Here is a 144,179-nt window from a genome sequence, read left to right as displayed (position 1 = left end):
TGCACTTCCTTTTTTTCTTGTTATTTTCAGCTTGTTATTTCTAGGGAAGGTTTCCTTAAAAACAGTGTGTGGGTTTTTGGTCTCTGAGAATTGAGTGCAATAAGGCCGAGTGCAGTGAGATATCTCTTGGCAAGGAGGTCTGTAGTTAGGTCCCTGCTTTTGCAAATGATTGGTCACCAGATGATGAACACCTGATTGTCTCCATCTGTGCCATCTTTGAGATGTGTGATGGCATGTCTGAAATGGAGTGGACCAGCTTCTTTTGAGTTTTGCTCATCAATAACTACCAGAGCATCCTCCCACCAAATCCCTGCAAATCACCACTTGAAAAGAAGAATTAAAAAAAAAAATCCAAAACTGTATGTAACAGTTTTATTGTGATTCTGCTTAGAAAATCTAGCGTCTTGAGCACCCACCAGTCTCGAGGAACTTCCAGTCTGCATATATCAGATGAGACAAGCAGTTAATCTAACAGACAGGTTAGAGGGCACCTGGTATTGCTGACATGATTTCCATCCTCAAGTTGAGTGCTGAGCCCACCTGCTAGAGATGAATAAGAGAAGGGCCTCACTGGCTTTTTAAGGCTACGCCTTAAACTGTGGGGCAGTTCTAACGGCAGTGGTGCACTGAATGTTAAATAGTATTTCATCACATATTCAGCAGAGGAGTTGAACATAGCAGACTGTACATATTTCTGCGTTAATCTACCACACTGTGGGAAATATATAAATCAAACACAAATAAAAAACAAAATTCAAGCACTTTGAGAAAACATGATCTCTTAACCTGAAAGTAAATGCTTCTAAATAAAACTAAACAGTACTTCTCATTTTACAATACTGTAAACGTATTGGAAAAGAAATTAGCTGTGCTGAAAACTACTGACATGATTGTAGGATCTTTTCTCATTAGGTTAACAATCCTTTTTTCCTCCTTCCAAAGCAAATAGGCTCTTTGGAATGATAAATTATTTATGGCACAGAAGCTGTAATTGCGGGTAACATTTTTGCCTTGTTAGTGTGGAAAAAAGTAACCTATTTGTTAAGAGAAATGGGTATCCACATGATAGAAATAACTAATATCTTAGGAAGTGTGGCAGATAGACCGGATCCCACATACTGAGCATAAGTAATTGAAAATTGTGAAACAGAAATAAATATGACTCTCAGCCTAACAGGCTGTGGGGCGCAGGTTTCACTTAATTCTTGTGAACACGTATGTGTATGTATTTGCATGGGCAGGGTTTTGGTTTGCAGTGCATCCAGACCGAGGCAATTACTTTCCTTCGTTGTTCAGTAATGTCCAGGGACGGCAGTCGGGATCATGGGCCATCTGTATGTGGGTGGGAAACAAAAGCTGAAGAAGACAATTGATGCTGCAGCATTTTGTTGTTAGGTTTTTTGTTGGGTTTTCACCTCTTGATTGAATTCACTAAAATATGTTGACTTATGGAAGTGTGGCGTAGGGGTCTGAGGACCCTGGGGTCAGTTCAGTAGTGGCAATGGCAAGGTTTGCAGCAGCAATAGGAACAGACAAAGTAATGGATGATATTAAGAGCGTGATACAAAATTACGTAGGAAATATGTAACTGGCATTACCTAAACAGAAGGTGTGTTTTTCTCGTAACCTCGAATGCCACATAGTCTTAGTCACGTTACAGCAGGATATGGCAGAAATCAGAGGGATCCAGGGGGCAATGGAAATTATTAAAGACATAGGGGCTACCAAGCAAAGAGATGTTTATAAGGCTTGCCTGACCTAGTTAGGGAAGGAGGAGACAGTAAAAGATGTTTGTGGTGTATAAAATATGAAATGGCACAGAGAAGCTCAATCAAACGTTAGCTTTTACTCTTTCTCACAACAAAAGAATAAAGGGACATTGAAATTAAAAGGCAACAAATTTAAAACAGATAAAGAGAAATGCACTTTCATGCAGCATTTATTTAATCTATAGAAATTGCTGAGGCAGGGTGATACTGTTGCCAATAGCTCAGTTAGATAATAAAAATGATGAGACACACATGAAAAGGAATTCAGTTACACAAGCCAGGAAAAAAGTTACAGTATATGAGCTATTAATCAGGCTTCAAGGGAAAAATAATGATCTGCTGCTGGGTGCAGGAAGAAATATCTGAGCCTTGCATCCTTAGACAGGCAAAACACCTCTTAAAATCAATAGAAATTGGTCTAATTAAGGCCAGCGTGATTAAGTTCATAATTCCACCCTCTCCACATGATTGTACAATTAGCAAAAAGGACGTTTAATTAAATATTGCCTACTGCTCAGTGCCTCAACACAGGATATAATGCTAAAAACTCTCTTTTGCCTCCATTCTTCAGGAGCATGTTCTTGTGAAACTCTCAGCTGATACTTGGCTTGACATAATAGTCATCCCAGCTTATAACATTAAAGGTAATCTGAGCTAATGGCTTCAATCAGACCGTACTTTTACACAGCAGTTTTAGGCCTGGATCCTGGAGTGAAGTTGTGTGTAGGCTTTTGCTGGTATTGATGAGGCTTCCTGCAAGGACACAAAGGTGCTAGGGTTGTATGGTAAGATGAGGCTAGCTATTAGCATATTTTTGCTTTTGGGGAAGACAAGCTCTGTCATGTTGAGACCAACATTTTAATTAGAAAATTTCAGAGTGTAGGCTTTTAGCAGCTATGTGCTGCAATATCATCATTTTATTAATATCAAAAAATGCATTTGCAGTTGCTCTCTGATATAGACCATGATGGGAAATCCAATGAACGTACGTCGCATGAATGTAGATCTGATTGTCTGCAATGATTTATTAAATACGATTTGGAAAGGAAAGCTGCAATATTCTGCAAGTTTTCACAATTTACACCAAATAAACCATTAAGTCAGAGTTAGAGACTCTGTCCTTATTGTCTCACATCTCCTTTTCATTATTTTGTTTTTAAAAAAAATTGCTTCATATGCTAAGTATTTTGGAGCTGAGCTTATGTCTGCAAATCATCTTTAAAGTTTTAAGGATTTGTATTGTGAGGATTTCATGTTGGCTGTTTGTTTTGTATGCCCTGGTGTTCAGTAGCGATTTAAGCATTCTTCCGAGTTGAAACATTATAAAAATGCTATTCAGAACCTAATTTTGCATATACTTGTAGAGCAAGTGGATATGAAAGTTGATGTGATTGCTATGTGTGAACATATCTCAAAGGCAAAATAATCATCACTGGATTTTCTTCGTCTCTAAAACAAGAGGCCTCACGTCATACAGGCTGCTTGCTTGTGCCTGCTAACTGATAGTTTCTTCTCCCAGCTCCCAGTTCAGTCATGTCCCAAAGCCTTTATTATCCTGCTATTGTTTTGCAGGGTCAGAGGCTACAGAACAAATTATTGTGATAAATGCCAATAGTTAATTTTACTCCCATTAAAATTTTCTATGTCGTAAACCTTAAATTAAAGACTAATGGCACCTCTTTTATTATTCTCCATAGCAGTATAAACACTATTACATCTGGCACAACAGGCTTTGGCTCACAGGAGAAGGATGAGGGGACTTGAAAAACAGCTGCAAAAGAGTAGTGGTTGAGAGCAGCAGCCTACTGCTTCTCGTTATTAGCTGTCGCTCTGTCCAGCGCTCTTTGTAAGAATGGGGCCACGATGTGCACCCAGGGCCTGACCCGGATCAGCGGCCAGATGCTTCACTCTTTGGCCCATCTCATTTGGGATGGGAGTCATGGAGACAGTCAAACCTCTCAGAGCTCTTTAAAATTTCTGCTGGTATCGCTGTTAATTGCAATAGGAAACCACATGGGAACATTTCTCCCCTGTTCTCAGATTAAGAAGGAAAAGAAAATTAATTTTTTTTTTTTTTTTAAATGACATGCATGAGTAGAATAGGTATCACATTTTATGGATGAAACAAAACCTTGGTATTCATACTGGAGCCAATTAATTTGTAGTAAAATTCTAACTCCGTTCACTGAGGTTGGAACAGAAGTTCATTTTTAAACCATTTTTAGCCATTGCATTTGTGTAGTACCTGCCTCTGTTTTGAAGATCTGTATTTTCCAACTCAGGTCCTTGTTTAAGAAGAGATGTCTTGTAAAAGAACAGAATCCTAAAACTGTGTAGAACAATATTGGCTAGGACTCTCTTGTGTAGGGGAAAAAAAAATCCAAGAAAAAAATCTTATGGGAGTTGGAGGCGGCAGATAGGGAACCTAATTTCCCTTTGGCACCTCTGATTTTGTGACCGCTGGTAACTATGGCAAATTTGATGTTTTGCAGCGAGAATGGAAGAGCTTTTTCAGCTCCAGAGGTAACAGTTTTAAATATTAACGTTGGGGTCTACCTGGCTTTAGTTTTAATCACTTGAAAAATGCAAGTCTGAGCATGTGAACAAGGCATTACTTCACAGTATGTGTCTTTTTCTTCAGTTTCACTCCCACTAGGTACCATGGCATAACCATAAGCCTATGATTCAAAGACTGAAGTCAAGAAATATGAGCACAGATCGCTTTTCTTGATTAGGAAGTATTTTCTTCTGGGTATGCAAACATATAATTAAAGGAATGTGTATATTTGCCTGATTTCCCCCCACCCCCAAGCTTTATGCAGAGAGACTGATAGTGGTGTTAGCAACTACAGGTCAGGTCTTACTGTTCTCTATTTTAAGCATTAAAAAAAAAAAAACAAAAACAGCCCAACAAAAAAGAGAAACCATGAAAGTCAAATGTTTGGGAAACAGCAGCAAGGGTATTCCCCTTCTTTGCAGATGGCAACCTGTGACCTGGCATTAGCTGTTGCGCCAACCAGCTTGCGTTACACATCTAATTATAGCATTGCACTTCCACTGTCAGTGTATCTTTTGCCAGTTGCGCAGTCTGTAGCGGTGATTATCTTTCATGAGGTTTTATAGTTAATGGGTTCAAAGTGGCTGTTTTCTGCAAGTGTTTTTCCATCATCTGTTGATTATATTACTAGCTTAGAAAGGAAGTATCTTGTGATTACTTTTTGGAGAAGTTATGTTCAGTCACTGTTAGTCATTGGCAGATGAAGGTATTTTTGTTAATATTAGTAATTAACTGCAATTCACAAGGAAAATTAAAGCTTTCTTTATAGTGCCATTCAGTTTGTGTAAAAATTATTTTAGATTTATTTATTTTTTAATCATCAAGGTTTTGGGTTAAAGATCAATGTAGGCTCAATGTCTAGCTGTTTTTCTTCCTATTTTATTTTCCTCCCTATCTTGGCAAACCATTAGACATAGCTGAAATCTTCCCAGGCTTCCTACATTTAATATGTCCCACAGCTTACTAAGAATTTTAAGCATTACCCCAAATCTTGACTGGTTAACTTAATACCACAAATTTACTACAGTTGACATTATAGCATTTTCTTGTAGCCTTTGCAAGGAAGTGCCCTGTGATGACACAAGGATTCATTTTTCTGTTCTCTAAAACTGCACTTTCTTTTTGTCAAACTGCAGCACACCTCTGAAATGAGGATGAAGATGTCAGTGAATGTTAGCATGTAAGGTTTCTTTTCTTGAGTCAGAAAGGTCTGGCAGAGAGGAGCTTTATCTGGCTACCCCCAGCGTCCTCTACTCAATTCAGCTCTTCAGTCAGTGTTAACTTTTTCCATGTCTTTTTCCACCCTCGGTCTGTTTAGATGATCAGGATAACCACCCTGCTCCACTCATGTAATTGATTCATTGCAGAGTCAAGGAAGAGTTGAAGAAAATGCAAATGAAAATTCATCCAGGAAAAATAATCATGGGAGTTGGAGGAGACTGATGGGGGACCTGGTTTCCCACACACATGCATCCCACTGGCACCTCTGCTTCTGCCTCCTCCCTGTTATAAGGAGAGAGCCTCATCACCTGAGGTTCCCCAAGTTTTGGAGAGTTTCTGTTCTTGGGTATATGATCTCTGTGGCCCCTGTGTCTTGTAGGAGGATGTATGTCAAACTGGTAAGCTATATTCTTCCCCCAGCCCTCCCTTTTTTTTTTTTTTTTTTTAAATTGGCATACAGGAAGAATTCTTATAAAGAGGAAAAAATATCAATGAATGCAACTGTATTTTTTCTGTTTGTTCTGTTTCTGTTACGGTGGCATTAGATTTTCAGTATGCTTTGAATGTTTGATCTGAAAATAAGAAAGCCTTACAGGCTTGGTAATGAAAGCAGCTGATACTGGAAAGGGGATGCAGGAGTAAATACTACAGAAATATTGTGAAATATTTTAACACTGGATTAAATATTTTAGTTGGAAATAAATAGGACTAGAGTTCTCCTGGGGTTTGAGCCTTTCACTTCTAATATATCAATCTAATGTATTCTTTTGAAATACCCAGGGAAAGTGCTACGGTAGCCACCTTACCCCACAATCTATTATTTGAAAATAGGCAATTAGGAGAGCAAATAATTTAATATTAGGTGACAGATCATTAGCCTGTAATACAAAAAGTAGATGAACAAGTAGGAAAAGGCAGGAGCCTAAGGAAGTGATAGCTATATTTGGAATCAAGAAAAAAAAAAAAAAAGGGGTCTTAACAGTGAAGCATGGTAATAGGGAGAGGATAGGCAAAAGAAAGCAGAAAACTGCTGGTATACTGAGAACTTAAATTGTGTCTCACCACTGAAGCTGAGTCGGCTTGAATCTTAACACTAATTGGCACTCGTAGGCTTGCTCTCTGCCGCTCGCCTCCGTGCCCTGGACCTGGCTCGGGCGATGGCGTGTGCCAAGTGCCTCGGAGAGTGACAGCGCGAGGGGCAGGCTCGGCCTCGCTTCCCAGGGGCTGGGTCTTCGTTTGGGACAAGGGGTTCTGAATGACTCAAAACAGAGTCAAGTCCTAGTGATGACAAGGCAGCTTTAGGATTTAATATGCTCAGGTTAGATTTATACGTTGTCCTGAGGTGGGAGGACGTGTGCGGGAAGAGGGTACTGACTGGAGCATGGGATTGCGATGGGAGTCTGCATGGTCCCACACGTAGCCTTTTGAAATACGGATTTTCTTTTAAAGAACAGTCCAGGGCCATCCCAAACCTACAGCCAAACTTCTTGGCTTCCCATGTCATGTCATTCGCAGTGTGGGAACAAATATCTCACACAGATCTTTCTTAATGAAGAAGCCAAGCTGCAGGAAATACCTACTGTATGCATCAAACTGCTGCCAGACCTGCGGCTGGTAACCCAGGTACCACGTGCGTGCAAAATGTACCTGCAGACAGCAGCAAGAGCAACGATGGGCAGCGAGTTTCCTGAGGTAGGGAAGAGCGCATTCAGCAGAAAAAAAGAATTTTTTTTTTCAGGAGTTTATAATGGGATTGCAACAAAGACCGTCTGAAACTAATACCTAAATTTGCACTCTAGGCAAATCTGTACAATGTGTTCTGTTGTGAATTTATTTGGTTTTAATATTATGTATAAAAATCTCATTTGCTAAAGACTACATGGTGATTTTGGATGGCTTTAAACTATAGTTAGAACAAACAGTTTTCAAAGTATTTTGGTTTATTTCACTTTTTTCAAGGAAAAAGAAGCACATTTTAAAGTAAATTAAAACAGAAGAAAACTTTGTTCTTCCATTTTTAGTATTCATTCATAATGCTTCACTGTTGTTAAATTTTCTTCTCTGCCTTCCCAATATTAAAGGTTGTCTTTAATTACTCTCCATTTCTTCATGGTAAATTACTAGAAAGTAGAATTTGTAATGGTGAGTATTATATATCTTTTTTTTTTGAGAAAAACAAGGAGAATAAAATCATTACACTCTTTCTTTATAATTTTAAGTTCCCATCCTGCAAAGATATTTGCATAATAGTTTAGTAACTGCTCACAATTTGTGAAATATATGCTCTTCTGAGTTTGAAGTGTACTCATTTTATTTAGAAAGGCCATTTAAGATATATCCTAGACTGTCTGCTGTATTTATAGTTGTATGAGATTATTCTATAGATACAGTTTAGTATAGTCCTCATTAAAACTGGTATATATAACTGCCATCCTTCATTTAAGATACGGGAAAGGAATCTAAATGACAGGTTGGGAGTGATTTTACATTGCAAAGTGGAGATAAATAATAAATGCATATTTATGGAGGAAAGTCAGCTTAGCTGGAGAACAAGAGGAACAAACTTGATTAGTAAGGAAGCCTGTTCCTCCAAACCCTGAGCATAGCATAAATATAATATGGCATTTCTGGCAAAAAAAGGGGAAAGAGAGTGGTGGGGTTTTTTTTTGGTTTTTTTTTGGTTTTTTTTGGTTTTTTTTTTTGTTTTTGTTTTTTGTTTTTTTTTGTTTTTTTGCCAAATGGTAGCTGACAAGGCTAGAAACTCTCAGCAAGGGCATTCCCTCTGGTTATTATGACTTCTTTTCTTTTGTGTTCTTTGCATATACATTTATGATTGTATCAGAGAAAGACCAGATTCCACCATCTTCTGGCAAGGTTGTCTTTCAGCCATTTGTTTGACTTTCCTCCCAATCAGATTAGGTCCCTACGATGTCCTGTCCTTGAATATTTACATACAGGTGCTCTCAGGAAACAGCTTGTCCTGGGATTCCTCTCACCTGACTTCAGCTGCCTCCAGTGTTAATGCCCAAATCAGAGTAGTCACCATGGGCTCCCTATGTAGTCAAAGGACAGAAATGTGTGTTTTTAGGGTTTGATTCCTCTGATACATTTTCAGTTCCTTTCGACTTGTGCCCTATTCCTTTTCACTGGAAGTCTATAAGGGTTGGTTCAGATGTAGGCATCTCTGCTTTTGTCAGGTGAATGCTACGTGTGCCTGCAGTAATTGAGGTTTTTAACAAGTGTTGTCGTGTTGTCCATGCATATTTCATGAATTGCTTTCTTTCACTAATACAGGGAATGGGAGTAGCAGAGAAATGATCTTATCACACTGATTTTGGAAGAATAAGGATAATCTAAATAAATAAATAGATATCCAATATTGCTTTTGTTTCCCCTAGAACTTAATTTGAAATTCAAGTTTTCAAATGCAGCTACCTTGGTTTGTGCTGCTTCTTGATGAAGTGTTGCTTGCATGCACGTGTACAAACTCTCTTTAATGCATAAAAAATGGCATAAGCCCAAATTAATTCTTACAAGTTCATTTTATAGCTTTATTCTGCGTTTGCTTCTGTGGGCTAGATTGTGTGGGCTACGTCATTTTGGGTTTGCTCACCTACAATGTACAGGTTCACTGAATTTCAGAGGAACTTATGCATGTGATCTATAGCCACAAAATGGGGGACAGAGTTGGGATTATAACTGATTGAAGTTTCCTAGTGAATGGGGATGGACACAGATACTATGTACTTCCTAATTTCAATTAAAGGTAATCAAAGCTTCCTTGTCTGTTAATTTTTGAGCTATAGAATTACCTTTTTTTCTTTTCTTCCTGCTGAAATACTGCCCCAGTACTGCAGCATCTTGAGCTAATGTAAATGGAAAACACTGATTAGCATTTTTTTATTTATAAAATGAGTATTGCAGGCCACAGAGATTTACCCTGTGTGCCTAGAGCAAGCCCAACAGTTTATGCTTGAATTATCAACAACGGGTTGGTTCCAACCAAAGGAAAAGTGGGGAGCTGCAGAGAATTGAATTTTTAAGAGACTGTCATATATGAAAACCAGTTTCTTGTGTTTTATTTGTATCATGGTTTCATGTAAAAACATTACAAAACTATAAACTGATCTCATGCTTATTGTACTTCTGATTCTTAATGATAGTCTTGTGTTGAAATCAGCTTCCCCACTCATTTCTCTCCACCATGACAGAAAAATATTCAAGTTGTTAAGTGCCAACATTTTGTCAGATGCCCTTGCAGTTTTCCAGAAGGCCTGACTTATGCATGGGAGACTCTCATTTTTTATTAGAAAAAGAGGAGAGAGTGTTTTAGATCTTATGGCTCAGCTATTGTGCAGGGAAAAGCCTGAAAACATGAGCTTAATTCCTCCTTAGTGTCCAGATACCACAAGACAAAGGGATGCATCATGAGAAAGAGATTTGCAAAAGACACTTGAGGGAGGGGTAAAGGCTGATTAACGAATTTATAATGCCAGGAATTAGCAAGACTTTTTTTTTTTTTTTTTTTTTTTTTTTTTTTGGAACTGAATTCTTTCTCTGCAACTGGAGGTGCAGAAATGACATCTCTCTTTTGTCTTGTATGTGAAAGCTAATAATTTAATCTGGTCTGTTTACTATGCAGGTTGGATTCTCTTCTGGTTAGTGGATTACAGGAGCAAAAAGGACCCATGTTTATGAAACAGTCTGATCCTCTGATTGTTCATGTGTTATAAAGCAAGATAATCTTTCCATATTAAACAAACGCATTTTGGTTCTAATTGCTTTGATGTTGGGCAATGTACTAGGTGTCCTGATAACCAAGTTGTAGGCCTAAGTTTCATCTGGAGGTCAACTTAACAAAAGAAGGTGTCAAATGAACAATACCTTGGCGGGCCTCTTTGATCAGTGGCTTATGCAAAGTTGCTCTATTTCATTTTCAACAAAAAATTCTTCCTTCAGCATGAGATGTGAGGTTTGCAGCAGTCTTCATTGATTTAGTGCTAGCTGCTGAGTAAAACAGCTTTGGGCACGACGGCAGTCTCTTCTGATCCTGCAGTCTCTTGCATCAGTTTTTAAAAGCTGCGGAAATGTGTGAACGGGGAGGTGTGGATTGGAAGGGCCGGGGGTTGGCGTTTCTCAGCACCCGTTCCTCTCTGATGGCTTGATCGTTTCTCTTGCAGAGGCAGCCTGGCTGTTGCCTGGTGGTGACCTTGCTCGGGGTGGGCTGCTGCCATCCCTGGGGTGTACTCACAGTCATAAATGTGGAGAGGTTTGAAATCTTTGCGGCTTGTGGGGTAAGAAAGGAGGAAGTTTGTGGGGAAAAGTGAACATTTTCCAGTCCTTCTGTCACATCTCTTCCTCCTCTTCCCTCCTCTTTTATTTTTATTTTAGTCTGTATGCCTTGTGTCACATGTGTGCGCGTAAACAGAGCAGTATCTTTTGCCCTTTGACAAAGGGGAGAGATGATAAAGCCTTTCATTATAAACATTAGTTCATTTGAGCTCATCCCCTTCACCACTTCAAGTCTCTGCTTTCTCACCACGTTCCTTGTGGGTTTTGGTTTCATCTGGTGTTTTTGGTCGACAGACAAGGGGAAATAAATTTTCACTTCAGTGATTCAGGATCAGGCTGATGGAGCGTGTGGCACTGCTGGCAATACAGGTCACTAGGGCACAGCTGGTCACTGCCAACAGTTTTAGCTGGTGCTGGTGGCATTTCACTTTAGTCTGGAGGAAGGCTTAATCCTGAAAGAGATCAGAATAGCAACTGGGACTGTTCCTGACTGCCATGCCCCTTCCTCAGGAGCCCCAAGGATTGCTATTGCTTGACCCAAACACCTTTTTGGTTGGTCCCCTGCTCCTCCGTGGTCCCCAGCAATGAACAGTTGCTCAAATTAGTTTACAGAGATGTGTGTTCACGAAGGGGTGCAGGCTTCCTTTGTAGCCTGACATGTTGTTTGGGTTAGGTGCTTTAAAAATAGGTGTTTTGTTATTCATTCATTTGTTCCTCCATTCATTCATTCAGTCTCTCCCTTTTTCTTGCTTTTTAAGGGCATCAGAATTGCCACACAGTTTGGCACTGTATCATTTCCTTGTTCATGCTCAGATAAAATTTGATTTCTGACAGTTTTAATGTTCAAACTATCTAAATAAAATCTGATGATGTAACAGAGCACTTGAGTCAGGAATACTCTGCTTTAACTTTAGCTTAAATTCACTTGTTTGTTAAATAAGGGGTGAAAAGAGCATGCCAGTCCAAAATCTGGAGACTGTCATTTTTCAGTGACTTGGATGACCATGGTTGTAGAGCTGCAGTCTTTTTGTATGCTTTTCAACCAGTCTTAAGCTAAGTCATAGGATTTGGTTTAAATCTTCCTGAAGGTCTTGTGCACCTAAAAATCACTTAAGGTGCTTCTGAAAATCACATCTTTTATTTGTCTGCGCCTTGATTTCCCCATTGCTTTAGATTTCTAAACCCAAGGTGCTGGGAGTAGAAAAGGCTACTCAAAGTATAGCAGAGTTCATTGCCTTTGCACCCTCATTCCTTCTCAGCTCTTTAGTACATCTCTGATACAGAGATAAGATATCCATTGATTAGAAAGAGGCTCAACATTAAGTGAAACTCTTCCTCCTCAGTCAGGGGTAGCAAATTAGTGTTGTGCAGCTTCTCGGCTGGGTCTGTGAACCAACTTTTCATGTCTTCCCCTCAAATACTGCGTTGTGGGAAGAGAGTGCAGCAGGAGTGTCACTGGTTCAGAACACTAGTCCAGATCAGTTTTGATTTTATGTCTTAACGTACTGTAGTTTTAAGGCTATGTTGGAAACTAATGAGGCATATAGACTGTTAGAGATGCGAGGGGTCCCAGGATGTGGCTTAACTGTTCTGAAAATGAATCAGTTGGGATACGAGTGTAAATCTCTCTTCTCTTCTGTCTCTGTAGTATAGTTCTTGTCCTTCTGAGGAAAGTGCTTGACATTTCAGAGGGAAGAAGTAATATATAATGCAGGACAGCTTGGTCTCTGTATCAACAGGGGGATGTCGAAGATAAAGCAGCAACACAATTTATTGGTTTGGGCATGCCACTAAATTCATGCTAACTTGTTACCATTTTGAATGATCATTTCCTTAAAATAACTACAGGTTTTCTTAATGGTTTATCTTTAAAACGATCCAACTAATTCCTCTCTTCAACTTTCATGCTTATGCCTCTCACGTTTTGTGATGAAGAGCCTTGGTTTGGTCTTCCAGACACCATCAGTTATAACCAGGATAGGCTTCTGACCTAATGCAATGCTAGTGCTAGTTCTTCATGAGATAGGTAACGCTCCTAGCTGTTTTTAGCAAGTCCCAATTATAGTCCTATTAAGCCTTTGCTTCAACAGCCTGCAACGAGGATCGGTGCAAATGACAAAACTGGGATCAGAATTAGAAGAGAGCATTAGGAAGCTGAGTCTTTTGTTATCTCCCTCGCTCAGACAGAACTTGCATCTGCTGATGCTGCTTTTCTCACCTACCTCACCAAAAGCAATTCTGAAATAAGTTTTATTGTACTGTACTTGAAGGCTATGATTGAAAGGATCTTTGTAAGTGTATTTTGTAGGTAGGCAATAAAAAATGCAAGGGCACTCTGAAATTGTTTTCCATTTGGTCATTGGTTGGGGAAGGGATTATTTAGCAATAAAGATTACTAAACAGTCAATTTACCTAACCACTGTTTCTGTCTCTTCACTACAATTACATACTCGCCTTTTCCAGGAGAATTGTCTGCATACAACGAAACTGCAAAGCCACTTCCAAAGCTATTGTAAGAAAGGAAAACCATGTTCATTTTTTATCTTGTAATTCCTTCATATCAACCATTGACTTTCATCTAGTGTTTATTATTCACGCAAAAGGGGTAGTAAGATGGGCTATTTTTTCTTCATTATGCAGGACAGATTCTTCATTATGCAGGATTATAAATACGAATGGCTTTTGTTTGTAAAACTGTTGCTCAAACTCTCTGCCCCAGTTATAGTTTATAGACAGCATCATTCTCTTCTCCCTTAAGCAAGCCTTGGAGTGTTGTAACTCACTGGAATACCCTGAAGTTACTCCTGATTTACAGGAATGTAAGAGAAGGATCAGAAGATACTTAGCTTTAAGAAAATGAAACTGGTTTGCAATTCACTAATACCTGTCATTATACAGTCCCAGAATATTAAAATTACATATGTCTTGTAGAAAGGCATTTTCTTTGTCAAAACTCTGCTAATGGAATTTGTTTTAGAAATCAGGAATCCATCCACACTGCTCAAAGTGTAGGTTTCAAGTCGCTGCCATGTCAGATTTGAAATCCAGTGATGTTTGGAGAAAAGTAGAGTATGTTTATTTTATTTGTCCAGGGGGTCTGATGTCTCAGCCTCACTACACCTGCACTGCTTCCTCTTGGAGCTTTTGGATTTCTAGCACCAAGGGTGCACTGCAGTGTTCATGGAAAGAAAACCTAGGCCTGAAGGCTATGTCGAAGCTGGGTACAAAGTTGTTATACGTCAGTATTGGTTATGAGAATGCTGCTGAAATTTTACACGTTTTGTGCAGGACTTAGTTCTTTGGCAATCCAGAAGCTGTGTCCTTTATCAGCTGCTCCTGAAGCTGACTTGGTTAGTGGACAAGAGCTTACATCAGAAACACTTCATGAAATGTTTTGGTAATATCAGTATACCACTGTAAGACTGAATTAGCCTGCAGACTGGAGAAGAGTGTTGAGGATGACCGTATGAGATGGGTGGTGTCTTCTTGCAGACCTGCCACTTCTTATGCTGTGTTTGTGGTGGGCAGGCAATCTTCTCCAGAGTTGCCTGAATGGCACCATTTGCAAGGTCCCCTTCCTTTTCCTCTTTCCTTTTTCTTGAGTTGTCTGTTTCCAGTGAGTGAGTTTGGGATTCATGAGGATAGTCATCTAGCAAGACCATCAAAGCACTGGCTTATGTTAATAATAAAGTAAAAGCATTAATAGATGTACATTTCTTATCTCTGATGGAAAGAGCTGAAGTCGTTGAACAGTTGGAAGGGCATTTAGCTAACAATATTGCATCCTTTTCAGAACACTGCTCTTTGAATAGCGTCTAGTCATTCCTTGCATGAATCCCTTTCCAGGGATCCTGTCTTTCCAGTCATCTTGGTATGCTTTTTCTACATTACTTGGCCACATAGTGCTCTTCTGTTTCATTATTAATGGTAACATTTTCCCTGTGTGTTGTCTTGTTAGTTGGCCACTCTTTTGATCTCCTGGCCTGAGTTATCCAGGAGAAAAATGTTGATGGACAAACTTGTAGCTTGTTTGGTGCCCCTTCAAGAATTCTGTTGTTCGTTGTTGTTCTTTTTCTTTTTCCTTTTTTTTTTTCCACCTGTGGTAATTTATAGCAACTGCCACCCATGACAGTGCTGAGCACAAAGGTGAGTCTATAATTATGGCTAAAGGCACATCCCTGAAATGTTGAGCTTTGTCCTAGTGCTGTGGTTTGGATTAAAATTTCAAACGAGGCAAACTCGTGCTGTAGGAGAAGCAAAACAACAGCAGGAAAACCCAATAACCAGCCAACCAACCGCAGCAAGCCCCTGCTTGACACAGCACACAGAGAAATGCACACACACAAAGCTTTCTCCGGAGAAATGTTTGTGGATTGTGGATGGCATTTGTTTTGTGAAATCTTACCTGAGCACAACTTGAGTGATTAAAGTTTGCTTTTTTCTAAAGGAATTGTGTAATGATTGCCTGATGTTCAGTAGTGTTTCTTGTAAGGCAGCTGTCAACCTGCCGGGAATTCCAGATCACGTTTATAATTGGAGGGTTATCCTAGTTCTGCTGGATGATGTTATTTTCCTAATATTCCCCTGAGTTTTGTTTGAGTGTTTCTTAGATGGGGAAATGAAAAGAAAAACTTGTTTTGCTCTTCTAGCAATCCCTAGATAGGAGTGGCGCTATGAATATTAGAGGTTTGTATGTGGTCATGCTTTGTCCCATTTACTAATGTCATTTTCCAATAAATGCTTCATTGTAGTGAATATTATTGAAGGCTCTGGCATATGATGACCAGAAATGGCAATAAACAATTGGAGCTTGAAGCTGAACCAGTTGAACTGCAGACAATGGGATTTTCTTCCATTGACTCCAATAACTTTGGATCATGCCCTAAACTCTCTCTCAGATGCTTGATGTCTGTTCATCTTTCTTGCAAAAACTGATGATTTTAGTGTAGCTGAGGTGCTGACAGTGTCTGAAGAGTGACAATAAAAAGAGGAACTAAGTTATTTGACAGTAGATCTGATAGAGAGGGAAAAGAATAACGTTGTAGGAAAGAAGATGTAATCTTAAATATTTACCACCCCGTTGTCCATGTCTCTGAATTGATTTAATATGGCATTATATATATATAAAAAAAAAGTAAATCGTGCCAGACACACTTTTATTTTATATGAAAAAATAAATTTAGCTGTAATCCAGTAAATGTTTAGGAAAGTAACAGATATTATCTTGTACAAAGAACCCAAGATCAGTATCAGTAACTTTTTAAAAGGACCTAAAGTTGTGCTTTTATTGTATGTTATAAATAATACTGTCCTTAGTGTTGTGTCCTCAGGCAAACAGATCAGGAACTCTTTAAGCAGCAGAATTTCAGAGTTCAGTGCACTTGGATTTTCGCAGCCTGTGTCTAAGTAATGTATACAAATATCTTCCCCCTCGCCCCTAAAATGTTTACCCCTCTTCTTAGAAGGACCATCCTTTCTAGGGTTACTTCTTTAGTGTGGGTTCAGATAGATATAATTGAAGAACAAAATATTGCTTTTAGAATACCTTTTAGAGCCAGTTAGGAATACAGTGCCTGAAGTATCTAAAAAGCTGTATTTTTTCAGTTGTTTGGAGGGAAAAAAATAAAGTATAAATTAATGTTTGTAATTTTATCCATAAGCAATATTATTGTGTAAGTGGAGTTATGTGGAAACCAGACCTTTTCCTGTTAAGCACGCAGGTGTCGTAGTGAATTGGTAGGTTGTGGGATTCTGCAAGGCTTAGGTATTGGGAAATGCTTCTGTGTATGAGAGCGCTGTTCAGGTCAGGATAGGGATAAGCACTTAGGCAGAAGTGGGTCTTGAGTAGGTTTATAGCCAGTGACCTGTATTTTTTTCTGGCCAGTGAATGCTGAGCAGCCCACAGCTCCTACCGCCTCTGCAGAGGCAGCATATAGAAATTACAGGCAGATGCTACTAGATTGGCTGAATGAGCGTGTAGTCTGTTTTCTTACTCAGGAGAGAAGTGAAGAAGTTACTGCTTGTTCCCGTGCAGACCCTGTTGGAGGCATTGAAATATTGCACCAGGCAGCAGCGAGCCTAGCCCAGGGTGGTGTCCCAAGAGCTATCAATGTCAAGTGGTTCAGAGAAAAAGTGCAAAAACCATCCGAATAACTTATCCAAAGACAAAATGCAACTTCTCATTAGCTATTTTCTATATGCTTTCTCATCTGTTGGGTGTATTTTCACATTGAAAGCATCTATTTAGGATTTATCTGGACACTGTTAAGTTCACATCCCCAAACCTTATAAATTCAAAAAAAAAAAAAGAAAAGAAAAAAAGACAAAGGGAGAAGGTTTCACACAGAATGATCAGATTTGGGATTCCTGTGAATTGGGTTGTCTTTGTGTCTTCAATTTGTCAATTTGATTTAAATATAAAGCACCCTGACTGCCGATTTAATTACATTTTATTACTGACTACTTTTCTGGCAGTCTCTCAGACCATGAGGGTTTCTGGAGGGAGCTAGTTGAGCATATAGTTTCAAGGGCATGATTTAGAGAGGAAAGACTCTTTGAGTGAAGGGTCTATGCTAAAGGAGAGGAAGAAGACAATACAAGCAGAGCAAAGGAGTATGATGCTTTTCCCTGAATTTTGTTTCTATTTTTTTCCAAGGCTTATTGCCAAGCAGAATTTGCCCAGGCTCTCACACATCTAAAAAGGACCTCAGGGGTAGCTATACTCATATGCAAATAAAAAAACCCAACAACCTACTTGAAGTAGTTATTTTGAGTAGCCTAATAATAGTTATTTTAAATAACATGTGAAATTATAAGAGAAATGTTATTCCAAAATTGCACTTCCCTAAAAGATATCTATTGGTCCTCGACTGATCAGTAGATACAGATCAGTAGGCAATGAATTTGCTATTTCAGGTTAGTCTTAGAAACCCACCGAAACACCGAGTTATAGGATAAAAAGACACATATCTAGGGTTGAGTGTGTGCTTAAAGCAAGGATCTGCCAGCTTTATAGAGCTTAACCCTCCCTGCCCTGTGAATTCTTCCCCAAATTACTGTCCTTTTTGAAGTGAAGAGTAGATTTGCAGATAAGGAAGAAGTAAATTCTTCAGCAGAGAGGAGCATCATCTCCCTCTCTGGTGGCATCCAGGAGGGATGTCCTTCCTTGGGAATGGCCTGCTGTTCGGTGGGGCCGAAGGTGCTCAGAAATGCAGCAGTGAATGAGCATCAGCTGGCTACAGCCGTTCCTGCCCCCAGCTATCTGCTCCACCCTGCTGACGGCAAAACAGCTTTGATGTTAGTTTACCTTAAAATGCTGGGCTGAAGCCTGGGATGGGATAAGAGTTGATTCATGAGTGGATCAGACATCCCTGCCTCGGGGGCAGCAACATCTGTTAGGTAAGCTGGGAGGAAGGCTGGGGAGTGGTAGCAGCTTCGGCTGTCCAATTTTAATCTGCTGCTGCACGTCTGTCAGAGCCCTGTGGTCACAGGTTAGCCTTGGTTAAAATGTCCTTCCCAGGATGAGAGTTGTTTCTCATTGTGCTCAATGGTATTGAGGTTTACAGGATCAAAGGATTTGGCTTTGCTTGGCATACTAACTATAGGCCTGTTGCAAAAGCAAACTCTTCCAGCAACATGAGTGTGAGCTATGTTGCTTTCTGCAGGACACAGCACAGACAGCATGGGAGGTTGGAGGACTGTAGCCTGAAACTTCAACAGTTGCTTGTCCTCCTGCTTTCTCGGTTTCTTTTCCATCTTCTCCACCCTACTGGATTTGTCAATACATATACTTAATTTTACAAAGCTCAGTCATTTTCTCTGCGTATGTTCTATTATGCTTTGCTAATGTGACTCAGGAATTATTTTTCCCATTCAGACTTTAAATACAGTGCTCATTCAGCTGCAGGTAACAATTACCCATCCAAATACCACAGACTTAGCCTGGTCAACAATGTGCTCTATATGACTGTATCACAGTTCTTTTTAATGTAAGAACCACCTATCGTTGTAAGAAAAAAAAAAAACAATGACAGTCCTGGACATTGTAGCCAAAATGGTTAACTTTGAAAGTTTGCTTATAATATGTATAATATGTATTTTCTTCTGTTTTGTTTGGTGGCTTGCTTTTATCTGTAGGAATCAATCTCTGTGTTGTTTTATTAGAAATGATAACTGTCATACAGACCACAGGCTGAGGAATACTGGTCACACAAAAATTCTTGCCAGCCTCTGAGAAATTTCCGTCACAGTACTGAAAGTTCTCAGTTATGCCTGTATCTTCTTGACCAACCTCCCAAAATCAAGCTGGATGGAAGGGGTTGATTCACCAGCTGAAATTTACCTGGTGACATGGTCTGTCGCAGCCTCCAGGACTTGACCTCAGCTGCACCTAGACTTTCTGCTGGGGTCAGCTATGGTGTATCCAGGTGTCCCCTGTAGAGAAGCTTGGTTTCAGGGGAAGAGCGTGAGAGACCAGAGGGTATATGGGTAAGTGGGACTGACTGTTTTATGAGAGGCTTCATCAGAGATAGAAATTTCTCTCCCTAGTTCTATTCATCTTTTTTATTTCATTGTTTTTCAGCTATTGCCTCTTATTTATATAAATAAGTTAGTGAGAAACACAGGAGCAGCACTGCCGGTGCTCAGCCTCTGCTGAAATGAAAAGTCTGGAGTGGTGCCTCTTCTCAATTCCAGTCATCCTGAGTCCTGGGAAAATGTAAAGTGCAGATGCCTAGAACGGGCAAAAAGTCAGTAGTCCTGGTAAAACACATTTTTATACTGTCTAAAACTTTGTGCTACCAAAAACCCTGTGCTTTTCCTAAGGCCAGTTCACATCCTTTTTTTTTTTTTTTTTTTTTTTTTTTTTAAACAGTTAGGAGATAAGATGCTCTCCTGGATATATGCCATCGAATAGGAAAATCTGAGGCCTGATGCATCTTCTCTCTCAGTCTGCCAAGAATGAGCCAAGTTTGACCCGACAAAGAAAATTCTTATCTGTAGAAGTACAGGGTTGAATCCAGATTAGTTATGTACCAAACAAACTTAAACAGTAGTTAGGAGAAATCTGTTCAAAACCACCAAATGAAATTGCTAGTTCCCCAAGACAAAACATTCCCCTTCTTAGTTTCCATCTGCTCCCTTTTTTTTCACCCTTGTGCAGACCTCCTAAATGAAAGAGAGTTTGTTTTCAGTTAATTAAAACTATGAGCTAGGTTATTTCATTACCCAAGTTTACTGGATTACTCTGCTTCTAGAGTGAGTAAGAAAGATTTGATCAAGTAAATATGTATAACTTGGGAAAGCTTCAGTTTAATGTGGGAGTTGGCATGGGTTTGTGCCAAAGTTTATTTTAGATATTTTTGATTAATGGTAGAAAAAGGCAAGATGTGAATAAAGGTCATCAGTTACTTAATCTGTTTCTGTCTCTCTGAACTGAGTGCTGGTGGTGCATTAGTCATATGTAAGGTTAGGTGTGTTCTTACCCCTTATCACTGCTTTCCTTATTCCTTTCATTCTGTTCAGGGCCTCTCTCCTCTTCTCTCTGTCTCGGTTTAATGTCTGAAGTTAACTAAAGCAAATGATATCTCATGTGGGCTTCCGTACAGCTCAGGATGGAAAGGGTCAGCCTTGGAGACCACAGTTGTAGATTGGACCCCAGCAGACTCCCAGACTCTTTTCTGCGTAGCCCTGGCTCGTGAACGCATCCCAGCATGTTTCCAGTTGCGCTGCAGCATGAGATTAAACCCCGCAGCTCTGGCATGCTTCTGGAGGGGAGCAGGAAAGACTGAAGGTACTGCCAGCCACAAGCCCTTGAGTGCCCAGATTTTGTGACTCCTTTCCTCTCAGCCAGTCATCCCTGGCTGTTGTTTTCACATGCTCAGCTTTGTTTTTGAGCCTTTACTGTAAGAATTGCTGTTGTGAGGATGCAAGTGAAGTCATCAACCAAAAGTTTTCATGATTACCATTGAATCTTTACTATTTGTTATGCTCCATCATTTTTCTCATTCAAATTTGCTATTTTGAATGCATTCCTCAAATAAATGGTAAACTAAGTAGTAAATTATCTTCTGCAATTTTGTGTCCTTCCTTTCTCTAGCAAACAAGTACACAAGTTTAAGAATTCATCGTGCAGTTGCACTGCTGTTCAATCACCTCAGTTGCTGCTGTGATGTATTCCCATCCCTGACATTCAGTGTTGTGTGTTTAGATTCTGCTCTCGGACTCCCCCTTGTCTGCTCCCAGGACATGGGCAGTGCCAAAGCAGGTCCTTGCCCAGGCACCTCTGCCTTCGCTCAGATGTTGGGCAGCACAGACATGGTAGTGTTTTCTGTTTTATTCTCTATTTCCTTCCTAATAATTCCTAATTTCAAACGTTTTCTTTATCTTGTGACCAAGGCTAAGCCAGTGTTTTCCATACTGACTCCAGGATGTCCTAATGGTGTTACTTAGTTTAGAGCCAGCGCTCCGTGTGTGTATCTAGGATTACTATTTGCGATGTTTACGGAGAGGCGCTTACCAACACGGTACTTAACATATTACCACCCTGTCAGTTGATGACATGCAATTCTTTGCAACTCTTTCCAGACAGCTTAGGTTTGACTCACCTGAGTGATTTTGTGTCACTGACAGACTTGCCCACCTTGCTGTAAGAGCTGTAACCTTGCCTCTTCTCAGGTTATTTATCTGCACACTTGCTGGACAGAAGAGGATGTAGCACAGTCCCCATCGGTAGCCTCCCCCTAGAGCAAAAACTGGTCCTTTCTTTTCTTATCATTTAACCAGTTATTAAACCAGGAAAGGATCTTCCCTTCTCTCCTGCTTTTTTTTGTTGTTTGTTATTTTTTGGGTTTTTTTGAAGTTAACTAGAAGTTCAGGTGTAATAGTGGACAGAATGGAGACCTTTAGATTCTTTATACGGGAAGTTATTTAAGCAGGAGGGATTGTGAATCTTGCTGGTCTTTCCTTCTCCAGGAAAGAAGCTGTAGGTAGGGTAGAGCTTTTAAAAATCATGAAGGAACGCGATGAAATCCCGCGGAGGCAGCAAAGCGTACCTCCTTTAAAGGGTTCAATCTTTGCTGTGGTATCTTGGAAATGGCAGGGGTATTTCTGCTAAGCACTCTGCATCATTAAGTACTGTAAGCTCTTTGCATTATTAATTGTTCTCACATTCTGCAAAGCAGGAAAACAGCCAAAGGTGCATAATCTTAATTCCCAGTCCCCTTATATAATTTAACTACTGTTCGGTGACCTTTAACTGGAGAATGATTTTTCAAAAGCCTTTTCAAAATCTGTCTTTTACATGACACCCATACTTTCAGCTATGTCTGAGATTTTGCCAAGCATAGGGGAAGGTCAGAACATCCATATAAAACTGATCATCTTGCTTCTAGCCATAATAAAGAAATAAAATAGATCAATAAAGCACGTTGAAGCCATTATAATCCAGATTTTGGAAATTCCTGTTAGCAGAGCACTTGCAGGTATTAGCAGAAAATATGTTTTCTTTAAGGATGAGTGGCTGCAATAGCTGCTGTCACTCAGTGACTGAGAGCCTTTCCTGCATGCAGATATTGTGCCCAGCTCAGAAATGTGTCATTCAGGTGGCAGCCTCAGGATGTACCTTATTATGGTCTGACTTGTAAAAGGAAAGGTATGTTCAAACTACGTTAATACTTTTTTGGGAAACCTAGTAATTTTTAACTGAGATGCTTGCATCCATGTTCTCCTTTTTTCCTCTGTTAAGACAAAAAGTCAAATAATTCAACCTCTATCTGCATGAAGCCACCTATGGGCAAATCACAGATTCAGAAATAATACCTAAATGCTCAAAAACAGTAATATTTCATCAGTGATCCAGACAGCAGAATTCCTTACTCTTTTTAAATAAAAGAGAAACAAAATCCTTTCTGTTTTACAGAGCAAGGCATTCCTCAAGGAAGAAGAAAATCCAGAAAGTGCCTAATGCTTGGCTAGCTACAGCATATTTCCTATTACAACTACGAAAAATTCCAGTTGTCACCTGCTGTATAATCTAGCTATTCATCTGACTTCTATGTGTACAAATGTCCTAGGATAAATTCAGGGAATTAAGGCAGCAGCAGATGTGAACTATCTGCAGTTAATGTCATCTTCTTTTAATTTTTTTTTAAGTTGTACTTGGTTTGAATGCATCCTGTTATAAAACGTGTCAGATGTTTTGAACTACAATCTAGGGTGGTCATCCACATTTCAAAGGAGTGGAGAATAGGACAGAAATGTGAGAAAATGTGATTTATTTATTCATTTTTAAGAAGACTGTCCTATCATATTTTATTAATGTTAGAAAGAATCCCCCAAGCTGGAAACAGTTGCAACACTAAAACTCCTTCACCTCAAAAAAATTCAGGTTTTAAATGGAGTGGATTTTTCTGTAAAAGATTTTCTTCCACTTCTTTTCTCTGTGGTACCCATAGAAACATAAGCTAAGCAAAATTATTCTTTCCTGAGAAGGCCAGGACCGAAAAGTCAGCAAAACAAGTGACTAATGGTTTGATTAATTTAAGGTAGCTGAGATAAAGCTGCTATAGGACTATGTCTTTATTAGTACAGTTTATAATGTTCCTAGCCCAAAGTGTTTTGCTAAGCACTGGCATGTCGGGCAACTTGCTTTGTAAGGCATGCGTTAGTTTTCTATAGTTCTGGTAATTATAAGTGTAACAGATCTATAAAACAATATAGTCACTCCTCCCACTAGGTTGGGATTGTTTTCCAGGGCAGATGTTATGCTTTGTTATGGCATTTAATATCCTGAGGGTTTGAACTTCCAGAAGATCACACGGCTCTGTAATTGTGGTCACCCCCGGCTCCTCTGCAAAAAGCAGAAGCAGTGCAGCCGAATGAATTACGAGGTAACCGGTTCCCTTCAAGCGCTCAGCCCCTGTCAGAAAGTTTAATGTGCCTTTTCCTGTTCTCCGTTTCATCTCATTCTCCCTTATTACTTCTTGGAATTTAAGCCTTACAAATACGAGTAGATAATCCTAATGGACTTGGGAGGTGTGGAGCACTGCGTGCCGACTTGAGGTGTCAGTGACGGAGACCCTGAGAGCATTAGATGAAAATATGATTCTCTCCTTCCTAGGAAGACAAGTACTTGCAGTCCTTTTTTGTTGTTCTAGAAACAAAATACACGACTTTTATGTTTGACATCTAATGCCTGAGGCTAAATTTTATAGGACTGACAGTTATTATAAATGTAGGGTTGTTTGTGAAATGATCCCCTTGTTCTGGAAACTGTTGACATGGTTCTCTAGCTCAGCAGTTTCTGAAGGAGATTTTTTGAATAAAATCTCAATGTAACTGCTAGAGCCATTAAATAACTCCCAAACACATTTTAACTTAGAATGAATTCATTACAATTTGGAGACATTCATATAATCATTTATTTTACATGATGTCACATCCAAAACGTATTTTCCCAGAAAATGGACACAGAGAAAAACAAATACAGAGAATGAACCTTTTGTTTGCCCGTTATTGATAACTTTAACTTCAAAATTCAAGTACTTTTTTTAAACATAAAAAGCCTGTGCTGCTGCAATAGAGATCCTCAGGTAAGCCTTTCTAAATGCTATTTGTGGCTCCTTGCCCCATTAGCACCTAAAGCTGGTGGAAATGCAGCTGCTGAGTGCCCTGAGACAGAAGTTGAGCCAAGCCTTTCTGGCTGAAGGTGACAGTCACAGGGTCTTTCCCTGTTAGTGCATGTCCAAGCATAACACCAGTTCTTTCCCTTTGCTGATTTGAAAGGGTTTATGTAACTGAGTTTTGTTAGAAGGTTATTCACTGTTCTCCAGGATTTGTTTATAGGGACTTTTATTGCAGGAATGTTCTTAGTTATTTTTTCTTTCTTTATTCGCTTCCAGAAGTCTTTAAATGTGAGGTCTCATAAACTTAACTCTATTTTCTTAAAGTGATACATAGGATTTATTTATGATTGCAGGCCTAGTTAAGAAGGGAAGTATCATCTGTAGCTGTGAAGAAAAGAAACTGTCAACCATTAGGCATTTAAAAAAATTAAGCTGTTATTTATCCTTAATTATCCAGATATGCAAAAACCTGTATTTGAATATGAGTTTTTAAAAAGTCATATTCTGCAGTGCATGTGGCATTTATTTTCATTTGATTGTTGCATATTTTTTAGTATTATGAATAATAACATTTTTCTAGCCATGTAACATATAGTTGAACTCAGGATACATGCCTAGAAGCATTCTGACAGCAAGAAATCATTATAAATGGTGCATTAGTGCGCCTCACTTAAGCTGAGTAGTATCTGCTTGCTTATACTCAACAAATAGGAATAAGATGCTATTTCTTGATATACAGGAATATTCATGCACCTCACGCTGAGGTGCTAAACTTGTACCTCCGAAGCTTGCTGTGCACCAGAGCAGTCCAGAAAGCAGTGGCTGGCACAGCGGAGCTTACTGTCCTGGGTGCAGCACTTGACTGCATCTGGCACCCAGACCAGTTTCGCTGCATGGTGCTCTGCTACTGTCTCGCCACGTACCAACATGGTCAGCACCAGCTCAGGGGTCTCCACTGGGCAGTGAGAGTTTGCCCTTTGCATCTCTGGCTGGGATTCATTTGCTCAGATGTACACCTCTATGATATTTGTCTTCATCTGAGAAAACTGCTAGATTCCTCCTTTATAGTCAATGGAAAAGAAGATGAACGCCTAGGACATGACTGATCTCACTTTAAAGTAGATATGTGAAGCATGTCGTAGGACCCATGCCATTAAAGTGCTTATTTTCCTCTGCTGTGTATTAACAGAGCCCATGGAGGAATCTACAGTTCAATGATACGAACCCTTTCTCATGTGACCTGTTGAAGCTTAGTCATTTAACCCTGATTGTTGGCAGTTAAATGCATATTTCTGGCAAATGTAAAGTGATCATAAACCTAGGAGAAGAGTGAGGGGCAGAGAGCTGTGAACGTAAACATTCACCTTCTTAAGGTCTAGGCATGCTTCAAATTGTTATACTTTCTCACTTTGCCAGCTTGTAAAGTATAATAATACTGGTTTTTAATTGCAAATGGTTTTGTGCTATCCTTAAGCTAAACCAGTACTACAGCACAGTCATATAAGCAATAGGCAAAGTATGGCAAGTCTTATACTGTTTGCTTTGGCTTTACTGGAGAATTTGGTGACCTTTGAGGATAACTTGACACAAAAGCTGATATTGTAGTCCTGATATTTATGCATGTTACTGACATGATGATAGGACATGAGTTTCTGCGATAGCTATTTCTGAGTGTGTATGAACACCCTTATTCAGTAACCAGAATATTTTTTACTTTTGTTTCCTTTGAAACTGTATGGAATTGACCAAGAACAGCTCTACCTACAGAAAAAGCCAGAGGAGTACCCAAGAACCATTTCAGGATATCTCTGTGGAATAAGATTTGCATCCACAGGATGTCATTTACATTATACTGCAGCTCTCATTTATTGTCCTTTTGACTCCTATCGGATTGCCTGTTATATGTAAAACAGCAGCAGTGTCTCAGATACATGCAGAAAGCATATCAGAAATAAATGATCAATTGTTCCCTTAGCAGAAGCAGTCTGAAGCCTTTCATCCAATTTAAGAGATGCCTGTAATAGAAGTGCTTGGTTTGGCCATTGGAATTTAAATTACACAGAATGAAAGCATGTTAAAATGGTGAACTAATGCAGCTGCTTGGGACTGCGAGAAGGAAAAATTAATAAGAGACCATGGGATCAAGGTTGGCTAGCTGCGATTGAAAATTAGAAGTGTTGAGCACTGTGTGATTTCTTTGGTGTAAATGGAATGAAAGCAATTCTGAAAGCTTAACAAGTCTGTCTCTCCGTTGCTCTTTGTAATTCAAAGCAAGGGTCTTTGCCAGTAGTTTCTTCCAGAGTCCCCTGAAACCCCACCAGGTAGGGAGCACATTTCTCATCGTTTTCATGATTGTAATCTTCGTTCCCTCTTACTGCTTCTGCATGGGTGAATTTTAGAAAGGAAATGCTACTTGGATGCTGTTAATGGTGGCACCTGGGTAGCTTGCAGAGGGGCTCTGTGGCTCACCCCGGAGTCGCGGGTCCCCTTCGAGGTGCCGGGGACCTGCTGGAACATGCCTCAGCCTCCGTCCAGCCCAGGGGCCTGGTTTTCTTTTGGTGGAGTTGGGATGCAGCTGGACCACGCGCATGGGCCTGGGAGCTGCAATTTGATTACACTGTGCCTTGTTCCGGAGCACCCTGGGAGGTGGTCTCTCAGAGTCTGGTCCCTTTGATACATAAAAATGAGAATAAATATACTTGATCTCAGGGATGGTCTAATGTCCATCTACTTAATTGTAGTCCTTTTTCTAAAATTAAATATTGAGTGACAGCAGGTGGTGATGGACAAAGCAGTGGCAATAGCAGGGGCAGTGTTGCTACGTAGAGTATTTTTACAAGTTCATAGCTCACAGGCAGTTTTGAAAGACTACGGGCAGAAGAAAGAGAGAGGGATCCAGGTACCTAACCACAGGAACATATACCGTTTTAGATTGCTCAGATAACCTCTGTAGGGTTGGCGGATGTGATACGGGGGCTATGGGACACCAGTGCCCATCTGGAACATCAGCTGAGGCAGGATTTTAATATTTAATTTTAATTACGTTATGTAGTCGAAGCAAATGATTCCATTTTATTTTCAGGGAAAATATATATGTAAACTTATGTCTATTTTCAAATAAATTCTTTTATATTGAAATAATAACAGCAAACACATTTCTTCTTTAGATATAGAATCATTTTTTTCCCTCTTAGGATGAGATGAATGCACAGAAGTGAATGGGAGATGTCAGCTGCTAATGCATCAATTCATTTCTGGCAGTGCCTTAAATGCTAAGGACTTTATCTTCTAACATGCAGTGTAAAGCTAGATGAAAAATGGGGGAAAGAGGGGAATTTGTGACATAAATAATTCCTGGCTTTGGACAAGCTCTAATCATGAGGACTAAAGTCTTTAGGCCAGAAATTGTTAGGTGTGTGAGGGTTTGATGAAAATATGGTTAGAAACTCACTTCCAGACCTAGTAAGGAAAGGCAGAACGCCCCAGGAAAGGAGAATACTATTTGGAATAATAGCTCAATAATTCTGCCTGCTGATTAGGTGGGTATTTATTGGCAATTGTTGTTCTGTTCCTTTGTTTTCTTAGATTCTTCTTTGTGCTTCCCACTATTTCTTTTTAATGAGATCTCTTCTTTTGTCCTAACACGTAGGAGATTTAAGCAAGGCTCTCCAGGCTGCTAGTAAGATCAAAATCTGTAAAAATGAAATGGAAAATGGAAACAAAACTTTGTTTGAACATCAAACAAAGAAAAATAATTACGATGAAGATTATAATAATGAGTCCTCAATTACCACAACAGTCTGGCCACAAAACTATAAAAAGAAAAAAAAATACCCAAACCCTACAGTTTTTCTTTTTAATTAATATGTGTCATCTTTAAGTGGTGCCATAAATTTTACCACCAGACTTATAAATCCTGACTTTAGGCCTAATTCTGATTTCATATCAGGAGGTGCTATGTCCATACAGGTGCCTACAGGTTTGGTGGATTTACTTCAGAATAACTCCAGGGTTGGTAAGGACTTTTGCCCCTTGTGTAGACTGAAACAAATGCAATACAAGGAAGGCAGCAGTTTAAACAAGCTGCAGAATAACAGAGCATCAGTGAGCCTGGATGCTACATGTTACAGTTAAACCAGTAAAACTTTTCTGCTTTATGAACCTTTCTTTAAAGTGTCTATGGAGATCTTTAGCAGCTAGATAGGATGGGGCACTTAGACTTGAATGGTCCGTGAAGGCCCCTGGAACTGGGATTTGCTGGGAGCTCATAAACTCTTCTGCCTGGAGCCTAAGAAAGGCTGTTTGTAGAATGAGAGAGGCAATATTAAGGCAAGCATACAGGAAAACTTGATGTGAGTTATCCAGTTGGGAATTTTACTTTTCTTATTCATAAGTTTTGGACTTAGAAAGAGAAAAGTTATCCCCAGGACAGTCTCAGATAATAATAATAATAGTTAAAATCATTCCTTCAACTCTATACAGTGCTTTCTGAGAGAAAATCTCATATTTTTATGCATATTTTTACTCACAGCATTTGGAAAGCTTGGGCTAGTTAATTTGGACCACCCCTGCAATGTAGGAGTGTTTTATGTCTGCACAACTGCGTTAACAAGTTTCACAGAGGAAACAGAGAAGCTGGGGAAGGTGGAGAGCAGGGGGCCCTGAGGGGCTTCTAGTTCCTCAACCGCAATTACCTGGTTAGAAATTTAATTAGGACACTGTCACTGACATGGTGGCTTTCATAAACTTGCTACCAGATCTTTATTGACCATAGCTGGTCAGACCTCTGGATTTATGGCTTATTTGAAAGACAAGCTACTTTATGTAATGCCTGGGATGTGCTTTTTGGAATCATAGCTGCTGGTTTGGGGATGGAGAAGTGATGTTAAAGCTGATGAGTTTGAATCATTTGTGTAGCATCGATCTTATTACCTGAAAGACATCTTCAGTTTTCTGTCTTAGTATGACACCATCCATTTTCTTAGTTTTATGGTAAAAAACCTGCCTCTGCAATAGTGACGTGATGTTGTTGGTAGCTCCACACAAGTCGGGAGGGAGGTGATCTCATGACTCACCACATCCCTCAGGTAAGCAGGCAGTATTTCTTCCTAAATTGCTCCTGTGCTGTAATCAGCATGTTTGTGACCTTGCAAAATGAAAGGAGGCATGCATACTTGTTCTTCTTGAGGGGACTCACTTGGTAAATCAACCCTTCAGCAAATATACATGGAGGTTGCTTTTCTCTGCAAGTATCAGACTAGCACATTCATTTAGACTAATGAAGGAACTTTGTTTTAGGAACAATGTATTTCTGTCGTTCTCTACAGGCATTTTGTTATGCTCATACAGTAGTTTTTACTCACTTAAAGCTACAGTTAATTTCATGTTTTTTTTTTTTATTGTCTATGATAAGCCTGTTAATGAAACATCAGACCTGTGTAGTCTCATCTATTTTTGTTCACTTGTGAATGCTTGGAAATTTCCCTTCTTTCTCTATTGGATTTGAAAAGTGACACCATCTTTCCCTTGCATCGCCACTGAAAAAGCGTGTTATAACTTGGGTCCAACTGCAAACTTGAGTAATGACTTAATACCCACCCTCATCTGCTGTTACATTATCAGAAGAAAATTATCTCTGGGGCTAAAGGGAGACCAAACCCATTTTGTCCAGCGTGCGACTTTCAGAGATACTTCACACATTGCAGAAATTAATTCATGGGTTATATAAACTGTGAAATGCATTTTAAAAGAAAGCTAACTCTATTACTACTGGGCTTTGAAGCTGCTGCTGGCATCATCTAACTACTCAAGTACTCCAGTAAAGCAGAATGCAGGTGGCTTTACAGTCTTGCGTTATCCTACAGCTAGAAGTACTGGTGCCAGCATTACATGTTATCACTATTAATACTAAAATCATTGCCTGTTATAGTGAAAAATAAAAATTAAAAATGCCAAGTGTTTTGGACAGGACAGGGGGTGAGAATAACTTACTGCCATGTCTTCTGCTCAAAGCCTGTGCTTTAGCAGTTCCCTATTCAGCAAAAAAAACTACCAGCAGTGGCGGCTGCTGTAGCAGCACAGGTGACTGCACAGCTCAGCCCTCTGCTCTGATCATTCGTATGTGACTTAAAGATTCCTTTCCAAGACTCATGTTTCCATATCTTTTCTTGCTGCAGTTATTACAGTTTTAGAATTACTGAACGTTTCAACCTCAGTTGCAACCTGGCTGATCTTCTTTCTTTGCATTCTGCTCTGAGGTTATTTTCCTCTTCTTTTGGCACCCTGCTGCATTCGGGGAGACACTTAGGTACTGAAAGATCAAGAGCTGGGAGTGTGACCCTGACAATTAAATGTACTTAAGATAGCCTCTTGCTGTGCTATAAATTAGTGAGGAGGTTTCTATGACAAAAGAAATATTAATCCTAAAGATCCTGAGGTGGAAGTAAAACTAAAAAAGACATGATTAATATCATTTGATACAGATAAATCTGATGAATAATTCAGTAACATCTTCATTTTGATTTTAGCTATGCCTGAGCATGTGATGGACACAGAACTGCTAACAGTAAAGTCAGAGCAGGTAGAAATACTTCCTCACAGATCTCAAATCTTTTTGACTGGGAATGTATAAAATATTATGCGATGACATGCAATTTCCAGAAAGAAGACCAAAGTATGAGACAGCTGTCAATGAAGAATGAGGAATGCATTAGTATATCATCTTATGCGCCAGCCTTATAAAATGGCCATCTCCAACATTCATTCATAAAGAGAAGGTTTTCAGCAGAGTGATACAGAAGCTGTAGACTGTAAGTGGTAAACACTGTCTACTGCCCCGTATTATGTGTTCCTCTTGAAGCAGAGGTTAAACACAGAAAGAACCAAGTTTTAAAAGGAGGATCTAATCTGCAAAGTAATTCTGTAAAAAAAATTCTAGCTTTTTATTCCTCAGTTGTCTCAGCTGCTGTTAGGTATTCAGAATCGAATGTGCTATCCTTAGGGGGAAAATGAAATGGAACTTCATTTTTCCTAGAATAAAATCCTGCTAGCCCTGCAGAAGTGACACAGCTCAGGAAGATGGACTGCGCTGTTGTACGGTCAAAATGGTCAGTGGGATTGTTAACTAAATACTACTTGCTGTCCACACACCACTATTGTCTCTGATCTTGTGCGTATTTGTGTAACTCCTCTGAAGTCGGTGCTGTTTGCATTGACTTCAGATGTAATTGATGGCATGCTCCAAGGACACGCAACTTGTGAAAGCTGAAAGAACAAAGTCAAGGACTGTTTGCAGAGTTGGGAGCTAGGCAATTTGGGATTGTGTGTATGAGATCAAACCATTAGATGTAGAGTAGAAATGGAGTTCCAGGTCTTCATATAGCTGCAAATTTAATAAATAGTGTATTTTTGGAGATGCTCAGGAAGGGTCTTCTCAAGCATGTTATTGAATGTTTTTCCTCTGGCCTCTCCTATGCACTGAGTAGAAGTCCTCACTGTTGCTCTTCATCTGTAAGTACTTAGCTCTTCCGTTTTTTGTGAGTGCTGAGAGATTTCAACCATAATACCTCATAAGCCATGTCTGTTCATAGATGCCCTTTGTTTAGACTCAGTTTTATCTAGCACCATGTTGCCCCAGACTTTAGTATTATTGGGTCTTTGGAATTTTTCTTATAATCTTACTACTTTTTTGCCATCAGCAAATTTTGTCAATTCCCTGCTTTACCCCATTTCCAACTTCATTAATAAATAAAGCAAACAGTATTAGCGTTATTGCAGTTCCATTGAGTATATTGTGATTCAACATCTTCTACCTTAAAAAGTGCCCTCTCCATCAGTTTTTAATCCATAATAGAACTTTTCCACTTCTTTTTTTCATATTTACTAGGGTTACTTTATTGCATTGCCTGAGGAATGTCTCTAAAAAGACTTTTGAAACTCTGACTCTAAATGTACCTTCTAGTTTTTGGTTCTGTTTTAGGATTTTCTTGCTGTTGTCTAAAGGAGGAGGACAAATTTCATGCTCAGAGATCTGTACTGAAAATTCTCATATAGGATTTTTCATGCTTATCTATAGCATAAATATGACGGTTGTTTATTCTACTAATTTAAGTAGTGTAGGCTTGTAGTATACATCCTACATAGAGCACAAAGAATTAAATATTTTGGCAGAGTGTGCTTCCTTTGTGCATGCATTATGTTCATGCTCCAAAAACAAAATGCTTTTTTTTTTTTTTTTTTTTTTTTTTAAGTAGATCTACACACCATTGTGAAAATCGTTAGAAAATTGAGCTGTTTTTCAAAGCTAGATGCTCCCTTGCCTGAGCAGGTAAGGGGCATATAGCAATAAGTTGTTTTTTAATGTGATCCCTGGTGGTCCCTAGTCCTAGCAAATTCTACCTAGCCATTCTTTGATAGTCAGGGATAACTTTTTGCCATCCAAGGGCAGCTTCTTGCATTTTTCTGCCTTAAACCAGATTCTGCTAAATTTTGTCCATCAGTGTCATAATAATTCACAGTGTTACTTTTGTGTAGCTAGAGAGAAGCTTGCTGTAGATTGGATCTCACATAATAATATCTTGACATACACTAGAATACACACAATTACTTCAACTGATAGTTAACATCCATGGGAAAAGCTTTTCCTAGAGAGATGGAGCTTAAAAATAACCAGTGACCTCTGACTCTCCATCTGGCTGCACTTGGTTTAAAGCTGGGACGTGTAACGCTAGATGAGCAGAAGAACCTCACCACCTTTTGTTGTGAAAGCCCGTTATGGCACGGAGAGATTATATGGATATGTCTGAAGAGCAGAGGAGCTCGGGGATAGGTCAGAAGGACAAGCACAGGACAGAGGGAAATGGTGCGGCTTTTTAAAGTCCCCTTTTTCCCCTTAACGGGAGTTTTCTCAGAACCTGCCTTTTCCACCTTCCCCAATGTTGTCTCCTCATTTGTCTGTGCTAGTATATTTGAGCAAACTACTGGCTTTATTTTGCTAGGTGTTGTTACCTGGATGGGTGGGCCTGTTTCTTGTCTATATTACTCTACCATTATCTATGCAGTGTAAAAGGGGCCTTGGAGTGGATATACTCTGCTATAAATTTAGTTCACCCAGAAGACTTCTTTCACCCTGCTGGAGTGGTAGGGGGTAGATTATCCAGTAAAGAATCTGAATCTGCCTCCTCCTCTTCTGAATGAGCCTGTAATTTATCTCTCTTGCTGATGCACATACACACACGTCCTAAATGGGTTGGTAGGTAATCGTTATCTTGAAGTGGCAGGTGGTAATTGCTGTATTAAAATTCTATGTAGCTTATTTGCCATGCAGGACTACAGCACAATTGTATGCAACTCGCCAGCGTGTTGATTAGAGATGCCTTAGGCATCATCTTTTCCAATTTAAAAAAAATTAATCATGCATAGTTTCCCTATTAACTTAGAACGGGGTGAGAGATGAATATGAGACTGTTTCTGCAGCACACTCCGCGTGTTCTGTGCCTTTTTACGTGCCCAGTCTAACCCCTGTCCGTCTCTCATGACCTGTATCTGAAAGAAGAAAAGCAAAGTACCATAATGAATCCACTTTCTCCAGGCAGGGTGTCTATTCCTAGTGGAAATGATGCAAATGACAAAATGCCGGGGTTGCTGAGCATTCATGCTGGGTTTGCCAGCGCTAGAATAGTTTTGGCAACATATGTCAGCATGTGTCACGATGTTAACATGGTGAAGGTGGAGGAGCTGTCTAGCAGAGGTGCAGAGGATTTGCATAGTACAAAAAATGACAAATGACATAAGCTAAGCCTGCAAAAGTGCTCAGCTGTTAGTGAGCCTGTTTCTACACCAGGGATTTTGCTATCGTCTTTATTTGGGTTGACAAAGTGACTTATTCTCCCCTCCATTGCCAACCGATGTAGCTGCAATGGCAAACGTCATATAGACAGTGTCCTCTGACAAGTATGGTGGGAATTACAGCAGTCCGAAGAGACAGTTTTGCACATCTACCAATATTTGGATGAAGCGAGAGAGGCTAGCAAGGGCTTCAATAGTCAGCCGTCCTCACGTATGTGAATGCAATAGTTTTACTGAAGCAGTGATGATCTTGCTCAGCTTGCTATTATCGGGAGTATTTGGTTCTGGTCCACCAATAAAGTTGGACAAGGAAGCATTTTATCCAATGTGGCTTTATTTTCCATAGCGTTGGGTCCAGTAGGATTTTGGGAACTGGCAGAGTCTCCTGATGTGTTTGTGCTGCAGGTTGGAGAGGTGCCCGGTGTGAATGGTGGAAGCGGAGCAGCTGCAGCAGTCTGAGCACCCTGCGGGGTGGTCCGAGGCATTCCCCTTGTGCAGGCGTTCCTGTCTGTGTTTAGGTATAAGCTAAACCTTGAAGGGTTTGCAGCCTAAATCCTGCTGGAATGCATGGGACTATTTAGCAGCTTAAGGTTAAGCATGCGCATTGCTGGGTAGGCAATGAGACCTGTGACGTTAGCTGTGAATATAAGAAAGGGGAAGCGAGAGTCCAGGCAGGTGGTTAAATTCTGGGACCTTCCTGTTATCTACAGTCATTTGGAGGCTATAAATTGTTAAGCTCATTTTAAAAGCAGAAGGAAAAATGATGCCTCCTTTATTACTCACGTGGGAGGAAGTTTTGTGAAAATTACCCAAATTTTACATTATAAAACCTGGCATGCACTCCAAAATAAGTAGAAACTCAATTTGCTGTTTATAATTCACTGATTTGTAATGATTTTCACAGCAAAGATGCCACAAACACAAGATTATGATGAAGGGTATGAAACAAGCAATATGAAGAAATTATGTATTAATAATGGGGTATACTGAACCCAGTAGACAAGGGAGGATGGACTGCTTTCTGTTTACAGCAAAACTAATTGCTTGATATCCATGTAAAAATAAAATGATCGGTACTGTGACTATCTCCACAGTTACATACTGAGATTAGTCAGTAATTATTTGATTTGACAAGATTCTGGAATAAACATAGTTGAATTGTGCAGAATCGGCTGTGCATTTCTTTCTGCGCTGCTAGCAATTCCAGTCTGTAAATATTTACAATTGTTTCCCTTTTGCTTTTATGCAACTTGTGTGGTATGATTAAAAAATTTACTCTGTTCCTGATTGCTACTACCAGCTAGTAGAGTTACTTTTGCAGTGGAGGTGGTTTATATTATAGGGTGCTGCATTTGCTGATGGTTTGTGACAGAGGTTGCTGTGCAGCTAGTGCACATTTGTTTGAACATCTGAATGCCACAAGCTGCTTATGGACTTCCTTCCCCTTTCCCCCAAAGAGAACATGAAGCTGAATTTTTCCACCTCTTAATTTGTTTTCTCTGCTTTTCATGTATAAATATGTACTGGGACTAACAGTAAGGACACCAGTTTTGGTTTACAACTGTTATTTACTTCAAAATGAGAGTCTGCGAAACTTGCTGCTTTACGTTATTTTGATGCATGAAATCTGTCTGAATGTGGGTTTTTTTCATTTCCTAATAGAATATATATTGGAAAAGTTCATGGCCAATGGTATGCCAAAGTTGTGCTTTATATGTCTAAAAACCTCCAGCTGAATAAATATGAGTTAAACACTCATGTGAAAAGTGAATAGCATTCAGATAGTTAATGAATGCCTTATTCACTGCAAGCAGGTATTTCTGGAAGATTATGTCATCATTAAACTCTGAAACAAGGAGCATGGGTAGATCCATATATATTGTCTGGTGCACGATAATTGAACAAAGAATATGTGAATGATTAGAAGCTAAGCAACTACAGAGGAAAAAAATCTGCTTGCTTTATTCTGACGTCTAAATTACCCCATTTTTGGAGATGTACTTGAGATTGACCGTGATTTGGGCCAGGTACTTTTGCTAACAAAAGAGCGCGGAACGAAAGTGCGGCACCAAAGCACGGATCTCGGGGCATCCATGCTTTTAATTTATAATCATTCTCTGCCTATGCTGACATTCCAGGTTTGCCTTCTTTTCCCCATTTACAGCTCAGATTGGCTCAGCTGAGCTTGTACTTCAAGAGAGCCTTACTAAAAAGGTAAACACAGCTTGTTTGAGGTTTTTCTGGGGGAATTAGTTTAAAATGTTTAAGCTTTACAAAGGTGTCTGCCTTAAATGAACAGCCTAAGAGACCCAGGGGTCCCGTTTGCCTTTGGCTTTCTTCCCACCTGAAGAAAACTTAATGTAACAGTTACAATGTGCTAGGATCTGTCTCTCAGAGGTCCTATTCAGAAATTTATCTTCTTCATCCTTGGCATTTAAATTTGACCACTACTTCACAAAGAACTTAAAAGGGAAATGTTGAGATGTTCCTAGTTTAAGTGTGTACAGATGTCAAATTGCTCTTGTGAATTATAAAAGCTTAGAAGAAAATGTAATCCTGTGTTAGAAATCAGTAAAGATCAAGATTTGTTTTCTTTTTTCTTTTTTCTTTTTCTTTTTTTTTTTACATTTCCATAAAGTTGTGGAAAAATACAATTTAGAAAACTTCACTGTAAATTGAAAACAAAGAATTTTAAAGTCACAGCTTTTTGTTTCTGAATGGATGGTCTAAAATGAAATAAAACTTACAAGCAAAAAATATAGAAAATATATATTTTTTTTCTCCAGAGGTGAATTATGTCTGAAAAGAGCTCATGCAAATTCATGGAGGGTATGTGTTCTGGCTATTAAATATAGTAATAATATAGCAATAATTCAGGTGCAGCTTTTGCGTCAAGAAATCTTGGAAGTGCAGTTATAGTCAACTCTCTGTGACCTGCAGGTGGGTGATGTTTTGGGGGAACCCAAGTTACCAAGCCTTGATGAGCTGCTGTGGTAGTGGTGGAGGGGTGACATTAAGCTGGTATTCAACAGTTAATATGAGTAACCAGCAACGACATCTGTGTTGTGAAAAGAAATGTCCCTAGCAGGGAAAGATGAATATCAGCTGCATTTTAACCACAGATCTCTGGCACTGCTTTTTTCCACTACAAAAAAAAAAAAAAGTATTTTTTTTCCTTTAACTTTTAGATGAGAATGCACCGAGGGAACGCATCACATTACCATGGAAAAGCCTGGAGATGATGAAGAATAAAACAAATTGATTAAACTATCCAAGCCTGGAAAAAATGGTGAGATCTGTTAGTTACAGTGTTTGTTTCTCCAGTTTTCTTGCTCTGCTGAGCCAGTGTGGTTGGATCTACTGTGTTTGAACAGCATTTATCGAATGAGGCCAAACCATGATGTCATTAATGTTTCGAAGGTGTAGATGAAGGCAAAACTGGGCAGCGGATGGGGCCGGCTGTGCAACTTTTGAAAGTGCTGCCTTCTCTTTCTGTGGAGGTGTCGGTCTGTGACGTTGAGTTTGATTGACTGAAAACTCTCTGCTTTTATTTCTCCCTAAATGGCTTTCTATGCTGACCCACAGGGGTCGGTCTGACTGAGGGGGTTTGGTGGACGCGCACCTTGGGGACAGGAGAGGACGCAGAGGGAAGCTCACAACAGCCGACTGTGTGAACGGACAGCTCAGGATCCTGAGTTGGTTACAGTTGTCCTGTGATTTAATACTCTCTGCTTCACGTGAGATTTACTTCGCAGTCAGCATCCGCGCAGTCTTGCGATGATCCACACAGATCTGTGTTGCGCTAGGTGCACCTATCAAAAGACTTTCATCTTTATGCACTATTGCAAAAGGGGGAAATAGATGAATAGGAGGCCAAAAAGAAAAAAAGGGGGCTTTTTTGCAGGACAGAAAGAAAGAAGGATTAAAAAAAAGAAAGAAATTGGCATTTGCCAGTTGGCTGTTCATGTTAATCCTCTTTAACACACACGTGACTTCAGCTGGAAACGTCTCACATTTTTCAATCTGTTGTGGAGCAGCAAGCTTAGTGACAGTCATAAGAACCTTTTAAAATCTCTAAGCAGTTTCTAGCCCCTCTCATGCCACTCGCTGATTTAGTAGGCTGGCTCTGCTCGGAGACCTAGGGCCAAATGATAAATACTAACCCTGTTTCTGTGCATTTCAAATGGTCTCTTGTACTAGGACTAGTGGTTCAAAATGATGTGTCAGTGTGTGGATTTAAATGCAATTTTTTGAATGGAGATGGAACAAGATTTTTATTTTCAAGGCGGAATTCAATAATTTGTAGTGTCTGCCACAAAAACACACTGTGGAGTTCCTGGATTTAGCTTGTCGAGATATCACAGAGGAAGAACTACAGCCTCTGAAAGGACCCAGCAGAGCAGAGTGCTGAGTGCTTTCCCTCTTGAATGACCACAGAGGCAATAAATAAAAAAGGCGTAGAATAATAGATCATTTTGTCTGTTCCCTTGTCAGTCAGAACAGGTTCACATACTGTCATTTGCAGTATTTAGCTGGATTAATTTTAGATGTCTCAAGGAACTGGGTTTTCCTATCATAAATGCTCAGAGCTATAGACATGGGGTTATTTCTGCTGTTTTTTCTTTACTGGTAGGTTTCTTAAATGGATTATGAGGAAATAAAGGCTGACTGAGAACGCTTTTACAAACAATTCTGGCATTTACATCCTGACAATATGGACAAATAGCATCACAAAAATGGTGTTAGACCTTAAAATAAAACTCGTATATTTGACAACTTGAAAGAAAGATCAAACAGCTAGAAAAGAAAGAAAACAGTCAGGCTTGCTTTTTTTTTTCCTACCATTAATTTTTCTGTAACATCTAAGCGCAAGCCTGAGGTGAACAGGTGGCTGCCTGAAATGCTACCAGTATGTTGAACTCTAGTGGGGTTTATTTTTTATCTCTTTGGTTGCATCATACTGTCTTTATTTTGTCTGAATTTTTAACACAGTGACACTGATGAACTTTACTGAGGTTCTCTTTCATAATGTAAGACGTGAGACAGGCACCAGTCTGGATCCACCAGACAAATCATTTAGCTCTTCGCAGTCTTGTCAATTATGAGAGATTGAATTTTGCTATGTGGAAGTGCTTGATTTAGTTTTGTTGCCAATATACATGGTAAACTATAGAAATTGAGTTAAGGGCAAAACAGACAATACATCTGAAAAGGTTGTTTTTACATCATGGTTGTGGGATGATATGTCACAAATAAATGATACGTGGGTGTATTGTGGAGCATTATGGGGGTGTATTTTGTCATGCAAGGTACTATTCTTAAATCAAATTTTGATTTATTGGTTCTGACAGACTGTTTGTCATAGTTGACTTCCAGGACCTAGCTGGTATTAATGAGAGCAATAGCAATTTCAGTACTGAGTTTTATAAGTATAAGCGTGTCTGTTTTATGCACAGCTTCTTTGTTAACTCAAAAAGTCACCTGTGAAATTCCTGTGTGCTTGTAAATCAAAAAGAAATAGACTTTTTTCCTTGTGAAACTGATAGCAGTGAGGATGACTAAAAAGCCTCCTGAAAAGTGAGATGTTATAACCAGAGGGAGAGTCCTTTGGGAGCGCAGCCCCGATGGGTATGGGAACCGGCTCCGCAAATGATGCCGGCCCTAAACTTGTGACGGCAGGTAGCACAGCTCAGGGCGCATGTTGAATTGTATCTGAAACCAGCTTTTTTGTCCTTGCTAAATGAAGGAGCAGTGAAGGATCATATGACTGCACTTAGACAAACCTTCCGCCAGGTGTTGTTTGATAGATGAAACTTGTAAAGGGGCAACGTTTGGATGGAAACAGCCAGGCAGGCCGGGGGAGTGGCCATCCATTTATGCACACAACTGCATTTTCAACATAATTAGCTGTCTAATTGAGCATTATAATTTAACTGACGCATTTAAACTTATAATTTATTTGAATGCACGCTGCCTGTAATCTGTTCATAATGTTTTGCTCTTCAGGACGGTGTCAGACTGCAGAACGGCCTTCTGATGAGCAGAGAGAGAACAGCAGAGAACTTACTGAAGAGCTCCGAAGGCAAATAAATTTCTGGAATTTCAAGTCAGAAAAGGAGAATGGAAGCAGAAGTGGCATACAGATAAAGTTAAGTAAAACTTGGCTACGTACTGGGCATAACTGTAAGCAGCAGTTTAATTTTAAATACCAGAGAGGCTGTACTGCGCTCTGTGTTATCATGATACCACATGAGAAGTGGCCCTTTCTCAGCGTGATGGGTATCGCCAGTAAATACAATTCAGTTTGCTCAAATGAAGATGTTTGGTCCAGGTATTTCTCCTACAATCTGGCCAATTTATACTTAGGTAGGGGCAGATTCTGAACCTAAAGAGAGGGGCTTTTTGCTTCTACACTCATGGTCTTGGAGTCACACTGATGCTTGCCTGACATTTGGGCTGCTACTTCTGTCATTCAGTCCTTATAGCAGTACCTTAGGTATGGCTGTTTCCTTTCATACCTGAACAGGGATAAGCCCATATAATCCCTAGGCTCTGTTAAACTGCACTGAGAACCAGCTGGTTGCAGAGGAAGGAGCCTGAAAGGCTCTTCATCCACCCTGGGATACTCCCTGCTGTGCTGACATGTTCACACTCTTGGTGATAGCCAAGCATCTGTGTGCTTATTTTCGAGGCAAGAAGAAATGCATACTTCTTTTTGTCCTCAAAATGTTTTTCAACTTTCAGGCTTTATTTGATGAATAAAATAGTTGCAGGTTTCCTTTTAACCTGGTAAACTTATGTACTGTTACATGTCTTTATATATTTTTGTGGTGCTGAGTTTTGAATCTGCTGCTTCGATTATAGAAACTGCCAACAGTTATATGAAAATTCAGAATATAGAGGCTGAAGCATTTCTGCTTTTCAGCTTTGGAATTACTTTTGCATACTCTTGACAATTTTCCCTTATAAACTAAGTCAGTGATAGCTACAGTTACGGAATGCAAGAAAACTAATGCAAATTTTTACTGCCAAAACAGGGAACAAAACAACAAAAGTGCCAGAGGTTGGTACAATTCCTGGCTCTTTTCACTGCTTTCCCCCCAGGCCTCCAAAGTCAGTTACTAGAAATGAGGAAGAGGGGTGGGAAGTACATGCAAGGCCATGAGAGTGGAAATATAGATGTATGGGTCTTTTACCCTATAGAGTTGCAGCTTTCTTTCCAACAGGAGATGCTGTGCTTGGGCATTTTGGATCATTTGAGTTTATTGTGCTCGGTACTGCAGCAGAGATGATGATGAAGTTCTGCTCCTGATGTATGCAGGGCTAGGAATTTTAGCCTTGACCTTTAGCCAAAGCGATTTAAAATTACATTTGTGTTGTTTGTTTAAATCAACAGGAACTATACCACCTGAGCAGATGATATATCGGACTGTTTAGAGTGGGAAGGCGAATTCATTTTCAGGTTGAGAAAGATGAATTCACTTATTAGAAAATACTGAAGTTTATAGAGATAGATTTTGTGCATGTGGATAGATGAGACTGAGGTGGGATAAGCTCACTAGATAAAATTAAAATAGGGTATATAAAAAGCTAACAGAAGCTTTAGTGTCATTGTGCTCCCACATCTTAGAGAGACTCGTCTGCATGGGCATGTAGGTTCTCAGACACGTGGTGCACACCTGGGCCAGGCAGATGAGGGGACGGGGAACTCGTCCACGAAACCTGGGCTTTGTACCCTTCGTGGCGAGATGAGGGGAATGTTAGGAAGACAGAGAGTGCCTCAGAGCATTGTTTCTCCTTCCCAGTTGTCTGACAGGGCAATTGTCAGGAAGTCGGATTCATCTTGTGTCACCTGGTGTGCTCCGAAAAGCTTTTGCCACGACAAGCAGTATTAGAAATAAAACACCAAATACATTCTATAAAATAAAACTCCTTATTGCCTTGACCTTTCAGTCTTTGGCATTGTGTTTCACGGTAATGTCCTCCATTCTGTGCAGATTAGCAAGGCTGCCCGTACGAAGATGACAGCCCGTCAAAAACTCTCTGCTCTGGCTGCAGCATCTGTTGGCAATCTGTAGTGCGTTGGCTGTCAGCGCTCGTTTGTTCTTCCTCGGTCCTAAAGGAACGATGAAGTCTTTCCTGTTTAAAAGGGGACGACCACACTGAGCTCTGCGAAGAGCTCTCATCTGGCATGCTGATGAACATCTTCCCCACCAGCTAGCTGCTCTAACAGGGTGCTCCCAATCCCAGGCCCAGCTCAGTAATTGTAGCACAAGTCAGTATATATAAATTCCTCTAAATACCCCCCAAAGTTAAAAAACAACAACAACAAAATAAAAACAAACAAACAGAAAAAACAGAAACTGGCTCTTCTGTCTGTCACATTGGTAGGAATCAGAAAGTCAGTGGAATTACTCCAGAATTACCCATTGTAGTGTGTTTCATGTTGTAACAGTATTTCTGGTTCTTGCCATGCTGTAGAAAAACAGCATTCTCTGTTTTTCTCTACACATGAGTCTGCAGACCCAGCACATCTCTGCTAAAGCCTGACTGAGGAAAAAAAGTATTTTGAGGATTTAAATTCTTGGAGAATGGGGACTTAGAGTAAAAAATATACTGAAAAACTAATCTGCCTTTCCTTAATCAATGGATGAGGACAGTGCCTACGGAGGGATCACAGATGGAGTGGAATGGGAAAGGAGCTTGATATTTTATGAAGCTCATGATGGAGCTACAAGGGTCTGCAAAGTGTGCGTGGCCAAGGTCTGAGCCCTGGTCTTTGGTCCTCGTTCACTGACTGTTCGGCCCGTTAGTTCATCTGTCTCGGATACTGGGGCCACTGAGTGGAAAGGGAGAAGGTTATTTGTGGTTTGAGTGACCATGGTTGGTTCTGCCCTGGAGGAGAGCAGACATGGCAAACTCCAGCTTAGGTGAAGAAATGGCACCACTGCCAAAAGACAGCCTGGCAACTGCTGCTTCCTAGTTGAAGCTGGTGCTTGACTGTCCTCTAATTTGGACATGCAGTGCTGGCTCAGGTTGCTGCTTAAGTCCTAGTCAAATGTGCAATATTAATATAGCCGGAGGGGCAGACAGGACAGTAAAAGCTCTGGGATAAACTGCTTGCTTGGTACGGGCTTACCTGAAATAGCTGGGACCTGCACATATATCTGTATCAAAGAATGAATTATACACTATTCATAGAGACTCACTGTGACTTGGGCATTCATCGCCCTGGAAAGGAGTAAAGATTTCAGCTCCTGGTGAGTGAGAAGATGGTTGCATCCAATGATCATATAATAAGGCATCAGCATGTTATTATCATTTATGTATAAGAGATGCTGTTTAAAATAGAAGGTTTCATTGTACTTATTCTCGTGCATGGAAAGATAAGAGGAGATTCTGAATGGCTCCTGCTTTACCTCAGATTTTGAAAAGTAAAATTCAAATGGGAAAGCAGGTGAGAAATACAAAGAAAGGAAAATGGAAGTAAAGGAACAGCTAATAGCAAAATATACCCCAGGTACCAAGCTTGTTGCTATCATGTGTGAGGAGATGCCTTGAAAGCTACGTGGTTTTCAGAAACCCAAGCTGCAGTATTTTACCTAGTTTCTTGGAAAGGGTTTAAGAATTGAGGTTAATTAATTATTAAAAAAATATATCCTCAAATAATTAGCATGATCTCTCTGCTCAGACTATACTCCTATTCAAACAAACATTTATTTCAAATTCTTTATTAAAAATAAATAAAAGCATGCATTCCATAGCCTGAATAGAAATTGAGATCAGAGTCAGGTCAAGTTTCTTCCTGAAAACAATTTCTGTGGTACTTTGACCTGTTCTCCAGTGACTGTTTGTATTATTTACAGTGCAGCATCTTCCTGTTCTCCCTCTCCCAGCCCTCTGTACACAGGAGCACGTTTTGCAGTGCTGTATTGTGCTGCTTGAAAATGTCCATAGTTAACTTCATGTGCTAGTTTTACTCGGATTTACCAGCTTGACCCATAAAGCCGATGGGTTACCCGGTAAGAGAGAGATCTATGTATTGGAGGACAGTAAGCTTCAGGGGAAGGTCTCTTCAGTGTGTGACAGGTTATGCAGCTTTTGCTTTGGAGCCTGCCAGCTGTACACATTTTCTGCTCTATGTATTGGCTCCGATTTCAAATTTCAGTGGCATGTGTGTGAAAGAGGAGTGGGAGACCCATGTCCGGTTGCACCCGGTGCCCTCCCAGTGCTGAGGGGCCTGCACCCTCTGGAAAAGTGTGAGCAATACAGATTATTTCACCTTGGGTTTTTTTTATGGCAGGAGTCATCAAAGCATGCTGTTACACGATCTCTAAATTGTTCTCCTTAAGCTGCAAACAAGATATTAACAAAGAAGAAAAAAATGCTCAAATTAGTGTCCATTTGGTTGTAAAAGATCCTTTGATAAAAGCTGAGGCATTTGATAAAGAGCTTTCTCTGTTAATCTTTGGACTATACTAAATTTAGGAGAGATGGAAAAAGGCAAGAATTGGTGCTCATACACAGAGGGGATTGATCTGTGGGCTGTTTGCAAGAGGCCTATATTGCTGCACTCGTGTGTAAAGTATGAACTGGAAACGGACTTAGAAACTTATTACATTGCTCTTTCTTCTCCTGGAGACTTGACATCCAGGGCCCTGGGTAGCTTGTACCTCTCTGTAGATGTGATGCTGGCGTCTGGACAGGAGAGTGATAGGGAAGAAGGCAGATTTCTGACACTGTAGCTGACTGGCACAGAATTTTAAAGTCTAAGGTAGACAAGACAAATACCCCCATCATCCTGCCCACACGTCTGTGCCCGTTCTACATTAACTTCATAATCTTATTACTAAATATCACCAAACAGGATAAAATTACCATGCTTTAATAGACGGTATCATTGAAGAATATACTATGAATGTGGAAAAGAGGAACTTCACTTTCAAAGAAGAAACAGAGGCTGACCTCAGCACTGAAATGCTCTTCTCTATTGAAATGTAGAAATAATATATAGAGCTGCACTAGTATAAACTGCTGAAGCACCTTGGCGGTGCTCCAAACGAGTGCTCTGTCTGATGGAGTTTTTAATACTTCAAGAAGACATAGTATGCACATTTAGATGCCAATAAAATGATTCCCTGTAGGATCCATGGGCCACATTTCAATGTTAAATTATGATGACAGTGTGAATGATTGACCACCAATCGCCAGTGAAGCATTTCTGCACACACGCAGAGTAGTGCTTTTGCCTTTCTGCTTTTAAATCCCTTCTCGTGGTAAACTCCCAGTCGCTGCTCCGTGCCTGTACTGAGCTGCTCGTGCCCGTCTCTCTCCACACACGTGCTAATGCCGCTGCTGCTGAAGAAGCCCTAGCTACCAGGCAGTTTATTGCCTGGAGACCGACTTTCTTGTCTTTATGGCCTGCGTGAGGCCATAGCCAAGACTGGTTCGGTCTCCAGATAAAAGGCTATATTAAATGAACCGAAAGCGAAACCTATGGCTGCAACTATTGCTGCATCTGGACAACTGAGAGAGAGATGAGAAGGGAACTAAAAATCCCTTTGCAATGGTTCTCAGGTGCTTCGATAAGAGTGCGGTTTTCTGTTTCAGAAAAATTGAGTAGCTCTGAATGCCTGTTCCACGTAGTCTGAGCTGCAGGTAGCAGGAGAGGAATGAGCTGCTGAAGCTTGACAGGAAATAAGGGTGACCTTCTGTTAATGGTGATAATAAAGAATTGGAGTTCACATTAGGGCAAGTGATCTGAAAGATTTCCCTGTAGAGGGGTGAGTAAACTACAACTTTGCTTAACTTCTTGCAATTCTCCTTTCCAAGATTTTGAAGAGATTTTTTTAATAATATTATTCAGTCGGTGAATCTCCTTGTCACACCTGTGAATAGGAATAAGTATCATTAACCCCATTAAATGATTTTGTAGAAGGATTTGATTCATAGTGTAAAAACATGATTCTTCTAAAGTACAGGGTCTTGCTTAATAAAGGGGCAAGGTAAATGCCCCAGGGAGCCTATTTGTCTTTATAAATGATACTGTATAAATTGTATGAAAAATACGACAAAAGCAAATAGGGAGTAACTAAATAGCCACACCTAAGTTTGGTAATCTAGGCAGCTGTTGCATGATTTTTCCACTTTATAAGCTTTTTATTTAGTGTGAAGAATCCTCATCAAGAAAAAGGAGAAATGAACTAGGAAAGAAAAAACTTTTCAGTGCTAACGGCTGGCTCTGTCTTAATTTTTTAGAAATCCTGTTTTTTCAGAAGTGCTGATTAATTCTGTTCACATGCCTAACCTAGCCTGAGATGGCTCAAGCAAAATCCTGACTCCTTGAAGCCAGCAGGAATCTTGCTATCGTGCCAGGTCTCTGGCACATGCAATCGTGGCGGAAATTTACCCCGAGGTCCTGATTTCTTGAAAGCCATGGGATATCTCAGTGTGTGCATCCAAAAGCTGAGGAACAATAATACAGCCACTCTGAAAATTGTTGTTTCACTCTGCTGATGAGAAATGCAAACACAGAAAGATTAAGAATAATATTTATGCACAATATTACTTAGGTTTTAATTGCATATATCCTGAGTATGAATAACGAGATGGCATGAAACAATCATGTTTTCACATACATAGGGCTTCAATAAGAGCTGGCTGCCTCTCATCTGCAAACTTTCTTTCTTGGCACCAGACACTACTGATTTTTGTCTGCTTTTTAAAAAATTCATTAAAATGTCAAACAGTTCAGCTGAAATCATCATGGTTGCCTTTTGGAATAAGGCTCCAATAGTGAGAAAACTAGGCAGGATTTCTGAAGTTCCTTTTTTTTTCTTTTCCAGCTCAAGATTGATAGGCAGCTATCAGTGAATTTAAGACAGGGAAACTTTCAGAAGCATTTTTCTTCTAATCTGCTATCATTGTCTGCAGTCTTCTTGGAACTGGATTTCTATTTGCTGGCTGTATAGGTATTTTGTTGGAAGCGTTTTACTGAAAATACATGAAATAACATTTGAATTGCTTTTGGATTCCTGATAGGGTTTTGTTTTATTTTTAAAGCCTCTGAATTGGAAATGTATTTCATTCCTTCTTATATTTTTGTTTTTCTTCTAAATAACTTCTTGGTATCCAGCACAAAATGGAATGTGAAACACCTAAGTGAGTAATTTGTTAGTCTCTGAACATAAAATAAAAAAGAACCCCAAACATTACTAATAATTTAATTTTTAACTAAAACTTTGACCTGTAGTAGAGAGAACGACAGATTGTTTCAGTTTTGTCACAGTTTCAAATTTTCATGGAAACACAGAAAAAGGGTCTTATCCACTGAGACCTTGGTGTACTTCATGGTGATACTATTCCAACTTAATTCCCACTGACTCCTTAGTTTTTAAATCTCTTACCAATTATTTTTTTCCCCTCCCTCAGCAGTAGTTAAACCATTTCTCAACTTTACAAAAGCAACAGAAAATCCCTGGTTGAAATCTTCCAGTGCTAGATTATCCATATGAAACGAATGCTTTTAGGTGTTTTGCCCTGCTTTTGACATTTGAAACCGCAGTAGCACCTTCCTAGGGGGCTGGTGGTCTGGGCTTTCAAACAGCTCAGAACTAAGTGGAGAAGGCGCAGTGCAGCTTAGGAGACTTTTCGTGCCATGCCACCCACACAAGAGAGTCTGGGGCTTTCCTCACCTCTCTGATCTTGGTATACTTCCTTTTTTACTCCCGTGTTTCCAGTCACTGTGGCAATGTGTGGCCTGCGGCCTTGGCTTGTGACTTTCTTGATTTACTTAATGCAATAAGCTGATATAGAAATGCCTGGAAGGGTTGTCAAGGTATGCTTGCTACACCTAGAAATTAAGCTGCTTTTGTGGGCTTGAGAAGTGGAAACTCAAGTCCATACTTGCGTTTTAGGTCATTTACTTTGCTGCGTGTGTGCTGCAACATTCCTGTAAAGGTTTCCCCCGGGGGAAATATCAGGATTCTTCCTTCTTCACCATCGGCGGAATAACTGCGTCAGGGTATTTGGCAGCAGCTGCATGACTGCGGAAAATTGAGGTGTCTCCGAACCAGGTATTTGCAGCCTCTGCAAGGCTGCAGTAATGTTTTTGTCCGTGGTGCTCGTGTATTTTATTTGCTGGTGCAGTGCGGTGCAGCGGGCAGAAGGGCCAGATTGGGACGTACCCAGCGCCGGGTCCGAGCGGCGCAGCCCATGGCGCTCGGGGAGCCTGCAGGCAGCCGCAGGTGCGCGGCCCAGCAGAGCTGACACCTTGCGATGGCTTGTTGCAGCTGTTTGCAGACGGGAGGCGCGGGAAGGCTCTCGCGCGCTCTCCCGTAGGAATTCCTTCTGAGACGGGCAGCGGATGGATGGATAGCTCAGTGCTGGTGGGAGGATGCAACAGGAGACCATTGCGCAGTGGTCATCTAGGTTATGCTTTAAAGTGTTTGCTCAGGAGAAAACATTATGAAACTGGGGGAAAAAAACAAAGAGAAATGTTAACAGGCTGTGCGCGTTGCCATTAGAGGTTGACATTTTATTTTCAGAGCGTCCTGTTGAGGGAAGAATGTCTCGTTGCTTCAAATAAATTCATCAGTCTAAAGAAATTTGCACCGTATATCTTTTGTTTCTGTAGAGGGTTTTTATGGAAGAACATGACTGTTTTGAGTACTGGGCAGGTTAAGCCCTGTGCTTTCAGAAGAGCTCCCTGTGAAAACACCCTGTGTTGTGTTTGCATACTGATACTGCAGTCCTTGGTCTGTGATGAATAATTCAGATAGAAGTGGCTGGCGGGAAGTGTACCGGGGCTACACATGATCCGGTCCAATTTTGCGAGGGTACTGTGTAATGTGGGGCAGCAGACCGTAATGGGCCTTTTCCAGCTTTGTGCCCTCCTTGGGATAGGGCTCTAGTGGCAGGTAACTCTCATGATATTTCTAGAAAGCAACAGGGAATTGCCCAACACCAGATGAACGCTCCCTGTAAGGGACAGAGCTGGTAGTCTGAAGTTGGGTTTGAACTCGGACGACAAAAAGTGCTTTTTTTCTTTTTTTAAAAAAGAAACCCAACTTTTGTTCGTTTTTAACAGATAGCAGCGAAGAATACTCTATGCAACGGCTGCCACCAGGAAAGCTGCAGACAGCATGATCACTAGCAAGCTGCCAGTATTCAGAATAAAAGTTTGCCGCGTCCAGCCTTCCATAATTCACACCTTAGAAAATTCAGTGAGAAGTTCACAAAGTCTTAAACTTTGCGCATGTGATATCCCTGCCCCACGGAGGAAGCAAGCATGCTTTTCCCCGCGTGGGAGAGTGTTAATAGCTCTATCCGACGGGCAAACATGGGTTTGGAACGGTTTTACGTGCTTCTGGCTAGCGGTCAAACGAAATTTGAAAGCCATTATAATGTCCAGTGGTTTTACTTAATAGCTGGTGCAGACGGCAGGATTGCTGGGAGCTGTCTCGGGATCATCTGGAAGCTGACTGAACTTGTGATTTGATCTCAGAGCTGTCTTCCCATTTAAATAAAGGATAAGCATTAGTTAAGAACAATTACCGTAAATTATTAGTCGTTTTAAGATGTCAGGTGTTTCTTCAGTAAGCAGCCTTGGAAAATTAAAGTAAAGGCCACCAGGCAAGCCCAGTTCCGTGGTTAACACTTTTTCCTGGTTTGATCCGATCTAGTTATTTAGCTCAGGCATTTATAATCTTCCCGGGGCACAGCCTGTGAAGTGCACATCAAGGGAAAACAACTCTGCATAGCACAACACCTACTCAGGGCTTGGGATTTAGCCGGTGCCGTGAAAATTGGCTCAGTTTGGGCGAGAAGAGGCGGTGCCGGCCGTGGTCGGTCTGGGTGGTGGCTCCTCCGACAGGTCCAGCACCGGCACGGGGTGCCCCGAGGACCAGGAGGAGAAGCTAGGTGGAGACGTGGAGGATCAGCTGCTGCGCACGTGAGCAGATGGGGGAAGGAATAGGATGTGTTCAGAAAGTAGGCAAGCAGTAGCAGTATGTACTCGAAAGCTATAATCCCTTTCCTTTGTGCCTGCGTACGTCTAAACCAGATAAACTTTTTTGTGCCTCGTTCTATCCCTGTGCAAATGATTAGAGGTGAATTATAACCTAAAATGTGGGGCTTTAAAAACACTGAGGTTTTACAGATGCAGTGTGCTGACACTCTAGCATCTCCTGTTTCTCGAATAAATGTGAAAGCACTGTTGTGCTCTGAGCTCAGTGCCTCCTTTGCAAATGATAAAATGTCAAACTGCTATCTCTTTTTTCTCTTTTTTTTTAATCCTAGGTCCTAATTAAGCAGTAACTGTAAGAGCAGTAACTGCAGCAATCATTCCTCTTTGCACTGATCTAATCTGAAGCCTTGAGCAGCTGCAATAGTTACGTTCCGAAGGATTTTTCCCCTTTGGCATATACTGCACAGGCTGTCCCTTGATTAGGTTACAAGTGCTTGAAGGCTATTGATTTTTGTTCTGTTTTATGAGAGTGTTCTTCTTCTAGCAGTTTAATTTCTCCTGTTTGCATTTGAATCATCGGGTAGTGAGAGAAAAGTATTTATGCATCTGATTACCTGTTCATCCGGGCAGAGCAGCTCTATGATAACTTGAAAATCACTGATTTCTGAGTCACTGGAGATCCTGAGCTCTGTTGTGTTGTCCTCACCCTGTCAGATCACAAAAAAAGGTCCTGCTGCAGACGTTAGCAGTGTTTCTCAAGGGGAAGTGGTCCTGCCGAGTGGCTTACAAACATCCCAGAAACACTGCACGCATGAAAATTACTGTGCTATGGAAATAACCTAGATTTTTCATTAGCCTGATTTGGGTGTGTTGCTAGGCAACGGGGGTAACAAGGGTTTATATGTGTTCAGTCTGTGGATACGTATAGTCCTTGTGCCGATTTCCAGGTAGGTAATGTAGACTCGAGATAAGCCAATCGATTGCAACAGAACAAGAAGTTAAACCCCGCAAACTTTAATTTCATTAAGTGGAGTTTTTGGAGAAAGAAGTTGGAAAAGACCCAGGGCTGACGTAGCCTGTTTGATTTCTTTTCCCCTTGCACTCGGACTGGCTTTGTGTTTAGGCAGGCTTTTGTTTCTCGCTGCGAGTTGCTGTAAAAAATTTGGGAGCGCGTCTCCGGGTGTCGCCGGCGGCGCGCAGAGCCCTCCTGGCTCCGGTTCCTTGCGAGTGCTTTGTTCTTCCTCCCACCGCCACCACGCGCAGGTCGGTTGTGCAACATGCCCCTACAGTTAAAAGAAAAAAAAAAAAAAAAAAAAAAAAAGAAATGCTGAGTAATGCCAGAGGTTTCTCAAATGGCTGATGCAAACCTGGAGAATTTGCATCATCATTCAGCTGGAGTAACTTGGTATGACAAGAGCTTAAATACAAGTCCACGCGGAAGCCGAGCTGGTTTCCAACGATAGGCAGGACCAGCAAGCAGCGTGCAGGCGCAGGTGTTGCTGAGCAGGGCTCCGACCGCGGGGACGAGCCAAGCGCACTGAGAGCCTCCCAGCTGGGTGCAGGGGCAGCTGCAGGAGGCAGGGACTAAGCAGCTAGTTACACAAGGAGGGGGAAAAAAAACCAAAAAAACGCTTAACAACTAAGTTTGTGCTACAAACTTTCTGCCTGCGCTTGCCTGGGGTGTGCTAGGGGCACTGTAGCATGTTCAGGAAAGCTGCTGTCACCGCAGCCTCTAATGGGAGCTACCTGCAGGGGCAATCCAACGGCAGGCTGCCCTCCCTGGGCAGCGGGCAGCCGGCCCAGGCGGAGAAAGTGGTGCTGAAGCAGAAGGTGACGCTCCTGAGGGGGATATCCATCATCATCGGCACCATCATCGGCGCCGGCATCTTCATCTCGCCCAAGGGGATCCTGCAGAACACGGGCAGCGTGGGCATGTCCCTCTCCGTCTGGGCGGCCTGCGGCGTCCTCTCCCTCTTCGGTAAGTCGCCCCGGAGGGGCAGCCGGCGCGGTTTGCGCCGTTGGATGCTGCCGCGCTCCAGGACCAATGGGGCCACAGGAGCGTTTTTTGCGATGGGATAGGTCCCGTGCCGGGCACTACAGTGTGCGGCCGCTGCTACCCCTCGTGCCTCCCCTCGCGGCCAGAGGAGCCCTTTGGACAGACCATAAGCGCAAACCCTATTTCTTACGGGTCCCAAAAGTCACAGGAAACAGAAACATCCGATGTCTCGGCAGAAAGCGTGCTGTGTGTAGGTGATGTTTCTCTGCTGGCTGTGAGAAGTAGTTTGGAGTTGGCTTGCAAGGTGCCGGGGATCCCAGCCGCTCTGTTTGGACACCGGTGAAATGTTCAGGCAGTTGGATGCAGTTCCCCAGAGGCGAGATCGAGCTCTGGGAGAAATAACTCCTGCTGGACATAATCTGTATTGGCAGGAAAGGGAGCAAAATGATAATAACGCCCCCTCCCCTGACGTGGACTTCTGCTTTCACTTTGTTCCCCGCCGGCGGTGTTGCTTGGAAAGATTGTGTTGCAAAAAGCGGTGGGGACAGAAGCAAGTTGCTAACGAGGGTTTTATTCCTGACCCTCCTATCATGACAGCTTTTACCAGTTTTTAGCAGTAGTAAACTCTGAGGAATGCTGGTTTATTTGTTGCACGCACAAAGCCCCCGCGCAGCGTGGGAAACCCCTCCCTTGCTGCTGAGGAACAGAGGGTCCATTGACCTGCTTAATGAGTTAATCTCAGAGAAGCTGAAGAGCTAACATGAATATTGGCTTTATTTAAAACACAGACGACTTGTTTTCTGGCAGGAGGTAACGAGGGCAAACACTGACTAACGTGTCTGCTTAATAGGTGGAACATGCAAATGCTGCCCTGTGTAAATTGGCTGTGAGCTTAAAAGAGGCATTGACTGTTTAAAGGCTAAGTCCACCCAAGCCAAACAGATGACGAAGGAAAGTTAGGACCCGTTTTGGTCAAATGTTAAATGTATCAGTACCAGGCACGACATAATCTGGTGCACAAACGTGGAAGTCCTGCTTGTAGCCAAAATCCCTCTGTAAAGGAGGACCTCAAATGCAATTTGTAACCCTGCCGTAAGAGTTTGGTCTTTAGATTTGGTTAAAACAGAACCCGCTTAAGGGTCGCACGTTTAGATTTAACTTTAATAGTAGTGGTTTTGTAGCTGTGAAAGAAAGTTTGTAGCAAAAAAAACCAGTCTCTTTTATCAGATGGATTTTCTAGCTCATTTTCCAGATCTTGAGATGTGAAGAACTGTACAATTTTGCCCAGCAAAAGATGCTACCTCTTTCTCTAAATAGAATTGTTACAGTTATGTTTTCATAATTTTTATGTCATGGATGTTTTTAATTCCCTGCAAAGTAAAATTTCATATAAAGATCACCTAAGGTCTTGGTGAGGCTCTCAGTGAAACATAATTTGATTTCATCCCAAATCTCTCTGGAAGAAGTTGGCAAGAAAAAAACATCAACAGGCTTTATAAACCTGGCTGTAGAATTCCTTTAAGCACGTTTTCAGGTGAGCTGAAGAATATCAGACAAAAGCTACCATATTTTCGCAAAGCCCCAAGCAAAGCAAATGAGCAAGGGTGGAATTTGTCATAAAGTCATACAGCTCTAACGGGCTCGTATGCGCTATGTGGTCTGGCGGCTGTAGCTTTCATCTTACCGTGTAGTAGCTTAAAAGCAGGTAGGGAACAGAGCCTAAATGACTTCACAGTACTGTGTTGATTTTAACTCTGTGATGAGCGTTTACAAACTTTGTTTCCCTGTGGCTTCTCAGGCGCTCCTGATAGAGCTGCCTACCTTCATGAGACTCGGTACACCTCTGCTCTACTGCCGTGTTCCCCCGTAGAGCAGGGAACCGGTGGCTTCATGACTGGATGATGGCCCATTAAGCAGCAGCAGCAGATGGTACCCAGGCCAGGACTGCTTCCTGCAGGCCCCTATAGCTGCATCCCACTGCTGCCGCGAGGGCAGAGGATGCGCACCGTGCACCTGGCCGCCTCGGGCAGCTCGCCGAGAGCTGCTGCTTCACCGGCAGGTGAAACAGGCCTCCTGCTAAGGAAGCACGAAGCTGTCTATATTTAAGGGCAATGCAGAAATTAACTGAGCAGTCGTTGTATTAACAGCATACACACAACCGTGCGAGTGCTGAAAAGCCAGGGCTAAGCCATTCCCCACGTCTTCTGCGTAAGGTATTGGCAATGCGATCGAGTGGAACTGTTAATTTGCAGTTCCTGCTTCGGGATTTTGGCCAGCCGATTGCTTCGCCCGCGGCAGAGGATGGGGCACGCAGGTGTACCAGGCCTCTCTTCGGAGGCTGAAACAGTGATCGCTAGCATTGACGGCAGGCAACCATGCTGTGCTAGCAAGCTGACGTGTCCAAGACCTTTCACTTAGCTGTAGGGTCAGGCTGGCTGGGGAACCGGGTAGCTGGCATGACACAGCAGTTTGTCCTACCTGTTTACAAAATACTGATGAGTAATGAAGCGCCTCAGTAGCAAAGAATTTACTGGATACATTCACAGCTTGGTTAACTGCAAGTCTAGTTGAATGAATGAAAAATCATAAAATCATTTGAAAAAAAGATGCTTAAAATGTATCAAAAGTAACTGGGATACCACAGCAGCACCATTGCTTATCTTATTTATTATTCATAGAGCATATATGTTTTGAAAGGTGTCCCTGGATAGCTCTGGTGATACCACCCTTTCATTCTCACAGGTGCCCTCTGCTATGCTGAGCTAGGAACATGCATTAAGAAATCCGGTGGTCACTACACCTATATCCTGGAGGCCTTTGGTCCATTACCTGCTTTTGTGAGAGTCTGGGTTGAATTGCTCATCATTCGGTAAGTGCACCATGGGTTGTCTTTATTTCTCTTCTGATGCCAACACACTTTCAATCCTAAAGAAAAATCTCAAATACATGATATGCGAAGAAATCAAATCATGATACATGAGCTGCGTTCTTTTAATAAGGTTGCTTCAGATAATTTAACAATTTCATTTTGTTTGTCAGCATTGAAACGTTCAAGAAAGTATGTTTGGGGAAAAAAAAGATTCTGATCAAACTGCCTGTCACACAAATTCAGCTACTTGTTTTACTTTTGCTAAGCTTACCATATCCATTAATGTCACTAATAATGCCTGTGCCTATATGAAGTTAGCTTGTATACACTGTAGTCAGACAGGGAAGTTACCTTTGCATTTTCTCAGTCTTGGCACTGGCTTTTGGAGCAGCTGCTATTATCTGTAGATAGAGGAATGCCTCCTAGTCAAGCTATTGCTCAGTAGTTTTTAGATTTTAAGGTACTGTGTACTCTCCATATCTCAAGTCAGGTCCCCATATTTTGTTTTTGTGGGGTGTTGGAGAAGTTACTACTTGACTACTATGAAATGCACTAATGAAAGTAAAGCAGTATAAAGTCCTTACATACATAAAGTACCCAAAGTGTTGGTTTGATGTGTAAGCCTGTGCTTCATGCAGCCCTTGACACTGTATAGGTAAATTATAATATGAAGATGCAGAAGAATCAAATCATATCAAACCAATTTTCACAATATAAGTGGATCTTCATATCAAAGCCAAAGGTAACCCTTTGAAATTTTTTTTTTTACAGTATTGCTGAGGCTGGAGAGCTTTTTACATGCAGAACAGGGCAATTCACTTATATAAAATAAATTCCAGGAACGCTCCGTTCCTGCCGCCGGCTAGTTAGCACTCCTTTCCCCTCTCTTCTTAGGTCAGAAAACGAGGCACAACGGCACAGGCCTTGTTTCCAAACCTAGCTACACTTGCAAAACATTGACAAGTCCCAGCACGGACTGTCGAGGTTAAAAGCACTAACAGTGCTGCGTCATTATGAAACTGTGAATTCTTATCTTGTATCCGGAGGAAATCGTTGTGTATGTCAGATGGTCCCTCACATCCTCCCCGCCCACCGGTAACCTCTGAATGAATTGCAGCTTTTCGATCGAATGTGATGGCAGAGCAGATGTCTCAGCCCTATGAACTTTTGCCGAAAAGGAAACCAGGTAGAGAGAAACAACCTTTGTTTTCACTGAGGGAAACACGGTGGTGGGGACATAACTATATTGTTGCACATGAGGAGATCCACAAAGGGAGCAATGTAATGAACCCCCTTGTTAACCTGCACCTTATTAGGCAGGGGGACCTTATTAACCTAGGCAGGAAGATCCACGAGAAACCAGGCTTCGTAAATTCCTCTTCTCACCAATTTTTTTTTCTATGTCAGTGTCCCGAGAGAGCCATAAAAACATTGTTAGTCATCACAGCGTGCCCCACACCCAGTAAATACTCCTCTTGCACGGGAAGAAAAATCAGTGGAGTCTTTAATCATCATATGCAAGTGGCGACAGACTTGTTATAACTTGTGATGATCAGAGCAGAGCTGCCGAAACTCTGTTTAGAGTTTTATATCCAATCCTGTGTCGGTAAACTAATTGGCTGCCGTTATCAAAGAACTTGAGACCAAACATGTATCTGTGCTTTATTTTATTTTATTTTATTTTAGTGGGAGAAGTTGCTCTCACACTTCTTCTCAGTTAAACCTTTCTTTCCCCTGAAAGATTGCAGGGTTATCAGACCCGCAGACTGGTGGAGCAGGCACAACCAAAAATAAACATTTCCTGCTCTCATATATCTTTTCAACCTCTGTTTTACAGTCTGGGGCACACTTAAACACCATGCACGTACTGATTAACTGTGCTAGCATCATCTAGGTCTAGAAGTGCCTTTCACTATGCTGTTCCTCATCCAGGACAACTCAGAATGCTTTTTCTCCCCGAGTGTCACGTTGCAGGTATATCACAGATACGTTTTTTAAAAAAATACCAGTTTACAAACAAATGAAGATGACTGTGTGAAGGTATTGTCTGTAGCGCTTGAGTATGCTGATTGCTAAATGTATAGGTTGGGTGACAGTACGCTGCCAAATAAATGACTCACTCATCTGTGGTATGTGCTGGTGGCGTTATACCTGCTCCTTTCCCTGTGGCGTTTTGTGCTACTTGTCCTCAAATGAAAGCTGCTGATTCTCTTGCTGTCCGTTCCTGAGCGCACTGGTGTTAGGGGCCTGCCAGTCTTGCTTTATGATTGCAACAGAACGGAAAATGCCCAATTCCTTCAACTACCACCTCAATTTGTGGACTACACTGCCAGCAACAACTTCCCCGAAGTGTGAGAATAGAAGAGGCGTGGACATTTATTGGAGGTGTAATTTAGGAGCTGTTTTTAAAAATGAATGTTGTGGCGCTAGGTGCCACTGCCTCTTAGAAAAGGTCTCCCTCAAATGAGAGGGAGAAATCAAGTTGTGGAAGAAGGAGCTCGAACTGAGGAAGAAAGTTGTCTGAGAAAGTGCCAAAGATCCGATCTTTTGTCTGATCTAGGGCAGTTCAAACTATTTTTGGCAGATCGCTCTATTTAAATGCTGAGAGCATGGTGATCTTCCCTTACAGACCAGAAGTAATCCGCAGAGGTAAATTCAGCGCATGTATGTGTAAAACTGAAAAGAGAACATTCAGTCCCTGAGTGTTAAGTCAACAGTCGTGAGGTCCCTTGCTGGTCGGCAAAAGGAACAATTCTTGTGCGTGTGGGATGTGCAGGCAGCAACATTCACTTGTCAGGGCAGAGACTTTCTTAGGACGACACTTCTGTTCTTTGCTCCTCTGCAGTTTGATCCAACACAATGTGTGACATTTGGTTGAGTCATCATGCTAAGAAAGTATTTTTGTTTCAGAGGCAAAAGTCTCTTGTGGAAAGTTCCTTTATCATTCAATGAAGAATAAGAACTTCTTTGTAGAATTTTTAAGCCCTTCCACAGAATTTTACAGAAGCTATATTTCTGTTAAAATTCTGGAGGATGAGTAGGATGGTCTGTAGATGGGCATTGTTTTATTAAATTCTGGAGATTTTTCATAACAAATTTGCATGGACTCTTGTTTACCTCAAAAATCACAAGAGGCAGATTCATATGCCCTTTTCCCCTTATTGCATGTTACTGTGTGATGGAAGCACAGATACCACCAGCTGAACCTAAGACGGGTAAAAGTGTCCTCACAAACCAAATGTGAACAGAACTGCTAGATATGCAGACAGTGTCTGATCTGAGGCACAGGGTAAAGTGCTCTTAATACATATATTAATTCTAGGCTTCTGGCAAACAGTTTGCCTGTCTGAAAGAGCAAGGCTTTATGAATATGATGAGTATTTCCAATTTGTAAATGCAAGAACCACATGCCTGCCTTCCTTCCTTCCTATTTCTTTGATGCATGGAAGATGTTTTCTGTACTTGAGGGATTTTTGCTCTCACTTGCAGTGCTGGGAAGTTGTTAGTCAATAAAAGGAACAAATGTTTTAAAAGTCTGTTTCTATTTTAGCAAACCCCATTTTCATTCAGAAAAACTTGGGCGTTTTTTGGATACTTATTTCAGTAAAGCAGAATTCTCAGCTCCATTGAAATTAATTTGCTCCTATCTATGAGGGGTGAGATATATCTGCCACTAAAATACAGTCCTCATCAACTTTTACACATGGTTTTGCCCATGTTATCTAGTTCTGGCCACATTCACTTCAAGCGAGTGAATGAAGATTTGTATTGATACGTTTCTATTCTATTTATGGCCACTTCACAACATGAAAGTTGCAGGAATGACTTCATCCTGCTAAGAAGTGTTGCTGTCAAGATCAGAACCACTAAGCACAGCTAAACTGTTTATGATTACCTGATGATCTCTGTTACATTCAGAAATCATGGTACACGGTAGCACAGTTACAAATATGCACCAAAATTAAGTATAGTTCACAGTTCTGTGATAATAAACTTACAGTATGATCCCATGTGAATATTGCTTACCTACTATTGTAGATTAATTTTGTGATTTTTTTGTTTGTTTTTACTTTTTATCCTAGCCCTGCTGCCACAGCAGTGATATCGTTGGCATTTGGACGCTATATTTTGGAACCCTTCTTTATGCAGTGTGAGATCCCAGAACTTGCAATTAAACTTATTACAGCTGTTGGTATCAGTAAGTATCCAATTTTAGGGGAGAGTAAAGATGATGTAAACTAAAAAATAAATAATCACACGCTGAACAGGTAGTCATCTGATGTGACTTATTACAGAATGACTGTGCATTCAGTGCCAAGGGCATCAGCACGATGCTTTGCCTGGATATGTGTGTTTGTGAGCATACGCAGTAGTGAAAAAATGGCAGAGCTTCTTAATGGCAGGGAATATCTATTGCCAAGCCTCATTCTGTTGCCACTTGAATTAACGGCAGGACTCTCATTACTTTGGTGGAAGCAATTTCAGTCCCTAAAGAGACGGTGAGCCAGTGCCAGAGATATGGGGAACAATTACTCGATCTGAAGGGCTTTGCAGTGCTTCTGTTTTAAGAGGCAATTGTGTGCCAAGTGCAATACGGAGAAGTAATGTACTTCTCTTGACTGGCCCACAGGCAACATGAAACCATCTTCACAGGTCCCACCCTGTCCTGCACAGCAACACAAACCTATGGGTGTGCTTGCAGCTCAGGGCGCAGAAACCCAGCTGACTTTGGGAGCAGGGTGTACAGTTCAGTGAAAGTGCATGTGTGTTACCAGTAGCTCGTCCTACTCTATCTAACTTTGCAATTTGTGTAAATGGACCATTTTGGGAGACAGAGAACGGACAACTGCCAGTGGAAGTAGGGGGGCTCTGTCTAGACCAGCAGCCTTACAGTGTACCCAGGCCAGTGTGTGAGGCTGAGTGAAAGGAGAGGACAACCTGGATGTGGATGGGACTCTGGGGTGGTGTGTGTAGCGCTAAAGATGGTTTCAGATTTTGAATGGTCACCAGGGATCCCCCCCCATGCACACCAGAGTACAGAGTAGACCTGAGCAATCAGAAACAGACTGTTCCTTTCAGTTTGGTCTGTGCACACATCCAAAACAAAAGGACTGGAAAACAGAATTAAGACATGCAAAATGATCAAAGGCACATGAGAGACCACTTTAATTTTGCACCATAATAGGTTCAGACGGCTTTTTCTTTCTTTGGGGTAGAGAGTTCAATTGACATTGAAATTTCCAGTCTCCAGGTTACTACGATTTTTTCTGTAGAAGTTCTCTTGATAGGAATTCTGTTCTACCAGGAGTGTTAAAAAAAAATCAGTATGTGACCACATTTCTTTCTGACTTAATTATGCACAAACTATAGGTTTCACAGGAATAATTGAATTAAGAGCTTGAGTTTTGAGGTCAATGACTTTTTATAGTTACATCTGTCTAAAATATTTTAGTAATAGATAAGGGTGAAACAGATGTTCAATAACTTCAAGGTCACTGAGAAAGAAGGAATGTGAAGTGAGGACTCCATTAAAGTGTTTTGTTAAGTGCATGTGATTCAAACACAATACGTGAACAATTTAAAATAGGTTTTTATTACTTTTAATTTAATTGAAAATCTGTGTGCTAAGCCAGGGTTTCATGAAGTAATTAAACAAAGAAGTAGCATTGCAGGGGGGTGGAGTTATGCTGAAATAATTACACCCTAAAGGGAGGTAGGAGTTTACAGCAGACTGTTCCTATGGTGACTGCGGGTTTGTGCAGAGCAGGTAGGATGAGCTGCTGTTTCACAGAAACTAGAGATTCTCGTAGAAAGTTTGTAATCGTGAATGGGACAGTGCTGGGGAAAACAGCGATATGTGAGATGAGGGTTTGCTTTTATTCTTTGCAGTGTGCGTTACAGTGGAGTTTAATTTGTAGTAGTTTTTGATCATATACTGCACTTAGGTACAGGGATCTGAGAGTGTATGACTTATTTTGGTATTGTCTGAATTAGTTATTGTGGTAGCAGTTATGATGAATTTTTTGTATTATGAATATAAGCAGAGTGATAGGCAAGATTAGGATCTTTTGGGGCCGAACAGACATACTGGAGCCCTAAAGATCTTATAATCCAATTTAATGGTGCCACAGGCAGCGTTTGCTTTCCTTGAAAATTTTAAATTAATCAGAAAGTCAGCTGACGTGCCTTTTGTCTTCTTATCCGTTTCTCATCCCTTCTCCTATTGCCTGTGTCTGATGACAGTGTGTTTGCTGCATATCTCTTATCTTTATTGCATGGGGAGAAAGGTGGTAAGAAGCACCATTAAACGCCATCCTTGAATGAGACTTTGTTCTGAAGTTTTACCTTGTCATTTCTGATCACACAAGAAAGGGCTGGAATAGATTTTGAAAAGTCTCCAGGCTATCCCCTGCCCCCAAACACAATCAGCTTATCTAAACATTTTCTGACAGATGTTTGTCTAAACTGGTCGTAAAACCTCCAGTGAGGGAGTTTCTACAATCTCTCTGAGTATTGTATCCCATTTTTTTCCTATCCTTGTCTCAAGAAAGCTTTTCTCATTTTTTTCCTCCTAAACCTCCCTTTCTGCAATTTAAACCTATTACTCCATGTCTTACCCACAATGAATACGGAGAACAGTTCTTTCTTTCCTCCTTACGGTCACCTCAGCAAACCAGGTTTGGGCAGTAAGGCTGGGCCAGGTGGAATAGTGCATAACGACTCTGTGCACCGCCAAGAGTGGTATTAATGATTCTGCAAGGAGTGCCATGCCTTTTCAAGAGTTGCAAAGATGGAGGAGACCGGGATTATGATGGGGAGTGGCAGGTACTGATGCTCCTCTCCTGGCTGCAGCCCGTACTGCCCCCACTATTGCACCTCAGTGCCTCTGTGGTATGGTGGGAGCCGCGGTGCTGCAGAGGTGATGTAGATGAGAGGAGAGCTAAAACGGGAACCTTCTGGAGAAGGGGACTCTTAAGGAAGTCTCAGTATTGGTTTATTGCTGTATAGGAGGAAAGCATATGCTGGGGACAAAATTCCCCTTGAAATCACACCTGCCCTGAGCAATTTTGAGCAAGCAAATTTTCTGTCCTGGGGTATTGTGATTCCCTCCACTGGGCCACACAGATGATTAGTTATTTTTCAGAAACAAAAGGTCCAAATGTGTCAATGGCCCCAGGGGTCATGGAGGAAAGGGTGCTTGTGGGCTTGTCTCTCGAGATCCCCCTGCCTTCTGAGTCTCCTGCGCTGCAGTGGGATTTTGCTGCCTGTTTTTTTCAAACTTAGAAATCACTTTAATTTACTCTGTATTTTTCAAGTCATCTCTGCAAGGGGGAAAAACCCAGGCAAACAGTGCGTATACATATCTCGGTCTATTTGTCAGTCTGCCGTAAATTTTTTTAAACTCAGTCATTTTAACCAAACCTGAGAGAAGAGTAGATGTCTCAAAGATATTCAGTTACTATAATTTCTATGAAAGTAAGTGTCCAGGTAGAGGAGAGGAACCTGTGCCCCAGCATAGGGAAGAACTCCAAAAGAAAGTGCGCATAGAGAAGAGGCCTTCTAAATATCCAACTGTGGGAATTGCTTCAGCTGGAGCTTTGTATCCTTGGACACAACAGCCCTATGGCGCAAAGCAGTAAGCACATGGGCTTTCTCTGTTCTGATGCTGAAGACACTCTCTTTTAGGAGAAACGTTTAGAAATTCATTTCTCTTTTTAAATGAAAGCTGATAGACTCCTCCATATTTATAGTTTCTTCAATTAAAGAAGAGCTTTGCAAAGCATGGTGATTGTGCAAAAAAAAAATCTGTGTTCATTTATTGCTTTATTTCTATCCTCTAATTCTACTCCTAATGGTAAGCTTAAATAAATTAATAACAGTGAGGGATAAATTATACTGTGTAAAGATATTGAACTGTATTATTGCTATATAACCTGAATAGATATGCAATCTTAACCGAGTCAGTTCTAATCTTTTTACTTGGTCTGTGTATCAGAAGAAGGCTGATAAACAGGTTTCAGCTATTAAAAATGGAGAGGCTTCGAGCAGGTTACCAACTCACACGTGCTTTTAAAGTTTTAAACTCATTCGTGCATATTTGGGGCATTTGACACCACACTAATGTAAAATTTCCATTGTTTTGGAGGTCTGCTACAAAAACAGATGAGGGTTGGAGACAATAGTATGCTTGAAAAGTGAGGTCAGCTGTACAGATCTATCAATATTCGCTGGCAAATATTCTGGAAAGTTTTGCTGGCATAAATTGGGTGTGTATGTGAGTCTATAATTAGTTCCCTTTTTTTCCCAGCAAGGCAGATGCTGTGGATGTTGAACTCTCCTGCTGACAGATTTCAGACAAGCAGTTAAATTAAGACATCTCTTGGCTGCTGGAGTAGCAAAAGCTGCTCTGATGGGTGCTTTTGCGCCTCCTGCAACTCCATTTTAATTGATGCATTAAAATCCACAAATTGAGATATTTTTGCTTAGTGTGGGCTCTTTCTGCTTATGAGTGCCATGGCCATAAAAGTCTGACAAGTTAGTGGAGGGTAGCTCCCCTTGCAGCTCCCTGCTGCGGCAATGGTACGTATGCATGAAAGTAGGCCAGGATGTAATGCTACTGCTGCTTCTCCCATTAGATTTCATTATCCTTTTACGGCTGTGGCTATGTGAAGGAAAAAAGATTGTGAAAAGCAACATGATCAGTGTTACCGTTGTGTTTGATGGTTCATGAACGCCATTTTGTTCTCCCTCTATGCTTTCCTGGATTAGCATTCGTCTCGCTTTTAGGTGGCTATTTAGTCTGAGCTAATTGCCTATGCTCACTATATAGTCAGTGGAGAAAGAGAGAAAAGAGAGAGAGGTCCTGAAGGCAACTCATCTCATCTTAGATAGGCTTCAGAAAGAGGTGCTGTTAATCACCCTCTGGAGGCATATATCTCTTCACTGAGGATGGAAGGAGACTAGATGCCTAACTTTTAGTTGGCAAATTTAGAAAAGACGAGTCCCACTTTTACTGTCCTTTTGTCTGGGGAGTTGCTGCTTCCTTCTGATCTTCGCTGTGTTTCTGTATCAGAGTCTCTGCAATGAGTTTCTTGAAGTGTCTCCATAAGAAACTATTCATAGAAGAGTGGTTGAATAATGACCCTCGACCCAAGATACAACTTCCGCCTTGAATGCTGGCACAATTGCTTTATCATTTTCCCTCTCTGAACTTTCTTCATGACTTTTTCCTCCATTGCCTTTCACTGTCCGGTTACTAACATAACCTGTATGCTGCTGATACATGATGTAATTATAAACCCCACTAATGTCCATCATGCACATGCAACTGCAAAGATTAAATATTATAAAGCTGTAAATACTTATAGTCCATTAAGCTCAGTCCAATAAAATGAAATTCTGGAAAAACAAACTCAGACTCAAAATCTCAGATCTTCTGAGAACTTCTCAGCTCTGCAACCTGAGCTAGCTAGAGCATGTAGCTCTGCGAGATCTCTTATAGACCACCATTGAACCTAATGGCACCATGCACTGGGCCGACTGCAGGTATGGACATCCTCCGTCTTCCGGATTAAATCCGGATCATTGCAGGGCCCATTTTGCATGCTCCAGTCAGTCAGAAAGCCTCCGCTGAACCGTTTTGCTGACTTGAACTCGCAGTCAGGGATGGAGAATGCTTAATGCAACCTGCTCACAAGCTTTGTCTTGTGGAAAAGGAAAATTACTATATACTGAATTTTCCAGAAAATTTGAAATAAGCCAGTGCTTGTTTATGGCACTGAATTTTCTTCATAACTGAAGCAGTGTTGGTGAAATAGCTATTTTAAATACCTTTTGCTTAAGCAGCTATAAAGCATATGAGCACCTTTCCTACCTTTTTGCCCTGTAATCAAGCCCTAGTAAAGAGGGGAAGCATCAGTCAGCACTAATATTCAGCAGCAACCTGGAGGAAGCTTTCAACACTTATATAAATGAAGTTATGTCAGGGTAATGTTGGGACAATAAAATGGAGAATCAGGCCCCTGGGATTTTCTGTTCCCTGCCAAGTATATATATACAAGGAAGTAATGAAGCAAAAAAAAAGTATTTGGATCTTGAGTGATACTTTGCAGAAGCCTGGGTGATTTTTTTTGACTCAAAAAAGACCTCTGAGTTCTGAAATAGGGTAAAATACAGAAATTGGAAAGCATTTTGTCCTTCAAAATCTTTTTTGTTGAAAAATACAAATTCAGTGATGTTGCATGTTTATGTCAATTTTTGTTTGTTTAAGTGTGTGAGCCCTGCTTTCCCAGGTAAAATTTCCATGAAATACTCTCTGTAGAAATTTTTTTCTGGGATTTTAATTGTAATTAAAATGTCTAAAAATACACTGGAATGGAGGTCACCTGCAATTTTTCCCACTTTTCTATTAAACCAAAGCTAATTGGGTTGCAACTCTTGCTATGCTACCTAACGCAAACTAGCTTCCAGGCTCTGGTGGGACACACTGACTTGTGATTTTATGCGTCCCATGATGTGTGAGATGGCTGATTATACAGATCAACAAATGCTCTTGAGAGAGTTTTAAATAAGGAAGGATTCTGATGAAAAGCTAATTCATTAGTTCCATACTATGGAAGGAAAGAAAAGATCAATGAACAGGCTTGTGTTACCACATCCACCTTTCTCTGTAGCCAAGGGGAAAATGACTTTTTTATCTAATGAAATGGCCTATGTTTTCCATTCATTTGGTAAACATCCATTTATCCAAACTGTTTTATTTATTCTATTTTGCCAGAGTGATCATTTAAATAAGCTAGAATAAGTGACATTAAAATTGTAAGACTTACTGTTTTCCTGTCAGTCAATGCTCTAGTAAAGGCCAGAAAATGCCCTCACTGACCCAGAAGGACGTGTGAGTTGAGGCGGCAGGATGTAATAGCACTTCTCGCTTATGTCTCTTCATGTTGGTGAGGCACAGACCTGCCCCTTGTTTTCAAGCAGTAAAAAGTCTCTGCTCCTTTACCAATTCCCAGCAAGGAGGGGAACATTACTGGGCCTGGGGCCCTCCTGTGCCTCCTCTGGTGTGGCTTTAGCGGAGGAGAAATAGCAAAGAGAGGAGCAGGTGTAAATGAGCTAGTGAGTGACAAATTTATGCGGGACCTAAATGGGGGTGAGAAAGTTTAATGGGATTATTAATTGTTATTGTTTTCCGAAAAGGCAAATCTCTAATCAAACCAGCACCAATGCAGAAATCTGGCGTGACAGGGGTTGTGCAATTAATTTTTTTCATCCAAGGCAGGGTTCTGTCAACCCATCATCGACCAACAGCTAGCAACGCTGAGTAAATGAAGCTTTAATTTGGTGCAGAAGGAGCCAGGCAGAGAATGAAGAGATGGATGGGCAGAGCAGTGGGTCAGAAAGGGGCTCAGCTCATGCGTTTCACAGGGAGTCTGGAAGGGAAACATGAGAAGTAGGAGGGGAGCAGATGGAGAAGGTTATTAGGGTATTTCCTTTAATGCATCAGAACCTACTGTTTGTGCAGCCTCTCTATTGGCGAATAGTTTTGCGGTGATTTCAGTGGCATGAGTATTTTTCTCTGACTTTTCTTTTTCTCCCTTGCAGCGTTGGTGATGGTCCTGAATAGCACAAGTGTCAGCTGGAGTGCCCGCATTCAGATTTTCCTTACCTTTTGCAAGCTTGTAGCAATTCTGATAATTATAGTCCCTGGAGTTATCCAGCTAATTAAAGGTATGAAATGAAAAGTAAATGCTTTTAAAGTGCTTTTATCTTTACCCTCCCCAGTCTTTCCCCACCTGCCTCTGCCAAATACTGCTTATAGCAGTAGAATCTCTTAATTAGTCTCTGCTTGTTTAACTGAAGCTCTGTGCTGTCAAGTAACTGTTTAGCAGTGGAACTACACTGGGATGAACTGGTATTTCCTTCAAGCATGCCAATGAGACTACTCAGATCAGACTCCGTTTTCAAATGAGCGGCAGGATTGCTTTTCTGTGGGTAGATGGCATTTGGCGTGAACTCTGGGAAAGGGGCAGACTCGGTTGCAGTGACCGGGAAGCGTGCCCATCTTCAAAGCATGGTCCAGCCTGAAAGTGCTCTCCAGCCAGAACACGTCTCCTTTAGCCGCACCACCATGAAGTCCTAGTCTGTGTCTGTGGTGTCGGGGGATCAAAATCAGGGAATGTGTGAAATGGTCAGAACACTGGAGGCTGCTTTGCCACTGTGGTCATGTAAATCGTGAAGGCTAATGTCTGATCAGTCACTGGGGACAGCTGCAGTTATTCATTATCAGAGTTGAATGTATGAGTTAAAGGCGGTGTCTTGGGGAGAGACACTGTAGCTAGCCAGGTATTGTTTTTACAGACTTCCTCGCTGCAACTTCTTGGGATGCTCACGGCGCCTGTGTGCTTTACTTCTTCCAAGTGAAAGACTAAAACATACAGCTAAAGGTTTGGGGCTCACCCAAGCCTAGGAAAGGAAAGCAGAAGAGTTCAGAAGGCCAGGGCTACTCTACAAGCTTTGTTGAAGTTGCCACATGAGCAAGAAGGGTGAGCAGACACCTCTGTCCTCCCAAGCTGCGCTCTGCGCGCGCCAGCTGCATGGATAAGGCTATGTAGGCCTTTTCTTGGCTTTGTGGAAGTCATCTGGGTGGAGTAACGCTGGCAGAAAAACTCCCTTTGCTGGCATATGCTCAGCTAGCTGAAGAAGCTCTTCTGATGCAGCTCTAGCAGCAGAGGTTGTGAGTTGGAGACAAGCCCCAGCTCATTCACGTTATAGTAATGGTAGATAATAACTACGCAAAGCGGAGGGAGCCATTCAGTGCAGAGGGTCAGAAAGGGGAACAGTTTTTAATGAACTGGTGGCAGATTTTATCTAACAAAACTTATCACAACTGTTGGTTCAGTCCCCGGGGAGGTGCTTTTATTGTGCTTCACAGAGCCTCCAGTCTGCGTCAACAGCACAGTGCTTGCGCTCTGCAGTGAGCTCAGGGCTTCTCGGGGACACAGGCAGCTCTCTGTGGTTACCAGTAGTCTCTGAAATAAGTTTCCCTACGTAGGGCTCTGCTGATTCACTGTTTCTGTTTTCGTGTTTTTCACTTTCTTTCTGGCAGTTGCAATGCCTGTTTTCTCACTGCCTTTTGTGTTCAAGATTTCTCTCCATTCCCATCTGCCCCTCATCTTTCTGTACCTTTGGGGCAGGCCAGACCTGGATTTGGCTGGGTTCTGCCACCCTTTCATGGCTCAGCCAGTAATTACCGATCCCCCACTGGGACCTTCCTCTGGCCTCGGTCCTCCCTCACTCCAAAATCCTCCACTTCAGTGGGAATTTTGATAAAGGGCTGAGTAAAAACTGATTAAAGAGTTGAGAATTTGACCCATTGCTAATTTAGGTCTGGATGAATTCTGCTTCTTCCTGCTGCTTTTCTGCAGAGGTTTATAGCTGCTCAGGAAATCAGGCATACTGCAGGGAGATCTTACAAACCATAGACCACCTGGTAAAAGAATAATGGAATAACATGACTCAAGGGTCATTGCAAAGACACACAATTAAAATTTGTAACTTGGATTTTGGTGCCCAGCAAATTCCTCCTCAGTAGAGTCTGTTACAATATTAAATGAACTATATTCTTAATCAGGCTTTGTGGAAACTCTTTGTTGCATTGTTCAGCTATGAATATTCATATGCTAGGAAGGAGGAAAACTTTGTGTTTATTGAGGTGGAGTGGATGTGTGCTGATGGGGAGATAACATGTTTTGTCTATATGTCTATATGTTACCCCATCACTGAAAGTACATTCAAAACAATCTTTACTGAATATTAGGACTCGGAGTGAGTGTGATATTTTGGAAAGTGTCTTTGGCAATCACCTATTCCTGCATCCTTCCTGCTATTTGCCAGGCATTATTTTCAAAATGGTAACTCTCAAATGATTGCATTTCTGGATACGTAGTTCTTTCTTAGTAAAGTATAAGACACAGTGATGAATATTATGTGGGAGGGAATTACTAAATGCTAAGAACTACACTGGTAGGAAGGTTTTAGATATGGGTTTTGCTTGCTTTAAAAATGTTGCCTGTAAGTGAAATGCTAGCAATATTCCTTCTGGTTAAAATGTTAACAAACAAGTGAAGTTTTTCACAGCGGAAACTGCAGCGCTCATTCTGCTCCTTCGTGTTGATGTAAGGCACTGCTGGAGACAACAGTGCAGTAACAGTGTCATCAAGCCCAGAATGCTTTGGAAAAACCTAATCGGTCAAATTCTGCTTTTGCGGGACTAGGAGCACCACAAGCACAAGCCTTTCACAATTGCTGGCAGGATCTGGCTGCGAGGGTTGGGTTGGAAATTAAGGTCAAGGGTAGAACTTGAAGTCAGCGACCTGTTTGGGTGATTAAATGTTCCATAGTGTGATATATTTATTTGTTTTAAAGTAGTAGGTGACCAAAGAGCTTATTTTTCGATATTGTTTCTGTTGATCTTGCAGGAGAAACACAGCACTTTAAAAATGCCTTTACAGGGAATGATGCCAGTGTTATGGGGTTACCACTTGCTTTCTATTCAGGAATGTATGCTTACTCAGGCTGGTAAGTTGTTCAAACCTATAAGTACTTGTTCTGAAACAAACACTAATATGCTCTAACAGAGGCATTTATTTTTATAAAAAGTTGAGTAGCACATTCTACATCTTATGTCAAACTGCATCATGTAGTGAGAGGAGATCTTGCCACTTCTCCATATGCTGGGTAGTTATCCTGCAAGCAGCCCTGTTAAGGAAAGAGGAATCTTTTACAATAAACAATATGTGAACACTCACTGCTCTGTAAAAAAAATCACAGACATATTTCTGTTCTTAAGATTAGAAATAAAGGCAACAAGAAAAGAATGTTCTTGAATTCTCATTAGCTATTTTAATAAAAGGCTAAAAGTGATAATAAAGCTTTGATTTTGTTGAATAAGTCAGTAATTACACGGAAAACAGATCTACGAGCTGTGAAAAAGTTATGGAGCTCCATCACGCTTGTGTGGACTTCAGCTTCTGCTTTGTAAAAGCGGTATTTAAAGAGCAAGAAAGGAACCATTATAACCAGTTAGACCACAAAACAAGGATAAAACCCGTATTCTTATGACTTTTGCTCTAACAGATAGGACCTTGCTTAACAAGAAGTGCAAGTGGCTTCAACAGAAGTTAAGTGCTATTCATTGTGAGCGGAGGCATGAGAAGTTGCCTTCAAGTAACCTGCTCAGAACTTGCTTTTAAGTCTGTTCCCTCTCCTCTGCCAAACTAGGAGACAGCTGGTTTGAAAGATGCTGCTGTCCTTCCCATCTCCCTTACAATTTATCCCTGCTTAGTGAGGGCTCCACACTGCACAGTGCCAATGTGCTTTGCAGCAGAAGTGTGGAGAAAGACTACAATGCGCAGGCAGCATTTATTTTGAGATAGCTTTGTCTGCAGGTCTCTCCTTTCCTTTACGCAGCCTCACAGGCGGTAGGGTCCTTTACCTCGCACAAAAGACGAGGGCTGAGTGATAAGGGCTTTATTTGATTTTGGGGGGACAATGGGCTGAGTATTTGAATTCTCTGCTGGTCTGTAACTCCTCGGTTGCAAGAGCATTATAAACATACACACTGAGGTACTGAACAGAACTTTTATATTAAATGGGGGGGGGGGGGACCCAAGAGAGTCTGGAGCCTTTATCTGTGATAGATATATATAGAAAAAAGAGCCTGGCATTTTGAAGCCTCAAAGAAATTGAACTGATTATATGGACAGTTTCTACCTTGCTCTCTCCCTCTTCCTCTTACAACCACCTCTCTCTCTCATATCTGTACATGTTAGGATTCTTGCTTTTAAAATATTACCCTTGCTGTACATGTTTGTAAGAGGACAATTTTAAAAGCCCTTTAATATTCACTACTGAGGCAGAGTTTGCTTACTGCAAAATGTGACATCAAAAATACTGTTATTTTTCTGTTGTTTCTTGCCCATTTCTTTCTCCTTTTCACCTAATATTCCAAACCCCTAAAATAAAAATCTTCTCTGTTTTTCCTTTGCACCTTCTGACTTTTTTCCAAGGTCTTTATTTGCCACTTATAAAAGAAACTAGCAGGAAAAGATCTAATTTGGCTAGTGATTCTTCCAAGCTGCCTATTTGTCTCTGTCACCAGCTCAAATTGATTGCCTCGGAGCCCAGCAGAGCAGACCATTAAGTGGAGTGTCAATACCCTTGCGCTGTCAGTTGCAGGGGGCTAAATCAATCCAATAAGCTGAATGTGAAGGAGCATTGCAAGCATTGCTGTTGTGTCCCAGGACGCTGGCAGAATTTGCCTATGGCACTATTAACATTTAATGATACCACTTTAAAATACAAAACAAGGCTAGTATCACCTATGTATGTCAGCTCATCCTGCAAAGAGCAAGTGTAGTCTACTGGGTATATAAAATGGTGGGTGAAAAAGGATGAGTAGAGAGAATGCAAGGAAATAGGTCTTGCATTAATCACAGGAGTGATGCAGGACCACCTAATTAAAGAAGGGCACAAGTAGCTAAATATCTTACTTCTCACAACCCATCTCTCCCTTAAAGTACCCCTCCCCCCTTCAGGTGCTTGAGGCACCGGCAAGTAAAGAAACAGGCGCTGAGGTGGATGTGTAAGATGGCAAGTCTAACGTTACGGATTTTCATGCTGGGTCACAAAACCTCATAGTTCAGTGGTTAAGTGTAAACTTGTTCTGCTAACCCAGATCTGTTCCAAGAGCTGTGACAGAGAAAAATTCCCGCAGACTTTCTACAAGATCAGGTATCATCTGTTTATCCTCTGTAACACTAAGCTGGGTCAGATAACATTTATCTTCCTGTTTCTGGCCTAAAAGGAGAAAGCCTGCATAAACACTGTATTGACTGGTCTGCTCAATTAGCCCAAATGTGGCTTTGCGCCCGAGCTTGATCCAGGCACCCCCGCGTGACCCAGCGGTGCGCAGCCCTGATGTTCATTCCCCCAGGACAGTGGGTTCAGCGACCTTGAGGCTTGCGGTTGGTTTGTGTGCAGGGCTGAGCCCCATGAAGAGTTATTGCAAATTCGCACATGTATGTGTGTCTTGCATGCTGCTGGGACGCAACCGCAGCGCAACCTGCTCTGGGGGTTGTGCAAGGGTATGCAGGACTAGTATCTTGCGTTTGCGATTATATATGCATCGCACTAGCATTAAAATCCTGGTTTTAGGAGCTTTTTTTGAGGCTTCATCTATTCTTGTTGCTGAAAAGACCTTGCTGAGCACCCTGATAAGACTTTTTGCTGATATAACCTGAAATGTAAAAGCCTTTACGTTGTTTGTGTGTGTCTGTGCACACAATTAGGGTTAGCCATCATTTGTGCAATACGTCAGGGGAGAAAGCGTAATGCCATTCCACGCAGGCATTACATAGCTTTTGTCTTTTTGTTTGCCTTATTGTCTTTCCCAAGAATTAAAAAGCAAGCTTTGCTTCCCGAATGTGAGGATGAGGGAACATTAAACCCCACGCTCTCCTTAATCCAAAGGTGGGGCTGCAAAGACTCTGCCGTAATTAACAGCGCTGCTTAACTAAAAGCACCTTGTCGATTCTTTGGGAAATTAATTCAGAATCAGCATTTACCAACCCCTTATCATACATTTTGTAACTCTTTTTTCTAGGTTTTACCTCAATTTTGTTACTGAAGAAGTGGAAAACCCTGAAAAGTATGTACCTAATGTTTTTCTTGACTTCTGAAAAACGGTTATAAAATTTAAAATGCTATAGGAGAAGTAGTGATCTTCAGAAATACTGCATGCTGGTCAAGTTGCTTGCTTTCCAGCAGATCTGATATCTGTTTGAATTGCAACTGCTTGAAGATTTGCTATTTTTGGCCTGTCATGACCTTGTTATGTATTCTGCTTTTATGTGCACAGAAAGCAGAAAACTAAGTAGATCTCCAGGGCTCTGATTCTCCCCCTCAGGATACAAGTAACTATCAGTGGCTTCTTTCAGTGGCAGTTTCTGGTATCCTGTCAGGGAAATCTTGCCCAAGAAACTTATCTGGTGCAATATTTGACAGTTTTGCTGTGTTTAAATATTAATCAAATACTTAGTTCTACTTGTTTTAGATGTCTCAGAGTCGCAGGGTCTTGAATACACACAGCACAGCATCCGATCTAATTAAGCCTAACTGGGAATATTGGTGGGAGCCTGTTTCGAACCAGAGTCGAGCACTCTCAAATCACCTGTCTGTAAAATATGGAAAGAAAAGCTGTGTTGTTATGGAGAGTTTGATCTGGCAGATCTATTTCGGTAGATACATTTTGGAATATGCAACCAGCAGTAAGACAATGTTAGTCCTTTCTAAAAATTATAGGAACTATGTCTTCTCGAATCACACTTTTTCCTTTGAGTAAATCATTTATGTGATAACAATTATTGGATTGATATCAAATACTTAGGTTTTTTTAATAAGATACCTAGCTTGATACCAAACAAATTACTGTTTAAAAAGGCCCCTAGCACTGTGCACTCAATGAATTACAAGTTGCATAATTAAGACACATTAAAAAAATCATCATCAGTGGGGAGCTGGTTGAAAGTTTTTAGATGGTTTCTTCAGTCCGAACAGACAGAAGACTGGCAAATCCTGTTGTTTCAGTGTCTCTGCAGGGTGCTAGATGTTAACGGGCTCTTTGATGTGATGTAAAACATGGAATTTACGTCTGGAAGCTGAAACCAGACAAATGCAGGTAGAAAACACAGTGTTAATATTTAACAAGGAGGTTGACTAACCACTGGGAAAAAATACAAGTGTCACTGTTGGATTCTTCACTCTTAGTCTTCAGTTTGGGATAGAATACCTTTCTGGCTTTAGTAAAACACAGATTATTTGGCTCAGTATACAGGTAGCTGGCTAACGCTTAGCAGTCCTGCGACACACAGGAAATCAAGCTAGATAATCTAGTAATGAACCTAGGTTTAACCAGTAAGGATCTGTGTGTTTTGTAAAGTCAGGGGAAACAGATATTTTAAAAAGCACCTGTTTTCATGCTGAAAAATCATTTCATGGCAGACTGGCTTAAAAAGAAATATGGAACCAAATAAATGAGTTAAATGATTGTGGTCCAAGACGTAGAATGCTTCAGGAGAGCCTGAGGAGACGGATTAGTAGTCAGAGCCTTGGTGACGTGATCAAAAGCGTTTGCTAGAAACAATTAATATAATTTGTAAATTATCAAGCGATTACCATCAGTGCTGTATGATGTCTTGAAACATGCATGTGCCTGCCACCCTACAGGGCTTTTCATATGGTTAGGTCTCTCTGCAGTCCCCGTAATTATATGCTGGGTAGCTGAAACTCTTGGTAATTTCTTTTTTCGCTCTTTTGGTTTATGTTGACTTTTGTGTGTGCGTGTGTTGCTCATGTTAGACGAGCATATATTTTTGAACGTGTTGCCCTCTGCTGCTTCGGACAGAAAGATGACGCTCTTTTTCCTAACTAAGCACCCGCCGGACCACGTTGCATTGCAGCTAAGGACAGTGCGGGCTGGATCCTGGTTTCCTGGTGGCCGGGGTGCGAGGGAGGGAGATGCGCTCCTTTCTGCCGCAGCTTGGCGGATCTGCTCTTCGCTCCGGCTACCCCTGGGGAGCTGCCGAAGGTGCAAGTCGCAGGGCCGGGCTAGCCCAGCTGACCCGCTATATTCCATTAAAGGAGAGCTCTGGGAAGAGACGGCTCATTTTTACAAGTGTAACGTTGTTTCCTCCTGCCACAAAGCTGTTCAGGCTTCACTTCTTCACTCTTTTTGGGTTGCGGTTTGAGAGGGCGATAAAGGAAGATGCACGGTGTTTACAGCAGCGTGTCTCAGCTCACAATCTCCACGGGAGGGTACAAATATACAGTAGAAGAGACGGGGTTTTTAAACATTACCCAACAAAGCTGGCAGATGGTAACTGGACTAGCTGGATCGCTACCTTCTAGGCTGAAGGAGACCTCAGTGCCACCTGTAAACGGGCCTTTTAGACCCCTATGAACATGAAACAAACAAATGAAATGTCAGGAATATTTTTTTATCCAGTTGCCACCTGTGAATTGCTCTGGGGGGAAGATATCCTGCCCCACCACCCTTTCCGACAGGGCAGGGCAGCACAGAGGTGTCCAGCTCCCACAACAAAACAGCGCTCGGGAGCGGGGTGGGCCAACGCCAGCCGTGGCTGTCTCTGCTGCCGCCCGGCTCAGCACAGGGGTTAGGGGAGCCACCAGAGATGCCGCTGAGCAACACGCAGAGCCCTAGGCCTTTGTTAGGGCTCACCATTTCTTATAAATTCTTTGAGCTAAAATGCTGTTCTTTCCTTTCACTGTAGCCGTATACCTTATGTTAAAGAACACACACAAATCTGCAGAGTAGCGTTTTACAGTAGTGGGTTTTTTTTTTGTTTGTTTGTTTGTTTGTTTGTTTGTTTGTTTTTTTAACAGGAAGCAGGGGGATTGCTTTGAACCACTTAGAGTTTGTAACAGCTCCAGGTGTGCAATTTGTGATATTTGTCAATGGTTAGAGATACAAATTGCCAATAGGAACAAAGGTGAACCCAACTCCTTCTGCAGGAAGGTAAAACATTACCAAGGTAAATGTTTGCTTGAGAATCGTTCTGAGTTGCAGATTTCCAGGTGGTTCTGCAGCTTTTGAAATAACCGACAGCTGGGGCTTAGCTGAATGATCAGCAACATCTCGGTATTAACCAGCCTTCTGCAAACCTGCGCTGAGATGTGCCTGGAGAGCCAGGGGCAGCACAGAGCAATTACATCACTGGGAATACAGAAATACTCTAAAAGAGAGAGAAGTTGCAATGGAGCTGCCAAGTGCCCACGTTTGCACAGACCTGGCTTGGGCTCCCTTTTACCTGGGAGGTCCCGGAGCCCCTCTTCACTGCTAGGCTATTGTGGAAGAGGAGAGAGAGAAAGATGGGCCGGAGCCCTAGAGCATATCCAAAGAAAGCATAGGGAGATGGAAACATCTGCAAGGTCATATTTTGGGCCATAAAGTTTTCAGGACAGGGATTGCTTCGTTTGCTGGCATGTGCAGCGCTGGGAAAGCTGACTGGAGTGTAGCAGATGCCACTGGGAAGCACCAGGGTAAAAGGCTGGGAAAGGGGGTCCAGACCTGCCTGGGCGAGAGCTGCTGCCGCAGAGGGGCTGCTGTGCCCGCGGAAAGCGATCCCGAGCACAGCAGTCTGCCTAGACACACAAAATTGCAGAATTAGGTCTATAAATACTAGGGGCCTGAGGCGCTGAGATGCCTCGGTGATATGAAATCCTAGATGCAGAGAGCTGACACACAGGCAGTGGAAATGAGCCACGTGGAGAGAAAGCACCCTTCAGATTATAGAAGAGAAAATGTGAAGAGGAAGAAAGAAAATTAAAACCGAGCACCATTACTTTTTGAACAGATTTTTTGGAAGTGGTGCTGATTTGCACTTTGGAGATGGTGCATTCTCTCTTGTGCACACTACAAAGGACATTAATATAGCCCCCGTTATCATAAGATGTAAAAGTAGCTGTTTCTGTCTCCTGCTAAAACCCCTTCTGTTGCCTTATTCCTGAGCCTGGACTCATTTCTTCATTCCTCGATGCTAATCAGCTGCCCCCGTACCAGTATTAGCAGGGCCCGAGGCAATACGAAGTTGGTGTTAGTTTCACATGGAGTTGTGGTTGCAGTGTTCAGCTTCTTTAATGCATAATATTTTTTAAAGCAGCCTGAAATAATTACATTTTCAAGAGTATTTGGAACAACATTGGAATATAATAACAAATCTCTTTTTATTTTCACTTTTTTGAGATTAAGTTCTGCGTGCAATAATGATTGCTATTTGAGATGAAATATCTGAATAATCCTCAAAGCAGAGCTTCACTAAAATAACCTCACACAGCAATGTCACGTGCAGCTTTGATCTTTTTGGATTTCTTACATTATAAGGATCAGCCCTACCCAAACTGCGGTTGTATTGTATTGTCTAAATAATAAGTGAATGAAGGAACAGCCAGGTCTCTGAAAGAGAATTTGTCACCTGAAAATTGACAGGAGCCGTGTTGCCTGGAGCAGTAAATTCAGAGGACTGGAAATCAAGCATGTTGAACTTTCAAACTCATTTCTTATACATAGTCTTGAACTCATCTGTATTCTTGAGCATCTATTCTGTACTTTCAAGAATCCAACTGAGCTTTTTCAATCAAGACCCTGGGAGCAGCTCTGGCCCGCGTGACCCTTCCCTCCTCCCCTCCCTGGTGGAGCAGAGCGCAGGATCAGCACTCTGCTTTGGAAGGGGTTTTAGGAACCCCGGACAAGAAAATAATTATCGGGGAGATTTTATGTTACAGCAGTAATGTCTAGAGAGCCTAATCAAAGTTAAGGCCAGATTGTGTTAGATACTGGCCAAAGAGAATCCTGTTTTAAAAATTTTATGATCTAAATCCTCAGTATGAGCAGATGATTAGCCTGAAGGCTTCATGTTATAAAGATTAGGCTCTTGGTAGAAGAGAAGAAATATTGTTTCAGTTTTAGAGAAGGGAAGCAAAGAGCTGAACTCCTTAATGACTTCAAGGAAGTCTGTGATCAAGTGGGCAACTAGAGCTATTGATTCACAGTCCTCCTTTAACTCAAATCATATTTTTCTTTGGGGATATAAGTTTTTGTTAGTGCTGTTAAGAAATGTTTTTGTTTTAATGGTCTTCAATATTAGTAGTGTAAAATGATGAAGAGGAGATTTTTAAAGGACTCTGAGTCTGAATATATTTCATATCAAAAGTTTTAGATTCCTTAGCAGTCGCAATTAAGTGTAGCTGCTAGCTAACATATTTTTTTTCCTCTAATGGGGCATTTCATTTGCAAATATTCTGTTTCTGTTTGTAAAATAACTTTGGTCCAGCCAAGGCAATCTATCATTGTTTAAAAAGTTACAGAGTGCAAAGAACATATTATTGAGATGTATAGTGTTTATAAGCCTGGCCTCAGATTGATAAATCATGTCTTGTGCTGTTGAAGAGCCAAGAAATGAATTGCTTCGCTGTGACCTTGGGGTCTGAGATTAGTCAGTTTGTCTATTAGATTTTTCCAGTGTTCTTCTCACTTCATTTGTTCCTTCTTTTCTAAGGAACCGAGAAGCAGTGGATGTATAGCAAGTCACCAAGGCTTGATGTCATCAGACATTTTGTAAAATCAGGACATCAAAATGTTCGGTATAATCTGTTTTTATATTGGGCTTAAACAATCTGAGTGTCATATCTAATTAATCTCATGCGTGCCACCCATTTGTATTAATTAAAGCTATAAGTCACATTTGCATCTCTGAGTGAGAGAAACTTGGTACTCGAGTTTTTTTCAGTGCCTGAGCATCGTAGAGCTGCAGATGGATGGGAGGAGGATGTTGTCTAAGATACCCAAGCTATTCACACTCCCTGCTTATTTGTAGCCATCTGATTTTTGGCACTTCACATTGGGAGGCAACCTCTTCCTAAAATAAATCATAAAACTGAATTGCACGGTCACTGCCAATCCAGACACTGACTGCATTTGTGTGGCAAACCCAGTAATAACAACAGAGAAAATTATTTTTTATGCTAATGAAGAGGATGCAAGTTGTTGCTTTTCTATCTTTCTGCTGCTTTGTTCATTCTTATTATTTTATAATTTAAAGACAAGGTCTACGCTGTAAAGGGGTATTTATATTGATATGAAAAAGTAAAGACAGTGTAGGTAAGGCACTGAGCTGGGAGCTGGGAGATCTGGCTCAGGCACGAACGTGCTGTGAAAATGGCGGGTGGGTTATTTCGTCTTTTCTCCTTCTGTTTCCCTCCTTTCTCTCACCTCCTCTTTTTCTCTATCCGTTTTGTGGAATAGTATGCTCCACTTTCTGGCTTGATTTTAGGAGCACTTGCGTCATTCCCGGCTTGGGGGTAAGTCAAGGGCTATGGGGAACCAATTAAGATTATTTGGATTTGAAAACGTCAGTATCGACTACCAGACCGAAGGCTTTAGCAGATTTATTAAACTATGGGTGTGGCTTCTTTAGGCTCATGTGGTATCAGGCACTAGTGCGGGTACATGCCGGTCCATACCCAAATCGGAAAGTTATTACCACCTAGGGGCATTTCCCATGCCGACACAATCTTCTTTTCAAATCAAACTTGGACAAGCCTTTCTCATGAAGTAGCTGGGCATAAATGCAGTCCCTTCCTTTTAAGCCTGCAGCGGGATTAAGGTGAAGGCATGCTGCCTGTAGGAGCACCGAATGGCTTCCACACCTGCGGACTGAAATCTTCCCTGCGTTATTCTGTTCCATTTGCTCATAAAAGATACATTTGACTCCAAGTCATTTTGTTCATGTCAGGCCACAGTGCCAAATATTTGGTGCAGAAATTATAGGATTACAGTGTAATGTTTTATCTGGGGATAATCAAAGGAGACAAATGCTAATCTTTCAAATATTTTGCAAAGCCCATTTGCTCATGTGAATTCATCAGATTACCTTAAAGTGAAAGTCAGGTCAGTTAAGTGAGCACTAGGGTTTTTTTCTTCCATATATTATTTGTATCTTGGGTTATTTTTCTATTTGAATACTTACTCTCCATCATGGAAGGGCGATGTTCTATTTTTATAAAGCACCTATTTCTACATGCCATTTTTCTCAAAGTCTTACTCTTTCTAAATTTCACTGTATCTAGAAATGTGACAAGACATCTAAATTTCATCAGTTATCTGCTCAGCATCGCAGAAGATCAGGCTGTAGATGTCCAAACACTGATGCATCTATCATCACTTCCCAAAGTTTAGATGTGTCCTGTGTCAGGGATAAAATGGTAGATGCATAATTACGTCTTCAGACTTCTGTAATCCTTTCATGAGGAACTGAATCTGCCAAATGTGGAGAACAATTTAGTAGATAAAATATCCTACTGAATCAAAACCAAGCATGAGTTTTTCTGTTTGTAAATTGTCTAAAAAAGCCTTTTATTAGATTCGTACTTAGTAGTTTTTGTGCGTGTTTGAGAGGGAGAGGTGGAAAGAGACTATTAGCAGCTCACAGGGGAGCTGGTTTGCCTGCATGAACTGTTCTTGATAAAATGAACTTTGCTCTGCTTTTGCTCTTTTACTAAACTTGTTAACTACTTACTATCTGCATACTTCATATCATCTAATCACTTATTATAGTTCTTTATAAATGGCTGGTAACTCATTTCTGAAACTAGATATTTCAGTCTTGGATGTATATTTTTAGATGGGTTCAGATTTCTTAAATCTCAGCATGGGGACTAATTTTTTGCACTTTCTTAACAAAATTAAGTTTCAATTAAAGGATGTTTCTTGTATTCTCTCCTTGCTCCAAGCTGTAAATCCTCTTGTGAGTGGGACCCAAATGTTCTGGTTTGCTTTGCTGTTGTTTATGGGTTTTTTGGGTGGAGAGGGGAGGTTGATGAAACGATTAGTTTGGAGGATTTTAGTTGAGCTATACTTAGGGACGTTTTTTCGGTGTATATTTCTTACACATCTGCACTACATATACTGGGCTCCTGGAGTATCCATCAGAGCATCCAGTCTCAGATTTTACACTTTTGAAAGCAACAGAATCACCTTTGCTGTTTTGAGGCTGCTGCTTCTGGAAATCCTGGAAGCTTTGACTAACTTGCTGTCCTCCAGCTAAACACATGAGGTCCCACGATTTTTGTGACTGTGGCAGGATACCTGTTTGTGTGGCCTTGGTATATGGACAAATGTTCTTCTGGTTTCGGCAATCAGCAGCAAAAGTTTGCTCCAGAGTCATGGTTCCCATGAGTGCCACGTTGGTGAGCCCCTGCACACGCTGGCTCTGCTCCAGAGCCACGAGCCTGGAAACACCGAGCCACCACTGAGCTTTGGGAGCTCTGGCTCCAGCTCCAGTAGCACAGGGGTTTCCAGACTTTATGGCTTGAAGGCCACAGGTGCAACAGCAGGCTGAGAACTTGCTTGACAAAATGTAGTTTGGAAGGTAGTATCATTAGCTGTAACATGATATGCTTCATAAATACAGTTTGCTAGTAGGGAGGAGTCATCTTTATTACTTAGTTTATAGTTGATTTCATCTGACCTTTGCTGAAAGTTTGGAGGCAACTTGGATTCAAAACTGATTTCAAAGTGGATGAATTGAGGATCCTCGCTGGTCAGCTGTGATTGCAGCTTACACATAGTGGTTTTGTAGTCAGAAAGATGTTCTTGTAAGTGCTTCCTAATTCTAAGGGTACACTGGTAAAGGCATAAGGAATAATAAGCTTCTATAGAGATCAACCAAACTTCCTTCAGCATATATCACTTTTGCTGCTGCACTGTCCTGCACGTCAGAGAAGGGAACTTTTAGGACCACAAGTAAAAGGATCTTGAGAAAAGGTGGCTGCTGGAGCAGCAGAGCAGATGCTCTGATAGGTTCAGCTGAGCCTGGCTTTAGCTGTCTGCTTACATCTCCCCTCTCCAGGCCAGCAGCCCCCTGGAAGAGGATGCAATTAAACAGTCCCCATGTGAGACATACAAATGTTTAAAAGGCTGCAACTTGCTTCTGTGCCCTACTCGGAGATTATCTGGAGTAGGATTTGGTGAGGGTCAGCGAATCACTAAAATATTTCCGACCAGCTGGAATGAAGAAGCATTGAATGGAATGAATATTAGCAGCTTGAGTCAAAAATGAGGGAGAAGCCTAATAAGGGATTGAAATTGGTAACCTAAACTAAAACCCCAGTAATTTTGACTTCAGTTCTATTGGAACTAGATTTTTAGATTTGATATGCTGAGTTACCTAATACTCTTGCAGTGTAGACCTATCTTTGGCACTGCAGGTTTTGAGAGCTCCAGCACACTAGCTATCCTTACAGAATATCTCATAATTCACTGAAGATACGGATCTAGTCCTTTAATCCTAATTTCCATGCTCTAAACTGTTGCACACAAATTCCTAATACACACATGGGACAAAACCTGTCCCTGGTGTCCTGACTAGAGGTGTGCCATACAGGTCCAGTCTGATGTGACCCAAACCATGTATGCAGAGAGAGATCCTGCAAACCTGAATCCGCTGCCTTGTCTCTGACATGTTCACTTCTTCTGTGTCTGAGCAAAGCTTTGAATTCAGCAGAAGAATATATGCAGAGACAGCACAGAGGCTGGGGAAATGACTCGCTGCACAAATTCACCTGTCAGCTGGAACAGGGAGTGAAAAGGTGTGCAAAGGTGTCTGCAGCAGGAATAACATAAAGGCTGCAGATTTTGTTGGGTACCTTTCCTCTTTCTTACCTCCGCAGACAGTCCCAGGTAGCTGCTGTATTTGTATACTGCTTTCCAAAGGTTGCACATTTCCCTTGCATATTTAGGATGGGACTGACCTAATGAAAATCAGCACAGTCTATAATGTCTAGGAGAACTGGTCAGACACAGTCAGCCTATTTTATTATTTCTCTGTTTTTCCCCCCTGCAGTTCCTTGCCTTTCCTGCCCCCACTCCATGTTTTTTGGTGCTCATATCAGTGCAGAGGCCTTTGATGCAATTCCACACCATGAGAAACAGAAGTGACCTTTGGGTGCAGTTTTCAGGCACTAGTATCCTTGTCAGTGGTGGCTGCTTTTTAAACAGGAATTTGGCATTTGATTTGGTTCTCTGAGAAGACAATCCAACAGTATGTTAAAATCAGATGACTTTCTGTCTCTATCTCTTCTATGTCTCCTTTATTATCTTTCTATTTTAATTTTAAAAAATTGCAGAAGTATGAAGTTCTGTTTAGAAATTGGCTGAGTGAATTATTAGTCTCTTCAACTGTAATTTTTTGAGACTCTCAAATGGAAAAAGGCAAGGTCACTTGTATAATTACCTGTTCTAACATTTATATTCGTTGTATAAAATGCTCCTGCTCACACAGAAGTCAAGCTGATGTCCGTCGAAACACTCAGGAGCAGGAAATACAGATTTGAATCCTTAAGCTTTGAGGGCATAGCAAAGGAAAATTTAGTTGCCTTTTCCGTCTTTTTGTTCCGTTTTATTTTTGTTGTATTAATTATTATTTCATACAGTCAGAGTTAACTTATTAACTTAGTACCTGAGATAGATGCTTAAGGACGAGTAAACAGAAAATTAGAAGAACAAAAATGACTGCTACAGATGCAGGGTTAGATCACTGTTGGGTTTTAGCTGTGGATATTTGTATTGATATTAATAGTGCTGTTCTCTCCAAGTTATTACTATTCTGTTTCTCCTAATTGTCTCCTGCAGTCTCTGATCCCAATAGGTTGATGGCTAATAGCCTTCCATGTTTTAAAAGTGTAATAAAGATATTATGAAAGGTGTTAGCACAGAAATCAGAAAAGTAGTCAGCTACTTAAGCAATCAGAGATGTTCAGCAAACATAATTGGAGGATGAAGAGGAAAAAGAGGGGAAAAGAGAAATTGCAAAGGTGGAGGCCATGGTACTACCCCGATGTAGGCCAAGACACGGGGTTGGCAGTGGGTCGCTTTCTGTGCGTCCTGGTAGGAGGGAGGGTGAGGCTGCATGTGAAAGTGGGTTGTCTGTGTGACACCTCCGTGCTAAGATACTGTCTATGTTAAGGAAGTGCTTGTGAAGCTGTTCATTTTATATGTTTGTTTCTATTTACATAGACTTTGTGGTCGAGGATAAAAGGCCTAACTTGAAATGAAAATGCCTGAATAAACCTCTCTGAGTTCTGGAAACACTAAAACTTTTTAAGATTATTTGCAGTGGTGAAATACATCAGGCAGGCTCCCGCTGAAGGAAAGCTTTTCCAGTAGATAAGAAAGGTTCCCACAGGCTGTTAGTGGTACGGGTGGCCGAGCAGAGGCATGGGCGGCAGTGAGGTATGGCCCTGTTTTTTCTAATCAGAGCGCAGTGAAGAAAGGGGATCTGGATAGTTGCTTCTGCAGGAGATGAGGGGGCTTCAGTATTTTGATTTTGACCAGTGACTTCCTTTGCCAACTTAGTGCTAACGATGTAAGGTGTTGTGACAAGGCACCTGGTGAAGTTGTTGTCCAAAGTGCGTTACATGCCTGTCACAGGCATGGAAGAGGCAAACCCTTGGCTGGGGCGCTGGTGCCCTGCCAAGCCCGTGGTGTCCCAGATGCTTCCCTTTTGAGGAAGCAGCGTATGGGGAACCCAGCTGGAAGCTGCTCTCCTGCTCCTGGGGAGATGCCTCTGTGGGGCGGCGAGAGCCTCGGTGGTTGGCAGGAGCTGGCTGGGTGTCGCAGAGCGGCAGCCGCACCGCTGGCCCTAGCAGGCTGCAGGCTTGGTGGCTCCAGGGCCAAAGGGTGTGAGGCGTGTACGTGCTCACGGCATCCTTTTCGGTGGCCGCAATCACAGCTTGTCTCCGTACGTGGTATTTCGTTTGCGTTGTGGTATTTCGTTTGCGTTGTGCAGTGTCACGCTGATACAGAGCAGGTTACGTGTTTCCAGCCCCTGTGGCTCAGTTCATTTGCTGATGCGATAACCTGCTGAGGTGTGTTTGCTTTTTTTTTTTTTTAATGTTTTCTTTGCTTATGTGAATCATTGTTACTATGAATCAGCCCTGCTAGAGAAGGAAAACAAACATTTATTAGCAATCTCTCCTAGTAGTTGGCAAAACCCTAATCTGCTTTAACCGCAGGCTAATGGAATGTAACCGCAAAGCAGCACAACCTTTGGTGTTTCTGCTGCTCTCTGTTTTTCTTCATTTTCACTATTTCAGCACCTGAAATACATGCAAGTCTATTTTAACATATATTTCTCTTTCACCGAGGGCCGTACAGTTCTAGATCCATAGTAGTACCTGTGCAGAGCAATGGCAATATACTCTTTATGAGCTTCTCAGCTGAATATTCACTGTAGGAATAAAAACTTCTTGCAAGACTGATGTGCTGTTAAAGCTCCAGAACTGTAAGACGTATTTTGTTTTACTGGCGAGATCATGGGTCTCCTAGGGTTAAGCTAGCTCTTCTCTTGGTTGCCGTGAAGGTGCCAGGCTTTCATTAGTCCTTTTCTTTCTTTTTCATAAGCAGGCGGTTTGTCCCAGGGGCCTGACTGAACTCACTGGAAAGGTGATGAGGGAGCAGCACATTAGTGGTAGACAGGAAAGTGAGTAAACTCACCAGATTAATTAACAGTTGGAACAAAAAAAAAAAAGTTGTCCAAATGGGATCAGCTAAACCTACGTTTACACGCTTGTAACTTCAGCTGCAGTGCTGTAACGTGAGTCTGGCATGTCAAATCTATCAGGCCAAATCAATAAACCTTTTGGCTAGGTAAGAATTGCCCATTTTGGAACCACTTTTTCCGTGAGCTATGACGTATTGTATCTCTTTGTATAGTGACGTGTTGCATGAAAAGCCCAATTGTACTTGGCTGATAACTGACATCAGATTATGCTTTGGGCTCAGAGCAGGATAAGGTAACAAAACGTATGCACACTTGACATGTTTCAGCACCTATCTTTTGATACAGAGCACAATCACTTTAACTCTCCGATGGCATCCGCATTTGTCGCCTTAGGCCCTGAGGGTATATTCTCCTTGCAAAATGATGGTGTGGTGATGCAAACTTCATCCCCCGGCACTAGCACGGCACAAATCATCTGAGATAGGCACTCAAAGCAGCTGGACCATGAGCCTTCATTGCTGCTGTAACACCATTCAAACCTGGAACGAAAGCACGGGTGGTTTATGCTGCTACTTTGATGGTCATGCTGTTCTGCAGTGTAGACAAGACCCTCTCAGGTCTTCCACTTCCCCCACTTGAAAATGGGAGTTTTTGTTTCTTCTCATGTTATTCCCTCTGTTTCTATATTTCCATAATGCCTATATTTCCGTATTTAGCAAACCAGTGCAATACTTAGGCGCTTGGCTGTTGGGGAGGGCATTCTGGGCACCTGCCTGAATGTGTTGGTCTGAGATTTGAATTTTGATTTCAAATAGCACTTAAATGTCAAAGTGAAACCCAGTAGGAGCCAAGAAATTCCTCATGAAACTGGGTAGGTGTAGGTCAGTCCCTGCTAGTGGGTACCGCCAGCATAGTTAACATCCTGCGTAAAGAAAAACAGGGAGTTTCTGTTCAGGGCCCCCACGCACACTTCCCGCTGTCTGTAAAAGCATGCCAGCACCCGCTACCTCTGGGTAGCTACATAAGCAAAGACCACTAGTTTAATTCACAGTTTAATGTTCTGGTCTGTACTATGATGCATCCTCTCCTGGGGGCAGAGGAGGAAGAGTTGCTTTGTACCCCTTTTGTTTCCTTTTCTTTTCCTTGTACTGCTGAGCCTCAAAAATGACCAAGTGCAGACCACTCAGCCAGTATTACATTAGTGCAATATTAGCATCTTTTAAGCCATTAACAGTAACCTTTTACTTAAAGGTTTACTTCCTTTACTGCTTTACTTCCATAGGCTGATGCTGACAACTAACTGGCAGGGAAAGTGGGATGGCATTCTTTGGCTGTATAAAATACAAAATGGAAGAAGAAAACAAATAAAGGAATGGACTTCGAAAATAGCAAGGGCAGTAGGTGCTTTAATGGTATTCATATGCATACAGTTTTAAAACTGTATAAGCCATTATGACCACCTGCCCTGCTGTCAAGAGTAGTTATCTTCTGATAAAACAGCATAGTAAAAACAGCCGTAATAATGGTATTATCATACACAAGAAAAGAAATATGTTCTCCTTGGTCAGTTAGCAGAATAATTTATTTGACTTTTATCGCAGGTGCTTTTGGATGAAAAATTCAACAGAGTTGTCTTATTTACTTGTTCAGCTTTACTCAGTATTGAATTGCTGACTTGGGTGTAAGTTATGTAACAGTCATATCAAAACAAGACAAGCTGGCTTTGTGCATCTCTCCCTTGGAAGAGCGTATAGCGTCCTGTGTGATCACAGCCGTCCTCGCCGAATTTCCTGCAGAGAGGGCTGTAGGTTCTCCTGTAACCAGTGAGTGCTCAGGTCCATATTCCACTGCACGCCCCTTCCCTCCATGGCAGCTGGTTCGTGTGTGTGTTTATGGGTGTGCTGATGTGCTGGAAGTAAGTTGCTTACAGTGTAACTTATGCTTTGGTATTTGGCCTTCAGTATGCTGGAGTTTTAAATACACAGTGACAGTGGGATTTTATTTACGGAAAAGAATATTGTTAACATCCCATAAGGGTTTTCAATCATTTAAATTACAGTGCAGCCTATTTCCATGAACTGCAAACTAAGAGGATTTATATAGGATTATAATGGCTCTAAAGGAGCTGTGGAGTGAATAATCTGCATTTTACAAGTTGTACTGCTGTGGTCTATTATGTCAATCCTCATTCACTTGTAACACTTGTTGTTGAACAAGTACTGTTATTTGCATCCTCACCTTGTCATTACATTTTGTTCATTGCAAAAAAACAAAACAAAGATAAACCACCAAAAAAACCCCTATATAATAATAGTATTTAATTTTTTGAAGTATGATAGAATGAAATGTCCCTTAAAAGAATAGTTTTGATACCATCATTTGAAAGGATCTAACAGCAAAGGAGAGACCTCCATAGGTCATGAGAATGTTGGAGCACAGGAACACTCTGGTGTGATGAGGTTTAACTTCTGAATGGAGTTATTTTAGAGAAAAGAAGAATCACACGCATCATATAGTGAAGGAAGGACAGGCACTTTTATTTTTTCATACCTACCCTTACAGGAAAAAAAGCTGCTAAGTGAAAGCAGATAAAATTAAAGATTTATCCACAAAAAGCATAGAAGACCATGGAACTGCTTTTTCTTGGGTAAAACATCATTAGAGGATGAGCTTCTTGTGGATCTAAAGAAAGTATTTCTGTAGATGTGAAAAATAAGCAGAATCACAATAGCATCCTTAGTCTGTAATTGTAAAGGCCTTGGGGAAAGTCTTTTTCCTAGGTACAGGCTATCCGAGAGAAGAGTAGAGCTGTGACCGCAGAGTGCCCAGGCACGGCGTTGACCATTATCAGAGACACGATGATGGCCTGGAAGAGCCACCGCAGAGCCTAATGAGTTACATGTTCTCCCCGCTTCTAAGAAAATACTTTTCTTCCCGAAGGCCTGAATCCTCTGATCTGTTTTGGGCTCATTTTAGTTCCTGGAGCAGGCCTTGCAAGTGATTTTGCTGAACTAAAACCTAAATTTGTCCTCTTCCATTTAACTGGTGGTTTCTCTGGGCTTGCTTTCATGTGAAACGTCAGCAAGAGCATGCTATGGAATCTCAGAATGTAGGGCTTTTGGGGAATTCAGCTACCTGGCTTTTTGATGGCACCGATAGACAATTTTTAATAGGTTAGTTGCGATTTTTTTTCTTTTTTGAAGTCAGAATAAGAGGAAATATAGTAAGTCCTGTATAAACCATCATTATCACTTTTGTTTTAAGACTTTAGCATGCAAAAGTAGTGCATCATTGACAGAGGGTACCCTGAACAGCATGCCATCGCAAAGATGAGCTCTCTTAAAAAATTCCTAAGTCTCATTGACCATACTGTCCAAGATCACTGGAAAAAGGTTAATAATTCTGACTGTTTCATGTCACTATCCAATGTGAAATACCTCTAAGGAACCTGGTCTGCAGAAAGGTTTCAGTATTAACTCTCTAAGGGTTACATTTAAAATTTCTCAGCTTGGACACTAAAAAAATATATATATGCTCTCCTTCTCCTATGCAGGTGATTGTAGTTCAAGAATGGCATTATGAAATTTTAGTGAGAGACAATTTCAGCTATCTGATGTTTCCTTTCTCAAAGTAGTAAAGGTAATATATATATTTTTAAGTCTATTCTCCCCTCTGAACACCATTCAGTGGCCTCCAGTTACTGCACATTGCAAAATGAGCAGCCCAGCTCACAGCTGGAATTTTCTGGAGTTCCCATCCATGTGGGATCACAGTCATTTCTTGCAGTATTTCAGTGTGCTGTATAGACCATTCTGTGTATGTAACCAGTCTGCTAGGATATCCTTAGCAAGAGCCTCATTTCCTTGTTTTTCAGAGACAAAACTATTTACCTGCTGGACAAACCCCTTCATAGCAATGCAATACTGTTAAAACATCTCCCTTTAATTTCATTTACACCGTTTTATAGCTTTTAAAATGCTAATGCTTCAAGGCACCCACAGTTACCATTTTTCTCATTCTGAATTCCTTCAGAAGAGCCTTTCTTGGTAAATGATATTTCAGTTTCCATGGTGCTCCGTATTACAAGTAGCTGCTCTTTTCATCACCGAATGGTGCAATTTCCATTCATGCGGAAATATCAATGGTAAAGTACAGCAACAAATTGTTCCTTTATGATCCTTGTCATTGTGGAAACTCTCCTGTTCAAAATTAAATGTCAAAGAATTGAACAAATACAAAAAATCGGATTCCTTTTACACACGCACACACATGCAGACACACACTCCTCCCTCTGTCCCTTGGTGTGCTGAAGCATTTGGCTTTCGTTGTTACCATAAGAAGTTATTAATACACTAACGATGGTGCTTCCTAAAAAGTCCAGGTGCAGGAGGGAGGGGGCAGCGCTGGCCCCGTGCCCTCGGCAGGAGGTGAGCGAGGTGTTTTGTATTCAGGCTGTTTTTCCCAGGCTCTGGACTCCAGCGGTTCATTTTGAGAACGATAGCAGCCTCGCCAGCCTGCTCCATTACATTACTCAAAGTGTCACCGTGCCATTTGCTGTTCCATAAATCAGAAACATATGTCCTCAGCAGAGACAGTAGGAATACATACAGATCCAGGCAGCGTCCATCTCCGCACTGGCTCTGCTGCCTGCACGTGCTCAGGTCCCTACAGCAGTATGGGAAGGGGGGTGCAACAGCCAGTATATTTCTTAACGGGATTCATTTTGTAACCACCATAATCTCTTCCCTGGCAATGACATTATTGTTACGTGGTAGTCACTCTCTGCTGGCTTAGCTTTCTGAGCTGTGAGGCCTGATCTACTCGTTTCCCATCTCGGATTCCCTTGGTTATACTGCTAAATTCCTCCCCAGTTATTGCCAGCTCTTTGCCTACTGCAGTTTTTGCGCTTTGCGGGAAAGCAGTCATGTAGGACTGCAGCTTTGCTTGATAATAAATCTGCAAGGAGCTTCAGGAGACTTCTTCTTTTCCTCCTAAAAGTGATTCTGCCTGGGGAAAGTGGACTCTCATTCATAAATCAGGTGCTCAGAGATTTCATCATTTCAAATTCCCAGCAGAGCCTTCTGTAATAAATAAAACAGCTTTTAATATGCAATTACATCTTCACTTCCTTCTTACTGCATTTATCTTAAGTCTTGCAGTGAGGTGCCTGTCTGTGCGAAGCAGTTAAGAGGAAGCTGGAACTGGTGTCCAGCGCAGGTTGGTGCAATACACGTTGGAGAAAATGATTTGAATGTCTCCTCTGCCCCACTCTGCTTTGTTTCCATAGATGAGGTTAGTGCAGGCTGGTGTTTTATTTTTAGAATCCCATATCAGGTTTGTGGTTATAGCTTCCTTGCCTCCAAGTAAGCGCTGTGAGTTACTATTGCTTCTCATCATCATCTACGCTATTGGCAGTGCTGTAAGCGCTTCCAGAAAATGGGCCAAGGAAGAAAGTTAAATGCTGGAGCTTGTGCATGAGCAGAGGTGCTGCCTTCATCTCCTGATTGAGTGTAAGCTACACAATAAAAGACAAATCTGTGGTTTTGGGTTTCTAGTGGAAAAGGTCACAAAATTCTGAGAGTACGTAAAATTCTCCCATGTAAGAAATAAACAAAGGATGTCAAAGCATGGACTTTCAAAAGAGGCATGGAAGTAGTTCATCAAAGTGCTGACTGAGAGCACAGGAGTGGCAATATATTTGCATTTGCATCTTCCAGGCCTAGGCTATGCAGCTTTTTGAAAGATAAGTGTTTGTGAAAGAAAGTGGCAGACGCACTTTTACCGGTCCACTCTAAAGCCACACCTTTATTGCAATACCCTAAATTAATGATGCTGTCTCTAAAGATGAACAAGCATACATAATTATTAGAGCTGGCAGCCACCACCCCCAAAAGGACTGAGGACACTGTCATTTTCAGTATGGAAATTCTAAATACAGATCCTTGACTAGCTGCTGCCCAGTCTCTTGGGCACCTGACTTTCCATCAGTAAAGTCTCCTCGGCCATCTGTAGGCAAGGACACCTGAGGGTAATCCTGAGTTCCTGGGGCAAGCCTGACTCCAGATAGGATTGACTAGGCCTGACTATTACAATAAGAAAGAAAAAGCCAATTTGGGTCATTGGGACCTTGAAGTCCTTGGGAAGGGTCGACTTAGGGTCAAGTTACAGTGCAAGATAAAAGCTGGGTCTGAGTATTCATAAGTCTCTTGGGAACTGTAGTGAACTTTGGGCAATCAGGATGCAATGGAAGTAATCTGAGGATGTTTGATATTGGTGCTTGATGGACACATGGAAGTGGTTCATCAGAGTCAACTGAGAAGTCACAGGGGATGATATATGTCTTATGTTTTAAGTCTATGTTTCATTTAATTTTTAAAGGTGTATTTTTAAAAATAAAGCCCCCATTTTACTTGCATTTCACATTGTTTCAGCAGCTATGTGCTGACTTTTGTGCTTACTACTTTTTGGTGCTTTACAGTACTTATGCACTTGCTGTGCAAGCAACGTGGTGTGGCCAAGCAGAGACAGCGTGTCTAACATTTGGTGTTGTAACCTCAGCGTTCCTTTGTGGATTTAGCTATTCTCTTCAATAACTGCTATATTGTCCTGGTTTTCCTTGGGAATACCAGGAATGCTATCCACTCCATGCAAAAAGATTCAGGATCTTGTTGAATGTGAGATCTCTCTTTAGCTTGTATTCCAAGTTTCAGATGAATTGATTCAGTCCACTGCTCTTCAAAGAAAGGTGTTTTATAAAAGATATGGGCTTAACACGTTATGCCCTGGACTGTGACGTAAATGAATGCCTGATTCTGGTGCGGTTTGGATAACCAGTCGGAGTCGGTACACAGTGTGATGCCTGCCAGGTTCAAATGTCTATTAAAATAAAACAAATCACATTGTGAATGTAACAATTATCCCCAGGCTCTCAAGGGCTGTTGACAGATCTGCTTCTGCTTCGTACTGCAGCTAGAAGTGTTTGTGTAGAATAAGATGCTGTAATAAACAGCATTAATCTCTATACTTGGTACCTTTCTAGATCTTAAGCTTTAGCCAGGAGTGGATTTACGCTAGTTCACTTTTTTAGGGAACCCTGCTGGAAAAGGTATTGGAAACATGTGAGAAGTTAATGAAATTTACTGCCCTTCCCAGCACCCTTATAACACAGTTTGACTCTTTGAAGTCAGTTTGTCATAGAAGACACTGTTTATGAGGTGTAACCAATTATAATCCAAACCACTGAAGTCAAACACTAGGAAGAAAGCAAGTAATTAGACACAGCAGAAGCCTTTTTCTCCACTTGCTAGGTGATAGAACGCGAGAAACTCTTTAAACGCAAACTGTGGCCTGATTCTTCTCTCTCTTATGCCAGTGGCATGCTGTTGTATCTCTGCCAGTGTCAGAGGTACAGAACCAACGCTTCGAAATGGAGAATGGGGTCCTTTAACTCTCACTCCAGCAGTTACATCCATGGAGCATGTGGTGGTGTAAATGAGAGCATACCTTAATAGCTAGTCTTTCCTTTTTCATTTCTCCCCTGGAAAATCACAATCAAAAGAAGATAAAGAGAAGTCACACAATTTAATAGTGTCTGAGCTGCAAGCCCACAAATAGCAATTCTAGTCTGGAACATAAGGATGGAGCATATTGGGAGGCAGTGAAAGGAGAGAAGCAGCGATCTGCTGAGGAGCATGTTCGTGACAATAAACAAAATAGTAATAGCTCATTGCTTAAAAAAAAAAAAAAAGAAAAAGAAAAAAAATTGCCTGGATCCACATTAGTATTTACAAATATGTGGATTCAAGGTGTGCTGTGACGATTCCACACCTTTTGCCTCTATGCTCTTGACCTTGATTCTGTCCTGGGAGGTGGCATCCTTGTAAGCTTTGTGTGCTCATTTTACTCCATCTCTTGTAACAGATGGGTAAGACTGTAATTTTTTCATACTCTGACATGGTGGGAACCATTTCATCCCTTCACTGTAATGAGCTGTCCTGTAGGCTGCTTTTCACATGAAAAACATGCGGCAGAGGGACGTTTATGTTGGAAAATCCTGCTTTGTTGTCCAGGGTTCAGAATTGCCTTAGCTCATCATGTTCATTTTGTATAACAAGAACGACCACCAGGGAAGGCCTAGAGAAATAGGTTGGATGGACTCTAGAGCATGGTAGTTACCAGGCCAAGGCTGTCCATCTTCTGATCTTGCACTGAAGTCCTGGGATTTTTAAATTACCAGGGCTTTCTTGCTGCCTTCCGTGTTGTATTTTTTCTCCCGCACATAAGGTTATTTGGATAAATTTGTACTTGTGACTTCTTCAACCACGCTTTGGCCCTATGGACTATGCAATGGATGATTAGATTTTAAGAGTGCCAAATTCTGGGAACAGTTTGTTTGGAAAATTGCTTAACAGATTGCAAATGGTGAATAAATTATTGCACAAGGGAACTTTTGAGAAGGATCTTGAAAGTCCTGTGGTGGTAAATTTTCAACAGACTAAAAAAATACAGATCATACAGGCTCATGCTCATGAAAACCAAATAAAGCTGTTTCTGGAAGCCATGTGAAGGAATTAAGATATTTCTTCTCTCCTTTTTTCATTTTTTAAAAATACATTATATTTATATATAAATGAGACATATGTTTACATTTATATGTTTATTTAAATATAACATAAATTATCTTTCACCATTATGAGAACACAGAAAAAATGTGATTTATCTCTTCTAACTTTGCCAGCAAATTGTTTCTTTAGACTCTCCAGTAGTCCAGATTCTGTTCCCTTACATTTCTTGACTGGGTCTCATTGACACAGTTTTTCCCAGGACAGTAGACTCTGAGCATTTATAAAACCCAGATTTAAAGTGAATGCAAGGAAATGATTTTGGCATGGCCACTAAACAACAAAAGTGTGCAGACAATGTATTTTATGCTTGTGAACTCAGCTGAATCTGTGGGGCATATTTTGACTCTGTGCTTGTTTCATAGAAAGATCAGCCTGCAGTGGTCACAGCTCTTAACACTTACTGTTTGTTGTTATAAAACTTGTCATTAAGCTGGGATATGAGCTGTAGACTTCTGGGAATGCTCCTCAGCTGATTTATTGATATTGTTGTTCTTATCCCCAGGTTCTCTATTTTTTTATTTATTTTATTTTTTTATTTATTTTTTTTGCTTGCTTGGTCTTCTCTATGTGTTTCTCTCAAAAATATTTGCAGGAGCTAGTGCAGTACCAGAGCAGATTGTCAAAAGATCTATGATTCTGCAACATTTAAGGTCAAATCCAAAGCCCAGTGGATATCCTGATTAACTGAACCCTATGCCCTGGCTCCAGGGTCCTTCACAGACTCTAGAAGGATGAAATTTGCTTGCAAGCCATACGGTAGTGCTTAGCACTGCATGGGAATGCATTGCAGCCCTATACAGCCACAGGCTAACTAGCTGTACTCCTAATGCCAAGGTGGATGCCTCAGTAACTTGTCTTCTGGAAAGCACAAGGAAGATGTGCCTTTTATTCAAGCTGCCATGATGCTTCATTAAAATTGCTTTGTATATAGGGCAGAAAGGGAGGATTTGGCTGTGAGTAGTAAGTAGGGGGTAAACTTAAAATGGGTAGGGATTCAGTTTGGTTTTAAGCAAGATTCAGCTGTTTAGAAGCTGCCTTAATTGTCTGACTCTCATCTGGTTTTATAAAGGCTTTTAATTATATTGTCCATATTTTCCTGATTCAGGTTTCCTCAGAATTTTTATCCTTTTGATACTGATTTTCTTTAAAGTCCTGAGAGAAGAGGTGAATATTGCAAAAGACCTTCCTGGCAGCTGCTTCCCCTTATACCAGAGAAGCAGCCAGCTTGAACATCATCCTGGCAGTAATGCAAAGGGCAGTCTGAAACCATTTTATGGGTTTGGGGCTAACACCAGCATCTGAAGTTCTACTCAAAGAACAGCTAATTTGCAAACAATTTTTCTTGATTTTGAAACCTGGTGAGATTTCATTCTGAGAAGAAATGCCGAAAATTTTAAAAATATTTTTTGGAAGAGCCCTGCCCTACAGGAACTAGTAGCCACTTCAATGCAAGTTCAAGTCCTGAGTCTGCTTTATACAGATCAAATACTGCAGTCTCTCATATCGAAGCATAATGCTATGATTTTGAAGCCATTAGCCTTTTTGAGGTTTCTCTGGGTCAGACAAAGAGATTTTTTTCTCTAAGATTTTTTTCCTATGAAATGTTGTACTAAATGGTCATTTCCTGTCAAAAGTTTTGGTTTAAATGAAGCAACATTTAAAATGAAAAATTATCATTTTCCAGAAATTTCTGACTAGCTCTAGTCAAAAACTTCTGGCTAGCAGCGTAGTAGTTGTGAATTCTTATCTGAATAGAAACTTGACTTATCAGCATGGTAATATGTTACATTCGATTCATAGGATGCAGAAGTGAAAAGGTGAAATCTGCATAGACAGAGGCAATTTAATGGAGACTAGAACTCAGGTATGATTTTCCTGATTCAAAGAGATGATTTAGAATTGTAGGAGAATATATAAAATACAGGAAAATTGGTACCACGATCCTCTAAGGAAAGGAGCTAATCTTTAATGCTAATGGCATCACAGGTTTTCTGCCAGTGCAGTGACTGTAGTTCACAGCAAGAAGTATAATAATAGTATTCTCTTGCAAACTGGGAACTGCCTCTTAAATTGGATGGACAGGATAGACATGATTAAAGCTCTCACTTAGTGTTTTTACATATGGCTCACACCTGTCTCTCTGTGCTTTCAGATGATTCAAGGACCAAGTGTAAATCTGAACTCAAGTGTCAGTAAGAAATGAACCACATTGTATTACTCATCCCTGAAATCTTGAAACCGGCCGTTCATTTTTGTCTAAATCTGGCACTGAAAGCAGGGCCTAATAAGCAGCCCTCGAATGTGCTACGCGCCAGCGTACTGCAGCCCTCCGAGGGCCTGCTCCTGCCGGGCGACGAAAGGAGATGTAACCTGAGTGCTTATTTCACTCAACGGCTTAGAAGTCACAAAATCCCTCATGCTGCTCCAGGCAGGAGTTATGATCCTTAGGCTTTGCATTGAATGGTACTTTCTGACTAGTTCTAGTTTGTTTTGGGAGGGTTTTTTTGGTTGTTGCTATTATTATGAACAGGGGTTAGTGCTGCTCAGCATAATGAGGCAGGACTCCAGGCCAAGGACACTCATGTTTGGAAGTAGGGGGGACGGTTCCTTGTTTTAAACCACCATTTTATTTTAGAGGAAATAGACTGGGATTTAAATTAGAGGCATTGGGTAGTACTAGGCTGTGTGAAGGTTGGTAAGTATCTGAGATGCAGGGCAGAAGGTTTTAACCCAAGCAGGCAAACAGTTGGGCTGCTTGAATTCAAGAGAGACTAGTGGTTGTACTTAGTGAAGAAAGCAGCTGGGTATTTGGTAACAGTTAGAATGGGCAAAGATATTTTGTTTGACAGAAGTTTGACAGAAGATGTGGTTTCAGTCATTGAAAGGGTATTTGTAAAAATAGTTCAAATGTATTATTGGCTGGAAACTTTCTTTTAACGCTGGGGCTAGTGGGGTTTATCCAGTAGCTCAGCAGTTGAAAGGTTAATACATGGTGCAGAAGATGTAATTAAAATTTCTGTTCTGAGAAGATTTGAAACTGTATTTCCTTACCTTGAATCAGATGCTAAGTGGGTCGAACTCAGTTTACTCCAGGTCAGGTAAGGACCTTAACCAAACTGGCTGTAAAATATTTGGCAACAGAACTACAAAAACATTTTTCACACAGCCATATTGTTGACATACAGTTTTGCACTATTCCTTCAGTCAGCAACTTTGTAGTTTTTCTAGCAATAGAGCACTTGTATTCCAGGTTATCTGCTCTGGTCCTTGCCATTGCCTTCTGCATCAACAAGCGCATCCTACAGTCCAGCTTCTTCGCCCGAAACCGTGGGCTTGAGGTAGCACAGGGTTAATGCAACGTCATCGTGTCTACCCAGATGTGATACTGCAATACAACACGATCAACTTTCCTACTTACATGTCTGGGTTAATATAGTATTTGACACCACAGTTTTTAAGGTGGGCAAGATGAGCAACAGTGATGTTGCCCCTGCTTTATTTATTTATTTTTTAAGCTCAGTTTATAGCTTCCTTTCGGCCCTATAAAGGCATTCTTATGTCAAGTATACCTCTGAGAAATAAAGGACTAGTGCTGAAGAAAATCCTTAAATTCTGACCCAGTTGTATTTCTTTGAGGAAAAAATCAGCAAATAATAAATGTTGTTGGATTCCAAAAGTCACCTCGTCCCTTGAGCTAATTAGTAGTGTCCTTTGGGATTGTGCTTGCAGTCTTTTCTGGTACATCAGAATTCCTCATTTATCTCTCCCTTGATCCGGCAACCTTCACAGCAAAGTTTGCTAGACGTAGCAACCTTTCCATGCCTTCAAAAGCAATCTTTGTACAGTCAGCTGGAGGGAACAGGCCCTGGAGCAGCAGCTCCCAGCCTCTCCTCAAAGGCAATGCACGCACCCTCTCTGTCAAACAGCGGCTTGCTGGCTCGGAATTAAGGAACCAAACAGCACTTTCAGATCTCCCTCTGTCCTTGGTGTGATGCAGGTATCACTTCAGTCTACCAGTGATACCGCGTGGAGAGAGACTAGAGCAGCACTGACAACATCCTGGCTCTGTCCTTTATTTGAACGTTTGCCTGTAGGATGACTTTGGACAAATTCACTGTACCTCACTGTGCTTCTGTTCCTCTCCTTTAAAATAGGAATAATTCTGATTTTTTGCCTTCCTGTCTGGGAGGACATGCTATATAAAAGTTAGATGTTATTATTTATTCATGCATTATTGTTTCTTTGTCTTTTAGCTAAGCTATTAGAGGCGAAAATTTGTACTGTTCCTATTTGTGGGACATATTCTGCTCTCATGTATCCTTATAAAGTGAGACAGATCACTGGGATGTGGTAATGTGCGCGAGGGAAGAATTGCAGAGACGAGGGCAGGATTTTGCATGTGGGACATTTCTCACCATGGCAAGATGCTGTAACCCCCCTGCCCCAGGCGGCAGGCATGTCACCCTGCCAGCAGGCACGTCACCCTGCCAGGCGCTGGGGAGAGGGCTGCTGCCTTGGGCCCCTGCCGGGGCTGCCGCTATGCCTGCTGTCTGGAGACATCCAGGGCCAAATCCCCCGGGTCTGTTACCCACCTTACCGCTGGTTCAAGTGCTGATACCTGCGGCCTTCCTAGCTGGGCTCAGCTTGGACGTAAATACAATTAGGCAGCTCTGACCTCTTGGGTGGGCCATACTTTTCATCTAGGAGACATGGGGACCAGAGCCTCTTCACATCCCCAAAGGATTCCTCCCCCCAAAGGGTTTCTCACCTCTTCTTGCTTATAAAGCTATTTGATTTGTCTAGGTGGTTTGGTTTAGATGCATTATTTTTGCTGGTAGTTTCTAATAACGCTACTTCTGGATCACCAAATATGCATTCACCATCATTAGTGGCTTCTTCTCATGTTATTTGTTTCATGTTCAGGGAACAGCAACCAGATTGCAAAATAATGAGCTACCTTGTGTATTTCAGAAACATACCCCTCGCAATATGCATTTCAATGATTATCGTCACAGTTGGCTATGTGTTAACAAACGTGGCTTATTTCACTACAATCAGTGCTGGGGAATTGCTGCTTTCAAAAGCTGTAGCAGTGGTAAGTTACAGAAGAAAAATGCAAAGCTCTATCCCTGCTGCAGTTTTGTTTGTTGATGTATTCTTATTTCCAGGAAAAAAATCAGTGGGACACATCCAGTCAGGCTTTTGTATGGCTTCTCTTTGCATTAGCATCCAGGTGAACTTAGTTTGGTTCTTTGCTGATGAATGGGATTGCACTTAAGGCCACTGATAGTATTTATAACATAATATTAGCCCATCTCTATTTACTTAAGATAACAAAGTCAATGGGACTTAAACTTACAGCCAAGTACACGCTCGAAAAATTCTCCTCTAAATTGTGGGCTGACCTCTTGGGAAGCAGCCAACACAGCGGGATTGGAGGAAGTGGGCGGTCTGCACTTACTTCCGTAGCAGGAAGCAGTGAAGTTGTCTCTGCACAAAGTGTGTCCTGAGTCATTAAGAAGGGGGTTGGTGTGAATACCGGAGTTCATTTGGGAAGGAGCTGCAAGGCAGCCTGGCTTGGAAATGATGCTTTGTTTTTCCTGATTTGTGGTGATGACACTGATTTTTATATTCATGCTGACTTGCAAAAAGGAAATAAAATTTTGCATGTACTTTCCAGTAATGACACTGCTGTGGCTTTTCGAACTGATGTGGAATCTAAACAATGACCAAAATCTGTAGCTCATGGGAGATTTAGAAGCAAAACGTTTTGCAAACCTCGAGAAAATTAAGCATGTCTCCTGTGGTGCCAAAATCCAAACTGAGGCTCTTACTGTAACCTAGGACAATAAAACGTGCGTGGATGGCATACATTGTTGGATGGTATCAGCTAAGTAAATTGAAGGCTATAGAAAAAGATATTAAGTATGCAGATCAGAACTTGACCCGTGCAGATGGGGTCTTCTCTTTGAAGTCATAATGATCTAAACCAACCTAAATTAGGGCCTGAGTCCACCTCTGCAGCACTGCTGCAGTTGGCAGGCTGCCATATGCAGTCAGGTACTGGGTGAGAGTGGGAGGCCTTGTCCACAGTAATCTCAGTGTCACAAAAAAAAGAGATACCAAATACACAGGACAAGTTTCAATGAGGGATGCAGAAGGGGGTACGAGTAAACTTACAATACTTGTTAATAATTTTTTAATAAAGTAAGATTGCTTTCATGTTTTACAACGGAAAAATCACTGCGTATTTCTCTCTCTTCTAACAGACGTTTGCTGAACGTTTAATGGGAAACTTTTCTTTAGCTGTACCAGTATTTGTTGCCCTTTCCTGCTTCGGCTCTATGAATGGTGGCATTTTTGCTGTCTCCAGGTGAGAAAATGCTAATATTGTTGCAGTTGAAAGGCATGGGATATACTTGGAAAGTGAGGAGGCAAGGGGAAGGGAGGAGGATTCATCCCTTTATTAGGAAATGAAAAATGACTATAATGTTTACCATCTGTGGGGATTTTTCCCTCTTTGTTCCTGTTGGCTCTGATATCACATTATTGAAACCCTTTGAACAGTTTGAAAATGGATCCCTTTGAGTGTAGCATTTAATGGCCTCTTTATTTCATACAAAGGAGGAAAATTGGAGGGAAAATATTAAGCAATTTGAAACACCAATAATAGCGTAAGGAGGGCATGCATTCAGAGATGGCTTTGATTTCTGCGTATGGGCTTCTGCTACTCTCTTCCTTCCAAATATCTTAACCAAGCCGCAGAAGCACTGCTGTGCTCTATGACTTTCATGAGCTGCTTTGCCTAGTCACGGTAATGAGCACATTTAAAGTCTGTCCACATTTATTTCCCACCAGGATGTTCTTCGTTGCCTCCCGTGAGGGTCACCTTCCGGAAATCCTCTCCATGATTCATGTCCGCAAGCACACTCCTCTGCCAGCTGTCATTGTTTTGGTAAATCATACAAACAAATGTTCCTGCACAAGAATTCACATTACAGCCTTGCTCCGGAGGATTCAAACAGAATTTGGGCACTGCTCGAGTCTCATTTATTAATGTATATCTGGGCTTTGGGCAGGGCAGAGGACAGGAAAGGGAGGACTGAGATTCAGGAGTTGTCTTGTTCTCTCATCTCCTCTTGGCAGCAGCGCTTGACTGCCTATAGCTGCCACCTAACCCGGGTCTTACTGCCCTGTATTTCTAGGGACCTGCTAGTGCTTAGCTAGTTGCCTTTCAGAGAAACAAATTCCTTTTTTTTTTTTTTTTTTTTTTTTTTTTTTAAAGGAGGGGGGATTCATTTAGCTGAAAGTGCAGCAAAACCAGCATCTGGGAGCACCCTAACGGCTCACTATACCACCTTACAGTGAAAAATGCAAACAATTACGCACCACGAAAATGAGCAAGCATGTGCCTGGGCGATAGCCTGTGAGCTGTCTGAGGACAAACACCAGAATCAGAGAGGAACTCCTATTAGCAAGCTCTGCAGTGGAGGCAGCACTAGACGTTGGCCATGTGTTTGCATTGCAGGCTGATTTGTATGGTAAAATATTAGGACAAAATGGCAAAATACAGGCCTCGAGTCCGTTTGCATAATGCCAAGTGGATGCGCACTTATTATGCAAACTTCTTTGGAAACCTGTGGGTGTTCAACCCCTTTTTGGGGACCAATGACTGTAATTGTGTGTGGGCAGACCTCTGCACCTGAGGGGCCTGCTAATCTCGGTAGAAGATGTGTGTGTGTGTGTGTGTGAATGTGAGTGTACGCTAGCATGATCAGATGCGTATACTGGAATTTAAATCAGTTTTTGCACTAGATTTCTAAAAGCGCTCTTCTGAAGTGCCAGTTGAAGTGTTGAATTTTATATGTATATATACAACTGTAGGCATCCAAATTTTGAAAGTTAGGTAACATAATTATGATGAAAAGTTTTAATGGAATTTATTTTATTTTATTTACTTCACATTTACTTCACATTTTATTTATTTAGGTTGAAGTCACATCTTTTGTGTAAATTGCATTGACTGTTTTCTCTGGAATAAAATGCACTGAATATGTTAATGCATTTTCTTTTCCTGAAAAAAAATTCTGCTATTGCATCTGCTCCTGTTACACCAGTGCATTAATTTCCTTTGAAAAAGCCACAGATTCTCATATGAAGATGGCATTCCTTCAGAAATTGTCATTTTCTTCTTGCCCCAATACAAGTAGGGCAGTTGCAGGATATATTCTGCGCTGACAGTCTGCATTTTAGCATTTTCTTGTTTTATTTCTCTGGCAGAGAGCTAAACACTGTAAGAATGGAAAGAGCTGTTGAGGAGAAATTCAGAAAATGAGCATATCCATCTTTTAGGCTTGGGAAATCAAAAAAGTCTTTAGGAATTCAGAAATCTGTTTATTACATATATGCTGGTATTTGATAGATGTATGTGTGTATAACAACTCCAAGAAACCATGTAATCCTATTGCAACACTACTTTGTTTCTTTTCTCAATAGCACTCCTTCACTGTGCCTGGCCCTTTGTTACGTTATCATGCTTATAGCTGAATTTTAAAACTTTTAGGGCCTGAGTCTATATAGAAGAAATCCTGCCCAATATAAGTCAGTGGTAAAATTCCTGTTGACCTTTACAGGGAAGGAGTTTGTTTAATATCTGTGTGCAAAGAACCAAGCACTTTGTAAATCATTAGAGGTTGGAAGCCAGAGACACATATTTGAAATATTGATCCTTCTTGCTCAAATCCATGCTGTCTTCGCTGCTTAAAGAAAAGGAAGAAGGAGGGGAGGGGGCAAGGCTTTGACTTGAGAGAACTAATACAATTTAGTTTTCTTGACATAGGGATTTAGCTCAGCTTTTTACCACATCTGCAGTGGATTTTACCTGGCTGCCTTGTTATAAACCTGGAGAGGCTGTCACCACCAGGATTCTCCGTTTTTCTGAACACGAGGCTCTAGTAAAGGAGACTCATTCCCTCATCCCTAGATGCCAGGACTGTGTCATTTCAGACGCAATGTGTCTCTCATGTTGAGTGTGGACTGCCCTTCATAGCTGATCTAGGCTTCAAATATTCCCCTTTTGTCCCTAGATTACCCTGAAAGAGATCCACGTAGCCTATAAAAATTATCTAACTCAAGGTAGAACACTTGAGTTTATCCATAAGCTTTTGCCTGCCTCACAGAGATGCTTTACGTATCTCAGAACACCTTTTTAATGAGGAGATGTTTTTATCCCACTGTTGTCTCCCTCTCTTGCTGTTCAGTAGCCTCCTGAGTGACAGCTAAATGCTCCCTCTGCTTAGGAGTGGTTGCGTTTCAGCCACGTAGTAAGCCTACACCCTGCGAGCTAAGCCCACCTGGGCCCTCTTTGCCCGGTCTCCCCAGTGGGCCTGGGGGCCCGGGCGATTCCCTCCTCTTCCCCAAGACACCTGGCCACCCCAGCTACGTGTTGATCGCACACATGGTCACGTGCAAAAGGCAGGCCTGAAGTCTGGGGCTCTCAGGTGTCCCTAGGAAAGGCTGCGTTGCTTGTCCCCATGGAAAGGTTTGGTATCACTGCCGTAAAATAACAGAGGTCAAGCCACTGAAACTCTCTGACGCTCTGAATTTCTTTTGCAGCACCCTCTCACAATGATAATGCTATTCAATGGGGATCTCTACAGCCTCCTGAATTTCCTCAGTTTTGCCAGGTGGCTTTTTATTGGACTAGCAGTTGCTGGGTTGATTTATCTCAGATATAAACGTCCTGATATGCCTCGTCCTTTCAAGGTAACCTCCGCTCTTGCCTGTTTTACATGAATCCTTCTCCCTCGTATCTGTTGTGTAGCCAGAAAGTAAAGGAGCATTTTCCGATAAAAAGTTAACCTCCTTTTCATGAAAAGCAGAATTAATAGAAAACAGTCTTTTACACTGAAGAGTCTCCTTGTGTTTTCCTGCAAGATGGCCAGGGTTACCCTGGCTGAGTTGTCTTCTGCAAAGAGAATTCTCTGCAACTCCCTGGTGGCTGTGGGGGAGCCATTGAGGTGGCTGTGTGAAAGTGAAGATGTTTGCTCAGTTTTGTGTGCCTGTTGTGCTGAGGCAGTCTGACACAAGTTGAGGTCTTTAACAAGCTGTGTGAAAATACCCCTAGTCCTAGGTACTCGCGTAGGCTTCACACTGCAAATATTAGGGTGACATGTGGCAACCTGATTTTCAGCCAGTCCTCATTTTAACGTCTGCCCTGATAAAAGCCTGAATAATTTTGCCTCCAATATTTGTGTCAGGCATAAGCATTAATATTAAACATTTATCTTTCATTTACATTGTCTATCCCATACAGAATATGCCAATTTGATGTGCAAATAAGTTACTAGTCCTTTTATTGTGATATTTGGGACTCTCAGTTGATTTGCTGACACCATTATTGTGAACTCAGAAAGAAAATGCTAATAGTCTGGCCAACAGCACTATAGTCACTTTGGCTTTGATTCTGCCACTCCTCTTGTTTATTGTAAGTAGCATCTTACAAAGTAAATTGTCCCATTATGTGTATGGAAAGATAATGTCCATCATGAATAAAAGTGGAGGAATCTTTCCCTATTTATATATAAAACCAAGAAGCCTATTTTACAGAGGACTAAGAATGTGTGCTGTTGCATTCTTGTAGACATATCAGCAAATAAGAAGGTCAACGGCACAACCCATTTTGCTTTGATTAAAAAAATGCTTTGACAGTTCACAAAAGAAGAACAGTAATGCTTCAAGGCATGAAAAGAAGGGAATAATCTCCAAGGAATTCGCCAGCTCTCCATTACACCAAACATCTCACAAGCCATGCCCATAGGCATTTCCTTCAGAGGGGTGCTAAGTTAGTGATTGTAGTGGTGTTTTTGAAAATTGAGAGAATTAATTTGATATTGCTATTTTTCGTACTTTGAGCACTGATAATGCTATCAGTCATACTGTCAGAAAGTGCTTTTTCAGTAGCTATCAGTTGCATAATGCTATCAGATATCTTTATCGCTAGTCAAATGGTGTTTAATTTGCTCTCCTCCTGCCAGATTTTGATTTTTACCTTAGAAAGAAAATCAATATGTTCTTAATAGTTATAAAGGGTGACTTGAGCTCCTTGCTGTGTTTTCAAATGTTTTCTAATAGGTAATTATGAAAGAGGAAATCTTTACTACAGTTAGTGCTGCTTACTTACCTAATGGAGGATTAGAGAAAGGACTTGTGTAATGTAACATGTTTACAGCCGTTACATTTTAAAGGATGTAAAGCAGTACAGTATTTTGGTGTGTAATTAAAAGACTGCTGTGGTACTCAATGCATAGCCCTTTGCTTACTTTGCTTTTTGCAGTCGCTTGCATTTTGCGGGGATGTTCTAGATGCTTGTATTTCTCCAGAACTATCTTGTAGTGCTGGGTTTTATCCAATATACATTGCATGGAACATTAAATGCCACTGTCATTCAATAACAAGGTCAATGTGAAGTAATGGTTGTTTGTGTGGTTATCTTTCAGGTGCCTCTATTTATACCAGCACTGTTTTCTTTCACCTGTCTCTTCATGGTTGCACTGTCACTTTACTCTGATCCAGTCAATACTGGGATTGGATTTGCAATAACCCTGACTGGAGTTCCCGCCTACTACCTCTTTATCGTATGGGACAAGAAGCCAAAGTGGTTCAGAAAGCTCTTAGGTAAGTCCCCTCCTCCTCTCCGGCTCTGGGAATTTTTCAGAGCTCCCTGTATCGTGAAATCCTTTCAATTGAGCCTCTCTGCTGCCCCGGTCCAGGGGGGGGACAATGCACGTTTCTCCTTGGTGAAAGCTATAGCATTGGTCTGCCACTTACAGTCAGTGTCAGCTAACTAAAGAGAGAGGTTTACAGCAGCCTGTGCCTTCAGCTACAGAGACTGACTGGTGTTTTTCCCGAGCAAAAGGCACTTCAGATGACTGCATATCTCTTCCCTGCTCCCTGCTCACCTGCCTCCCCTACAAACATCGGATTCCTTTTAAATCACTGACCTTCCTCCCCTGGCCGTTTGCCTATGCTAATTGAGGAAGTATTTCCTGATAGGGAAATTGTTTTGGAAACGTAAACGTCCCAGTTGTGATGACAGGACAGGCTTGGGACTTGCTTCGGGATCACACATCTGTGGGCCACAGGGGAACGCTTGGCATGGGACCGGCACGGTCAGGCTCAGTCCGGCTGTGCTGTCGTTAGTGACAGCTTCAGACAAAGGGATGACAAAATACTCGGTGCCTGACACACGTCTGTGGAAACTGTTGCTGTTTCATGACAAAATGACTTCCAAGGGGCTTAGCTATAGCATTTCACCCCTGAAATGCACTGAGAGTCATTTTGATACCATTTCTGACAGTTTTTAAAAGCATTTGTGAAAGTTCTGATGTGTTGGAGAAGTTATTCGAAGCACTTCAGTTAGAAAAAAAAAAATCAGTACCTTTTATTACAATCCCTCATCCTTTTTTTTCTTTTTTGTGACTCAGCATGATGTGGATGTAGGCAAAGGTTTTGAAAATATTTAAGAAGTGATGGATAATTTGTTAAAACAGAAAGAAAACCTTTTCTGCTGCAAGACAAAGCAAAACAAAAGCCAAACCCATGAGTTTTCAACAAAAGTTTGTTTCTCTGTATAGCTGCCAAATTAAAGACATGTGGATTGTCTTTAGTGCTTTAGTATTGAGTAAAGGATGTTTTAAAATGCACAGCTCACAATAAAAGGATATATGTGTATATATATATTTATGTAAATAGTTTAGTCTTTATAGCATATATGTATATAAGCCATATATTGTGTCTATTATAGGATCCATGAATTTCTCTCTCAGTTCATGCTGGGAAGTCCATAGACAATAGGGCAGAAAATATTTACAGAAATGATTTTAGTCAATTTAAGGCCAGCAAAATCTGGCTTCCTTAATTTTAAACTCATGAAGTTGTATATTATTTGGAATGACCTGGGGACAGGTAGAAAGTTTCAGTGCAAATGAAAGCAGTTGTATGCAAAAGGACGTTATATTAAATAGTTTTTATTTGTCTGCTTATAATTTCTCAGTCTTGATATTTAGGGACTAGGGAATTTTCCCTTATCAAACCCGGGAGATTTTTTTAGTGCTTTCTGTGAAGTCTCAGAGGTTTTGGAACAGTTACTTGAATCTCTGGCCACAGGATGCCAGTGTTGAACTGCATTACTTGGGTGAGAGAAAAAATATTCTCTTTAAGGTAGACTGGATACATGTAAAGGTTTTTCTGCCAGCTGTGACAATGAAGCAAAATCTTCTAGCTCTTCAGATAACACAAAACTCTTCTCCTAGAAAGAAGGCCAGATGCCTGTGTAATACATATGGACACCCTGTACTGGCTCAGAGGGGAAAGCAGCAGATGCCAGTCAGTGGGTGAAATAACTTGTTTGCTTTGCAATTATTATTCCCCAAATAACAACAGTAATGACAGAAAATTGAAGTCGACAGTTTTGGGTGGAGAAGAGTGGTGATCCACTTGATAAATAAAAATATTTCTTTTTTTCTCAGATTAAGCAATAAATGCTCTCCAAAGAGTCACTATTAAAAAAAATGAATTATTTTGTGAAAGTTAAGGCTGCTCCACTGCATAGCCTGAGAGCATTTTTCAAAAGCATTGAATCAGGATAAATTCATTTAAGGTGCCTCTGTGAGATGTGGGAAACAAAAGTCACTGGGCAACTGCAAGCCTGATATTCTAACCTGGAAATAATATGCAAGGCTTTAGATGAACTTAGAAAAGAAAGGATAGTGCCAGACACTGAGGTAAATGGAAAACATGATAAAACGTGACTGTAATTTACCAACGGTAGATTTTTGACAGATTAACTGGGTAACTTTCTTTGAGAAGACAACTGATTTTTCATGGCAAAGGACAGTGTGATAGATCTAATCTCCTCAGACCTGAACAAAGCGTTTTGTGTAGTACTACAGGGGAAGTCAAAGCATGTTAGCCTGAACACAGCGTCATGCTAACAAGACAGTTCCCAGGCTGCTTCATCCATGCAGCGCAGCGCACGAGCAGAGCAGGGGGTCTCTCTCTAGCCATTTGCAAAGTCACCTTTAGAGCAACGTGACTTGTTCAGCTCTCCCGAGATGGCTCTGAGACAAGAGGTGACTGCTGCTCGTAAATGCCAGGGGGAACATGTTTAAGTAAAGGACAGCACTGGTGCAAAAGCACCTGCGTACACACCAGCCCCGCGTAACGTGAGACTGCAAATTAAAAATGGGGTTTGTAACGATCAGAGGAGAGGGATGTTGAACAACCACAGGGAGGAGCGGGGAAAGGGGCCCAGGGTGAAGATGGATCATGAGCAGTTTGCAAAAGGGATTTTGAGCTGGCCACAACAGCAGAGCCCTCAGATGGATTACCCAGGAAATGCTCTCCAAGCCTGAACTTCTTTGTTCTTTGGAAAAGTATATTTTGACTGTCCTCTATGGCATTTGCATTGCCCATTCTTCTTACTAAATTAGTATGTTAAATAAAAAACAACCTACTTCTTTGTGAGGTTAGTAGTGTCTGGGTGGTACTCTGCAGTGAGAATAACTTTTTGTTCTCTCCTCTTCCAAAGGAATTTTAGTGTGGCACCAGATAAGCTTGCACAAATCATTTTCAGCTAGTACAGGCTTCATTTGACCACCGCTATTTTGCTTCTTGTAGAATTAATCTGAAAATGAAAGGAATCAAGTCTAGCAAGTCCTACAGAAGCAGGTAGATCAATGTACCCAAGGACGTGGCACCAGCAGCAGAACTATTACATTTGGACTTGCTCAGTTAAAAACTCAATCTTAGATTCATATTTAAAAATCCTATATTTCTTTATAGTGGACTGAACTGGGAAGAATTAAAGGTTGAGTGCTGGCTTCTTCATAGCCTGAGTCGATACTGGAAAACAGATTTTCTGTTTATATACCAAATTGCTTCTTTAAGGGTTATTTACAAACACCACTCGCCACTTGCTCACTCAGGATATAGCACTGTGTATTCAGTTTACTTGTCTTTGTTGAGCTGATGATGTCGGGCTCCACAGGAATTCATCTCGGCATTAGGCTGCCCCGTCTCATACACAGCCAGTCAATTTCTGCTTTCTTTCCTTGCCCAAGCTTTATTTGGTGCTTATAGATAGCAGCTCAGGCTTTTTATGAAGGTTGCCCACTGGGCCTTATTTACAGTGAGTTCTCCTCTTGAAAAGGAAAAATGGGCTTTAAAATAGAGAGAAAACCAGCTGTTAGTCTCATGGTATGTTAAGTTGTCTTGGTATAAATAAGAAGCTGGTCCTGTAACCTCAGGTACCACTCAAAGCAGATGCTATAGAGATACAGCCTGGCTGCAGATTGAATCATTTTTTTCAAGAAAATTCTCATGATTCTGTCTTACTCTGTGCATATTGCAGCCAAAAAAACCCACAGGAGCAGACTCCCCCTCCCAAATGGGGCTCCGTTGCTTTGCGCGTGCTTTGTGGCAGCGCCAAGTGATGCTCTGCTGTATGAAAACGGAGACTGCTGCCTGCCCGCAGCCCCGGGGAGGACGAGGTCTTGCAGCAGGTGGCTCAGTCCAGTTAATCAAACAGGATATTAAACTCACAGCCAGTTCTTGAGAAGCCCGGGCCTTCCATGCCCTTTTCCCGGCACTTCTACACCATCGCTCAGCTTGATAGAAACTCTTTTCTTCTCCCCCAGTTGCTCAGCCTTGAACTGGGAAGGGGTGGGAAGGCAGGGGCCAACCCCTGCTGGCTTCCCGCTGCTGGCTCTCCTCCCGGCTCAGCTCCCAGCTGTCAGTCCCCGCTGGCAGAGGGGAGGGCGATGGAGGAAAACGCGGTCTCCGTTGCCTCTCAGCCTCTCTGACCCCATCAGTTCACAGCCAAAGGGCAACCTGGCTTGCATTGAACCGGTGACTCTGGAGAGGAGAGCAAAAGATAGTAAAATTTGTGTTAGACAGGAGAGCAGGAAAGTGGATTCAGCTCGTGTCTTTTGTGAGCTGCATCGGGTTTTACCCCTCCTCGCTTTATGGTGGTGTCAATGCCAATGGGGAGTGATAAACATTGGAAAGTCAGAGCTTTCTTTTACAGTAATTCCTGCTGGTTTAAAATGGGTTATTAAAAAAAAAAAGAAAGTGATAAGCAAAAAGAGTGGTAAGTGAATGTTCTTTTACTTATTCGTTAGGTAAGTAATCTGTGCCATTTATAAATCGGTACTCTAAACAGAAAACCACCAAAAGGAAACAAATGTCCAAAATGTCAAACAAATATTATGAAATTGCTTTATGTGCATGACGTTCTTAGACCTGTAAAGAGGCATTATAATCATCATTTCCTTTTTTTTCCCCTCTCTTTTGTTTAGGCAGATTTTGGCACAGCTGAATTAACTTGTTTGAACTCTTTTGGAGTTTTATTTCAACATTAAGCTTTGTTAAAACTAAATAGTTGTGCAGAGCAATCATGCTCTAAATTAGCCTTTAAAGACGTACATACTTTTATTGGGCAAGTTTATACCTATATACCCTTCTGGCTATCATTGTATATGCATCTCTTTGGATCAGAGGCAAAGAAAGCACAGTTGAAAAGAAAAATTTTATGTGAGACACTTAAATGATCTATGCACCAGGTATATACAACTGATATGAACAGTATGTGCAAGTAGGATGTATAGCAACTAAGACAATTTTCCTGGTTGCTTTCCCTTTTCATTCTGCACCCCACCCCACCCCCTCTAAAATCTCCTCTGTGTTTGCTTTTATCTTTGCAGACAGGGTAACTATAACACTGCAAATCATCTTGGAAGTTGTCCCAGCAGAGGAAGACCAGAAATCATGATCCTCATGTACCTGAAAATGCGGCTTTTGACTTGGTGTTTCATTTCAACCTGAGGAAGAGGGTAGGGAGGTTTCTTCCCATCCTAATATTCTGCAAACTGGAAGAACAAGTCACAGCTGAGATGCATACTGAATGAGTCAGTTACCAGAGCTGTATTTTATCATGTTGCAAAGTTTCTTAATGTGGTTGGTTTATATGTCGAAAGCAAGAACAGAAACAACAAGAGAACACCTCTCTTTACTATTTCTTCTATTACAGTGTCATATTTTAACAAACTGTAGGTTCTTCAAACTAGGATTTTTTTGCATTATCACTGAAAATATGTTTAAGCAATGTTCAAATAATAGTCGGCTATACTGTGAAGAATGTATCCTGCTTGCTGTCCCTGAAGAACCTAATTCTCACCAGAGAAAGGATGAGATAGAGCTGCTGAGTTTCAGCTAATAATAATGTTCTTCCCGTCAGTCCGACTGGCAGCCGTATTTTACTTCTTTTGTCTCACTGGGAGCACCAGCACATTGATGTAGAAATACAATGGTTTCTACCACCTTTGCGGTGGCAAGTTCAAGGTTATTTTGTTCCAGAGTTGTTACAACATAGCATATAGGAGCATCTTCTGAGAATGAATGTTTATGCCAGTGGGGCAGGTAGCTTTTAGCTTTGGGGCAGTAATTTCATACCTTTTAAAGTTTCTACCACTCTGAAAATTATTACTGTTTTTACTGACATTTCTTTGTGTACATATACATAGGAAATACAGCAACAAAGTAATTGCCTTCAAACAAGTAAAACAAACCATTTGAATGCGACCTCCACTGGTGTACAAATATTTTTCTATCTGGAAACATATGGACCTGCAGGTATCAGTCAGGCAAAACTGCTTTTAAAGTTTTATATAGTTGTTGATAGGATTGTTGAAATGAATAATAGTCACTGGTTATATAATCAGTGGGAATTCTGTACAGACATGGAAATAAATGCAGTACTATTTTATGAGTAAGGTGTAAGGCAAGCTATAACAGATTTGTTGATTTGAGTAGGACATGTACCTAATCTGTGGGTTTTTATTTGAGCACATTTCAATTAACTGGGCTTTTGAACACCATGAAAGAGGTGCTCTGCCGACATCTTCTTCCTGGTTTTATCTCAGCTGAAACAGGGAGAAGCTATCAAAACTGATAAAATCAAACTAAATTGAAGTTTCATCTTCAGAATAATGTTTAAGCTGAGACTTGGCTCAAATATGAGTTGAAGTTTTGCCCTTTTTATTAAAAATAGCTGTGGATAAAAGACATTTTTTAATGCTTAAAAATGCTGTTTTATATTGTTAGTCAAAGACTACTCAACCTTAAGATTAAGGTTCGTTATCACTCTGTTGAGAAGATGTTTAAACATTCAATGCACTACGTCTAGGACTGTTTGCTATTAGTCGTGTGTTTCATCAAAACTTTTATGAAATTAAGACAGCAACATTAGACTTCCTAAACTGGGAGAAAAGCACAACTAGTAGCCAGACCACTACAGTAAAGGGAGACTGTATATTGTATATGTATTGTATATATCCAGAACAACTCCTGCCATTTTAAGGGTTTACAGTAAAATGTCTTAAAATTTGTACATGTTAATGTCTTAAAATTTGTACATGTTTTTCCTACCTATATTTCTATGGTGGAGCTTCATAGAAATAGGGAAATGGAAGTAACTGATGATGTAAAAGAGAAGTAATTTAAGACACAGAAAACATATTACAAAATATTTTTTCTTTAAATGTTTTCTGTTTACAGTAACTTAAAGTGTTATTTGAAACTTTGTTAGACAAACATTTTGGGATAGATTTTTATGTTGACAGCGCATGTGTCTGACGAGCATTTACGTTTGAGTCAGGAGTGGGCTTCCTGGCCATCCCCGTTCGCCATGTTTTGGCTCACATCATCGTGGTGCATCTTCAAAGCACACAGCTGCCTTCCTCTCCGATGAAAGGAAGCTGCCTGGAAGTGCCACCTAACATGCTCCTCCACTCGTGGATGTTCAGTGCGTCGCACCACAGCTGGTCCGAAGCAAAACCTCCTGCAACGGCAAAGGCAAGGATGCTGGGTCTTCAGCGCCGACTCTTTAATTCCACATATTCACTCCTAATGCGCCGCATTACTTGATAATTTAGACACAGACAGTGTTAACTTCTGGAAATAAATGGCCTCTGTAAGATTAAGTGAATATTGTTTTTTTGTTTTTCCCATCGTGGACTTGCACGTTCAGAAATATTACTAAGGTCTGATTCAATGACTTTTTTTTTTTTTTACTAGGTTTATTTTGATGTAAGCAGTTAATTTGTCCCTTTGGAAATCCTGTAACTCATTTAATTGTGCAGTTGTGTATTAGGACGAGAAAAAGTATTCTGAAAAATAACAAACCAATTTTTGAAAATGCACATAGATTCTAGATTCAGATTCAGCTCCATTAGCATATACAATCACGATACAGAAATATTTTAATGGGATTTCCGCTGTGTTATAAAAGTGTTACGGACTTTTATGACACCTGGAAGCTATGCATACGCCAACAAAAGGAGGGGAAATGGTAACAGAAAATTAAAAGAAAGCCTTGAGATATTTTTAAGACTTTTTTTTTAAGTATTGTCTTCAGATTCATAAAGGAAATTTTTCTGGAATAAAGGCTAAGTTTTATATAAATATTTCTTATTAGGGCCTGAAGCAGTCAGGGCAATGACACTACTTTTGTGAAGAATTTTAGCAAACCTTATTTTTTCTTCATTTGTTTCTTGCTTATCATGCCTTATTATCAAATGGGCTTTATCAAAACATGTATTTCTTTATGTTAAGGTGGATGCTGCTCTTTTCCTTCTTTGAACTTGCTGGTCTTCTGGGGCTTTGTATAGGCAGAAGTCCCACTAAAGGCAACAGAAATGAAAATTTTTATCTGAGTAGCAAATATTTATGAGGCTTAGTACATCTCTTAGAGAAATAGTTCAGTATTTGAAGCCTAAGAAGGTGCTGACCTACCTTTGCACCTCTGGATTTGGACTGCATGAGGCGTAATTTTGTCTGAGGGGCAAGTTTTCATTTCTGAAGCCTCCTCCCAGCTCTCCACGGACACAAGTGCCACCACATTTTCCACAGTGCTACAGGTGTCAGGTCTGTCCTGGCCAGCCCCCCCCCCAGCCCAGGGGTCTGCCTTGGCTTTTGGAGCGGAGCCAGATGGTTCCTTCTTACATTCCCATATCAGCAACACATTCCTCTTCTGGATTTGGGGTTTTCACAGGTCATTGCTGCTGCTCCACATAATCTCCTTTAAACATAGGAATCAAAGGAGGTAAGAGAGAATCTTATTTTTCAGAAGAGGTGATTGTGGCATGATAAAATTGGAGTTATTGTGCATGTCATGTGAGATACTTCCAGATCCCTTCTGTAGAGCTTTCCATAGGTGCTGCACTCTTTCTTACATAGGTAAACATGGATGTTTTTGGTGCAAGACAAAAGACATGGGGCTTGCTCAGCAGTGAGGCTGGCGCACAGCACGGACCTTCACAGCAAGCTGGCACCCTGGCACTGGCCCGCAAGCGGAGACACGTCAGCCTGGGGCAGCCAAAGTGATGCGCGTCCCCAGCAATCGGCCCGCAGCACGGCCGCTTGTCAGTCAGCTCCCAGACTGTGGCCGTTTGCAGTTGAGTGTTTTAACTTAACCTGCATTGATTTGGGGCTGCCTTAAAATACTGCACTATAAATCATGCTGCTTTAGGAGCTGGCTGTGGCATCGGTGCAGCGAAGAGCAGGAGAAACTTGGGAGCAGCAGCTTTGGCAGCTGCCCCAAATGCCAGCAGCCCTGGGCAGAGAAATCTAAAATCTGGCACAAAGTTACAAGGGTGGTGAGATCCACGTAGACCCCAGCAAGGACTAGTAGATAGCACTGCCCCCTTTGGCTGTTAAAAGAATGGCTACTATAGCATGAAGAGAACAGAAAGGAGAAAATTTTGCTGTTAACTGGGAAGACCAGGCAGTTGTAATGAAACACAGGCGACACTGCTATTTTTAAAATCAGATCTAGCATAGATGAATTTAGCCACTAGTTATTAGTGGACAGCGGATATTTATAAATGCTGAAAACACTGGGATATATGTTAATGTGTGAAAACTCTTGCTATTTAAAAAATAAATTTTATACCTATTTTTATAAAATTTCTAAATATCTAACATCTCTTAGGAATGTATAAAAATGTGTGTGTGTATATATATATATATGTATGTATGTATTTGTATATATTGCCATAATACATGCATTCAGTTTGTTTTTATGAGAAAACAGCTAAATATTCTATGAGAAAACAGCTAAATATTCTAGGAAACACTTTTAACACACAAAGCAACTTTTAGAAGTTTTATACCATATTTTTAAATATTTTGGTACATTTTTCACATTTTACAGAAATTTTCACTTATTTTTACTCTTGCCAGTGCCTATCAGATGTTACCTTTTAACAGTAACACAGAGTAAAAAGGGCATTTAATCTGATTTGATATAAATATATATCTGATTGACATAATAAATTAAGGGCCCAGCAGGCATAAGGAGAAACAAGCGTGAGAAAACTAAGCTGCCCCAGGGTGTGATACATCCCATGCTAAGACAGGTATTTAAGGTACTGAGATGAACTGGTCTCTGGAATTGCGCCTAACTCCGTTTTTCCTAAAGAAGGAGCTGGGAAGACTAGGCGGATGCTTAACATTTTAGATAGCTAAGCTAGAGTGAGATGAATTTTGAGTAGCTGCAGTCAGTTTAATAAGGTTACTAAAGGCCCTTATATTATAAACCTATTAATACTGAGAAGCATAATTACTCCCTAAGAATTACATTTTTCCATGCAATATTTTTTTTCTTTTGACTCGAACATGCTACATTTTTCTGATTACAATTAGAACAAACAAATTTTCTTGAAAAAAAGCTCATCTGTCTTTGACTGACTATATACCAGGCTCAAATTTCAGCATTTTGTGGAAGCCTTTTTGGAGCTAACTCTAATATTTCAGGAAAAAAGATGTAACTCTAGCTGCGTGAGCTTCTGCTTGTTGATCTTCACAGGAAAATCAGCCTTCAATTTAAGTAAGCTTTTTAAATGTTGTTCTGAAGAAGATGACTTAAGTTGTTTACAGCAACAATACAGGTAGCTAATTTTTTGATGCAACAAGATGAAAGGGACTTTCCGTAATGTTTAGTAACTCTGGAATTTTCAGTTCAGGCATTAGACATATATCAGGATCCAGACACATTTTGATCAACATAGCTCTTAGAAAAATGAGCGCTAACTTTTCTTGAGGAGGAAGCAGATACTTCACTTTTTCCAAAACATATGTCAAACATTGTGTTTAATGATTAGCAGAGCACAGAAGGCTCATATAGCAGAGCCTAGAGCAGAGCACACACTTCAATCCAATACAAAACGTGCATTTATGTCAGGAAAGGATGCGAATGACGGAGTCTGGGATTTTGACCTCAGGAAGAAGTCATCAGTGGGAAGTAGAGGATGACATGCCCTAACCGCTCATTGGTTGTAAGGCTGAGATTAGAGCCTTCTCTGCCACAGAAACTTCAGTACCCACAAGGCTGCTGTTGTCAAAGAGGTCAAGGGTGTAAGTTTTGGAAGAGGCACCTATATAGCCAGTTGCACACATTCATTCAGGAACAGCACTGGATCTTCAGAGATTTACACTTACTTGCACTGTGTAGTCTGCAGAGGTGTTTTTGTACAAGCCTCTCAACTGTGGACAGTGTGTCCCTGCCTGTGCTGCCCCATGTCCCACACAGGGTGCTGGGGCTCCTGCTCAGCCTGGCTTTGGGGCAATGCCAGATCAGTCCTGAGGGAAGGCTGGGGCTGCTCTGCGCGATGGCAGGGGTGAGACATCCTGCTGTCCAGGTAACAGCTCTGCTCTGCAGAAAACGACAGTGCTTGCCATAATTTTTTTTTTTTGCTCTGAGACCTCCCTGCATTGTTTCATTCAGTTTTCTGTAGTGAGTTGCTTGGTAAAGCCTCCTTGCCTTAAATACCTACCGGTGACTCGCTGAGACTTGGCAAGCTGATCTTGAATTTCCTTCTTGAATTCAAGACCTTTTTTTTTCCTTGAACGTGTCCAGATGTTCTTTGGCACTTAGCACTTTCATAACTGAAGGACATTTGTGTGTCACAATGTTATAGCAGGGTTATAAATGTTACCTGAATTTGTGCATTATGTTTGGAAGGTAAGACTCAATGCATCGATCGATGTCAAGGTACAATCAAACACATTTTGGGTTCGCCTAACTTGCAATACACAGTGTGTTAGGACACTGATTTGATAATGGATTTTTTGCACTGAGCGATAGACTCTGCTCCTTCAAAGCTGTGTTAGGCCACATCTTCATTTGATTTCTGTTGTCTTTTGCCAAGCACCTGCTGTGCAGCATGACTACAGTAGACTCACCACATTCTATTTACATTTTATTTCTTTTTTTTTTCTATTCAAAGGAACTTTTGAATTTTTTTTTCCTTGAAGCACAAAGACCCAAAGTGAAGCACAAAGAACAAAGTGGATAAATACCTTTCTCAACAAAGGCTGAGTTTATCACGATATTTGGATTCTCTTTAAAGTCCTTGTAACAGGAATGCCTACAATGTTATGACCTAAAACAAAGCTTTGATATTTTCTAAATATTGTATTGGTAACGATCCAAATACGGTTATGGAAGGACTGTGGCTAGGACTGGTCTTATGTTTTTAATGTGTTTTTATGTGTCTCTTGCTCACAGTGTCTCTTGCCCACTGCTAAGCTTTTTTGTAGGCCTTTTTCCATTCCCAGGAATTCAGCTAGATCTTTGAAAGGGAAACATCATCATTTCCTTTTGGGTGGACCTCACCATGTAGAGTTGGTGCTCTGGAAGATAACGAGTGACCACGGCTGTAGAGAGGTGCCTTGCTGAGCCCATAGCTTGTGCTGTGAAATGAGGGCTGCAGTCCTGAGTTTTAAAAAGTAGCTAGCTTTCACAATTGCCAGTTATATTTGTACTTACAACATTTTAGAAGTTGTTACCTAAGAATTTTGGTGTGCTTTTTTTCCTCCATGTTTATTATGAGAAATTTATATGTTACAGGACAGTTTTATAATTTTTCCCCATGCTATTGGCTTTGTCTCAAAAAAGCCATTTGATGCAGTTTTAGCTGCCAATAGCTATTCGCCACTCAGTCATTACAGTGTAATTGGATCTAAAGTACATGTATAATTTGCTACTAGCAATGCTGGCTTGCTTTAATTATGATATCCAGCTGATTTCTAAGGATACTAATCAATGAATATACATAGCATAGGAGATAGACTTGTACTGATGAATGACTTCAGTCTTAATGAGAACTTGAGCTTTCACGGTAGCTATATATCAAGCTGTTTAAACATATCAAGGAAGGATCTCTAGTTTAAAGTGAGTGCAGGCTTTCAAAAGGCTTTGTGACACAGCCCAGGAAGCAGTGTGTACAAAGCCTGACATTTTTTAGACTGTGTATATGTATGTGTTCTGCTGTAGCTAGCATAATTTCTGGGAGAAAGTGAGGAAATTTTTATAGGTATAAATAAGTACTCCTAGGCAGAATGTTTCTTCTTACCATTTCCACAGTGCTTTCTCCTACATTCACCCTGACTGAAGGTTACAAATAACTTTTCACTGAAAGCATTTCCTTTTATCGTCTCCTCTGCAAGCCAGCTTTTTGAGACATCTGTATTTAATTTTAAGCTGCACTTTCAATTTTCTTAAGACTCATATTTTTCCTCATGTGAAAACTGTCATGTCATAGAAAACCACTATTCCAGGCTGTAACAGTGCTTTTAAAAACTGAAATGGTCATGAGTTGTGCTGACATACAGATCCGAAGCCTTTTCAAGCAGCTCCTCCCATAGAGGCTCATACAGTTTTGTTTGCAGATTGCTGACAGAGGATCTTAAAGCTTATCACATCAAATACTCAGCTCCTCTAGAGTATCTTGGATGTGTTGCAGTGTTTCAGTAGATTCCTTACACTAGCACTCCAGCACCCCATTAGAGGTCCTGACATGGGCAACTTGCATTAGGAAATTTGGACACATGGCAAACCTTGCTATAGGTTATGAAAACTCTGTGGGGATATTGATGGATTTGTACAAACTGAATGATCATGTGCACAGCAGTCAATTTTATGATTAGCTATCTTTGTATACCTGATTAATTACTTGCATACTTTCAACCATTAAAAGCTTCATCTAAAAAATAATGTTTACCCATTTTTAGAAGGTTTGGGTTTGTTTTCTTCTTTTTTATTTGGAGGTTGGGAGCGTTACATTCAGCACAGTATTGTCAGGTGCTCTGGCTACCAGAAACTTGGTTTGGCAAATAAGCTTCCAATGGGAATTCTTGCTGTATTCTTAGTTGACATACCTCACTTCATACTTCGCAATTCAATATTCATTAATTATGTTTGGCTGCTGTTAGTATTTCACAGCTCTGTTCGCTAATTTATTTGCCACATATATTTAAAATGAATCATTAAATGCCAGGAGATTTGATGTTTCTTTCACATGTAACAGCTCACTACTGAACAAAACTCCAGCACTTTGCACTGACGCTAAACTCTAGCTATCTTTGGTTTTATAATAAATATATGAGTCAGAAAGAGGCAGGATAAATCAGATCCTGTACTGTCAGCTTGGCAGAGATGATTGATCACACCCTGCTCACAACACTGCATTTGACTGCAAGTCTCATGCAGCTCTACTTTAGATCATAGAAAGGCATTTGGATGATGAAGAGCAAGCTAGCTTAGAAAACAGCGTACAGTGTTGTACCAGTGTCATATTTATCTAGCAGCATGTGTACTCCAAAATGCTTCAGGCTGTAGCTCACGCTAATAATTACCTCTTGTGCTGAATCCACCTTGACCCATTTTTATTCTTTCAGTTTTCAAATTCCTTTCCAAAATAGAAATGCAAAGCCTTTACCTAAAGCAGATGCATGTGGGTAATAAAATACCTAGTCTCCATGTTCACTTACAGTTGCTACTTTTAGAAATGAAAATTGTTACAAGTTAGTCAAAAGGTTAGCTTACCCAACACTCCCCTTATTCCTGCTTTAGAAAAAGCTTTTTTTTTTGTCAAATCAGATATCTGAAACAATCTGGTCCTGCAGATTAGGGCTTGATTTGTTGTTACTTGGCTCTTGACGATGGATGTCTGCACCAAAATTCTCTACTTGAAATATGTTCTGAAACCGAACAACTTTCCTGAACAGAGAGGGTGAAAGACGCAGCATGTGGCTATGGCTCATTCCTGTGTTTGTTTATGAGTGGTCTGTGTAATCACTGTAACACTGTGGCTCATTTGGAAGATGTGCTCATGGTGAAATTGTGTTTCATTTATGTTATGAATGTGCCTGCATGCTAAACACAGATTGGTGCAATATAGCATTTTTTCTCACAACTTTTTTTAATGAAATATCATTTGAGATATAGCTATGTTCAACCCGTATTGCTTTTGTGGGCTTCTTCTTGTACTATACATGCGCTTTTCTGTATATACACACATATATATACACATTTAAAATATATGTATGTATTGTTTAGGGCTAGCTATGCAGAGTTGCATTCCTGTGTTGCAAGTAAAAAAAAAAAAAAAATCAATACAATATTATTTAATGCATGTCAACTTCATTTTTAATACTATTTCTAAAGTAACTTGTGAGTGGGTGCTTGCTTAATGTTTTATTATGCACTGGCTAGGCTTTCATCGCTTGGAAGAAGACTCAAGCAGAAAGCATATAACCATCCACCATGGAATAATAAATTGGTATAGAATGTGTGGGGAAAAGGCAATAAGCCAGAATCATTAGAAAGCTCAGTGCACCATTCCAGCAACACAAAGCAGTCATAAACCTGGGGCTGGGACTGCACAGAGCAAATGGTGTACACCAGTAAATCTGGCCCCAGTAATTTTATTGCAAATGACATACAAGCCAGACAAACATTTAGATAATTGAAATTAACAGTTTTAACAATGACATATAGAGCAGCGAATACTAATTAGAACATTCTTTCAAGCTCTCTGTAATAAACCTACAGGACCTCAGAATCTGTTTTTCCCCAATATGAATGAGTCAAAATAAGTTGGTCCCTCTTTTTGTTATGCATAGTTAATGGGAACATCTTTATTAGTAAGGTATTATACCAGGGCTGGATTTGCCAAAGACTACAATTATTCATGAAGTAAAGGCTTGTTATTTGCAACTTGGAACAAAGCTAGATGGAAATGGAAAAGATAATGTAAGGGAGCTATTGGAAAAACATAACACAAATTTTTTTTGGATGGATGCAAATCTGCACCTGTGTTTACTCATTTAAAAAAGTAGGTATAAAATTCTCAGTGCATATCAGGTCATGCGAAGCTAGCTCTTGGATATATACAAATGCTGCTGCAGACTTTGAAGTCCTTTGGAGAATGTGACCATTAGTGTAAGGTTTCAGGCAGACTTTTCGATTATTTTTGGACAGAAAAAGTTTCGTGCTTCATAGTTTATCCGTATCATATTTTTCAGCATTGCTCTTAAAATACAACCGTTTCCTTCCTTTCTTACTAAACTGATGAATGAGGTGATTGAATCTGTCAGGTGATAAATCAGCTTTTTGATTTTGAATCAGTTGTTTGAATCATTGTTTGACCATATTAATGGTCACTGTCTGTCACTACAGTGCCTCCTAACAGGTACAAAATATGGAGCCTGCTTTCTGACAGAGAAAGAACCAATGCGGCATGTCTTTAAAATGAGTCTGGGAATAAGTCTATGATGTCAGTGGGAATACTTGCTTTGATAAAGTTGGGCTCTTGGATGAAATGTTTCTCTCTGAATTAGAACCAAAACACCAGCCAAATCTCTTTAAAAACTGATCTTCAAGCAGTAACTGCAACAGGTTTGAAATGAGTTTTGCTACCTGGGTTCTATGTGGAAATCTGGCCATCGCTTTCCAAGCCATCAGTCTGAGCTCTTTCATGAATATCAAATTCATTTCAAAAAAATCAGATTCAATAAAACAATTTCTGTAGGGGAAGCGGCAGTGTTAGGAAAGCGACCGAAATATGGTTTTGCATTAAATTCTCTTTTTTGCCAGATGATATGGATGCTTCAGAAGTACTACTGCAAACATTTTAAAAATAAAACCTAATCCTCCAGGTGGATATAAAACCTTTTCCCTCTAATAAAAGTGGATATATGTGTGTATATGTGTGTGTGAGAGAGGGAATAAAGAATTACAGGTGGAGGCAGCGTATGAAAGCAATGCTCTGTATACTAATTCTGAACTGGCAGCCACGGTCTGTGAGGAAGAAGTGCCTGTGTTGCAGCTGGAGAGCTGTGCTGCTGTAACTCTGGAATGACGCTCGGATATGAAGAGCTCACCTACTGCACGCCTCTGCTGTCCGTGCTGCTGCAGTCTTTCAATTCTGGCACCATGGAGAAATTTGGCTGGAATGACCACTCCTGTCCGGGTGAGGGAAATGGGAAGTATGATATGTAGGGCAACAGAAAAGCAATTAGAGCTCAGTGCAAGCATGTGCCCAGGAAAGCCATCAGCTTCAGCGGAAATGTGGCTAGGCTGTGACTTATGTGGTGGGGCTTTCAAGCACGGGTGCTCTTTACTCCTGCTTTTACTCTACCCAGGGATATTGTTGAATTTAATGAAAGAAAGGTCTGGGGAAGAATACGTGGCTTTTTAAAGCCCACCCCAGAACTGGTGTTTGTGACCACTGTGAGCTACTGGAAGCTTGTAAACCTTTAAATCTTCCGTACCGAGCTACAACAGACCCTATAAAATGTTCCCCAAAAGAGGAACATATCAACATTGCCAGTGTTGAGCATATTTCTGTGTTCAGGTCTCCATGGGGGATAATGAATTCAACTCCAGCACATCTTAAAAAAAAAATGGAAAAAAAAATCTTTTTAAAAAGCCTCATTTCCTGAGGGCAATTGCAGAAGCTGGATGATTTTAAGAGGCTGGAGAAAAGAAGAAAGTTAACAATAGGTAGATGGGCTAGATCCAGGATCAGAGCAACACACTCATAGAGTCATTGTCTGTAAGAAAGAATGGGCAGTTTTGTCTGCATGAATTTTGTCTGCATGAATTTCAAGTCACGGCAACTTGCAGAGGCAACTATAGGCTTAAAGTCTTCCTAAACAAGGACACCAAAGACAGGGACCTTTCTCTCCTTGACAGGGAAAAACTGCAGCTGATGGATGGAATCTGAGAGAGGGTAAGATATGTCCAGGACAAGTTATATAGACTAGGTCTGAGCTAAAAAAAAAAAAGGTGAAAGCTGTAGTAGCCTTTGTTTGTACAAATACAAAATGGACATTCGTATAAACCATTGAAATTGTTTCTTTGTTCTTCCATGTTTTCTCTTTATTTATGTTCAGGGTACAAATGTATTTGAGTTTGGATTCTTTCCATCACCAGGCCTGGTTAGGCTCTATGTCTGTGTCCTTAGTGCCTCCAGCCACCAGATGGGATGATAAAAATCAGGAAAATACAGACTGCTTTCAGGTTTCTCCCTTAGTTTTGCTGTGAATGAGAACTTGTGAACCAGGAGTTTCTTTGTATTCTGTGCAGTCCATTGTAAATGGATGATACAAGACTATGAATATAAAAATCACTGAATTGGCTGAGACAGAAGACCATATAATCTATGTCCTTTCTCTGACAGTGGCTTTTCTTTTAGGAGCAAAAGGGTCTCAGAAACAGGGTCAGACAGAACTGCCCCCAAAATAACTTCCAGCAATCAGTGTAACAAGGACTTCTTAAGCCAGAGATTGCATTTGGACTATTGTGTTTAACAGCTATGAGGAACCCAGCCTCTAACAATGTGCTTGGTCCCTATTTGAACCTATCTGGGAAGAAAGTTAGATAGCCTTTTCTGTTAGTGTTAATACTCTGAGGTTTAAAACATAATAGTTTCTTTCCATTTTGATTAATTTTACCCTAATTTTCTTCCAAAGCAGAACCAGTCATTAGGACAAAACACTCACTTCCAAGTTTCATGAGAGGCAGTAATTCTTTTAATGAGTTATAAAACAGATGCTCTTGTGGTTCTGGCTGAGGAACAGACACATAACAGATAGCTGTGCCACATGGAAAGTGTGTTAAAGAAATAACTGAGAATTAATGAGTTTCCACCAAAAGATGTTCCTCTTCAGACTCTGGAATGGCTGAGCCAAACTTCACAGAATGCCTATCTCCAGCAAGTCTCTCTGCTGGCTTCTCCACTCACAGAGCTGATCGCTGCTTTTAAAGAATCAATCTCTCCATCTTGTGAATATTTCAGGAAACAGGCTAAGAAAGAAAAAACATGCTCACAGCTGGACCAGCTGGACATGAACCTTCAGCAGGTACTGCCACAAGTCCCACTCGAATTCAGATGCCAAAGCTGACATATGGCCCAAGATGGGTCACGTTGTCAGCCAGTCAGACACCCATCATATTCCTCTACATGTGCTTCTTGAATGGCACACTAATGACCTGTTTCTTCACTTGTAAAAGTACATGGACTCCCTTTATGGTGGTAAATTTCTGTGTAGATGGTGGTAGAATTACTGTGTTTTCAAAGTTGTTTCTTTCCTCACATCCCTCACCAAAACGATTTAGTCTGATAATATTTGTAGCTGCCCATTCTGCCCCCAATGCACATGCATCTGGCACAAATTAATTTCTTGGTATGGTTTGCAGCTAAAACATAAGTAAATCATTTTTAATGATGACAGTTGCATCTCCTTTTTCTGCTAATATTGTATCTATGAACAAACTGTGGTTTCCTCAGTCAGAAGATGTACAAATGAATTTGAGAAATATTGTTTTGAATTCTTTAGTCTACAATAGAGAAATTATATGCATAAACCAGCTGTGGCTGGTTAAGACAGGCACATAATATTGTTTCTGTTCTGCTAAGACACCTATTCCAAACATTTCAGCTTAAATGGTAATCAAAAGGGCGTGCACAAAATGCTCTATTTTACAATTATCCTTTTGAGGTGAAAAGATAAAAAAAAATTAAAAAGCCACAGATTTGGTTGTCTCTATTTTAGTGTGTCTAATTTGAGATATTTTGAGCTTAATTTTCAGACTTAGAGGGAAGTTTCAGAGGCTTAATTTAGAAGTTGTGGACTTTATTTGGGGCAGTAAGTTCTTTTTGCTGAACAGTGTCACAAGTTACATATATCATCCATTTGGTTCCAAAAACTTTTTTTTTTTTTTTTTTTTTTGCCTGTATAGTCTGCAATTAAAGTCCACCACTAAAAAAAATTTGCTCATGAAAATGAAAAAGACTTTGTTTTTATTGTCTATGTACTGAACACAGTTTATATTCTTGTATTCTTGGCAATGTCAAGAGCAAGCCAGGAGTTATCATTCCAGAGACAGCTATCTGAAATCTAGGCACAGTTATGGATTTTACATTAACAGCCTATTTTGCAGAAATCCTTTATTCCTCATTAACAAAATATAGGTCTGATGGGCATCATGATACTGCTGCTCTTTTATTTATGTTTCTGTTACTTCGAACATTGATTGTAACTCCATTTTAGTTGATTTTCCCGTATATTTTAGTATGTCAAATATAATGTGCTTCTTTCAGACAACAATTCATGTTCAGAAGTTCTGGTCCAGGAAATCTTATCTTTCTTCAGCTCAGTCTAGTTTTCATTATGTTCATATGTAGTAATCAGTAATGTTTAGAATTCTGCATTTGGTTTCCAATTTTCTTTATGTCAGATATCTTCAGTATCATTCTGATTTTCTTGCTAGATAGTGTTCGTTCTTGTATACTGCCCCAGGGTTTACTTACAAAGAGATTATTACCTTGGTAGAACACTTTTTAAAATAAAAATAATTATTCTATGAAGTCCATTTTCTTAAAGATAAATAGCTAGTTTTAAAATTAAAAAACATGAATGATTCTGTTAAATATTGCTTTATATAAAAACATTAGAAAAGGCTTGTTACTATGCTGTGTTAAAATTTGATCCTTATTCTACCTGCAAGTTGTTCTAAACACTTAGGATATAAATATCCAGCCATCTTTCCTCTGTGGTGCTGAAAGTCTTCTGGGTCATCTAATCCGAGAGCATACCAAACTCATTACTGAATGGCTGTATATCAAAATGATTGGTGTCACTTCACAGACAGTACTATAGCTTCCGACTGGTTTACAACAAAACTCTATATTCTATGTACAATAGTACAGAATTTGCTGGTACAGAGAGTATCCCTTAATATTACTAAAACTTTACATATTCAAAACCCAGGTTTGTTTTTGGTCTGCATATTCTTTTTTTTCTGTGGTCTGTAGCACTAGGAAGATTTCTCTTGGCAATTAATTTTATTTTCCCTTGTTATATTACAGAAGTCAGGTAGAGCAGAAAAAAGGGAAAGCTGTGCGAAGTCTACTTCATTTTTGCTTACATTTATTTACATATATATATAACTAAAATTGGGAAGGAGAATGCTTAGTCCTCCCCCCCCCCCCCCATTTTTTCTACTTTATATTGGTCGACCTGCAGCAAACAAGTTATATTCCAGTTGCATGAACAGCCTTCCAGAAAAAAAGCAACAGCTTAATAGCTAACTTCACAGCTGTGGAGCTGGATTTATTCAAAGTTGGATTCATTTCACTTGCCTTTAACTATCTAAAAGCTAAACATTTAGTCAGTGCAAGTCTTGGAGTTCTCTGTAGTCAGCAGAGAGAAACTGGCACTTCTAGAAAGTGAGACGAGCTGTTCTGGTGCGTGTAGGATGAATTTCTATCTACCTGCCGCCTTCTCTTAGTTGAGTTTTCCTTTAATTGTGTCTCCAGTATTTCTGGACCTTGTTGCTTTTCATACTGATAGCTTTTGACACATCTCAGCTCACAGCCATTTGAATACGAAGGGTTTCCTCACCTTTTCCTCTGGAGGCAGCTATTTTTCCCTGTTGACCATGGAGAATAGCCTTGGACTACAGAACAATGTATGCTACACATACTAACTTTAGGACAGCTCAAATTAGATGAGGTAAATCCCACTGTTTGAAGTATTGAAAAGCCCAGCTAGACCATCGATCTGACTAGTGGCACAAATGCCTGAGTTTATTTACCTGGATTTGTTTAGCTACAACAGTGGGCTGAGGGAGGAAAGCATCTAGTTAGTGAGTGGGGAAAGCAGAAGAGCCCCATTGCTCAAAAGGTGGCTTAGTGTCTATCTCAGAGACAGCGGGAGTTACCTACTCTTTGTGGATTTCATAGTCAAGAAGCTGGGGAAAAAGCAGTCATTTTCTTCTCATAGAAAACATCAAAAACAAAAGTTTCAAGAAGAAAGTGCCAAATATTGAATGGTCAGGCCTAGCAATGGGAGACTCCAGTTCAGGTCTTCCTTCTTCTGAAGACCTGCTGAGGACTCTCTCCGTATCTTCTCTTGATCCTGTTCCACTTAATCTAAAATCTTTACATATTCACTGGAATAAGGGTAGGCCATAAGGACTCTGAGAAGAACGTTTTTACATTCATGGCTATAAGTGATTTTTTTCACCACCATACTGTTTCTCTCAGGTACCATTCAGTGCAAAATGGTGCAGAATATGACCCAACAGTTTGTCTTCTAAACCAGTTAAGCACTTGGAAAAGAAATCTACTGGCATGTGCAGAAGAAAGGCAGCATTAAAAGCATGCAATCCAGCAAGGATAAGCAGAAAATCTACTGTTTGTATAGAAAAAGAATGCTTTACAGCCCTAATTCATTATTAAAGGTTCCCATTCATCCTTGGTAATGAGATCAATTTGTGCTGAAAATTTAGTCCTATATGTGTGAATTGGAAGTGATCTTATTAGAGTTTTACTACATCAGGTCTGATAAACTCCCCAATCCATTTCAGTTAAGCTTCTATTGATCCACTTAAGAGATCAATTTGGCTTCATTCGATTATTTTCTTGAAGGAGGAGGATTTCATTTGTCTCAAACTGAAGCTATGAAAAAAGTGTAATTTAGCAATGATAGAGTGTGTGTGTGTGTGTGTGTGTGAGTGAGAGAGCACACACATGCACACACACACACACATATATAGCAGATCTGTCTGTATAATGCTTTAAATTTGCACTCTTGATTCCTCAATTCCTGATACTGTAGCGGAATCTGACTTCAGTGGCTAAACTGCAATATAGTTGCAGAAAAAAAAAAGATGTCAGTGGGTAACAGAGAGTTTTCTAAGTTTAGCTGCAGTCAAAGCTCCATCTGGAAGTCAGAAATGGCAGTAGAGTTGAAACGTTTCATGTTTCCAGAAGAGAGCTGTGTGCAGCTGATGAAGACTACAGACAGGTGATGTCTAAGTCCAGGATAAATGTTAACTACAAACAGAATAATTGCTATTAGGCAGTAGGATGTTTTCTTCTTGTTTTATATATCAGCTGTGTTAGGCAATGGGAGGGGAACAGGGAAAGAAAGGCTGTGAGGAAAGCCCTTCTCCCTGACTTACTCAATCAGTGGTTTTAGAGGTCTGGCTTACACTAGTGAAAGCAGGATGGCTCCCAAAGGTGTTGAGCAGGGAACAGACCTTGGTTCATGTGAAGGCTCAGGTACTGACTCCCCACCTCAGGGTAAGTATTCTTCATTTCCCATGGGCACTGCATGGATTGGGACCATGCATGGCCACCTAACAGAAAGAAATGTTGGTGGCATGCACATGGTATGCACACGCTGTTCTACTGGTTCATTTGAAATGGTTTTCTAGTACTGCCATGGCAACTAGCCATTGATACAATTCTTGTCTGAAGTGCATGACTTTAAAGACATTAAATAATCACAAAAAGAGGTATGAGAAAGTCCAAGAGAAGTACCCCTGCTGTGTTATTTTTCTCTTAAGAGATGTTATAGAGAAATTATGTCTATTCATAGCTATATTGGTGTAAATTCTACTTCAATTTGCAAAAACTATTTTGCTATAAGATGGCACTGTTTCTTTACTTGTTGTTCACCCTCCATAGTGAGATGAATTTTTATCAGAGGTTATTAACTTCAGATAATCACACCGGAGTATCTCCCATTCAACTGAAAGTAACACAGAGCAATAAACTGGAAACAAATTCTGCCAAGTTAAGAGACAAATCTCTTGACCAAGGATTTGAAGACTCTGAGTCACCTAGCAGAGACAACTGGCAGTCTCCAGGCTCTGTATCACTTTTTGAAGTAAAAACTGTAAAAAAAAAAAGTATATTTATGATGATTTTCATTGATATAAAAAAGACTAATTGGAATGGTAAGTCTGACCTGATGTGCATGACTTTCAAAAATTTCTAAGTGACTTATGAGGTCAGGGCGCTCCCTGTGGTCAGCTCTCAACATTTCCATGGATGCATATCCTGACCGCAATATGTCTGAGCTAATATTATCATCCTACTTCCAAGAGGCAGCAGACGTTACAGCCTTGCAAGCTGTCTTCTTGTCCGAGGGAAGTTAGGGATACAAAGGCCAGAGTTTCTTTGTGAAACAAACCTGGCTACTGGTACAGCCGCCACTGCAAAGGTTGTCAAACAGCATATGGAAACTTCCACTTTTTAAGAGATCTTGACCCTGACACCAGTGCTGAATTCTCAGGAAGCTACTTATTCACTTCAATAACTGGCAAGAGATGAAGAAGCTAAAGCAGAGTACAAACTCTCTTGATTTTTCCAACACCCTGATTCCACTTGGTGAGACCCTTAATCATAGCACTGAACACAATATAGCATTGCTTTAAGGACCATTCATTGCTTTCACAGTGAGAAAGAAACCTTTTGGCATGGGATGTAAGAGTGCCATCTGGTGACTACCTTCAACACACTACTGGGAGCAGCCTGAACTGCTGAAATACCCTGATGTTTAGAGCTCTTTAAAACACGGCATTAAGCATTTCTTCCTTCCTTTCTTCTCAAAATATTGCCCTTTATAATACAAACTTTTGTGAAACTCCTGGCCTCAGAAAAACTTTCAAATCAAAACCGTGGGGTACTTGTTACTGGTTGCTCATCATTTCCACTGATTTAAATACTAATAACAGTGATTATCATTACCATGATGTGTATTTCCTTTCTGGTAGTATTGCAATTGCTGTGCCATATGCATGCTAGTCAGAAGGTTCCTCTTAGAATATTTATTCAGATTTGCTGATAAATGTGCAATTGACAAATGTGATCCCCAGCTGAGCAGTCCATTCCTAGTCAGCAAACTGTTTCTGCCACCTATAAATAGGTATGTCCTCAAGTGCTTTTCTGGGTGTGGACTTAAACACACATATATGGTGGAGCATGTTGGCCTAGCAGAAAGTGAAACATTTTAACATTTTGTACAGTAAGCAGCCATTTATCTCTCTTGTGTGTAACCTTTCTTCTGATGGCAGAATGTTTCTGTCTTGCAGTGCTGTCACATTTCAACTTTGTGAAATTAGTGTTTTGTTTCTCAAACAGCACAGATTAGAAATAGGAAAGGTAAGAAGGAACCATTGTAGGACTATGCAAAGACAAGTCACAGCTTCTGTGAAAGAAGAGCCCTCTTGCTGAAGTTTCAAATAAAAAAGCAAAAAAAAAAAAATCAATTAAATCAATCCTAAAAGCCATCTAGTCCTTATATGGGAGGAATTACAGTATAAGTACAACTATCTCTCTCAACCTTTCATCTCTGAGAAAGGTGAAATTTTAAGCCATGATATCCTCCATTACTCATCTCATTAGTCATCTGTTATAATTGGTATAGCTAGGCTATATGCCTGCATTCCAGCTTTTAACTTACTCCCAGTGAACAGGGAGCAGAATAAATCAGCTCTCTAAGGGCTGGCTGTCCCTTTCTGAAATGTCATCAAAAATCTGAGCACATTTTGGGAAAGGGGCTGGGGAAGATGCTGTTCTGGAAGAATTCTTTCAATGTCAGTGCATTTTAAAAATTGGCCCCAGGAATTGGATGTTTTCCTAGTTATGCTTATGAAATAATTTACCATTTCAAATGGCAAATGAATACAGCTCACAATTCAAACTGCCCTGGTTTCCTCCATTTCTTTATACCTCAGTCTGTTGTTTCAGATGTTGCTCCATTCCTCAGCAGAGCCTTTAGGTTCACAGACCAGAAACACGGAATAACTGAGGTTGGAAGGGACTGCTAGAGGTTGTTTGGTCCAATCTCCTGAGCTAAGCAAGGAAACGTCTACATTAGATCAGGTTGTTCAGAGCCATGTCCAGTTGAACTTTGAATATCTCTAATGATGGAGATTGCACAACTTCTCTGGGCAGCCTGCTCCAACATTTGACCACCCTCATGGTGAAGTTTTTTTTTTTTTTTTTTTAATAATATTCAGTCAGAATTTGCCTTGATGCAGCTTGTGTCTGTTCCCTCTTGTCCTTTCACTGTTCCTCCTCCAAGAAGAATCCGGCTTTGTCTTGTTTATAACCACCCACTGGGTAGCTGAAGTCTTTAACCTTCTCCAGACTGACTAGCTCCCTCAGGCTCTCCTCACAGGGCACATGCTCCAGGCCTCTAGTCACCCCGTGGCCCTTCCTGGGACTCACTCTAGTCTGTCCTCATCCTTCTTGTACTGGGGAGCCCAGGGCTGGTTGCAGCCCTCCAGATGTAGTCTTACAAGTGCTGAAAAGAGGGGAATAATCACTTCTTTGACTTGCTGCATCCAATGTCTTACCAATAATTGTCTTAATCATCTCACTAATGCAGCCCAGTCTGTGTTTAGCCTTCATCAGCATAAGACCATACTGATGACTAACATTTAGAAGAAAACTGATGAACACCTTAGAGATAAATGAAATTGGTACTATTAAAAGGGAACAAACATAATGGTGACCAAAACAATGGTTTCCATTACACTCTAATTTCAGCTGTCTGCCATTGTCTGAAACTTCTACTTTTGGCTGTAATCTTGGAATAGTCACAAACATTAACCTTAACACTACCTACAGACTTCTGCAGTTAGGGGATATTTCCAGAGAGGGTTTCAGAACAAGCAGGAGATCCCACCTATGGGGCTTGAGGTGCAATATGGAGAGGTGTTTGCAAACTTGGAGCTGAATCAGTGCCTTTGGGCTAGGTCCTTCATTGTATAGTATTAACTTAGATATAAGATTCAACACACACACATCCATAACTTAAGCTATCTGGTGTGCAACTGGGGGGGGGGGGGTATGTATTTTCTTCACAATGTTTATTTTGATTCTGTGTTTTCTCCAAGATGCTACAGGCCTTTCTTCTGCACGGCAGGTGTTCGTGAGCAGAGGTAAATTTAGCCTTAAATCTGATATTGTCAGATATTTTCTGACTTTAAAAGTTTAAATCTACAAACTACATTAGAAAAAAGGAAGGAAGGGGCAGAGTTCATTAAACATTCACTCAAATATATTAGAAATGCCAGAATCATCTGATCACTATCACATACAACTGTATTATTGACGTCTGGGTTAGAAGGGTCTACAAAACATCTGTTCGACTTGTCACCAGCTTCCACAGGTTGCAAATCACTCTGACACCCAATAATCAACATAGGACTTGTGGTAAGTGAACCAAAGGCAGAAATAATAATGGACCACAGAAAGAGGCACTGGAGAGGAGCAGGAGACAAAGAAGAGAGAAAGACTGAAAGTAGGTCCAATATGTATGTGTGTGTATATATAAATATAGATATACACCAATAGCCTAGGTTCCTATAGCACAGTGCTTTCTTTAGGTAAAACTCCCAGCTGACTCTGGGAAGCACTTTGTACTCCACACAATAAACCAAAACCCCCATCTTTTTGTCCCTGCCAATCTGACAGGACATAAAATCTATCTAGACATGATACCTGACTTACTTACAGGCAGATACTGAGTGTGAGGTAGGACACAGAACCAAGCACTTTAGAAATTAATACCACAAATTATCTGTGAACATTTACATACTGTTCCCAGCGCTCCAGGGAAAAGTAAACCTCTCCCCTCCTGTGGCATGACACCATGCATGCCAGGCAAAAGTCATCAGCAAAACTCCTGAATAAGAGGATTAAAATGATAGAAATTTCAACCCAGGCCGCTTTCAGACTCAGAATAATACTGAAATGAAATCTTTCTTTTGTGATTTACTAAACATAGATACTCCTTTAATAAAAGCAAGTGATACTCCTGCTGAAAGAGTTAAAGCATATTTGGATCTTAAAATCAAACAAGAACATATTTTCATTTGTAAATGTGGTTGTCAGCTCTCCGTAATTATGAGACAATTTGTCACATCTTTTCGGTTTTTGGCTTGTTTAGGAATTTTTTTTCTGGAATGCATATGCCCATGCACACACATACCCACACACACATGCACACATATGTGTATGTCTATATATAAAAAGGATGATTGTTTTTATGGGAAAATGCTGCTCAGGAGCAACTAATTACTTTACCCCCAGGCACCACTGAAATGACAAAACCTAGCTTCACACTCAGAAGAATGCAGACCTTAAACTTTTGGTGTTCCTAAGAAGAAAATGTATTTTATAGCCAGTTGTTTAAATTTATGGCATTGAAATAAAGAGCTGCCTTATGGCTGACTCAGCAAAATGTACTTGCAGCATGGGCAGAAGAGTGCCTTGGTTATTTGTGAGGGGGAGAGCATGTCCTCTAAATTAATACAGAAGAATTGCCTCGTAAGTCATCTCAACATTGCGCTGCACCATACTAGTGAGGAGAGCAGAGTTCAATGCTATACTCATTTTGCAGATGTAGTACCTATTCATCTATTTTGGATCTTCATATCATTTCACACAGGCAAGTTGTAATGAGAGTCAGATTAAGAAGAGGCGCACACTACCTAGACCATTAAACCTGTCATAAATGCCAACCGAACTCTTCCAGAAGCCTACTTCATGTACTATGAGGCTGTACAGTTCAGTAGAAAAGAGCTGCTAATGACACCACTGAAAAATCTGGAATACGGTGTATTCCACCAAAAAAGAAAGAAATATTAGAAAAACAGAGGAGCAGGCAACACTGCACCATTGCTGGTATGGGTCTAACCACTTATTTCTATATCTGCAGGGCTGTTGTATTTTGTAGTTGTGTGTTTCCACCTTACTTTCTTTGAGTAAGTCAGTATCAGAGAACAGAGCTAGTGAAAAGCTGAGATTTCTCTTCACAGTCCTGCTGTATTCAGAAGTCCTGGAGCACAGGATATTTTTAATTTGAATTTTAGAAGGAAAGAAGTATGTGGGTGAAAATTCTAATGAATGAGAAAACTAGGAAATAAAAAATCTTGAGAAATTCCTGGAGTCCCCTACCTGTGGCGATCTGCAAGCAGAATCAGTTCTAGAGCTATGAACCATGGAATAAATGCTGGACTCTTGACTACAAAGATGCTTTCAGGACAGACCCTGGATTGCTCAGAGCTGCTCCACAGGACTAGAAATCTGTCATATTTCTTAGGGCCCCTCTAACTGAACTCAGTGTGTTTCCATTTAATATGTTGTGTTTGAAGAACCTGATGTATTTCAATGAAAACTGGTTTTTCCGTAAATTTTCTCACCAGCTCTGCTTGGGAATTCTCTAGGACAAGCTCTGGAGTTTATTAAGACACTTTCTCTGGTATGGCTTTGTTCCAGCAAGGCATGGCCTCATTCCAGTCGGACATTAATGACAGTATGATAGTCACACATACCATTCTGCTCATTATATTGCAGAAGAAACAAACTGCATAAAATAGTCTGTTTAACAACAGGGAAAATATAAACTTGACAGGGTTCAGAAGCAGACTAAATATAGTCAGGCACTGGCAACTGTAAGATAATGTAATCATATGCTTAGGCTTTTATCAAGCACAAAATTCATTTGAGAAAGAAAAGTGGAGAATGCTTCACTTGTAAGTGGTATTGCTTGCGAGGTGATAGCTGATTTCTCAGAGGATTGCTTGGTGAAGGATTGGTATCTTGTTCCTTCAGTTTTATGTTATTCTTTTCAGGGTAGAAACTCTTGCTGTTACAAATTATAACCTTCCTGTTCTAAGCAGATGTTTCATTCTTCCATATAGGTAATCAAGGTTTTAACACTCTGTGACAACACTTTGAAAACTAAGAAAATGCCCTTTAGCTCCCTGTGTATCTATTTTGAAACTCGCTGCTTGCACTGCTTGTATGCTGACTGTAATTCCACCAGAGCAGAAGCAAGATGCTGATGATATGCTCCAGCAAAAGGAAATCATATAGCCCAGGATATGCAGCACAGCCCTGAAAATGACTGTAGTACACCGGAGAAAGCAACTAGCTGCGGCTCTCTTTCAGAAACGGGTCGCTTTCGAGGCATCTTTTCTCAAAGGACTGAGCTGCCCAAAGCCCAGGCAGAGCACAGCTATGATTTAAAGAAAACACCTCTGCAGCATCTCCAAAAATTGGACTAATTCCTGTGCAGCATGTGCTATTTTGCCAGCTAGCTTTATAACGATAGCAAGAAGATGATACAGTACAGTATGAAGTACAGAGAAGGGCACAAAGTGTACCGCGGGGAACTGAATGAATGTGTTATGTATTAGAAGAGGTTTGGAGAGTATACTATCTCCAGGCCTAGAAAGAAGGTGACAGAAGGGGTTCTAATTGCATTATATAGTCCCTAAGGAAGCTCATGTAATAATATGACAGGATGTGTTCACACTTGAAGGAAGCAGATAAATAATCCATGGACCTTGTTTGAAAGTAGAGGAATGGAAAGTTCAGACTATGCATGAAATCCCTAGCACTTCTCCCAGAAGGCCCTTGACACACAAAAACAGGCTAACAAATGAACTAATTATGACAGGAAATTTATATATATATGCGTGTGTGTGTGTATTCCAATGACTGGATGCATTTGATGACCAGAGACGAACTACATTTGTTAATCTACCATAAATAACGCAGAAGTATATGGATTTCCATCTGCTTTTTATCAACATTTTCCTTTTTTGTTTTGTGGGTGTGCATGTGTTTCCCTGCTTCTCAGTGCTGAACTGACTTCCTTCAACCCGGCAAACGACACAGGCAGCTGCCCCTTTTGGACGACGAGACGTTTCATGCTCTGATCCCATCCAAGCCCCTTTCCCCTCCTCCGGCGCCTCGGAAAGGCCGCGGACCGGCGGCGGAGACGACCCCTTCCCTCCCCTCCAAGCCCGTCCCCACCTCCCATGTCGCGGCGGTTGGGGCGGGAGGCGGTGGCCGCGCCCCCCCCCCCGCCCCGCCTCGGGGCCGCGCGCGGCTGTGGCCCCGCCCCAACGGCGCCCCAACGGCCGCCCTCGCTCTGCCCCGCTGCCGTGGGGGGGGAAGTGCCGCGCCGCGGAGAAGGTTCGAGAAGTGGTGCCTGCGGGCAGGAGTCGCCCTGGCCACGGAGGGGTCTCCGGCGTGGGGCAGCACCGGGCACTGGGTGCGAGCTCACTGCTGAGCGTGGCCTGCAGCGAGGCTGGGCAGAATAGGGAAAAAGCTAAGCGCTACCCGCAGCCACTCACAGCCCACCTTACCTTGCTGACATCTAAAAGCTTTGTTTTCCCTGCTGCTTAAGTGTATTACTCGATGATGGAGAGATGGTTGGACACAAGACACAGTCGGTTTCCTCAGAGTTGTTTACAGCATAGTTCTGCATGAGAAAGGATAATATTGAGGTTAATAGTAATTACTAAGGCTGGTCCTGCCTTTGTCGAAATCCGCAGAAACTGGCCCTTGGTTCATGTGGCCAAGGCTCTACCCAAGCCAATGCTGATTGTTTTTGTAATGATAGTCTATCCATGGCTTCATTTCCAAAGGGAGCCAAGACTCAGCCCATGATAGAGGGGTCACATCATTGCAAACTATATTTTTTTCCAAGTATAGACGAATTGCTATTGTCATTATGTTTAGCTGCAACAAGGACAGATACAGAAAAGATGACAATGAGTATTGCAGGCAAAACAGTAACACAATTGAGATTTTTTTTTTTACCACTATGGGATTTTACGTTGATTTTTGGCTATCTCATACTAGTGCGAATCCCCAGCCCCCAAGACAGAGCTCCTAAGCCAAGATGGCCTGCTGGTAGAGTGTGTTCTAGTTAAACCAGTTCCTCTAGCCAGAGGCACACAAGAGGGTGACTGTGCATGGTATCTGTATACTTAAACACGCACATTATAGGTGTGATGCTTTAGCCCTACAAGAAACACAGAAAAGCTCTTGCTACAAATTCCAGTAGATCTGGGCCATGCTAAGAGGATGGCATTTGTTCACCCGCTCTGTTGTCGAAACTGTAGTGGCTCAAACCACTCACTGGTTGCGAGACTTGCACTTCAGTAGCGCTTTTCGTCTAGAATCTCAAAACACTTGACCAATACTAGTAAGATAGTATGCATGAGCCTTTTCAGAGAACACATGTATAGGACTACTGTGCACGAGGAAGGTAGAGCAGGAACACAACTGGAGTGTATTGGTATTCTACTTGGAAAGTTTTCCTAGGAGATTTTAAGAAGACGCTTATGTGGCACAGTGACCTACTTTATGCAGACCTCCAGCCTCCTGGGCTCCCAAAACCATAAGAATTCACCATTTAACACTCTCTCTCCTCAGATTTTGCCCGTATGTTGTCGATTGCTGTGAACAATGGGGATGTATGTGGGGATGGAGAATGGGGAAAGAATGCTCTATAAAAATGTAATCTAGTTATTTGGGTATAGCATATGTAGAGGGTGCACACCCCTCAGATTCCAGTGTACACATTGTTTAAATATGTAGCTATAGTAAGAACAAAACGGTTGCGCAGGGATGTTTATGTTAGCTGTTTTGTTCCAATATTATGAGGTTATTCATTTTGAACTATGGAAAATGCAGGCACTTTGAAATGTCTTGAGTCTACAGCTGAATTTTCTGTGTTAGCAGGCAATCTATTTTTTTTCCTTAAAGAGGATTAATTGGTCCAAGCAGTTGAAATGACCTTGTCAGAACAATGAGTCATTCTCAAGTAACTTGAAGTGTTACAGAGTATGCTGTTAACTATTGCACTTCATTAGATAGTGCATCTTAAGTTTGGAAAGCTCAAAACTAGTGTATTGTGAATCATAGAGGATCATTTTTCCTATGCCTGAATGTTTCCTGATTGTATAATACTGGCAGACATTATAATGTTGGAAAATTAACTTTCCATCACAAAGCTTAAATGTTGCTTTGAAGTATATATCAAAAGAAACTGTGTATCATCTGTCGCTGATGTCCCTTTCCATTGAATAGCTCCCATTCGTCAGCGCTGTCACTCTGCCAAACGTTTCTGTGCTTAACAAAGAGGAAACACGTGCCTGGCCAGCAGTCCACTGATGGCATTTGAAGTGTGGTATGAATGCTGTACGTTAGATGGATCATAGCCAGGTTACTGGTTTATTTGGCAAAACTGGAAAGTTTCTATGGAACTTTTGATAACTTTTTGTGCTAAATCTGAGTTGATGCATTGATTAATGGTGATTAGCAATGCAGTGACTACTCTGAGTAATAAAATGGAGAGACCAATTTCCACTCTGAAAACAATTCCCACATGTGTAAGGTGTGCTAGGTACCTGATCAGGTAATCCTGGATGTGAAAACCATCCCTGTTTAAATTCTGAAATGTTTAGATACTGCCTTTCTAAAAAAGCTTGAGGTAAATGAAGTGCCTGAGCTCTCTCGGAGTAGAAACACAACAAAAACAAGGGTGCTTTGTGTTTGTTGGGAGGCATATTCCTAACATCAGCTTTGTGCCCTTATGGTTTTTCTCTGCATTGGAAGTATCTACACTCTCCAGAGCAGAAATGTGGCAGGGGAAAGATCAGCAAGATGCCTAGAAACTAACTGATAAAAGTGCCTGCTCATCATGGCAATATATGAGTCCCGACATGGATCATCTCCGATGGGATCGTCTTTGTCCCAGCACACTGCATTGTCAGAGCCAAAAGTGGAGGATAACATCCAGCAGTTCTGGGAGCACCAGTGAGTAACTGTTGGAAAGGATTTGTGTATGGAGGGGGTGTCAGATGGCTAAGGTCACTCACTGTGTGTAAACAGGCTATCAGTCTTTGGTACTGGGATGTTCCCAGAATCTATGACGGTCATAAAAATGAACAGAAAGAATCTCTGAAAGGGCATAGCACGGTATCTGTCATAGCCTCTATCCTACAGACAGCTACATTCTCCTGCCTGTCCTGTCTCTAATACTGAGCCATAATGCAGCCATACTAACTCCCTCACACACTGTTGTTTGACAGTACAGCTGAGAAACAAACCAGCGCGTATGTTTAAAACCAAGATAACACAAAGCCAGACTGTGTTGGGAAGAAGTCCAATTTAATATATTTTAAAGACAAACATGCTGCTGTAAAGTTCCATCAGTCAGAGTCATGTGATACAAAAAGAAGTACAGAATACTTCATTTTAATTTAGTAGAAGTCATTTTGATTTGAGGTAGGCTGCATATTGTCTACTGAAAAATAATTTATAGCCATTAATTGTAAGAAAGAGAGAAGCCTTTTGCTTCAAAGAGCCCATCAGCAAGCTGTCTTTCCTGTTTTATCAGTAAGCAAAGCTGAGAGCAAATAACAGATGGGTATGTCCCTTAGCGCCAGCAATGAATGTTCATGAAATATAGCACAATCTCCCTCCAGTGTGTTAGGTTTTTTAACAGTAGTAGTAGGTGTGGGGCAGGATGAATAAGTAGCTCAGATCAAAGATCCTTTTTTCTTACTGAGAACATGGCAGCAATTGGCAATTGGGCAATGAGTACATTATTTTGGTGTCATCGTATCAGTGACAAACAGCTTCGGTAGACACATGGAATGGATTTTATGGAGTGATAGGAATATGTAAATGGTTTCTAGATTCAGATTCATAAATCCAAAGGACAACAAAATTACAGTTTTCTTACTGCCACAGCCTAAGCATGAACAGGCAAATAAACCTGTTTCAGCCCCAGAAACCTCAGGTTAGAGTCCTAAGTGGGCTTAGTGCTGCGAAATGGAACTTCCAAGCCCAGGGATCCTGCGTTTGGATGATGATGCTGAGGCAGAGGCAGTTTACATTACTTTGTGAGCCAGCAGGGAGGTTGAATATCAGAAGGAGTGTGGCATGCTACGTCAACAACCTACTTGTACAAATATGCTCTGGTTCATGATGGAGTGCTGTGTTAACACAGCTGGTATGTTTCTGATACCCCACTGACTTGGAATACCTCTGCACAGCTCTGTAGTACAGCTTAAAGGACTAAGAACAGGTTTTCTAAAAGCCAGCATTTTGAGTAGGGAGCTGTTCAGCCTAACCAGCAGAAAGGAAGAGAAGAGTTTAGCTGCCTTACTCAGAGATGAGGGAGGACAAGGTCTTCATGTGTGTTCAGGATTCACAGCTCTGAAAACTAAATAGGAAGTAAGGGCCTAAGACAGGTCAATTCCCCCCACTCTACATAAGCAAACAAACCAAAAGGTCAAGTGAGCATAGGAGAGGCCACCTCTGTAGCTCTGACTGCCCTGAGGGCTTGAGGGGATTTCAGTTGCTCTCAGTCCTTCCTAATAATGTGAGAGACACTATCCCCCAGTGCGTAGTGCTGAAGTTCCTCATGGATTTAATACTGAATCAGTTTTTTTCAAGTGGAACCACTTAAATGGGAGAAATTCAGAGTGTCTCTGGGTGATGCAGGTGAAGGAAATGCCTAGCATATGAGTTCTCCGGGGAATTTACCATAGCACAGATGCTGAGTAGGTCTGTGTGTGTCCAGCCTGGAGTAACTCTCTGTATTACCAAGGGGCAAAATATAGCTGAGTATTTTCTGTGTGTCAAGTTCAGATGAAGGCACTTACAATGCCAGTTAGAATTATACCTGGGTTTGTTTAATAAAAAAGCAATGTGAAATATTTGGGAAAAAAAAAAAAAAAGGCAACATGCAAATTGAAGTGGTGTTTCAGTTGTGATGTTTCAAATTTTGACTGTGATAAAAGTTTCAGAGCCATGGGACTTACCCTGGCCTACCTTTCAAATAGCTGCATACAGCTTATGTATGCAAGTGAGGCTGTGCTTGTTTCACTGTTATAAGAGCTTCCCAAATGTTTCACACCACCATGCACCCCTGTGTTAGCTTGGATGTGACTTGGGTTTCACTTGATTTAAAATTTGGACTGCTAAATCTGAAAAAAAAAATTGGATAGCGTGGATGTGAATTCAAATTAAACTCAAATTCAAACAGAATTTCATTACAGTCAGATCCTTATGTCATTGGGAGCAATTAAATTCAGGGATATTACACCCATTCAGATTACATTTCAAGGAAACTTTTACATAAAACTCTGCACTTTTTAGTGCTCCTGAAATGGAAATATGAAGAATATTCTATAGGGCTCATTCATTAGTAAAAATGTAAACAGGATGATGTATTTCAGGGAGTGAGATTGTGGGACACTTTGAAGCATAAGGCCATAATGAAGCCATTGTGGAAATAATTAAAAAACAAAACAAAGCAAGAATCAGTAATAAATATATACATTATTCTGGACAGAAAATACTGCTTTGAGAAATAAACATGAGGCATTTGAATAACAATAACCACATACGGGAACAAAAAAAATGAACTAATGTAATATGTGAAGCTGAAATAGATAAGGCAGAAGGAGAGCACAAAAGAGAGCAAAAAGACATGGGGAATTTGATAAACAAACGTACACACAAAAGAATTCTTTGGCCGTTACTTCTGCAATGGTTGATATACTTATGTCATTGGATGCATGTTGGAACTGTTGTAAAATTGCTGTAAATAGGTAGGATAAGGGTCCCTGGAATATTTTTCATGCTGCCAGGGGGAAATCCTTCCAAATTTATTTTAATAGCAGTTTGGTTTGCTCTAAATTTTTTGTTCATTCAGAGGAATATTAACTTCTTGTGGATGTGTGCCAAGGACTAATATGGATTAAGAAAACAGATGTAATGAAGAAGAAGTAAAATCTGAGTAGTTAGGTTACTGGCACTATATAGTTGAGTACTACACTGCTACCTATCACAGTTATTTGTATCCATTACATATAAAGAACCAACTGAAAAAAAAATGGTGATAAAACACTCTGTAAGCATTACGGGGTTCTGATAATAAAAAGAGTGAAGCTTGAGTGGTTTATGGTATCTTTGGACTCCCAAGACACTTACATACCTGTATCAAATTTTTCTTGTTTCAACAGTTTCATTATACTATACCGCTGTGAGAAGTAAAGTAATTTTCATGCATTTATGGCTTGTAGTGGCCAGTTCGGACACAGGTTTCTGAAGAAGAAAATCCTCATCAGTGCAATATTTTGCATATTTTGCCCATAAAACTGTCTTATCCCTGAACGTTAAATCCTAGTGTTGTGGGGGACTGGGGAGCCTGTAGATATTTTTTCCAGAACAACAACCCTCCTGAAGTTTAACAGAACTTCAGGAAAGAAAAAAAAGAAACTCTTTTTATTTGCTTCTGTATTTGAATTCAGTTTTGATGCCAGTAATTAGAGTTTATGTAGGTTTCATCTGCAGTTGTAATGATAATATTTCAGAATTGTAGTGATAACTAAGAAATACTGAGTTTTTGATTTTCAAACTTGGGGCTGTTTCTGATAGTCTGTCCTTTGCTATTAGTAGATTATGGAGTACCGACTTCTTTTAAGGGTCCTGAATTGCTTTTTGCTTTTTACTGGGTTGGAAAATATCCCTGAGAATGAGCAAACACTGGACAATAACTCATACCCATTTTTTTTTGCTTCTGTCACTGTGGTTACAGTTAAGTTAATAGGCTTGCTAGATAGTTACAATTATTTGCTGATTGGCCCTCTGCTAAATTCATCTGAGCTGCTTTTCCCTCCATATTTGATTTAGTTTTTACTGCAGTATCCACAAGGTGGTAGTATCAACACAGCTGCAAATTCAAGCAAATATGGGCATTCTTGGGTGTGCCTTCAGAATGCTATTATGGTGATTTGCTTTTTTTGTGTAAGGTATCAGTGGTTCTTTCTGTTCTGTCATTCTTAATGCCTGTTGTGGGGTGGGGGTATGAGCATGAAAAGTGACACCAGCATGTACTACTCGATTTCCAGGGTGAATTGACTGGCAGAACCAGTCTCAGGACTAGGGATGAACTGACTGTGACTTCACGCAGATAAGACTGAAGACTAGAGAGAAATAAAGTAGATAAGAGTGATCCTTGTGACAGATGATTTTTTTTTTTTTTTTTTTGCACTCAGCTTACAGATTCGTTATCTGGTATCGTTTGTGTATTGTAGTATTTCAGACTGATCATGATGTCTGCTAGCTAATAGGGGGATGGATCACTAATAATGGCTAAGAGTGAGCTTTATTTTAGCATTGATAGCTTACAACATGTGATCCCTCTGAGTCTAGGATGCTGGTGCTAAAATTTACTGTTTGTTTAGATGCGTCAGTGGGGACAGAAAACCTGGCCCTTATTCTGCGTTTGTTTTATACTTTTATCATTACAACTACTCAAAATCAGTGTTCTTTCACAAGCTAAAATTTTAAAATGGAGCCAGGAAGGCAAGCTCCATTTTTCTTCTTGGGACTGAGAGAACAGTTAGAACAATATGTTTCAGTTTCCCAAACCAAATATTACGTGTTGTTCTTCAAAAGACATTTTCCTTTAAAAACTCCTTTCTGATATTGCTGTCCTTCTGACCTTTTTGATTTAGTGTGGCAGGTGTACCAGAACGGTATGATGAGGTAGGGTTTTGAAGATGTCCAGTAAGTTGAGCAGCGACTGTTTAATGTTCAGAGGGGAAGGCAGGGTCTGTTGTCCATGAATAAAGAGGCAATAATTTACTGAAGCTTAGTGGGGATTAAAGAAGGATTCTTGTGTGTTCAGCTTATATATTGCACAGAGCAAACTGAATGAGACATGGGTCAGTGGGCATTTTCCAGTCATGTCTTGCTAAAGTGTTTCAGATTATGGGATTTTCGTGTTTTTTTATCATTCTGTTCTTAAGATAGCTAGGAAATTACATTAAGACCAACACTGAGAGAAAGTTAAAGATCCAGGTATTTTGCTCAGAAGGCAGGTAGTGATAAAATTAAAGCTTTATCTCAGCCATATTACTGAGTTGCAATTGCATTGCAGTCTTTAATTACATGGTCACTTGGACCAGCTCTTCAGTGCGTATAAATTGCTGTAGCTTTATTAAAACCAATGGGAGAATACCAGTTTACACTAAGAGAGAATTTGACTCCCTTTCTTGAAGGGAGCAGTTATGCTGGGGAAGCACATTCAGAGATAATGGGTCCTTTGCTTGAATTAAAAGGAGTACTATATATAGAGTATTTTCAAGGCTATTTATCCAAAGGTGTAGGGGGTTACAACAGCTTACCAAGAGAAGTGCAGCGGGAAATGAGTTGATAAAGTACTGCACCATTGCAGATTGATCA

General features: G+C 40.9%; 1 protein-coding gene and 1 long non-coding RNA gene across 2 annotated transcripts; one reads left to right on the top strand and one right to left on the bottom strand.

Moving 5' to 3' along the window:
• Positions 1–46,393: 46,393 nt before the first annotated feature.
• On the bottom strand, positions 46,394–52,127 carry LOC112986732 (uncharacterized). Its single transcript, XR_003260105.2, has 3 exons — positions 52,021–52,127; positions 50,889–51,557; positions 46,394–48,779 (listed from the first exon to the last, which is right to left on the bottom strand). It is a non-coding gene; the product is annotated as an uncharacterized LOC112986732 (long non-coding RNA).
• On the top strand, positions 51,619–112,940 carry SLC7A11 (solute carrier family 7 member 11). The gene is made up of 12 exons (XM_026106154.2): positions 51,619–52,252; positions 55,013–55,139; positions 59,222–59,337; positions 66,744–66,869; positions 69,620–69,719; positions 72,805–72,849; positions 98,872–98,995; positions 100,170–100,273; positions 100,759–100,855; positions 103,516–103,665; positions 105,399–105,576; positions 110,664–112,940. Exons 1-12 carry the CDS (start codon positions 51,976–51,978, stop codon positions 110,729–110,731), a joined length of 1,512 nt encoding a protein of 503 aa, XP_025961939.1. The 5' UTR covers positions 51,619–51,975; the 3' UTR covers positions 110,732–112,940.
• Positions 112,941–144,179: the final 31,239 nt, after the last annotated feature.

Source organism: Dromaius novaehollandiae, chromosome 4 (assembly GCF_036370855.1).
Source record: "Dromaius novaehollandiae isolate bDroNov1 chromosome 4, bDroNov1.hap1, whole genome shotgun sequence".
In the NCBI taxonomy this organism is placed as follows: Eukaryota; Metazoa; Chordata; class Aves; order Casuariiformes; family Dromaiidae; genus Dromaius; species Dromaius novaehollandiae.
Note: the sequence above shows the minus strand (reverse complement) of the source record. Positions and strands in the feature narration are given on the sequence as shown.

Bases quoted from the DNA above. Each gene is read 5' to 3' on its own strand.
- SLC7A11 (XM_026106154.2), top strand. From the start codon at position 51,976: ATGTTCAGGAAAGCTGCTGTCACCGCAGCCTCTAATGGGAGCTACCTG. The intron at 55,140-59,221 runs GTAAGTGCACCA...TTTTTATCCTAG, and splicing joins GTTGAATTGCTCATCATTCG to CCCTGCTGCCACAGCAGTGA. The intron at 105,577-110,663 runs GTAAGTCCCCTC...TTATCTTTGCAG, and splicing joins GTGGTTCAGAAAGCTCTTAG to ACAGGGTAACTATAACACTG.